Source organism: Hyaena hyaena, unplaced genomic scaffold (genome assembly GCF_003009895.1).
Source record: "Hyaena hyaena isolate Hyena2069 unplaced genomic scaffold, ASM300989v1 scaffold_114, whole genome shotgun sequence".
Lineage (NCBI taxonomy): Eukaryota > Metazoa > Chordata > Mammalia > Carnivora > Hyaenidae > Hyaena > Hyaena hyaena.
In genome coordinates, this window is record NW_024080746.1 from 1,167,757 (window position 1) to 1,311,455 (window position 143,699).

Here is a 143,699-nt window from a genome sequence, read left to right on the forward strand (position 1 = left end):
CCCAGAATCTGGGCAGTTTGGGCTAAAACCGTCAATAGCAGTACGATCACGTGGGAACAACAGCTTTGGAGGAGGGACTCGCGCTGTGGCAGTCTCCACTGGTGGCTCCAAATCCGCAGTGGAAGCAGAGAGCCCAGTTCAGCATCCGGTGGTCGGCAGCTGGTAGAAGGAGCCTGTAGAGAAAAGTACGAGGATGCTGGGCGCCATCTTGGCGTCCTCAGAAGTAGCACATAGTTCCCGAGAGTACGCGGTCCCGTCCTGGGGGAAGTGGTTGGGTCTAGAGCATTGACAAGGGAAGGACAGGTGGAAGACAGGACCAATGGGGCCGAATTCAGAGAGTACCAACAAGCACACAGAAAACCACGTTGTCTGTTACCGCGTAGTAGCTGCAGCGGACAGAACACTAAGAGCCCACAACTAGGAAGCTGCCCTGGCCCACCTCGCCTCCTACACAGAAATGTAAAACTATAGGGAAACCCATCTCAATCTAGACACGACCACATCCTGCACTGTGCTCTAAGAAAACAGAATAACAACCTGTATAATTCCCCCTGCCCCCAGAAAATGAAGATACCCAAAAACATTTACAGAGCAGCAGGACACCATGATCTAATTTTTTTTTTTTTAAATAATGAAAGAAATTCGAGAAATGATGGAGGCTAAGAAAGAAAATAACATCAATATTGGCAAAGCTCAGATTAGACAGGCGAGCAACAGGAGGAAATAAAATGAGAGCTGACAGCTCAAATATTAGAGTTAAAAATACACTTCAGAAATAAACTGGAAGGAACACAAGAACAAATAGCATATCCATAAAAACCCTACAGCAAACATCATACTGTTGGAAAGTCTAAAGTGTCTGTATTAGTGTTCTATTGCCACTCTAATAAGTTAGCACAAACTAGTGGCCCAAAAACAGCGCGGATCGGTGATCGTACCGTTCTGCAGGCTAGGAGTCTGATACAGGTTTCCTTGTGCTAACGTCACCGTGTTAGCAGGACTTCGTTCCTTTCCGGAGGCTCTAAGGGAAGGTCTGCTTTCCTACCCTTGCCAGTTTAGAGGCTCCACATGTTCCCTGGCTTAGAGCACTCATCCTCCACCTTCAAAGCCAGCAACAGAGGGTTGAATTCTTTTGCCATCACAGAGCTCTGATACGGACCCCTCCTCCTCCCTCTTGCATTTTTAAGGAACCTTGTGATTACCCTGGGTCCACCCAGGTAATCTAGGTGTTCCCCGTATTTTAAGGCCTGTGGATTCACAACCTCTATTCCATCTGCAACGTTAACCGCCCCCGCCCCCCGCCTCCCCCACCCTTGGCCATATAACATGTTCACAAGTTTTGAAGAGCAAGACATGGGCATCTCTGGGGGCTGCTATTCTGCCTTCTGTACTTTCCCTCTGAGGTCAGTTATGTGATGAAGATACCAGCTTTCACTGTTCTCACTCCATATTGGAAAAGAGGCCAAAGGTATGAGGATCAGAAAGTAAATAAGACTGGCATTATTTACTCAGTGACATTATGCATGTAGAAAATTCAGTAGCATGTACCGACAACTGTTAGAACCAATAAGTGAATACTGCAAGGATTATATACCAGCAACATAGTTAAAAAAAAAAAAAAAGAGAAAAGAAAAAAGAGACACCATTTACAGCAGCAGCAAAATCTCAGATTCCTAGGCATAAGTCCAACCAAAGATGTGCAAGATCTCAACACCAAACTATAGGGGATTATTGAGAACAATGAAAGATTTAAATAAATGGTGGGCTATACCACGATTAGGTATTGATAATATTAAGATGTCAGTGCCCCCAAATTTATCTATGGATTCAACACAATCACAATCAAAATCCCATCTGAAATTCTTGTAAAACTCAACAAGCTACTTCTAAAATGTATACACAAATGTATTGGTCAAAACTTTTGAACAAGCCGAACAAAGTTGGAAGACTTACACTACCTGATCTCAAAACTAAAGGTACAGCACTCAAGATAGTGATAACTGGTGGAAAGATAGATACATAGATCAGTATAACAGAACAGAGAATCCAGAAATAAACCCTATACATATGGTAAGCTGATTTTAACTAAAGTGCCAAGGCGTTTCAAAGAAAAAGATAGTCTTTTCAACAAATGGTGCCAGTAACAAGACACACATGTGCACATGCGCGCGCGCACACACACACACACACACACACACACGCAGTGAATCTTCACCTTCACCCCATATGTAGACCTAAATATAAGACCTAAAACTTGCGGGAGAAAACCTTAGTGACCTTGCATTTGTAACGATTTCCTTAAGCCAGAAATGGCACAAACCATTAAAAAAAAAATTGAGAAATTGCTCTTCAAAAATCTTGTACTCTCTAAAACATACTTAAGAAAATGAAACTTCTGGCCACAAATTGGGAGGAAACATTTGGCAAAGTATCTGATAAAGAAATTGTATCCAGAATTCCAGAATACATAAAGAGATTACACAACTCAAGAAAAAGAAGTTACCCAATTAAGAAACGAAGGAAAGATTGAAGCAGACACTTCACCCAAGAGGGTCTGTGAATGGCCAATGAGCACATGAAAAGGTGCTCAGCAGTTCCATTAGAGAAATGCAAATAAAAACCAGAGTAAAGTTAAACATCTATCTATCATGCCATGCAGCCTTTGTTCTTACAACAGAAACGAAAGCAAACAGCCACATAGAAATGTTCATAGCAGGCTTTTTTGTAATGGCCCAAACCACAAATAACTTAAATTCACCAAAGGGTGAATGGGTAAAGCAGAAAATATATCCATACACGCGGCACCGTGGATGAATTTCAAAATCATAGTGCTAACTGAAAGAAGTCAGAAACCAAGGAAGCCTACTGTATGATTCCATTTGTATAAAACTTTCTAAAATGAAAATTAAGTCTATTGTTAAGACAGTCCAGGGGTTCCTTGGGGGTGAAGGCAGAGGGAGGGATGGATTGCATGGGAGCTTGAGGGAACGGGGATGATCGTTCTGATTTCATAGGTTAATACACTCGTCAAAGATCGTCGAATTGCACCGCTCGTTGTGTGTAAATTATTCTTCATAAAACAATAAACAATAACAATTTCAGACCTATCAGATCTGGGAAAAGCTAAAAGCCTAACCATTGGCGCAATCATTTGGGAGAGCAATAACTAATAAAATTGCAGATGCAAGTGCTCTGGTAGTACCCGCCTGCAAGGAGACAGACCCAAGATTGATGGAGGCTGTAGTGTTTAGGATTCTGAAACACTGCTAGCAACCTAAGTATCAGTCCGCAGGAAAATGGAGAAGTCAGTGGCAGCACACCCACACAGTGGAAAACTACAGAGCAGTGAAAATAATTCAACTGTAACTACACGTAGCAAAATGCACACAAAAACCTCCAGAGGGTGTTGAGGGAAAGCAGTAAAGTCGCAAAACAGTATGTATAGGCATCATTTATGCAAATACAGAGCAGGGCCATATGCTATTTTTTGACATATGCATACATGGAAGTACTTAAGAGTATGGACGGGAATGGTCTCCAACTTCGGAATAGTTGTGAGGGGTAGGAGAGCATAGAAGCTAATCCGAAGGGCACCAAGCACACCTGAAATATAAAATTTAGTTCTTAATGATCTGAAACAAATACAGGCTGTCTGCATTTGTTACAATCTGAGTGGTAGGTCAGTGGTTGGGTCCATATATATATATATATGTATATGTGTGTGTGTGTGTACACATATATTTATTTATATTTATATATAATTCTCTGCTATTTTCTGTATATTTCAATTGTTTCACTTTTTTAAGTAAGCTTTTACGGAAGCATATTTATATGACTGTTCTGTTTGCCAGCCTTTATTAGTGTACCACGGCAACCATGACGAAATACCACAGACCGAGTGACTTAGCCAGCAGGAATTTATTTTCTTGCCTGGGAGACCAAGATACAGGTGTTGGCAGGATTGGTTTGTGGGGCGGTACGTCTCTCGTTTACAGAAAGCCACCTCGCTGTGTCCTCACATGGCATTTTCTCTGTGCGCTCACGCTGGTGCTTCTTCTTCTAAGGACATTGGCCTTATTGGATTAGGCTCACCCATATGACCTCATTCAGCCTTAATTACCTCTTTAAAGTCTATTTCCAAATATAGTCACGCTGGGGGGTTAGGACTTGTGACTACGAATTTGGGAGGGACACAATTCAGTACATACCACCACCCAAAGTAAAAAACCTTTAAGCATCTCCATCTGCATTGGTTTCTCTGAATGTGGTCAGGAGAGGCCTCCCATGCAGCCATTTCTGCAGTCCCAGCCACCTTTTTAGTCATAGCGTAATGGAAGACTAAGACCTAAATATTTCCTGAAGCGAGGTCTGAAAGATATGCTTCTTAGTAAGTGTAGAGCTTTTCAACTGGATTTATACTAATTACTTAATGTTTCTAATTTTTATTTATTTTTGGGGGAAAAAAAAAAGAGATAGAATGTGAGCAGGAGAGGGAGACACAGAATCCAAAGCAGGCTCCGGGCTCAGCACAGAGCCCAACACAGGACTGGAACCCACAAGCTGTGAGATCATGACCTGAGCCGAAGTCGGACACTCAACTGACTGAGCCACTCAGCCCTCCCATAATAATTACTTCTGGCTGCTGAGATAAAGTGCTTGCTTCCTGCTGGGCTCACAGTTCTGTCCCACATAGCTGTGAACCAGAACGGCTCATTTCTCAATCGTGGCAGGTACACGAATTTCTTTAGCTCCTTTTCATTTCCTAAAACCCTAACTCCTAGGTGCATAATAGTTTGTATGATAAATATAAATCACTCGTTGAATTCAACAAACATTTGTTGGGTTCTCTGTATGTCAAATTCTCTCAAAGGTAGCAGGAAGACAAAAATCAGTAAAATACATTTTCAACTCTTGGATTCACTCTTCAAGTACTGCTCAGAGCGGGAAGGAAAACCTGAAAATGGTAACAGGGCTAAAAAATAAGATATTTTTCAAGGAATAATATCCTAATCTTTGTGTGTCTTATGTCTGTACTTTTCTACCTTTGCTCCTTAGACTGTAAATCTGTGGCATACAAGGAAGAGGAAAGAAACGCTTTGTAGACTAAATGCATGACTGCCTTTGGTTTGAGCTTCTCAATCAATTTGTTATTTATAATAGAGGCATATTTTCAATGTCTAGATTTCTCTTGGATTGTGGAGGGCGTGGCTTTCATTCCACCACTTGAGATATTTAATCTATGTTTTTGGAGGTGGGGAGCAGATAGTCTCCCAAGATGGCCATCGTTAGTTCCTTCCCACTTGGTAAGGGCGTGTTATTCCACAGGAATAACTTCCATCAGGAAGTGCAGTCTGCCTCTCCTTTTCGATCTGAACTGGCCTGGCAACTTGCTTCGAACATCAGAATGTAGTGAAAGTGAAGCTACGCCGATTTGGGGCTTTGCCTTTAAGAACCTGGGAGCCTCCCCCCACCCCCTGGGAAGTTACTCAGTAAGACATCCAACTCCCCAGAGTCCACCATGCGATGAGGAAGACCACGCTAGGTATGTGAAGAGACCATATTGAAGGAGAAAAAGAATAAGGTCATTCTAGTTACCACAACATCATCTCTCTGAAGAAAATCAACAAAAGTGTCTCTTTTCTATTATATTGACAATAGTCAAATATCTTCGATTATTGGCCAAATACATATTTTATAGCTAGATTTCCCTGAGCTGGGATCCAATCAAGTTTTATTCGTTACATTTGTCTCTTCCGCCTTCCAACCTGGAACAGTTCCTTCAGTTTCCCCGTGATGGTAACTTTTGGAATATCCTCCATTCTGAATTTGTCTGATTATTTTCCTCTTAGTGTTCAGCTTGATCTTCTATCCCCTGTATTTTCTATAAACTGGAAGTGAGATCTGAAAGCTTGACGAAGTTCAGGCTAAGCATTTTTGACAAGAATATTTCATAGATGATTCTGCACACTTCATACTGCATTTACATCAAGAGTTAGATAAAAGATATTTCATTTTTATTGAAGAATTCATCATGGTAGGGGAGGAAGTCCCAAAAGAGCAGAAGAGCTGCAGCAGTGGGAACTCTTCACAAATTTAAAAATATACTTGTCTATGTAGGACAGTTAGATGCCCCTCACCATTTCTTTGAAAACTTCATTCTTGTCCCATCTTCTTTGTCAGTGAGTTTTTCTTGGCTCTAGTTTTGGATGATGATGATGGTGGTGGTGGTGATGATGACGACGACGATGATGATGATAGATGATAATGAACGATGAGTTGGTTTTCATCAAGCAAATGTACTGATCGGTCGCAATATCAAAAGAATATTGTCATGAAGGATACTAATTAAGCCTAAAATCTCGAGAATAAAATTCATAACTTACAACAAAGCTGTATTTCAATTCTACGAGCTTTCATTCTTTGCTGTGAGCTATTTTGCTATTACTCAGTGCTTTTCATATGAAGATCCCTAAATATGAAGTGGGCTCATGGATCGAACAGTGGAAGGTATATAACAAAAATAAATTTATCTAAGCAAACTGCATTATTAATCAGCATCATTTTATTCAGTAAGTTTTAGCCTGTTTCAGAATCCATGTAAAGAGTTCTTTGAGAAAATAAATCCTCAAGCTTTAAGATTTTTATTCAAACACCAAATAATGCAATAGATTTGACTTTTGTCATTTCAAAATACTGTAAACTTACTTATGTTCTAATGTTGCTTATCTTTAATAAATGGAAGGTGTGCCACAATACTCTCTTGGCCAAAATTTTAAATTGGAATAGACTGATACCTCAGTCCTGGTTCAGCCCCTTATCACCTCTGTGTCATTGGACAGATCTTGCAAACCAACTTTCTCTCCATATGTAAAATATACAAGCTACTGAATACCTCAGAGGTTTTTGACAAGAACAAATAAGATATATTATGTGAAAAGTGTGGTACAAATTCTGTTGGTTATGGATTGTGTTTCTATCTGAATTTCCATCTGTGTTTCCATCTGTATTTTTTATGAAATATATATTTTTTATTTTAGAGAGAGAGAACATGAACAGGGGAGAGGGCCATAGGGAGAGCAAGAGCAAGAGTGAGAGAGAGAGAGAGAGAGAGAGAGGAATCTCAAGCAGCCTCCACTAAGTGTGGAGCCTAACTCGGGCTTGATCCCACGAGCCTCGGATCATGATCTGGGCAAGAGTTGGACGCTCAACCGCCTGAGCCACCCAGGTGCTCCTGTCTGTGTGTATTAATGACATTTTTGGACTTTTGGTTTTAGATGAGAAGATAAAGCTACATGCATGTTTATGGGTTTGGTTATTGCATAAAGACAGTATGTGCACCTGCAAATTTCTGGATTTGACAACATCTTGCCTGGAGCACGTTGACAGATTTGACATCAAAAGACTATTTTAAAGTTCTCTGTTGTGTGACATATGGGGTTGACAGGGGATTCAGAGGAAAAGGCACCTGAGGCCACTGGGTAAAAGTAGGAGATTTATCCAAACCTGATCCGCTGGGAAACTAGGTGACATTTCAAAAGATATTTGTTCAGAATCCAGACACCCAGTTCCAGCCAGTGAAATGCTAACCTGGCAGAGCGGAGATAGCCGGGCGCCTTTGCCTGTGGGCTTGTTTGTTTGTTTGTTTTAGTTCTTGAAATTGAAAGCGTGCGAAATCAAAAAGAAGCTGCTAATCTACTCTGGATACAAAGAGATGGGTTACTTTTTCCTTTGACTCCCAGAACTCTGCCTTTTCTGTTTATATAATTCCCAGAGACTTGACAGTTCAGTCTTCTGAAACTATCGAGGCTCACAGAAACAGAACAATCAATCAGGTAGCCTTGCTTTCCCAAGAGTCGGAAAGTTGTAACAACATTTAGAGCTGATCCCATGGCTGCAGAGGGACTGGTTTAACCAGCTTCGGAGATGCTTTATTCCTGGATGCTTGTCAGGACAAATAAGACTGCCTTTTATCCCAGCATGGCTTGGGGACCAATCCAGGAAGCTATTCTATCCTTCAAGTGTTTGTTTTAACTTGAGCCACTTAAAGGTAATCAGGAAGTGCATTTACACCAAGGTACTGGTTTAAACCAAGGTCACCACCACCTGCCCTAGCCTAGTTTCTAAGCAAGTTAACACCTGGCCTCACTTGCTATCTGCGCTGTGTGTGAGGAGTTAGAAACACCTGATTCCCTGGGTCTCTGGCTTAATGCTGTTTGTTTGCCTGGACAGCGCCCCCCTTACTAAGTTTTGAGGGCAAATATTATGACCTTAAAGTCTCAAAAGTCCTTGGCTCAGAGAGGGCAAGTTATCAATGCTGATGCAGAACGTTGGCATCATCTGTGGAAGAATGCAGGCAAAAAAGCCTTTGACTCTGACTGAAGAGGTTGAAAGGTAGCAGAGCATGCCACTCCCAAATACAGCACTTGGGCATAAGGATGCTTTTGAACCGAAGGTAATTGAGAGACAGCAGATATAAGAAAAGCCCTTTGCTTTCCACCTATATTTGCCTAAAAAAGGACATGGTATGTAAAGATGCCCCCCCCCACACACACACACCCCTACAAGGACAGAAGTTAATCCCTGCAGACAATTCTTTACCATCAGTTTTCTATATTCTTGCCTTCCCACAGTTTGGTGCCCCTGGAAGCCCAAAGTCCTTTCCTTTGTCTTGTCATATCTCTAAAAACACTTGTCCAGATGCTGTGTAAGCCCGAGTGTTAACCACTCCTTTGAGATACTGATCTCTAAGCCTCTAAGCTCCCGTGTGTGTGCGTGTGTGTGTGTGTGCGCTCGCGCGCTTGATGAGTGTGATAATGGACTTCTGCTTGTTTTTTCTCTTGTTAATTTGTCTTTTATTAGTCTATTGTATGGGGCCTGGCCAGAAAACCCAAGATGGGTAGAGGAAAAAGACTTTTTTCCTTCCCTCCAAGGTCAACTAGATTCTAGGGGAGGTTCTATTCATCATTTGGGGAAGTTACTTGAGTTTCCCGTGTATGTATACGTATACGTGTGTGTGTTTACTTATTTAACAGCACTAATGAGGTTTTGGGGTGATGGTGGGGTTCGCGGGGTTCAGAGCTGACAGCCAGGAAAGAATTCTTGAAGACATCTTTGGTGCAAGAAAGTGATTTTATTAAAGTACGGAGACAGGACCCGTGGGCAGAAAGAGCTGCACTGCGGTTGTGAAGAGTGACTCCTTATATACTATGGGGCTGGAGGGGGTAAAGTCAAAAGGGAAGTTTCCAAAGAGATTTTCATACGCTAAAGACAGATCACTGGAGGCCTAGGTATTATGGAACTAAGGTGGTTTTTCCCTCTAGCAAAGCATTAACATTAAGACAGTGGGGAGTTGCTGGAGAAATGTTTTACTCTGCCTGCCTCAGTATCTGTCAATGGGCTGCAGGTTATAAGGAAATTTACATTTATCTGCCATTTCCTTCTGCCTTTGTTCCCCACATCACTATGGAGGGGAGGGTAGTGTCAGGTCTCCAGGAAACTGACTCTATGGGTTTCTGGAAGTTACGCTGTTGATAAGATTGCCTTCTTGTTGGTAATCTCCCACGTGAGCCCTCTGTCCTGTATGACTGTGATCTCTATCAGTTAACCATTTGTTTTCTGTCCTTTCCCGGTTTTGGGCAGGCAGGAGTGTCCAAGGAATATCACACTATCCCACCTGAGGGGGGGTGGGGGGCGCTAGCTTGTACTTTGCCCTCAGCTTGCCTATGCCCTCAGCACTCAGCATCAGCGCTACCACTTATAAAGTTCTTACTTTGCCATGGGTGGTGTTGAGTGTTTTTCATGCTGTGCGGGCCATCTTCTCATTGCTATCCAGACCTATTTTCCACTCCTCCCTCCACTCCCAGATCTATGCTCTGGAAGACTGACCTACACGGACGCCTCTCTGGTTGTTTTCTCGCCAGGAGGAGACACCGACAGATGAAAGATCTAAGGTCCAAAGGAGGAGAGTGAGGTTGGTGTATTCATCCCTTCAGCTTTTTCCCTGGGGGCTTGTCATGGTTGACCGAGGCCCTCTGCTGAAGGCCATGGGTCTTGTAGGGCTGCTCCTTCTGACGAGGCGGCCAAAGGCAAGCTGAAGGGAAAGCACAAGCTCGCAACCCTCCCACCCCACCCCTCCAACACACCACGGGTGGAATCTGTGTGACATTCCTCAGGCATTCCTGGCTGCCCTAAAGCTAAGGGAGGGAAAAAATCCATGGTTAACTGATAGAGATCACAGTCATCCAGTGACCGTTTCCATCACTTTAGAAATGTCTTTGTAAATTACAAAAAAAAAAGGCAATCTTATCAATAGCCTAACCTCTGGAAACCCAGACTCAGTTTCCTGGAGACCTGACACCACCCTTCCCTCCGCAGGGACGTGGGGAACAAAGGCAAGAAGGAATGGCAGGTAAAATTAAATTCCCTTATAACCTGCAGCCCATTGACAGATACTTGAGGCAAATAGAGTATAACATTCCTCCAGGAGCCCCCTTCTGTCTTAATGTTAATGCCTTCGCGGGGGGTCACACCTGAGGAGTCCTCTTTTGCATATGAAAGTCCTTTTGAAGGCCTCCCTTTTGCCTTTACCTCCCCCAACTCCATAGTATATAAGTAGTCACTCCTCACAACTCCATTGTAGCTCTTTCTGCCCACGATCCTGGTCCCGGTGCTTTAATAAAATCATCTTTTTGCACCAAAAACGTCTCAAGAATTCTTTCTTCGTCACAGCTCCAGATCCCCATCGCTCCAAAACCACTTCCGTATCTCCCCTTGGCCTTGAAGACCTAGGGGTAGAGATGGCTCCCTGCAGTTAGAAGCTCTAAGAGAATGCTCGAACTTAACCCTGCCCTCAAGCTGCTGAACGGCCCCCTTGTAAAACTCCCCTCAAATTCCCCACGTGAGGGAGCCATGTGTGGGAGCCATGTGTTTCGTGCCCAGATCCGGAATGGCACACACGGGATCTCACTCCACTCTCCCCTCGAGCCGGGGGACCTGCGTGTTGTTATCCCCATGGCACGCCTGAGAGATGCTCAACAGCCGGCCTGAACTCATGTGATTAAGTTGTAAATGGTGGAGCAGGGTTTAAAGGAACGTCTTTGTGACTCAGCTATACTTCCAGCCCCTCACCAGGGTGGGCTATATCGCGGGACTTCTGTGGTCCTCTTTCAGTGAAAAATGCTTTGTAGACCCCCTTGACTCTCTTGAAATGAAATTCGTAGAGAACATAATCTGCCTAAATGTCTAATTTTTTTAAGTTTATTTATTATTTATTTGAGAGAGAGAGAGCATGTGTGTACTAGCATGTGAGTGGGGGAGGGGCGGGGGGGAGAGAGAGAGAGAATCCCAAACAGGTTATGCACTGTCAGCACAGAGCCCAATATGGGGCTCAAACTCACAAACTGTGAGATTATGACCTGAGCCAAAGTCGAAGGCTTAACCAACTGAGCCACTCAGGCACCCCACCTAAATGCCTAATTTTATTTTTTTAATGTTGTTTATTTTATTTGTTTTATTTGTTTGTTTGTCTATTTATTTCTGAGAGAGAGAGAGACAGCATGAGGAGGGAAGGGTCAGAGAGAGAGGGAGACACAGAATCTGAAACAGGCTCCAGGCTCTGTGCACAGAGCTCGAACCCACGAACTGTGAGATCATGACCTGAGCCGAAGTCAGACTGAGCCACCCAGGTGTCCCTTAAATGCCTAATTTAAAATAAAATTTATAAAATATTTAAAAATAAGAGGACAGTTACTTACAATAAAACATGTAGTTCATATGTAAATGCTTAGCATGACCTCATTGTTGTAATAAAGTAGTCAGATGCACATGCTTCCTTATAATGAGTACGCTTGGATTTAAGATAAATAAGGCAAACCTGAATTATTTATTTATTTATTTTAATTTTATTTTTACTTATTTTTTAATGTTTGTTTATTCTTGGGAAAGAAAGACACAGAGCGTGAGTAGGGGAGGAGCAGAGAGAGAGGGAGACACAGAATCCCAAGCAGGCTCCAGGCTCCAAGCTGTCAGCACAGAGCCTGATCCTGGACTTGAACCCACGAACCGTGAAATCATGACTTGAGCCGACGTCAGACACTGAACCAACTGAGCCACCCAGGAGCCTCCTTAATTTTTTATTTATACAGCACATTTTGAAATAGAGCTAAACTAGGAGATTCAGGTAGAATCACTACTAAGGTGGAGCAGAAACCTTCACCGTATCCCTGCATCTCCGTGGGAGGAGAATACTTTCACTTTTCCACTCCTGGATGTTGGGCTTTGCCGACGTAGCCTGCTTTGGCCAAGTGGAATGGTAGCAGGCAAGGCTGAAATAAGGCTTGAAATGTGCTGTGCAAGGGGACTTGGCCACTTGTACCTCGGCCATTATCACGACAGCTTCTCCTAGTCACCTGCTGTTCCAGCACCCTGGACCCCTGGTGAGAGGCATGGAGCCGACCTGAGCCCAACCCAGGCGAGGAGCCCAGCCCCACTGACCAAGTCTGGGGCAGAACCTTCCAGCTGAGCCCAGCCTACATCAGCCAAGCCCAGGCTAACCCAAGGTGCACGGGAGGAGAATGCTGTTTTCAGCCACGTGTTTTTGGACTGGCTCGTTCCCCAGAAACTTCTGACCCGTTCAACCAGGATGATTGTGGCAGCTATAAAGGCAGATACAGACGGGTTGTTTGGGGGACTCAGATAACATGAGCCATGTTGCTAACGGTCATGCGAGTTTTCCACAATGAATTCGTGGGTTCAAGTCCCGGATCGGGCTCTGTGCTGACAGCTTGGAGCCTGGAGCCTGCTTGGGATTCTGTGTCTCCCTCTCTCTCTACCCCTCCCCTGCTCACATTCTGACTGTGTCTCAAAAATAAATAAACACTAAAAAAAAAAAAAAATTAAAACAACAACAACAGCAAACCGCTGACATGCATTCAAGCTGGTTCAGGAACACGTAAGAAGAGCATCTAACCTAATCTTGGGGGCTCAGGGCTTTCTCGGAGGAGGTGACGTCTAAGCATTGCCGAGGGAGGGATAGGTGCTCACTGGGCCGACCAGTAAGAGGGAACAGAGGAGAAGAGCAGGCGGCAGGCTCCATCTCCTGAAACCGAGACTGCAGAAGGAGCTTGAGCCCTGGGCTCCTATGGGTCTCACTTCAAACCCTGTCTCAGCCGGAACCCTGAGCCATTAGAACAGCAGAGCTTTAGTAATTGCTCGTACATTCTGGACACTCCAGTGAGTGCTCTACATGGATGCTTTCTTTTGATCTTCCCAACAGTCTTATTAAACGTCTCTCAGTTACAAAACAAGAAACTGAGGCACAGAAAGGTTAAGGTTGCCAGAACTAAGAAGCGGTGGAACCAGATTAGAACCCAGACAATGTGACTCTGGGACCAACAGCTCTCACTCCTATCTGCATAGCTTACCCCTGACCCTACCTATTTCTGCGTGTACAAAAGGAATACAATAGCTCCTGGGAATCGATAGATGGATGAAATGTTTACATATCTAAAGCATCAGACCCATTTGTGGGATGTTTTTAAAGTTATCCAAGTTCAATCTTTCCCTTTTTAAGTGAGAAGCATCATAATCTGGAGAGTATATAGTGTATATAGTTCTAGTTACAAATCATATTAAAAATTTTTTAATTGTTTATTTTTGAGAGAGAGAGAGAGAGAGACAGAGCTTAAGTAGGGGAGGGACAGAGAGAGAGGGAGACACAGAACGTGAAGCAGGCTCCTGGCTCTGGGCTGTCAGCACAGAGCCCCACACAGGGCTTGAATTCACAAACCATCGATCATGACCTGAGCGGACATCGCACGCTTAACCAACTGAGCTGCCCAGGCATCCCACAAATGACATTTTTGAAACCTGAAGTGCCATTTTTAAAAAAGCCTATGTGAAGATCAAGTCGGACTACACAAAAGAGAAAACATAAAACACAAGTAGCTTAAATAAAGAAGGGTTTATTCTCACATCAAAGAAGGGTAGTTAGGTTGGTGGAAATGCAAACTGGCACAGCCACTCTGGAAAGCAGTATGGAGTTCCTCAAAAAAGTAACAAATAGAGCTACCAGCCATCCAGCGATTGTGCTACTAAGTATTCATCAAAAGGATACAGACATGCACCCGGACGTTTACAGCAGTGCTATCAACAATAGCCAAACTACGGAGAGAGCCCAAATGGCCGTGGGCGGAAGAATGGGTAGAGAAGATGTGGTATGTGTCTACGATGGAATATTACTCAGCAATCAAAAAAGACGGCAGTCTTGTCATTTGCAATGTCGTGGGTGGATCTAGGGTGTACTACGGTAAGTGAAAGAAGTCAGTCAGAGAAATACAAATATACGATTTCGCTCATATGTGAAATTTAAGAAACAAAACAGGTGATCATAGGGGAAGAAAAGGAAAAATTAGATAACAACAGAGAAGGCGGCAAACCATAAGAGACTCTAAATACAGAGAACAAACTGGGGGTTTCTGGAGGGGAGACGGTGGGGGGATGGGCTAAATGGGTGACAGGCATTAGGAATGAGCACTTGGTGTCATATGCAAGTGATGAACCCCGGGGGTCTACTCCTGAAACCAATACTACCCTGTATGATAACTAATTTGAATTTAAATACATAAATTTTAAAAAGAGTGTAGTTAGACCAATTCCTCCCATCTTTTTGCCTTTTGTCTCACAGTTGCCTCAAGGCCCAAGATGGCTGCTGGAGCCTCAGTCATTACATCTGCATTCCACCAGAAGGGAGGGCGAGGGATGAAAAATAAGGAGATAAATTTTCCAGTGGAGTCAGTTCCTTGAAGGGCCTTATGTGAAGTCCCACAGAGGACTTCACTTTAGTCCGGGATTAGGATTGGCTGATGATAGGGTACAGAAGGCCCCCCCCCCCACCAGATGAGGGAATGCCTGGGGGCTGGTCACCTGCCAGAGCTCCCTGTGCATCAGGCTGAGGGTCGACATTGGCTGAAACATGTCTCCTTGGTTCTACACCTGCCCTTTCTTCCTCCTCTTACTTCTTTACAAGTTTCTCCTTCCAAAAACCACTCGCATCCCAAGGTCCATGTTCTTTCTTAGCCCAAATCCTGTCTTTTTTTTTTTTTCTAGGAGAGAGAGAGAGAGTGTGAAGAGGGGAGGGATAGAGAGAGAGGGAGACACAGACTCTGAAACAGGCTCCAGGCTCTGAGCTGGCAGTCAGCACAGAGCCCGACGCGGGGCTCGAACCCACGAACCGCGAGATCATGACCTAAGCGAAAGTCGGACGCTTAACCGACTAAGCCACCCAGGCGCCCCAATCCTGTCTTTTTATAATCTCACCTGGGTTCCACTATGTCGAATAATCCAGAATAAATGGAATTCTCTTCCTTAGAGTGGTCACCTCGTATATTTGAAAGCAGCCGCTAAGGAATACTGTAGTAACTAATGGGTACATGTCCCTGGGCTGGTGATGAAGTGCTCCGACCCTCACAGTCCCTGATGGTAGGCGTGATTATTTTTACAGGTCAGGACACCGAAGTTCAGAGGTGACTTCTCCAAGGTCACTTGGAAGATAAAGGGCAGAGCGGGGCTCTCTGGGAGGAGGACGTCAAGCACCAGACGAGGTGAATTAGTTTTCTAGGGCTGCTGTGACCAAGGGCCACAAACTGGGAGCCTGAAAACGACAGAAATTTATTGTCTCACGCTCTGGGGGCGTCAGCAGCCAGAGACTCCGATCCAAGGCTCTAGGGGGGGAGCTTTACCTGCCTCTTCCTAGATCCCAGTGACCCCAGACTTTGCCTCGCTTGTGGCAGCTTCGGGTGGCCTTGTCTGTGTGTGTGTCCCTGTGTCCTTTCCTCTCCTCGAAAGGATGCTCTCGTCGGATTTAGGGCTCACCCAAATCCAGTACGATCTCTCCTCTATCCTTAACCAGTTACACCTGCGAAGACCCTATTTCAAGATCACTTTCTGAGGTCGCCGGGGGACACTATGGAACCCATGGAACTTTGCTTTTAGTACATTTATTTATCTCCGGGTTTCCTTTCTACGTGTTACAAGGAACAGTCACTTTCACGCACATAAGTACACGTCCTCTCCTGCACACTTTCCCAGCTCCCACGCCGAAAGGGTGCAGGCGGGCGGACTGAGACGAGGTGGTGTAGACCTTTCAAGGCTGCCTCCCAAGGGCTCCTTGCTTTCAGGTCGTTGCTGTAGGTCATGATCCCATGGTTCATGAGTTCGAGCCCCCTATCGGGGTCTGCGCTGCAGCTCAGAGCCTGGAGCCTGCTTCGGATTCTGTATCTCCCTCTCACTCTGTCCCTCGCCCACTCACTCTCTCTTTCTCTCTCAAAAATAAAAAAAAAAAACCATTTAAAAAACAACATAAAAAAAGAGACAACCAGCGAGTTGCAGTAGTTTAATCTACATGTGTTCCTACTTTCAGGGTATATGGTTCAGCACTGTTTTTGCTGTTCTTCAAATAGAAATGACACAAAGCCCCTGTCAGATCGAAGTCCTTCCCCAGCCAGGCTGTCACAGTTAAGGTTTTCCAGGGGTGGGGACAGGTTTGGTGAGCTTTCCCCTCAGAAATCCAAGCAGACCAGGGAAGTCAAGGGGATCCATGACTGACTGAGTCAAGGAGCTGCCACAACAAAATCACAGACCCGTGGCTCAAGCAACAGAAAGTTCTAGAGGCTGAGAAGCAAGATCAAGGTGCTGAGAGCCGGCATCCTGGCCTGTGGGTGGTCTGCTCCTTGCTGTGTTCTCAAGTGGCAGAGAAAGAGAGAAGGAAAGAGAGAGGGAGAGAGGAAAGGGGAGGATGAGGGAGAGAGAGAAAGAGAGAGAGAGAAAGGTACGGAGGGGGAAGGGAAACAAACTCTGGTGTTTCACCCTCTCCTTATAAGGGCGTCAGGCCCACCATCGTGACTTCCCAGAATTATCCCCCAGAAAAGAGGGAACTGACTTATTTTTGAAGCTTTCCAATTCTCTCACACTAGGGGGTACTTTACCTTATTTGGGTCGACCTTTGTCATACTTTTACCATTTGGGGAAGCTTACCAGTTAAGGCTGCAAATCTGTACTGTTTTAGGCTGCTTAGAGAGGTAACCCCATGGAGTCGGAGTTAAAGAGAGAATTTGAAAATAGGGATTCAGTGACTATTTTCGGTGATAGGATTTCATGAACTCAACTGCAAATTTTGTAAAGAAGTCTTTGAAAGATCACAAATCTGTACCTGTAAGAAAAGTTTTTTAATAAAAGTTTCAGTGTTGAGAATGGGTAGTTAGGTATTGTAGATAAAGTTTCCCACAGTATATCATCATCTTTGGATCTAGAGTTTTCTTTTTTTAAAAAATGTTTTAAAAGTTGACTTACTTATTTTGAGACAGAGACAGTGCAAGTCGGGGAGGGGCAGAGGGAAAGAGAGAATCCTGATGTGGGTCTCGAATTCACGAAACCATGAGATCATGACCTGAGCTGAAACCAAGAATCAGATGCTAAACTGACTGAGACACAGGCACCTCTGGGTCTAGAGTTTTTTATCCAAATGACCTATAGGTGCAGGTAACGTGCTTGGCAACTTGTGCTGGAGAGCTTGTGTTCAACACATATGTTGTTATGTCAAGGACTAGATGCTGCAGGTGTCGGTGAAGGATTTGAGTGAAACCATTGTATGAAATGTGCATGAGAAAGGGCAATATTTCTAAATTAACATACCATAGTACTAAACCTGTGATGCTAAATATGTGTGTGTAAATCAATTCTTTAGAATTATAAGGAGAATTTGACTCTTCCGTCTACAACCATGTGTATGTGCGTGCGTATAATATCTTGCGAGTGGATAGACTGATTCCTCTTTATTATTCTTCAAAGTTCGTTTAGCTATTCTAGCTCCCTTGCTCTTCCTATACATTTCAGAATAATATCGTCTTTATCTACAGAAGTCTGGCTGGGATTTTGATAGAAATTGTGTTAAACTTGTACATGCACAAAACCTGGCGAGAACTGACATCTTTACTCTGTTGAGTCTTGTTAACATAATGACACAGTCTCTGCATTTATTTAGATCTTTGATTTTTTCATTAGCATTTTGTTAGTGTTCCGCATACTAGTCCTGCACGTGTTTGTTAGATTTACACCTAAGTATTTCATTTATCTGAGCAGTTGTAAGTGGCATTTCATTTCTAATTTGGAGGTTCATGCGATCATTCCTGGCATATAGAAGTATGATGGGTTTTTGTATGTTTCCTTATCTGGTATCTTGCAACCTCGCTGACCTCAGTTTCAGCCGGGATTATTTTTGCAGATTCCTTGGCATTTTCTATGTAGACAATCATGTCATATGCAGAGAAACCAGGTTTATTTCTCTCTCTCTGATGTATAAATGCTGGTGGATATGCCACTATAACATGCAACTGTTAAGTGTTGCCCAAGAGGTAGAAGACGACAGTAGGATTCTCACTTTGGCAAGAAAAGAAGAGTATGTCTTCCTCAAATGAGGCTGCTGAAGCTATTTCTATTGTCAGCGGCTGGTGGTGGAGCTGCTGCTTTTTGGTCTCAAAACCCCACCAAATCTTTGCTCCAAAGAGTCATCTCATCTTTGGCTGCCTTCTTATGAGAGGATGGTGCTTGAGTTGCTGAGAGCAAAGCAGAAAATAGGTGAGTTTATTGCACAGGGCCAGTAAATTGCCTGCAATTCCCCCCATTTCCCCAACCGTGGTCCGCCCGCCAGGAACCCTTTGGGGGCAGCCAGGGGCAGAAGGGAAAGCCTTTCAGGGCGTAGCCTCAGCCCGGCGGTCTCAGCTCCTCCTAGACGCGCGGGGGCGCTGTGAGTTCCCCCATCGGCGCGGCGGCACTCTTTCTCAGACGCCTCTGTTTGCACTGAGGCTTTCGGGACGGTGGCGGGAATATGGCGGCCCCCAGAGACTGGCTGGGAGCAGTGGAGGAAGAGAACTCGGGTCGTCAGGGGAGCTCGGGAGTGGAGGTGGTTTTTCCTTCCGACCCTGCCACACCTGCCCCGCTGTGCCCTCACGGTGGGTGCGCGTCTGGGCTCTGCAGAGCTTTCGGGCGCAAGGGGCGGGGATAACCTGAAGATGCCATGGGCTTCTTAATGGCTCCCAGATTTTTATGCTCTCTTCCACCGTATGTGAAGCCTAGAAAACGCCCTTTCCTCGGGACGTAGTGTTTTCAGTTTATTTAAGAAACTGTCCTAGAAAGTCCTCACTGTTGGGGTCTTGGCTCCGTGGCTGTTAACATCCTCCGCACTCCACGCTCCCCCCAAGGGAAGAGACAGAGTCTATGCAAAGTGGATGCATGTTATTGAGTAAATCCATTGTCAAGTAGTTGGGGATTTCGTTGATTGTTGTGATATCTTTATTTTAAAAAGTTAGGGAGGAGGGGCGTGGCTCAGTCGGGTGAGCCACAGACTTTTGATTTCTGTTCAGGTCGTGATTCCAGGGTGGTGGAATCGAGCCTCTCCGCCCCTCCATCCGCTGATCATGGAACCTGCTTTGGATTCTCTGTCTCTCTCTCCCTCCCTCCGCCTCTCCTCTCTCTCTCTCTCTCTCTCTAAGATAAAAATTTTAAAGAAAGCCCGGGAGAAGAGTAGCATGACTTATTACTTAGAAACCAGACCCAGGTTTTCTCTAACTTGTGGAGAGAGGATGTGCCCAACTCCAAAAGCTCAGATTTTCACTGAAAAGATAACTGGATGGAGGTGGCAAAATGCTCGGTTCTGGGACCCCTTCCATTGTTTTAGTCTCAGGAGCCAGGTCATTCACCATGTAGACAGCAACTGACAGAGGCATTTTTCTTTCTGGAAAGACTAGTTTTTAAAAGCTATTTCTTCAGTGATCAGTGCCTAAATATTGTGACGGGAAAAAAAAAGTAATTAAACAGTGTAGGTTTAATTATGACAACTTGTGCCTGAAACCAAATCAAGTTTTATTTAAGGGCGGTTAAAACTAGTAACTTGATGTAGATGACTACTGTTTGATATGTTTTTTTCCCCTCTTTCTGGAACCAGGACCCACGCTTCTGTTTGTAAAGGTGAACCAAGGGAAAGAAGAAACACGGAGGTTTTATGCCTGCTCAGCCTGTAGAGATAGAAAAGACTGTAATTTTTTTCAATGGGAAGATGAAAAGGTATATCAGCTTTCTGGACATACATATTTTTATTTTTGATGCATGTGACCATTTGTTTGAGCCAATAAAAACATGCAGTTTGAGCATTAAATGAATCAAATCTCTTTGGATAGATGAAGACATGGTTTTTGGGTCAAGGAACTGAAGTTTATACTTGGTCGCAACTTAACTCTGATTACTTATCTTGTAAATAACTGTCTCAAAGACTGTTCCCTTTAAGATTCAGAGGCATTAGTATAGATTTCTCCCGAAAGAGTCTAGGATGTGATCATTTCAGGCAGTGTTTTAGAAAACTTTTTTTTTTAACAATTGTGTGAGCATCCTTTACTATCTGACTGATCAAGGCACTTAGGGATGTAGTTATGAGCTTGGTATCTTCTTGGACTCAGCTCCAATTAAAGTTTCTGAAAGTTTTTGTCTAGAAAAATTCCAGCTTTGTTGGGTTTACTGGAACACAGTCTTGTATACAACTCTCCTGCACACCTGTTAAAATCGCTGTGTGTGAGATAATGTGGCGGTGCTTTTCTATGTTAGGTTTTGCTTCCTACTGCTCCAGAACTTTCCCAGGTTAATGTGTTTTGCTTTGTTTTCCCCCGAAAACAGGTGCTTGTTTACAACATCCATCTGTTCTAATTGGCTTCTTAATGTCAGAACGTGATATGAGGTTTTCTAGGATGGTAGTGAGTTGGGTAGTTTATTAAATGGTGTTTTTATTCTTTTTCAGTTGTCAGAAGCTAGACTTGCTGCCCGAGAAGCTCATAACCGAAGGTGTCAGCCTCCTCTTTCCCGAACGCAGTGTGCAGAAAGGTGCTGATGTGCTGTCATTTTTGTTTATTATTTTTGTTTTGTTTTTTTTCCTGTGCCTTTAAATTTACTTTCATTTTTTTAAAAGTTTTTATTATGGTAAAATATATATAACATAACCTTTGTCATTTAATAATTTTAAATGTACAGTTCAGTGGCATTAATTATAGTCACAGTGTTATGCGATTATCACCATTATATATTTCCAAAACCTTTTCATCACCCCAGACAGAAAGAAACTGTGTTACCATTCAGCAGTAACTCCTCATTCCAGTTCTTCCCAAACCCTGGTAACCTCTCATATACTTTAGGTCTCTATAAATTTCACAGTTCTAGCTACCTCATGTAAGTGGAATCATGTATTTCTGATTTGGCTTTTTTTTTGTGCCTGGTTTATTTCACTTAGCATCTTTTCAGGGTTCACCCATGTGCCTGGCTTATTTCATTTAGCATCTTTTCAGGGTTCCTTCATGTTGTGGCATGTGTCAGAACCTCATCCGTTTTATGGCTGAATAATATGCCATCACACACACGTACACACAAACACCACATTTTGTTTATTTATTCATCCATCAGTGAACACCATTTCCTCCTTGTGGCTGTTGTGACTAATGCTGCAGTGAACATTGGCATACAAATGTCTGCTTGGGTCTCTTGTCAGTTCTTTTGTATGTATACCTAGGCGTGGGATTATTGGATCATATGGTAATTGTGTGTTTAGTGTTTTGATGAGTCACCAAACTCCTTTCCACGGTGGCTACGCCATTTTGCATCCCTACCAGCGATGTACAAGGATTCCACTTTCTGCACATCCTTGTCAGCAACACTTATTGTTTTGTGTGTGTGTTTTTAATTATCTTAGTACTTGTGAGGTGGTGTGTCATTGTGGTGTTGAATTTTAGTTCCCTAATGAGTAATGATGTTGATTATCTCTTCATGTGCTTATTGGCCATTTGTATATCTTTGGAGAAATGTCAAGTGCCTTGTTCGTTTTTAATAGGATTGTAATTCTTGTTGTCGAATTGCAGGAATTCTTTATATGTGAAGGGACATCACACCCTTATCAGATATAGGAGCTTTACATACTTCTTCCTATTCTGTAAATTGCTTTTTCACTTTCTTGATGATGTTCTTTGATGCACAACAGGTTTTTAAATTTGATGAAGTCCAATTTGTCAAATTTTTGCTTTTGTTTTCTTTGCTGTCGACCATAGAGCTAGGAATCCATGACCCCATATGCTGTTATGAAGATTTACCATAATGTTTTTGTGTTTGTTTGTTTTTTTTTTTGCAATAAGAACCGAAACACTTTTTGAAAGCTGTGAACATTTATTTTTATTTTTATTTCTTTAAATTTTTTTAATGTTTTTATTCATTTCTAGGAGAGAGAAAGAGAGAGAGACAGCGTGAGCAGGGGAGGGTCAGAGAGAGAGGGAGTCAGAGACTCTGAAACAGGCTCCAGGCTCTGAGCCGGCAGTCAGCACAGAGCCCGACGCGGGGCTCGAACCCACGAACCGCAAGATCATGACCTAAGCGAAAGTCGGACGCTTAACCGACTAAGCCACCCAGGCGCCCCTGTGAACATTTAGTTTTAAAAATCTACGTTGTTGAAATATTTTATTGAGCAACTGGAGAATGCATCCTAGATTTAATTCTTTGGAGACCTGTGAAAGGCCACCTCCTCCTGTGTCACAGGCCTTGTCCCTGTGTGCTGGGAGAAGCTCCTTAAAGAGCCTCTGGGCTGGGCTGCTAGTGACAAATAGGTTTTTCCTCTGTAAGTGGCTCCTCAGGCTTCCTGGGCTGCTATGTTCAGAAGGATTGCGAGGTCTTCTTCAGAAGAAGTGGAAAGGAGAACTGGGCTCTATTAACACTATCTTTCTTGAGCCTCTTGGATTTTGAAGTCCTTTGATGGAGGAGGCTTTTCATAGGACAACTTGATCGCCCCTGACCGAGGTACTGAATCAGTGATGACCGTTTACTGTATGGGGGTTCAGTCAGCAAGGCAAAGTACCTGAAAGGGAATTAATGGAAATTGAGCACTACTGTGAGCAGGCTAGCGTCCTGAGTATTTTACACGAGAATTATTTAGTCTCGCTGAGGCAGTTTATTTACTTAGATGAGAAACTTGAGGCCTGGAGCAGATGAAGAACTACATAAAAGCTGTTACCGCTGGAATGACCTAGCAGTGACTCAGACTTATGCCCCTGATTCTAACACATTATTTTTAAACATGAAAGCAGATGCCAATTAACATATGGTATGTGCTGATTTGATTTAAGGAGATCTAAATAGATAAAGCATGAGTTCTGTAGAGATCTATCATAATGATATCGAATACCAAAGACGCAGAAAGTACAAAGCAGAAAAATGTCACTTGTGATTTCTCCCTTTGAACCCATCATTTTGTTCATTTTGTTGTATTTTCTCCCAGCTTTTTTGACCTGTGCCAAAGTATGTTATACAAGGTTGTCATCATAATGTACACATAGTCTCTAATACTTTGTCATTTCAGTTTTACCTGATAAGGATGTTTTTTATGTTATTCCATGAGGATATTGGTGATTCAATTAAACTCTGTAAGGAAATCTTGGTGATCTTGTTTCCTTGTGTAATAAAATCTCAGTCTGGAGATAAACCCTATTCTGTCTTTGTACTGCCAGAATATGGTTTTTTGGTAATAATTTTTGAAATTCATATTTCATGTTAATTAGAATATAAAATCCCTGACTAAAATATGAAGTATTAAAGAATTTTCAAATGTGAGTTCTCAGAGGGCATACTGTCATTTGTAATCTAGTGCTGATTCTTGAGAACATGACTTTTTAAATTTTATTTTATTCTTTTTTTAAATGCTTATTTTTGAGAGAGAGAGAAAGGGAGACAGAGGCTGAGTAGGGAAGGGGCAAAGAGAGAGGGAGACACAGAATCCAAAGCAGGCTCCAGGCTCCAAGCTGTCAGTACAGAGCCTCACTCAGGGCTCAAACCCACAAACTGTCAGATCATGACCTGAACCGAAGTCAGACGCTTAACCCAGGCACCCTGGGTTATCTTAATATCTTAATATCTTAATAAGATAATTTTCAACATCTGCGATCATCTGTAACCCATAACCTTGGATTTTGTTGCTCAAGCTTGTTTGCTTGCTTGATTGCTTGCTTCCTTCCATCCATCCACCCATCCATCCATCCATCCATCCACCCTCCCACCCATCCATGTATTCATTCCTTGTTGAGGGCTCAAAAAGAACTTAAAATGCTAGTAGTGGAGTTGAGATACACAAAAGTAACATCGTGCAAAGAAGAATGTATTAAATGTAGACAGTATTTATAGAAAAAGCTGAGTGCTCTCGGAAGTCAGCTGTGATCTGGCTACCTTGTGCCTTAGCTGATCAACACGCTTTCAGGACATGGGACTGGAATGGGTTTTGGAGGATGGGTAGAAGTTGAAGCTTTTTGAAATGCACCGTCATTGATTTCACCGCCTCATTCTGTGATTGATGCTTCCATGCTTTCGTGTATGCTTTCTGTGGAGTAAAACATTGGAAGTCAGTCATTCCTCTAAACAGGTAAAATTTTGGCTTTTTAAAAGCAGAGGCTTACTAACTTACTTATTCCGAGGTATTAAGTACCTGTTCTCTTACTGTGTCTTCAGCTGGAGCCTCGCAGTTCGTTCCTGTGTGCAAATGACCCAAAGGATGATGTGCTGTCTTGACATTGTAATTGTTTTCTAAGTGGACTTTCTACAACTCGTTTATAAGTGGTCGTACAAAATAACCACACCATTTGAAAGTATTAAAGTGCATTTAAATATGCTTCCTATTCTATAAAGCACACTTTTGTCTGTCACTGTGGGGTAACAACAGCTTTTCATTGATAAAATTTCTTTTTCCAAATTGTTAGAAAGGGAATATGGTAGCTAGCAAGATAAACTGACTTGTGTTACTTGATTTTTCTTATAGAACTGGCTGTCCCGCACAGATGGCTAGGTGCTGCGGCAGAGGATTGGGTATTTGTTTTTTCAGCCTCACTCTTTGAACCATGCTTTCGATTTCATGTGTTGAGTTGACAGATTTACATTTTGTGTCTGAGATTTGACTTTGCCTATAGTTTCTAGCTGCCCATCATGCTCTGAAATGATATTCTATTATGTAGTATGTTGGCACCTTTCTTGTGACCTAGGAAGTCTTAGAGAAGATATATTTTAATGCTAAAATAAGCAATAATTTATGTGCATCCATATGGTTTTGTTTAGTTGATACTGCATTTGGTACTTTTTTTTTCCCCAGAGCTCATTTAAACTCAGATTTTCAAGGTCTGCTATTAGGGAAATGCCATAAACATAATTTGTCTACTCCAGGAAAGGCAAATGGAACATCAAATGGAGATCAATAAAAATGACATCTCAAAATGCTAGCCTGCACTTTGTGAATCATGCTGAGCCATGCAGCACAATGAATTTCCTCACTCCCCCCCCCGCCCCCGCCATGTGTGGAAAGTACAAGTAAGGAGGGAGAGCTGAGTAATGCTCAGCTCTCATGTTCTTGTGCTCTTCCAACCAAGCCTCTGAAAAGCCTTGTGTCTGAATGTCTGAATTTAAAGCAGCATAATCACTTGAATGATTATGATGTGATTTTGAATAGAAAGAAAAATGTTCAAGAGCTCAGTTTATCTTTTGTCAGGGAAAGGTTAACACACCAGCAGTAAAGCTTTCCGAAGGACAACTGTGTCAGGGCCCAAGGATCTCTAAGTGGAGGTTCACGTAACGGTGTTCTTCTTTTGCTTCGTTTAAAAGTAATTACACTTGGGGTCCTCCATGCCTTCAGAGAGTTCTGTGTCGTGAGCAAATCGCACACCGGTCATTCATGGTAGTTTTGAACTGTCTTTCACCTTCTCCTGGTGGATTTGGGTCTTCCTCCTTCAGTGGGCGTTGCTTGGTGAGTGAGAGGTGGTCCTTTGGACTGGGTTTAAGTAGCAGACCCCGACCCAGCTCTAGCTCGGGCGATCTTCCTTCTCTTTGTCCCTATAAAGGCCTTGATTGGTGTCGCCTTTCTTTCAAGGATGGGTGTTTACCACCCTGATAGCCAGCGTATGCACTGCTGCTCCGTCTTAGTTCCTGACTGCACTTATCACGTACCTTTGCGTTTGGGGACTGCGTCGTAGATGACGGCAGTGACACGCGTAGTTCAGGCAGTGCGCTGGCCGAGTTGAAGACATGGTAGCATGAAGGGCTGGGACTATTTTGCCCATGGGAGGGGGCCCATCCCAACCACGTCATGCCCTCCGTCCAGCCGATGGCATTATAAACCCCATCTCCATGTCGCAGATGCTAACGTGTGAGAAAGTATGCAGCTTAGAAGTGAGGAAATGGGATGGTTGGGTTTTGCTTTGTGATCCTGTCTGATTGACTTTCTTTTAGTGGCTAGATTTTAGCTCATTTTCATAATGGGTGTAGCAGATACACTTGGTCTTGGTTTTGCTGCATTATTTGATGCCTTCTGGTTTCTCCTTTTTGTTCTCTTTCACTATGTGCCGTATGTTTGCTTTGCTTTGCTTTTTTTAATGTGTGCTTCTATTTTATTTATTTTTTTGTTCTTATGGTTGCCATTCTAGCTTTTTACACCGTGTTTAATCCTTTTTTTTTAGATGGTCTTCATCTAAAAATGAGAGATAATGAACTATCCGATTTTGGTTGATTATTTCTTTTTAGGGATAACCTTTATGCCTTTGAATCTTGCTCATTGCTCTTTCACTCGATTTTTCACTTTTAAGTGATATTTTTTGGTCTCTGACTCTAACACATGAGAAAACCAGTATCCTTACACTGTCTCCCACTTTTCCTGGGACTCCTCCGACCTCTTGTATTTGGATTTATGATATTTACATTTTATACTGTAACCAGAGTGCCCATATCATTCCATTTTTAGCCTGATTCGGTGCTTACTGACAGCCCCTTTGCTGTACTTCCTTCATTTATCTGCCCTGTGGCTAAAATTCATATTCAAACGGTTTGTACTTTTTAAATAAAGGTCTCATAATAATCAGAAATTTTAAATAAAAATTCCCATGTGGCTATTGTTTGATTCTGTTGACATGAAAGACCCCAAACAGGCAAATCTGTTGAGACAGAAAGTAGATTGGTGGTTCCTAGGGTCTGGGGGTTGGGGAATGAGGAATGACTGCAGACGGGTTCAGGGTTTCTTTTTGAGGTGATGAAAATGTTCTGCAATTAGATTGTGCTGAGAGTTGCCCAACTTCATGAACATTCTAAAAACTGCTGAATTTTACACTTTAAATGAGTGTATGGTATGAGTTAAATTTCATTAAAACAAATATCTTTATGTGGCAGCAGAATCAAACATTTCTGTGAGGTTTTACAAAGAACAGCACTCCTGTCTCCACCCTTACATTTCTCCTCCCCAGCAGCAACTATAGTCAGCGTTCTGGCTAATTATTTTAGAATTTGCCTTCCTGTCTGTGAAATACAAAACATGCTTGTATTGCTACTTCCTGATTTATCAGGTTTTAGAGTTATGTATTTACTTCCTGTGGAAGATAAGAGTTTACCTTTCTTTCTGTCCTTTCCTGCCCTCTCCCCTTCACCTCTACCTGCCCCCTCCTTAGAACCCGTAATTTTTCACTACCCCATTTGTATATGGTTACATCAGAGTTTTGGTTAGATTCATATTTTAGTGTTTGCATTATTATAATTGTAAATGCTGCTCATAGCTGAACCATGTAATAAATCATAGTAAATTCTTTCCTACACAACTTTTTGTTTTCTTTGGAGTTAATAATAGTCTTGGGTTTGTTTTTTTTTTTTTTTTTACTGTTGTAGCTGCTGTTTGCTTATTTATGTGCTTATCACGCTTCAACTGCAAACTCTCTGCCAGTTGTCTGAATCTTTTCAGGACATTCAGATGTAGCATAATCTATCGGTTTCATCTTAGAAAAATCTCTCCTAGGGCTTTCAGAAATTCTCCAGTCCAGAATGGTTGCCCTTTTGCATGGCGCCTAGGAGTCTTGCAGTCTCTTCAGTAAGGACCGAGATTATATGACCATATAACCTGAGTTCTTCCAAGCCCCAGAATATCTGTTTCCCTCCTTTGTTCTTTTTTTTTAAGATCGTTTTTCTTGGGTACTTTTTTATTATTTTTTTTTAATGTTTATTTTTGAGAGAGAAGAATGGATCATGAGTGGGGGAGGGGCAAAGAGAGAGGGATACACAGAATCTGAAGCAGGCTTGACTTGGGGCTCGAACTCAAAAACTGTGAGATCATGACCTGAGCCAATGTCCTGCGTTTAACCGACTGAGCCACCCAGGTGCCCCCCTCCTTTATTCTTAAGTGGCACTGACCCAACTATAAATTTATTCAGATTAAATGTTTTCCTTAGGACAAGTGCAGGGATATTTCATGGTCCTCCAGAGCAGTACTTCTTAAATGATCTATCTTGTTTGTTTGCTTTTTTATGTTCTTGTTTTTATTTCCTACCCATTGGGATCAGATACTTTTGTAAATACGATAAAAATAAATTACTAGAAAGTAAAATGGAAAAAAGAGAAGACATACAAAATAGAAGCTCACATTTTTTTATTGCTAATTTGAACAGACATAAACGTGCTCTGATTGGTATAAAAATATCTAAATACACACTCTCGATGTCTGTCTTTGTGTCATCAGGAACTGGAAACCATTGACTTACAGTGCCAGTGAATGGCCAGTTTGTAAGGAACACTGTTCTAGAGTTAAATATGGCATTGTAGACATCTGAGGCCAACCTGATTTTTACTATCCAACAATTTTGAAATCTTGTGTTTCTGAAAATACCTTTATCTCGGCTGATACTTGATTGATACTTTCGCAGATAATGGAATTATAGGTTGGAAATATTTTTCCCTCAGAATTTGGAAGGCAATGTTCCATTTACTTTTGTCTTCATTATAGCTGTTGGGAAGTTCAAGTTCTAGGAGTTCATTCTTCATCTCATAAATGATCTATGACTGTTTGATCCCTCTGTCATCTTTTGGGAATCTTTTTATTCTTAGGAGTATGACATTTCATGATTATCGATCTTGATGTGAGTCTGTTACATTTTATTTTGAAAGGTAAATCCTTTCAAACTGGAAACTTATGCTGTTTAGTTCTGAGAATTCTGTTTCCTAGCTTATATTCCCATTGCCAAAGAATGAAAAACCAAGTCTCACATGATTTAGGGCTGATTACAACTCATTTTCTGTTTAGTATTTTCTGGGGTCATCTTTGCTTGTTTTCTTTGAGTTTAATTCTTGCCTTTTCTTTAACACACTTTTTAAAACCTTTTATTGTGGGAAATTTCAGGCATACCCAAAAGCAGAGAGAAGAGTATAAAGGATCTCCTACACCCCTACCTAGCTTCATTTGTCATTAATACATAGCTAATTTTATTTCACCTGTACCTTCTAGTGTGACCTCCAGTATAGATATTATATAACTTTATCCACAAATACTTCCCTATGCATCTCAAGAAATAAAGCCTTTTTAAAAAGAGCATAATCACAATACTATTAAAATACCTAAAATATGAACAATTACTTAACATAACATGCAGTTAGTATTCACATTTTTTTGATTAGCCCATAAATACTATTAGCCACAAATACTATTTTATTTATAGTATTGGTTTTTCAAACAGGATCTAAACAGAATTTATGCACTGTAATTGGTTGATATCTTTAATCACTTGTTTGTTGAAGAAACAGAGTAATTTGTCTCATAGGCTTCCTCACATTCTGGATTTGGTTGATTGCATCCTGTAAAGTTGTTTAACATTTATTCTATCCCTGTATTTCTTGTAGAGCTATCATCAGACTCAAGTTCAAGTTCAGTTTTGAGGGGTAAAACTCTTTTGTAAGTAGTGAGGTATATTTCCTTTTGTATTACATCGAAAGATAGATAATGTATGATTATTCATTTTGTGTGACTTTAAGATTGATTATATGCAAATTAACCAGTACATAAACAGAACAATTGATTTTGTATATTAATCTTTTATCCTGTAATCTTGATGAGCTTACTTATTAGGTTTAGCAATTTTGTAAAATATTTCCTCAGAGCTTTCTACATACACAATCATGTGGTCTGTGAATAAAGTTTTTATGTTTCCTTTCCAATCCATGGCTCTCATTTCTCTTTCTTGTCTTATCTAAGTGGCTAGAATCCCTACTGAGTGTTGACTAGAAATAGTAGACAACTCTGCTTGTGTCCCATCTTGGGAGGAATGTATTCAGTCTTTTACCAGCATGGTGTTAGCAATATGTTTTTCTCATAGGCCCTTTATCGGTTGTGTAAGTTTCCTTCTGTTCCTAGTTTTCTGTGAATCTTTCTCATGTACAAATGCTTGATTTTGTCAAGTGCTTTTTTTCCTGCACTTAATGAGATGATCATTTTTTAAAGTGTTGTTAATATGGTGAATTGCACTGATTGAATGGAAACATTAAAACAGCCTTGCTTTCCTGGGCTAACCTACACTTGGTCATGATCTATTACCTTGCTTATAGACTGTGGTTTTGAGTTGCTAAAATTGCATTAATAATTTTTGAGTTTGTGTTTATAAGGTATATTCGTCTTTAGTTTTCTTATAATTATTTTTTTCTGGTTTGGTATTGGGGTTATACCTCCCTCTTCAGTTGTACTGGAAGAGTTTGTGTAAAATTGTTTTTACTCCACTGTCCTCTTTCTTACATTGTTTCCAGTGAGAAATCTGATCATATGATTCTTAATCTTTGTTCCTCTGTACATGTCTTTTTTCTTCTGGTTTTAAGATTTTCTCTTTTTCACTGACTTTGAATAATTTTACTATGATGCCCCTTGTAGTTTTCTTTGTGTTTCTCGTGCTTGAGGTTCTCTGAGCTTCTTGAATCCTTTGATGTAATTTTGGCAACATTTCAGGCATTATTTTTTCAAAATCTTTTCCATCCCGCCACCCCCACTTGGGGGTCCATTTTCATGTATTTTTGTCCCTCGGTGTTTCATTTTGGGTAATTTCTGAGGCTGTGCCTTCATGTACACCAATCTTTACTCTGTGATGTCTGAATTGCTGTTACTCCCATCTAGGCTATTTTTCCACTCAGACAACTGAAAAAAAAAAAAACTTTAAAGGTTTGATTTGGGTTTTTAAAAATATTTTCTAGGCTTTTCCTTAACGAGCTCATTCTTTTTTCTACCACTTGAACATATGGAATATAGTTACAGTAAATGGCTTTAATGTCTCTGGTCATCTTTGTCATTTCTGGGTCAGTTTGATTTGATGGTGGTGGTTCTTGTTTGCCCCCTAGTCATGGGCCATGATTTCCTGTTTCTTTACATACGGGGTAGTGTCTGATTCAGTGCTGGCCGTGTCAGCTTTACCTTGTATAGTGGGCATTTCTTACTCCTTTACATAGTTTTGAGCTTAGTTCTGGAACACGGTTGTTACTTGACTGTGGATTGATATTCTCTAGCAGGACTTGGCGCATTACAGCGTGCAGGCCGACTCTAGTCATGCCTGCCCGTTTCATTGGGTTCGCAGTTCCTTTTGTGCTTCGGTCACAGAACAGATATGACAGAGAAACCAGACGGCCTGCCACGTGCAATATTTATTACCTGGTCCTGTATAGAAAAGGTTTGTCGTCCCTTGCGTTCGAATGTTTTTCTTCAAGCTTTGGGCAAGACCAGAGCATCTTTGGGGTAGGGCTAATTGCTCCCCACTCCTGAAGCCGTGCCCTTCTCAGCACTGCACCTGATGCTTGTGTTTTATGAGGTTTCTCGCTTCGGCTGCTTGGTAGACAAAACCATCCCGTGTCCTGATGGGCGTCTGGAGATTATTCCACCTGCTCCATTCCGGTGGTTCTCTCCCTCGCTCTGGATGCTTCCTTCACACCCATGTGCTGGTCATTACCCAGCTCCATACTTGAGGGGAATCGTAGCAAACCGTGGAGGCCCCTCTCTCTCTGTGACCCGCTTTCTGGCTGGTATACTTCACATCTGTATTCACCGGTCCTCCGCCCTGCGAATTCTAGCCGCCCAGGCCTCCGCGATTCCCAGCTCTGCGCATCCGTTCACTGAGCTGTGTTCGGGCTCTCTGTGCTCTGTTGCCAGCTCTGCGCAGGCAGCAAACTGGGCAGCTGTACCTCCCCTGTCTCTTCCCTTCCCTCATCAACCCTCCACCCCCCATTGTGGCTGCCAGTTGTCCATTTGTTAAAACTGCAGTTTCATGTATTTTGTCTGTTTAAAAGGTTTTATCGGGGGCCGGGATAATCAGTCTGGTTTCTGTTAATGTATCATGGCCGCATGTGAACGTCTTCAACATTTAACATTTAATAACAAGAGAAAATAGTAAACTCAGTGTTCCTGTTGCGGGAGAATGTACTGATTTTACTGCATGTCATGTCCCTTCCCTCTGTGACAGTCTTACTTTGAATCTAGAAAAGTTTCCCCTCGTATCACTTTCCCTTTTCTTTCCAGTCATAGATAAAGCTGTCAAAAGCACAGTTATCATGGAAATAGAAACATTGAAATCACTGGCGCGATAAGCATGTTTCTTGCTGTAGCCGTTCAGAATATCGATCCGTCACTGCCGTGGGTGCTCTGAAGTGAAACTGTGCTTAGACGTAAAAAGTTTTAAAGCCCACTTTGATTCTATGTGAAGTTCACAGTTTTTACAGTGCAGTCCCCGGGTCCAGTTCAGTTGAAACCGTCTGGCCCCGCTCAAACGATGAGAGTCTGTTAGTGCGCTACTTGACATGCTTAGATTCAGACATTTCTGACCCACCAGAGGTCTCAGTAATGTTATTTGTTTTCCTCCTCTGACTTCATAGCTGCTAGTGCCTATATAAAATCAGTTTTTAAAACATACTGATTGTTTTCTCTCTAATTATATCTAATAAAATGAAAGAAAAAATCAAAGTAGTAACTTTGAAATCAGATATGAGAATGACTTGAAGGAGATCAAATGGGCTATCAGTATAGTTTTTTTTTTTAAGGCCCTGGGTATTGTCCTGCTGTTTTGGGGATGAGCTTTTTTCAGAACTGCTTCCATCAGGACTTCTAAGAATAGAGGAACTTTGTAGGAACACTTTTTCTTTTAGGAGGTAATTTTTCTTGCTAACTATGCCATAAAAAAATTGAAGAATGATCTTAATTTCTCAGTTTAAAATGACTGTCCTACTGAGCCAGACTACTTAACACTTCAGAGCTAGAACACATGGATTTGTCAATAAATTTAAGCGTAATAGTGGTCTCCATTACTACTAAGTTGTTTGAGTAATATATTACATTCACATTTTAAATGGGTATTGATCTTCATTCAGTGACTGAATTGGAGCATCTCAATTCTTATAAAATTGCTGATTCTTTTCTACTTTGTAGATATGCAGCCAGACATAAATTCCAGCCAATATTCCACAGATTTTTCTTACCTTTGCTTCTTTACATAGTACTCTTCAGGAAGTAATAATACTTTTTGCAGGGGGCCTGGGTGACTCAGTCAGTTGAGTGTCCGACTTCCACTCATGTCGTGATTTCATGGTTTGTGAGTTCGAGCCCCACATCCTGCCTGGCATTCTCTCTCTCCCTCTCTCCCTGCCCTTCCCCTGCTCTCTCTCTCTCTCTCAAAAATATTTAAATTTTTTTAAAAAGTAGTCCTTTTTACATACTAAAAATAGCAAAGAGAGACTGCTTCTAAAACAACAAACTTCAAATAATATCACTTTGTGTTTTGTTATGTCTGAAAGGTACCTGAAGTTTATAGAGTTGCCCTTGCCTCAGAGAAAGTTCTGTCAAAGATGCCAGCAGTTGCTACTGCCAGACGACTGGGAGAAGCACCGTGAGCATCGGGTGGTGGGCGACATCTCCGTCGGCCAGCTCAGAAGGCCCAGCCTGCTTCTCTATCCGTTGGAGAATAAGAAGACCAATGCTCAGTATCTGTTTGCGGAGCGCACCTGCCACTTCTTGGTGGACCTGCTTTCTACCCTCGGCTTCACAAGAGTCCTGTGCGTAGGAACACCCAGGTATGTCACGTGATATTTTAAAAGCTTCAACTCTCCCCACTGTTTAAACTGTAAGACAGAATTACCAAGTAGCTGTTTTACTATGTTCTGAGGCATCACCTGCAGCTTTAAATATACTAAGGAATAGAGAGCAGGGTCCTTTCCTAAGGAATTTGTAATCTATATTTTGTTTGAGAGAAATCTTTTTTTTTAAATGTTTATTTTTGGGGAGGGGGGAGAGGCAGAGAGAGGGAGACACAGAATGGGAAGCAGGCTCCGGGCTCCCAGCTGTCAGCACAGAGCCCAACGTGGGGCTCGAACTCAGGAGGTATGAGATCATGACCTGAGCCGAAGTTGGACACTTCACCAACTGAGGCACCCAAGTGCCCCTTGAGAGATATCTTTATAGATTTCTGTTGTATGATAGAAGATTCCTTCTGATTTGATTTTTAACTTGTTTATAATTTTAGACTTCTCTTTTTCAAATAAATTTTACCTTTCAAAAAATATTTGAAAACTGAAACCTTAGTTATATTTGCCAAATTCACTTCAGTGTTTCATTGAAATATTAGAAATACCAGGAAAACATTGGTGTAGTTTTTTGGTTTATTTGCTTATTGTCTATGGCATTTGTAATTCCTTATTAAATTTGCTTTCATTAATCGTTTTAGGTTGCATGAGCTGATCAGGTTGAAAGCGTCAGGTGACCAGAAGTCTAACATTAAAAGCCTTTTATTGGATATTGATTTTCGGTAGGTTTACAGAGTATTGATATTTATTCTCATTCATTGTCTCCTATTTCTTTCTTTCTTTTTTGTTTAATGTTTATTTATTTTTGAGAGAGAGAAAGAGACAGGTGAGGGTCAGAGAGAGAGGGAGACACAGAATCCTAAGTAGGCTCCAGGTTATGAGCTGTCAGCATGGAGCTTGATCTGGGGCTTGAACTCACAAACCACAAGATCGAGACCTGAAAATCAGATGCTTAACTGACTGAACCACCCAGGAGCCCAATTGTCTCCTATTTCTTGTCAATATTTTCCTTTGTTATTCCCTGTGACTTTCCTTTAATATTCAGAAGTAGTAGTTAGTTAGAAGTCACCTTTTGAGTTGTTTAAACTCCACTTGTGATTTTCCATATTTCAAATGTGAAGGCAGTGGATTTCTTCCTACCGACGTGCTTCCTAAATTTTTTCAACGAATGTGTCTCATTGTCTTGGGTTTATAATTTAGAGATAAATTCTTACCGAGTGAAATTTCTTCTCATACACTTATTTTTCAAAGATAATTGTGAACGTCCTTCAGGATTTTCTTGCAGCATGATGTTTTAAGTGAGCTAAGACAATTATTTTAACATATTTTCCTGGATGATATGCATATTGTCTTTCACTGGAAATAGCCAGAAGTCAAGAGAGAGCTAGGGAAGAGCTGAGCCTTAGAGCAGAGGATCAGTAGATGGATGCAGTCTGTGGGAGAGGGTCCAAATTAAGTGGCATCTGAGTGTTGGGACATGCAGGGAGGAGACTGACAGAGGACCTCAGGTTGTACTTCCTTGCAGGTGGTAATTGAGAAGCATGTGTCTCCATCCACAGTCTCTGATTCTGTGAACTTGGATTCTCTTCCTTACTTTCTGTAATTGAATTCCGCAAGATCAGGGTGAGGCCATAAAACACTGGGTTCTTAGTATCTTTTACTTGTTCTTGAATACTGAAGGGAGCAGGCACTGTGTTTCTTTTTATTTGATCTGATAGAGTCTATTTGGCTAATGTTTGTCAGAGAGAATCTGTGCTATTTCATGTGCTTTCTCTCCCTAGAAACAAGGCCGACAGATTTTTAACATGTAAAAAGTCACAAGAAGTACAGCTTTTATCATTTATCATTATTGTTTTTTAAGATTTCCAGGTCAACTTCAGGTGGTCTAAGAGAGGCAGCCACGCTTCTCGGAAGTAAGCCACACTTCCGTCACCTCTCATTCCGTGTTAGTGGGACGAGCACACTTACTGATTTCTGCCTAATGTGAGCATTGCTTGGCCAAGGTGTAATTCCATAGGTGATAACACAGACTTGTAAAAGAGAAACTCAATTTCTTTTTCTTAAATGGAGATATAATTCACTTAAAACTCACCAAGTTAAGGCGTATATGCCTGTGGTTTGGGGTGCACTCATTATGTGTTACAGTAATCACCACCATCTAATTCCAGAATGTTTCCGTCACTCACTTCCCCTGACAGCGATCTGCTTTCTGTCTCTGTGGATTTGTCTCTCCTGTACGTTTTCTCTAAATGGAATCATTCAGCGTATGGCCCGAGTATGTGGCTTCTTTCACGTAGCGTGATGTTTTCAAGGTTCATCCAGACCACGGCACTTTATTCCTTGCATGGCCGTGTTAGCATTCCATTGTATCGAGAGAGCAGAGTCTTGTTTTAACCACCACATTCCTTTCCTACGGAATGGTGGTTAAATTATTGTCAACATACTATTTTGAAGGTAGAAGTGTAACTTCTGGGTTCTTACAGTAACAGTATTCACAGTAACTGGTGCTTGCTCCGAGTGCCTGTCCCGTGTCAAACCCTGCTCTGACTCATTGAGCCCTCACGACCGCCTGCCCTGTGAGGTCGGCGCTGTTCTCATCCTCACTTGCCAGGTGAGAAAGCCGAGGTACAAAGAGGTGAAACAACTTGACCTTGTGGTTCTAAGTGGCGTAGTCAAGATTCAAACCCAGTCAGTCTGGCTCCAGAAGTTAAGTTACCCTCTGGAAATCCCTTTGCTTTCGAACGTGTATATAAGCCTTTGTTCTGTAGCCCGTGTCTCTGGTCTTCCTCTATCTCCCTTTCTCCACGTGTCCCCGTGCCTGGGCCACGAAGGCTCACCTGTGGGGTGGCAGCGGGTGGCAGGTCCCTCTTGTATTTACAATAAGGCACTCATTAGTCAGGCACCTAAGCCTGGAGCCCTGCACATCTGTCTGTGTCAAAGAGAACGTGTTGGCTCACCTTTCCGGGGCCCATGATACAGCAGGCCTCGGTCCAGGTGAAGTCCTGGGCGCTGCCCCGTGTTGTTGGGGCTCCGTCTTTCTGCACCTCTCGTTCTGTCTTCCTCCGGACGCTTTACGTCACACTGCCAGGGACTTGGGCAGCAGCAGCTCTGAGCCTGTGTCGTCTCAGCCTAACCGTCCAGCGGACGGAGGCGCTCTTTCCTGAGAGCCCCAGCCGGGGAGGGCTGGCGTGGCTGGGGCCGGGTGCCCGTTCGAACCGTCTCCGTGGCGTGGCAGCCCTGACCAGCCGCAGGAAGTGGGTTCGCCAGGGGAAAGCCTCTCTTACCGTAGGTGCACGAGAGGCACAGATCACATGTCCACAAGCCGAATTGTTTCACATAACCTGCAGCCGCCGTGCTCCCGCCTCTGGGACTTTCACCTCCGTGAAAATGCTACGGTGTTGTCTTTCTAGTCGTGTGGTTCTTTGTGTTCTGGTTTCATTCAAGTCAGGCTTATTCCAAGCTAGTTGTGGTCGACTGCTTTATATACAAACTAGAAAAATATCAGTGATTCATTGTGATTTGCTCAAATTCCAAGGATCTCTGGTTTACTTTTTTAAAAATATTTTTATTTTTATTTTTTATTATTTTGAGAGAGAGCGAGGGCAGGGGAAGAGCAGAGGAAGGGAGAGAGAATCTTAAGCAGGCTCCACTCCCAGCAAGGCGTCCAACGTGGGGCTCCATCTCACGACGGGGATCATGACTGAAAATCAAGAGTCAGACTCTTAACCTACTGAGCCACACAAGGCGCCTCTATTTTAGCTTTTTAAAGAGACAAGATCTTTAATTCTGTCACCCAAAACATTCTGGATTTTGGCTTTTTTAGACCTTATTTATGCATATAAACATTTTAAAAAGTAAGAATCATAATCTTTTTTCCCCCACTATCAGTCGTGTTTTCTTTTTTTAAACTGAGACATATTTCATGTAGAAAAAGCAGGGTTTTCGTACTATTCTCAAGGTTGTGCAACTGTCCCACCACCTAGAAACAGTAGTTTAGTTGTCATGAAGTGCTGTGGCAACATCGTCCTGAGACTCGAGTTTTCCTTCAGCCAGTGTGACTGTGCATTTCAATAAGATAAAGGGTAACGGGCTAAGTGGAAGTTAGCTTGTGAAATTTTCCTAAAAATTAAACTCTGACTTTATCCATCCATGCCAGTTAAACACTGTAACTAAAATTTCCAAATAAGTGCAAAAGGAGATGAAGGAGTTAGTTACCTTTTTTTGCTTGAACAGTCCAGAGGAAAGTGGTTACCGCAAATACAGCAGGCAAACTGTTTAAGACTGGCCGATTTAGAACACAGTGTTGCACTCAATTTCAGCCTTAAATTGTGCTAAAGGCTCATCATTAGTAACATTTCCATACTTTTTTTTTTTCAGTTTATTTATTTTGAGAGAGAGTGTGCATGCAAGGAGGGGAGGGGTAGGGAGAGGGAGAGAGAGAATCCCCAGCAGGCTCCACTCTGTCAGCACGGAGCCTGATGTGGGGCTCAAACTCACAAACCCTGAGATCATGACCTGAGCCGAAATCAAGAGTTGGACACCCAACCGACTGAGCCACCCAGGCGCCGCATTTGCATCACTTTTGATGGAGCTGTCTCCATTAAAGTGGCCCCAATAAGCGATCTCTCCTCTTCTCTCCCTCCCTCAGTCCTTGGCCACCACTAATCTGTTTTCTGTCTCTATAGATTTGCCTGTTTTGGGTATTTCATAAAAATGGGATTGTATAACATATGGTCTTTAGTATCTAGTGCCTTTCATTTAGCATAGCGTTTTTAAGGTTCATCCATGTTATAGCGTATATCAGGATACCAAAGTTTGTTTATCCATTCATCATTGATGGATATGTGTGTTGCTTACACTCTTTGACTATTTGGAATATTGCTGCTATGAACATTTGTGTACAGTTTTTATGTAAACATAGGTTTTATTATCTCTTGGGTATTATGTTAATTTGCTAGGGCTGCAGTAATGAAATAACCGTAGATTCAGTGGCTGAAACATCAGTAGTTTATTGTCTCAGTTCTGGAGGCTAGAAGTTCAAGATCAAGGTGTCCGTAGATTTGGTTTCTTCTGAGGCCTCTCTCCTTTGGTTGTAGTCTGCCATCTTCTCACTGTGTTCTCACATGGTCTTTCCTCTGTACATGTATAGCCCTAGTTTCTCTCTCTCTCTCTTTTTCCCCCCAATTTTTATTTAAAAAATTTTTGTAACATTTATTTATTTTTGAGAGACAGAGACAGATCATGAGCAGAGGAGGGGCAGAGAGAGAGAGGGACGCACAGAATCAGAAGCAGGCTCCAGGCTCTGAGCTGTCAGCACAGAGCCTGACGTGGGGCTTGAACCCACAAACTATGAGATCATGACCTGAGCCAAAGTCAGACGCTTATCTGACTGAGCCACCCAGGAGCCCCTCCCCCTAATTTTTATTTAAATTCTAGTAAGTTAACATGTAGTATGATATTGGCTTCAGGAATTAAAATTTAGCATTCATCACTTACATACAACACTTAGTGCTCATCACAAGTGCCCTCCTCAATGCCCATCACCCATTTAACCCATTCCCCCCACCCTCTGATAAACCTCAGTTTGTTCTCATTAGTTAAGAGTCTCTTTATGGTTTGCTTTCCCCTCTCTCCTTTTTTTCCTTACCATATGTTCATCTGTTTTGTTTCTTAAATTCCACATATGAGTGAAATCATATGGTATTTCTCTTTCTCTGACTGACTTATTTCACGTAACATAAGCCCCAGTTTCTCTGTGTGTGTCCAAAATTCCTCTTTTATAAGGGCACTGGTCATCTTACAACACAGACTACCCTACTGATCTCATTTTAACTTAATCACCTTTTTAAAAGCTCTGTCTCCAAATATAGTCACATTCTGAGGCCCTGGGGACTAGGGGCCCCACAGATGAATGTTGAGGGGTTACAGTTCAGTCCATAACAGGTATTTATCTTAGGAGTGGAATTGCTGGATTGTGTGGAAACCCTACATTTAACTTCTCGAGGAACTTCTGAACTGTTTTCCATGGTTACAGTCCCTCAGCAATGGGCAAGTGTGCCAGCTTCTCCACATTCTTGTCAACTCTTGTTACTGTCTGTTTTTCTAATGCGGTATCTCACGGTGGCTTTGTTTTGCATTTTATTGATGGCTGATGACTTTGAGCATCTTTTCATGTGCTTATGGACTTTTTGTTTATCTTTTTGGAGAAATATCTATTCAGTCCTTTACCTATTTAAAAAATTTTTTTCTTAATGTTTTATTTATTTTTGAGAGAGAGATAGAGGCAGCGTGAGCAGGGGAGGGTCAGAGAGAGAGAGGGAGTCACAGAATCCAAAACAGACTCCAGGCTCTGAGCTGCAGTCAGCACAGAGCCCGACATGGGGCTGGAACCCACAAACCGTGAGATCATGACCTGAGCCGAAGTTGGACGCTTAACCGACTGAGCCACCCAGGCACCCCCCCCTTTACCTATTTTTAATTGGTTGTCTTTTTATTGTTGAATTGAAAGAGTAATTAATATATTCTGGATACTAGACCCTCATGAAATATATGATTTGTAAATATTTTCTTCTTTTCGCTAGTGATTATGTCCAGTTTTTCTCCTTTGGTTTTAGGTGTCATATCTAAGAAGCGATTGCCTAATTCAAGGTCGCGAATCTTTGCACAATGTTTTTTTCTAAGAGTTTTATGGTTTTAGCTCTACAGTTTGGTCTTTGATCTGTTTTGAGTTCTTTTTTATGTATGGTGTGAGGTAGGAGTCCAACTTTATTCTTTCGCATGTGAATACCCAGTTGCCTCAGCAACATTTGTTGAAATGATTATTCTTTTCTCATTGAATTATCTTGGTACCTTATTGAAAACCAAAGGACCATAGATGTATGCATTTGTTTTGGGGCTCTCAATTCTGTTTATTTGATCTATGTTTATCTTCATGCCACTTCCATGCTGTCTTAATTACAATTGCTTTGTAGCACGTTTTGATAATGGAAAGTGTGAATCTTGCAACTGTATTCTTTTTCAAGATTGTTTTGGCTCATGCAGGCTCCATGTTAATATTTAGTCTTCCAGTCCGTGCACAGAAGAGTTCTTTCCATTTACTTAAGTTGCTTTTAATGTCTTTAAATATTTTATAGTTTTCACTGTATAAGTTTTGCATGTCTTTTGTTAAATTTATTTCTAAATATTTTATTCATTTTGCTGCTATTATAGATTAAATTGTTTTTCAAATTTCATTTTGTATTGTTCGTTGCTAGTGCCCTAATTTACATTTTTTTTTAGATTTTATTTATTTACTTATTTATTTTTAAGCAATCTCTACACCCACCTTGGGGCTTGAACTCACAACCCCAGGATCCAGAGTCTCATGCTCCATGGACTGAGCTAGCCAGTCACCCTGATTTACTTTAAAAAAAAAAAAAAAAAAGTGATAAAATGCACATAGGTTAAAATTTACCAAGTTAATCATCTAAGTGTACAGTTCAGTGGTATTAAGTAGGTTCAGTACATTCACATTATTGTGCAACAGTTCACAAGAAGTTCCTTTCATCTTGGCTGAATTACTTTTAATTTGAAAAATTTACATGGACTCTTCACTCTTCACTTAAGCTATGTTGTCTTACAGTTGTACCTCTCCTGAGCCTGTATGTTGAAATTTCCTGGACAGAGTAGGTGATGTGGATAGTTATTTTGTAACTTATCAAATATGTTGATATTTTTTTCTTTTCATATCTGTGCACTTTGTGTGTGTGTGTGTGTGTGTGTGTGTGTGTGTGTGTGTGTGTGTATTGGAGACAAAAACTGAAGGCGCTGTATTAGTTAGCTTAGCTTTTGTGATCCTGAGTCAGTTCCGTAAAAGGATGACATTGGGCATTAAGAGAGAGCTCGTTTATTGAAACACAGGAGTGGCCAGAAGGAACTGAACCTGTTGCCTGTACTTTCGGGGTATTAACGGGATGTACAGTCGGTTTGGATTCCTCACAAGGACCACAATTAAAGCAGGAACAGGATCCGGTGCAATACAGAGTGGCAGTGAATTGTTACTTTTGGCATTTTGACTTTGGTTTGTTGCCACCCTACAAAAGAAAGGTCTGTCCACGGCTTCAGAGAACTGCCTCCACCCCAGTGTTGTATATGCTATAAATACTCTCTTCAGGAGCTCTGAGATATGAAGTTAACATTTGCTAAGACGGATTTTTACATGCTCCATTTTTAGCCTGAAAGATGTGAAACTCTATTTGGCAAACCATCATCCAAATAAAGTTATATAAAAAAATGAATTTCTTAGGTTCATTTCGTGGACTAATTTTATTCAGCTCTTGATTACATTTCCTGTGTATAGAGCATGTTTTACACTTGGTAACTGACTCTCATTTAAAGAGAATGAATGGCCAAATTAAATGAATGTCCTCCAGTTTTCAAGTGCATGCATTTCTGATTGGTTTTGTTTGCCTTATTCAATAGAGAGAATAATTCTTTGAGGCCAATTTCATTTTAAGAGGGTAAGTTCAGTGATTTTTCATAATTTAGAATATGAAAAATTATGCTCCCTTGTTTTATTTGATGGAAACTCAGAGCTGAAATTTTGGCTTTTTTCTCTCTCTGACTCTGCCCGCTCCTACCCAGAATGTTTTGGACAAGTGTGCTGTGCTGAATTTTATGTAAATAAAATTTTCTTTTTTAATCTTTAAAAAATGGCTATTGTGTCTTTGAGAAGCGATTAAAAAAAGTGGAAGGGGTAGAGATATATATATATTTTTTTAATGTTTATTTTTGAGACAGAGAGAGACAGAGCTTGAGTCAGGGAGGGGCAGTGAGAGAGGGAGACAGAATCCAAAGCAGGGTCCAGGCTCCAAGCTGTCAACACAGAATGCGACATGGGGCTCGAACCCACGAACCGTGAGATCATGACCTGAGCTGAAGTTGGATGCTTAACTGACTGAGCCACCCAGGCGCTCCTAGAAATATATTTTAAAAGGGGTTGTATATTCCTTTGCTGACACTTACAAAGCAATGTAAGAGAGAAGAAAATGCACAAGTGATAGTTGATCTGCAACTGTACTAGGATGGAGATATACCCATATATAAAATAACTGATACATAGATTATCAGTTATTTGGAATTTTGTTAAGTAGGAAGACATTTGTTTATTAATGGTAACTGACGTCCCACAGTTTTTGGGCTATTCGTCAGGTTACAGTATATAGTTTAAATACTTTCCAGTTATTCAAACCTTTTATTTCTTCAGTGCAAATTTATGTTTTATGAAATCAGCGGATGCACTAACAGTATCTCAAATGATATTAAGGGACATTGTACTGAGAATGAACAGCTGTTCTTCTGTCTCCACAGAACAAGAAAAAATGAGTTTAAATTATAGGAGGAGAAATTTTGGTTGGACATAAACATAATTCCCTAATATTAGGGGCATTGAGATATAAATCTTCATGGCAGATATTTATTAAAATAGCAATGCCTCACATTTCCGTAGATACTACGTATCTGCATTGTATTAAGCACTTTACGTACATTATTTATACTTACCAAGTCCTATGAAGTAAACACTATTATTTCTTCCATTTTGTAGATGAAGAAACTGAGGCTCAGATAGGTTAAGTAACTTACTATTAATGCAGGTAATAAGTGAGAGATGCAAGGTTTGAAACCAGACCATCTGACTATAGAGCCTGTATTTTATTTTATTTTTATTTTTTTAAATGTTTTTTTAATGTGTATTTATTTCTGAGAGAAAGACAGAGAGAAAGAGAGAGAGCATGAGTAGGGGAGGGGCAGAAAGAGAGGGAGACACAGAATCTGAAGCAGGCTCCAGGCTCCTATCTGTCAGCACAGAGCCCAACGCAGGGCTCGAACTGTGAGATCATGACCTGAGCCGAAGTCAGACGCTTAACCGACTAAGCCACCCAGGTGCCCCTAGAGCCTGTATTTTAACTACGTGTAATTCGAAGAGGATAAAGTAAGGCTGCCCATTGAGTTGGATACTCCCCATGGGTGGTGAATCAGCTATAGACAGTACTGGAGAGCCGAGAGTAGAAGTAGAAGCAAAGTGGGGCACCTGGGTGGCTCAGTTGGTTAAGCGTCTGAGTTCAGCTCAGGTCATGATCTCGTGATCCATGAGTTTGAGCCCTGCATCTGGATCTGCTGTCTGCACGGAGTGCATTTTGGATGCTCTGTCACCCTCTCTCTGCCCCTTCCCCCACCCCCTCTGTCTGTCTCAAAAATAAATAAACATTAAAAAGATAATATAAGCACAGTGCCACTATCGCGATTTGGGTAAAGAAGTTGTGTAAGTGAATATATGTCCCTGATTTTTTTCACTAGTTCATGAAATCTGTAGAAGGATGGTGTGGTTCACACATGAATTGTTTATGGCAGAATTTTGGAAGTTCAGAATCCTGTTGTGATCACAAAGAAGTTTCTCTATTATACAAAAACCTCAGAATTCAGCAAGAACTAATAAAACCCATATTCATATAAATGGCAAGGACAGTACAAATACAATTAAGGAATAAAGAAAATGGTCTCAGTCTTGTAAGAAATCAAATCAATGCAAATATAAACCATCATATGCTGTGAATTTTTAGTAAATTAGCAAAAATTTATAAAATGTTAATACCCAAAGCTGGTACTCTCATTCATTCCTGATTGCATTTTAAAGTAGTATGTTAGAATAAAATGGCTCAATCAGTAAATAAATCTCTCTCTTTCCTGGCACTAATTCTGTAAATATGAAATGCACATACTTATTTTTCTTATATATATTGAGAAGTATATTTTATTGAGCTAATCTGCAACACAAGAGAAATGCTTTGTATTAAATATTTTCTTTGTTTACCACAGAAGAAAATAATTAACAGCTGCTGAGCAGAAATGCTGATTCAGTGTTTTTCTTCAAAATATTAACTATGAGAGATATATTTTAATTGCTAGCCCATCTCAAGCTTAAATTGCATAATAATTTGTCAGTGATCTCATTGTTTCTTTATAATTCTGTGGTCTGAAGGAACACATGGATCTTATATGTGAGTATTCTGTAGTTTTGCCACTGGCTTATTAACTTCAGAACATAATATAAGTTTGATATTCATTCATTGTTACAGACTCCCTGAGGTTTTGAGAAAGTACTCCTTTCTTCAAAAAATAAGGAATAATGAAATTGCTTTTATTAAAGGTGTGCTTTCATGGTTTTAAAATTTAGTTTGTATGTATTTACTGTATACATTACTGGACAGTAACTACAGTCATAAATTGTTTTACAGGTATTCGCAGTTTTATATGGAAGACAGCTTTTGCCATTATAACATGTTCAACCATCACTTCTTTGACGGGAAGGTAAGAATTATTACCGTCATTCCTTCTTACTGTGGAAGAGCAAATTCAAGAGCACTTCCTTTCTTATTTTCGTAGAGTTCCTCAAGATCAGATTGTGGCCGTCCCACCATTTATTGGTATTTAGTTTTCTCCATCTGCGGAGTGTGTGTTGAGCATCTAGAAGCAATTGTGCTGTTCTTCTTTTTGACATTTCACTGCTTTTCAGATAAAGACCCGCTTTCTTAGCAAGGCCCACACGGCTCCGCCTCAGCCTGCTCTGCTGTGTGTGTTCGTGTCCAGGATGTAGGACTTTCATCTCGGACCGGCTGCCCTTCTAGGGGGCTTTTGCTGATGGTGTTCCCTCTGCCTTCTGGTCTCACTTTGCCTTGTTCACTTCACCTTATCCTTCAGGGCTCAGTTCCAAGTCACATTCTCTAGCCTCCCCTGGCCTCCAGATAAGGTCAAGTTCTCCTTTGTACTTTGATACTATAATTAAATAATCCTGGGGTTAGTTGTTTCATGTCTGCCTCCGTGATAAATTTTATGTGCTGGTTAAGGGGATTTATGGTTTTATTAAACTAATTCTTAAAAATTAGACCGTGTCAAGAGTGAACCCTAATAGGGGCACCTGGGTGACTCAGTTGGTTGAGTGTCCGGCTTCGGTTCAGTTCATGATCTCGCAGCTTGTGGGTTCGAGCCCTGCGTCGGGCTCTGTGCTGACAGCTAGCTCAGAGCCTGGAGCCTGCTTCACATTCTTTGTCTCCCTCTCTCTCTGACCCTTCTCTGCTCATGCTCTGTCTCTCTCTGTCTCAAAAATAAAGTATAAAAAAAAATTAAAAAAAAAAAAAAAAAGAGTGAACCCTAATCTATGAACTCTGGGTGCTAATGATGTGTCACTGTGGGTTCATTAGTTATAGCAAATGTACTACTCTGGTGGGGGGGATGGTGGGGTGGGGGACGCTGTCCATGTGTAGCAGGGGATGGCTTCTGTCAGTGTTAGTAATGTCACCATGAATAAAAAACTTAGCAGAGCTGATACTTGTACTCCTACTTTGAGCTCTCTGCCTGTCTTATTACAAAATAAAAGCTATACCCAGCCAAGTAATCACACCTGACAGGAAGTTGGTCACACTGTTTGAAATTATCAAGACTACTTGAAACACATATCCATATATATATGTATGTGTGTATATCAGTTTTCAAAAATTCTGAACCACGTATACATACATATTGTGTTTTCAGATATTAACTAATGATAGAATGAAAACCAAGCAAAATGAAAACACTAAGCATCCAGGAAATGAATACAAATTCTAAATTGTTGGTTGGGGTTGAAAAATGAGTCTTCTGATTCAGTCTAGCCAAGGATGCACTCCTTCCATGAGACTCGGTCAGCATTGGGATATATATATATTTTTTTTAGCTCTGATAGCCATGAAAACCAAGTATTCAAATAAATAGCAGTTAGAATTAGACATATTGCACAGTTTCCCAGAGCAATTATTTGGTCAATAACCTCCAGGATTTGAGAACCAATTAGATGAGTGTGAAGGAGAGAGAGGAATTGAAAACTCACTTGACAATGATGATGGACTTCTCAACTAGGACAGTGGCAGTGGGAAAAAGAGAGAGGTAGATTCTGTAGGCTTTCACAGATGGAAACCAGAAGACTTGGGGGTAAGTATACTGGGGGAGAGATCTAAGAGGACATGGTGGTCCGGCCTGGATTTTTATTTCATTCTGCCAAACAGAGGGTAGGGAACTTTGGAAGTGAGATTTGGAAATGTTGAGTTTCTGGGACTGTTGGAATATTGATTTAGAGTTATTGAGTATGGCTTCTTGAAACTGGGGGGCGTCAAGCTCAGGAATGCGGTCAGGACTGGCGTCAGAGGTGGTGAAGTAACCAAGTCTATGTTACTGCTTGATGCTGCAGTAGTGGGTCAGGTTTGTTCATTCGCTTCTTTGTTTTTAACACCATACCATGATTTGCTTTCTATTTTGAACAATAATGGTAAGGTAAGAGTAAAATTACATTTAAATACCTAACAGTTGGCTAACAGCATCTTATACGTTAAGAAAGTAACATGTAATTCACCTTTTTGTAGGAAATTCTTTTGAGCTTTTATTGAAAGCTTATGGAATTATAAGTTTCTAGAATAATGGTTGGAATAAACTGCCAAGACTGAGCTCCACTTTATCTTTCCCAGAAGAAAACAATCGTTTAGCTCAGGCTTTCCTCTCTATATTTTAGGAGTGGCCTCTAAATAACACTGCAACTGTAGAGATTGACCTACAGAAAACTATTGTCTTGATGATTTTACTGTCTGCCCTTTTTCTGCCTACTTCCTGAGTCAAAAGTTTTCAGCAGAGATTTACCGTCTACTAATCCATCACTGAATATTCAAGCGTCTACCAGGTGCCTGTAAAGGTGTGCAGGGCGCTTTGGGGGATAGAAGCCTCTGTCACTGCATGTAAGCACTTCCCAGTCCATGGGATTAAAAAGCAGGCATTCCTTGCACAGGATTTTCTCAGAGAAGATCATAAAGTCTTTCAGGTAATAGGAAATGTCATATGCCTTAATGGTCAAGGAGGTTGAAATATGTATAGAAGGCAGTTCTTTAAAGTACCAGGCACTTTTTTTAGCGATGATTAAGGTGTAGGGAAGAGTAAGTTACAATCAACATTGGTGGTGTCAAGCATGTGCTTCCCACATGTGGGCAACATCTGGACCCTCAGCAAGTCACGACGGGACATCCTGCCATTGGAGACAAACATACTCTACTGGTTTGGGACATCCTGCCATTGGAGACAAACATGCTCTTTACTGGCTTTTATAATTTGGTTAAGAGCTTAAATTTCATTTACTTGTTTATTTTCTTTTCCTACTTTTAAGTCTAAGGAATTTGAAGGTTTTTCAATAACACTGTCTGTACTTTAAGTCCTTGTTCACGTAGGCAGGTTAAGGAAGTGCCAAGCACTACTTGAAAAATGATTAACCTTCCTGACACGCCATCCATCGCCGCAGGACTTCCAGTAGGAAGTTAATAAAGGTTCTCCTGGGGAAGAGGGGATTAGGATGTTGTGGTTTTTCCTCTCATCAATTGGGTCTTCTAAATTGATTTAGTAGTAGAACAATATATATTTTATTATAAAGTATATATGGGCTTATTAAAGTTTAAAATGCCATTAAACTTTAAAGTCTTAGACCGTTTTTTATACTGTGTTGATTTGCTTTTATAGATGCATACTTGAAAACTACTAGGAAGTCAGTAGACTGGAGTTAGTATTATAGGTATATTTCTTATTAACTTCTCCCAAAGCAAAAAATAATAAATATTCTAGACAGTGGTTAATGTTAACTTTTACAGTTACTGAAAACAATTAGTCTGTTGGGAGCATGCATTAATAGCATGATTTCCCGGCCCGGATAAGCTTTGCTGTTTGCAGACTTCCATTTACTGACGTACCGTGCGTGTCCCAATATGTCTGCCTCATACCTGGTGCTCGAGAACATGTGCGTGGGAACTGGTGACGTGTAGCTCCTACTAAACTGAACTCACGGTGGTGGACAAACCAGACAGGAAAAAAGTCAGTCTTATTCGTTTTTGTGTCTCCAGTGTTTAGCTTGGTCCCTGCTTCTGTTTGTGGAATTGAATTTAGCATTTTAGATAGTCTTCATGGGTAATGAGTTTTTCTCTTTTAGGTTACTAAATTTAGATTTTTAATTTAACCATTTGAAATGTGTAGTCCTCTGATAGTGATGGTGTTTGAATTCGCAATTTTAAAAACCCGCTTATCAAGGAACCCAGAGATAAGATCTTATGGGGGCTGAATGAGAGGCTTCGGGATGTCACCGAGGGATCCTGGGGTGGCTGGAAGGGTGACGTTTCCGTACAAACTGTGGGACCAAGCCCGATGCCTTCTCCGAATAGGATGAAGTGCCTCCCTCTCGTCCTCATTTAGAAATGAATTTTTATTTGTTCCAGGCTGCCCTTGAAGTATGCAGAACATTTTTACAGGAAGATAAAGGTGAGGGAGTCATTATGGTGACAGACCCTCCTTTCGGTGGCTTGGTTGAACCTCTGGCTGTTACATTCAAGAAGTTAATTGCTATGTGGAAAGAAGGTCAAAGCCAAGGTGTGTAATTTATTACTTACTGCAAAATAAACATGTATCTGTGTATCTACTTCCTGTCAAATATTAGCAGAGCTCAGTGAATCAGAGCTTTGATAAAATATACATGTCTCGGGTTCTTGTGTGTATGTGTTTTTTTTAAACAGGCTTATTTGAGAATGTGCACACTTCATTATCGTGATACACTTTGTATTTTCCTGATCATGTGTTCTCAAAATGACTTGCAGGTGAGCATAAGGGGACATTATGAAGAACAGCAGTAATCTGTTGTCATTTATTCAGTAAATATTTACCGAGTACCGGGTACTGTTTAGGTGCTGGAAATAGAGTACCGAGCAAGATGGACAGATCTCCCTATCCTTGTGCTCTTATGTCCCCTGTTCCTAAAGTCTTGCCCAAAGCTCCTAGACGCCACCCAGCCTGTGGCCCAGAGCTCTACACTGTGCCAAGACGGGAATAGAAAGTTCAGACATGTGCAGCCTTACAGCGGTTATCAATGATAGATACCCACATAGATAGAGGTGCATTAATGGCTGGGGGTTATTATTCATTTTAAAGTGACTTAGGCCTTTGAAGTATTTTATGTAATTATCTAATTAGTTGGTACCATCATTTTTTAGTTTCCAGCTTACAAGTTGATAAACTGTAAGAGCGTCAGGAATCTGTGACCAAGCTTCTCCGTTAATCGTGCTTGTGCTTTGGAGAGAGACTGCAAATGAAATCTAAAACATGGCTCATAGTGTTAAGTATTTCCACTTATCAGAATAAAGTCAGAGTTATTGGGGAAGCAGTAAGGAGCTCAGTGGGCTTGAATTTCAGTTTTGCCACTTATTGGCTGCATGAACTTGAACAAAATACCTAAATCGTATGGCTTCAGTTGCCTGTCTATAAAATTGGGTTATTAATATCTAACTCTAGGGGTTATTGTAAGGAGATAATGTATAGAAAGTACCTAGCATTGTACTCAGCCTCTGCTAGGTGCTCTGCAAATAACAGCCATATCCCCTGTCTGTCATCAAAGTTAATGTTGACAAGCTTGTTTTGTTTTGTTTTGTTTTTAATATTTTATTTATTTCTAGGAGAGAGAGATAGAGACAGCGTGAGCAGGGGAGGGTCAGAGAGAGAGGGAGTCACAGACTGAAACAGGCTCCAGGGTCTGAGCTGGCAGTCAGCACAGAGCCCCACGCGGGGCTCGAACCCACGAACCGCGAGATCATGACTTAAGCGAAAGTCGGACGCTTAACCGACTAAGCCACCCAGGTGCCCCGATAAACTTGTATTTTTAGAATCTTCCATGATTTAGGAAAGATTGATTCACCCCTGAAAAGCACATAACGAGTCATGGCAGAGCTGTGTTCTGACTTCCGGCCTCTGCTTCTGGCCCCACAGCACAGCCACATTGCTCCTCTCAAGTAATGCTCCCTTTCATTTCCCACTTTACTGGTGATGTCTTCGCCTTTACCTGGAATGTAGTGATATGTGTGTAAGGATTCCTTTTACATTTCCTTTATAACTGCATTTGGATAAAAGAACATTTCCACTGACTCTTGGGAAAGATCAAGTTGTAAATGGCACTCTGGTAAACATTCTCTTCTTCTGTATGATTTAAGTGCATTGAATGATTGCAAAATTTTCCCAATATTAGAAGTTGTTCAGTGACAGCTGTTTTATTTTTTTAATAAAAATTTCTTATTTTCTCTTCCCTTTTTTTTTTTGTGATCCATTAGATAGCAGTCACAAAGAGCTCCCTGTATTCTGGATTTTCCCCTATTTTTTTGAATCCCGAATTCGTCAGTTTTTTCCAAGCTTCTGCATGCTGGATTACCAGGTATGGTAGTAAATATTCTGTTTTCTGGCATGGTTGAGGAATGCTAAGTAAATATTCTGATCACACAACCCATCAGTTTAGTATATGATAATACTATGAACTGTATTGAACACTAAAATTGTACCATACGTATCTTAGGCTAGAGGTTCCTAATTGTCATTTTAGGGCACTGATTAAAAATATAGATTCCTAGGTACCAAGATAAACCAACTAACTCAAAGTTAGAGAGTAAAGCCTGAAGAAACCATGTTTTACCAGGCTTCCCAGGTGATTCTGCAGCACAGCCAGGGTTTAGACCGACCGACCCGACCTTTCTCCTCAACAGAAGGTGCCGCAGGACCCCAGAGGCATTGTTATGAAGGGGGAGTTTTGTCTGTTCAGACAGAGGTTGTAGAGAAGTAAGTTGCTTTTTCTGGTCGGTGGCATGTCATGTACACTTCACTGCGTCACTCAGAGGATTCCAGGAGCTCTGAAGGGAGGCGTGTCCAAGGTGACAGCGTGTCAGAGAGGCAGAGACGCTGGGGTCCGTGTGCGTGTGCGGGGGTGAGTGTGCTCATTTCAGGGCAGAACTGACCAGCCCGCCCTCCCGTCTCTGCCCTCAACTCCTGCTTTAATGTCCACTTTCCTGTTTTCATTCCCTTGCGTTCTGAAGTTAACCCGATTGTCACCATCCCCATGTGTGGTCAGCGAGTGGCCACTGCATCCTCTTTTGTAGTGACATCTTTCTGTTGGAGCTTGCTGAGCGACGGACTGCCTTTATGAAGGCTTTTCTGCCCCAGAACTGAAAGTGTCTCCTCTGCTTGTTCCAAGCTAGTGCTTGGATGTGAGCTCTCTAATCTTGCAGACATTTAATCATTATGAGAGTGAGGATAATTACCATGTGAAGAAATGACTGTGTTTCTTTCAGAAACAATGTTACCCAAAAGGAGAGGACAGACCCTGCCTGTGATTCCACCCCAAAATAGCAAATGTGATAATTTTACACGTGTTACGTGTCTGTAATCAGAGCAGACACATCCGAGTTCTGTTTCCTCCGTGTCTTACGTACGTGTACGTTTGTAAATGTAGCGCCATAGTTTTTATGCCTTTAATCACTTTAAATAATCTTATTAGCAGGTTATGTTATCAATTGTTAATCTTTTTTTTTGACTTACATTGCTTCCACCTTTAATGTACTGTAAATACCACTGACATGAACACCTTTTATTCAAATAATTTTACCATAGTTTACATAACTTCCTTAAAATAAATTTCCAAAACCGAAATAGAATTCCAAACATGTTGTTATCGGCTTTAATGGACATTTTTGTGGCTGTTGAACCCTATTAATAGGTTCCTTTCCAAAAGTGTATACAGCACAAACCATCTTAACCTTGACTTCTTGAGCTCTGCTTTGGGCAGAATCTGCATCATAATTCTTCCCATTGTGCTTTACTTGCCTTTTTCAGACACACAGTTCTCTGTTTCCGGTCTGAGGGGTGACCCGAGTGTGGGCATTTGCAGAGCAGTTAGTGGCCATATCCTAAAGATGTTAGCCAAGGAGACTTCTCAGAGGGCAGGAGCACCTGCTGCCTTCCACAGTGAATAATCATGGAGCCCAGCGCTGGGCACGACAGTCAGTGCCTTACACACGTTGAACGGGTAACTGCCTGAAACTCCATGTGAGCTCCAGAGTTGAAGAGGAACTGGGTTTTAATCCTGGTTCTGCCCGTTACTCGCTGGGCCTGTACATTTTATCTACCCCTCTGCAGCCCATGTGATCTGTTAAATGAGCAGAGTAATTATGTATCTGTCTCATGAGGTGTTGAGAATTATAGAACACACAGAAAGGCTTAGCCTAGTTGCTGACCCACAGCAAGTGTAGAATAAAGGTTATTGGTCTCCACATTGTCGTGACCATCACTTTATCGTCACCATCAGACAGTCCCAGGGTGCGGGTAAAACTTTTCTTTTGGGCTTATTTTTTGGGGGGTATAATATCTGAGACATTAAAATTGCAAAACATATGGTTCCTCAGAAAACTGTTCCATTCATATTTTTTTATTTTTTAAAATGTTTATTTTTGAGAGAGAGCGTGAGCACGGGAGGGACAGAGAAAGGAAGAAACAGGAGGATCTGAAGTGGGCTTGATATGGGGCTCGAACCCACGAACCGTGAGATCATGACCTGAGCCGAAGTCAGACGCTTAACCAACTGAGCCACCCAGGCGCCCCTCCATTCACATTTAGATCACTAAGGGCGAGAGTTTGAACTGCCGAAGAGGCCAAAGAAGGCAGATTCAGAGTAGAGTGGATGAGAGAGGTGACCACCAGGGTCCAGTTACTGTTGTTGTTGTTTTTAATTTTTAATGTTTTTTTTTTTTTAATTTATTTCTGAGAGAGAGAGAGAGACATCGTGAACAGGGGAGGGTCAGAGAGAGAGGGAGACACAGAATCTGAACAGGCTCCAGGCTCTGAGCTGGCAGTCAGCACAGAGCCTGACCCGGGGCTCGAACCCATGAACCGTGAGATCATGACCTGAGCCGAAGCCAGACGCTCAACCGACTGAGCCACCCAGGCACCCCTCCAGTCACTGTTTTGACAGCCTGTGTTACTAAGAAGGAACTTGTGGAAATGCTGGAGTCGCAGTTTTGAGAAATAGTTCCAAGGTCCAAGCTTATTAAAAATAATTACCCAGGGGCACCTGGGTGGCTCAGTCATTTACATGTCTGACTTTTGATTTCGACTCCGGTCATGAGCTCACATGTCATGAGGTCCAGCTCTGTGCTGAGAGTGAGGCACCTGCTTGGGATTCTCTGTCTCTCTTTCTCTCCTTGTCCCCTCCTCTCTCTCACTGTCTCTCAAAAATAAATAATTAAAAAATAGTAATTATACAATTCACTGTATTGGTGAAGAAAGTTTCTAATTAGGCCATATGCATCAGACAGAGTAAAAAGCAGTCTTTTTAGTGAAGAGAAAGCCAAACTTTGAAAAGAAAAATTAGAATAAAATCTGTGAGACAAAACACATCTTTGTTTTTTTTCTGATTTCTACTGAAGATAAGAACACTACTGCCCTTTGCATGCTCAGATAGAGAAACTGATTTTCGCCATATCTCCTATTGTGTTTATAAACCTTATTTGTTGTAGATCACCTTGATGACCTTTCTTTCTTTCTCTCTCTCTCTCTTTCTTTTTAAATATTTATTTATTTTTGAGAGAGAGAGACAGAGTATGAGTGGGGGAGGGGCAGAGAGCGGGGGGAGACATAAAATATGAAGCAGGCTCCAGGCTCTGAGCTGTCAGCACAGAGCCTGATGCAGGGCTTGAACCCATGGACTGTGAGAACATGACCTGACCTGAACTCAGACGCTTAACTGACTGAGCCACCCAGACGCCCCTTTCTTCCCTTCCTTCCTTCCTTCCCTTCTTCCTTTCTTTCTGGAGAATTTTTCTGGATTTACTATTATTAACCTTTCTGACACTTTTATTTTCTTTCTTTTCTTTCCCTTGTTATTTTAACCTTACTTTGTGGTGATTTATTTTCTTGTATATTAGCTGCCTGAATCAAATGAAAAATTTGAAAGTCTCTTGTCCTCCTTCACAGGTCTTTTGCCATAGACCTTGATTAGACCTTCTTTCTCACACCCCCAAGATGATTATAAGCTCCCACACCACAATACAGTAAGAAAAAAAAAAAAACCCCAAAATCACCAAATCTCTTTTTTTGAAATACTTTTCAGGTAAGGCAGAAATGCTGCAAATCTTCATAAAATATAAATCAGACTCTTCAATGATAAAGCGCTTGATGACTACAGAATAAAATAGTCATCAAAGACCTAGAAAACCAAAAGTTCTATTAAGGGCAGATTAGGAAGGAAGGATGTGATAATGAAAAGAAATTCTGACTCACAGTCAGAAGAAGTGTGAGTCCTAGCATGCTGCCTTTTAGAGGCTCTTTAATCTTGGAGGAAGTCAGTTTATCTTTCCCGGTCTCTGTTTCCTTACCTATAAAAAAACAATTGAATCAGAAAAGAGATGGCAGATAAGTTTCACTTTTAGTGCTTTAGTGGTAAGCCTGATAAATTGGTAGTGACTTTCTGGAGAATTCGTTGAGAATACCAGGCTCAGTGGCAGAGAGTAGTGTGTGATTGATTAGTGATGTCTGCCACAGTGACGTGGTCAGGGAGTAGCGGCATTCGGGTCCCGTATTTACCATATCTGAGCTAGATCGCCTCACTTCCCTTCCACTGTGAACATGCTATGGTTTCTTGTTTCTGTTTAACCTGGGACATTTGTTTGGATTGTTAAAAGTACGAGGTTTGCTCTTTTTAAAAGTTATTTTTAAAAATCATCCTGTGTGGAAAACTGTTTTTTGAGTTTTTTAGTTTCGTGTTCATAAATGAAGATATTTTGACAGGAATTTCTGACAAATGATTGCAAATTACAAGATGGCAACTGAAATTCTTAAAACGATGTAATAAACACAAACATGTAAAGGGTTTGGAGTGACAAGGGAGATAATATATGTGTGTATATTATTTTTAAAAAATTGTCTTATGTTTTATTTTTGAGAGAGAGGTGGGAGGAGGGGCAGAGAAAGAGGGAGACACAGAATCCGAAGCACACTCCAGGCTCTGAGCTGTCAGCACAGAGCCCATGCAGGGCTCGAACTCACGAACGATGAGATACTGACCTGAGCCCAAGTAGGATGCTTAACTGACTGAGCCCCCCAGGCGCCCCTATAATTGTAAATAAAAGGTACATGAGGAAGTGACTAAAAGACCTTATTGCTCTGATAGAAGCTGGTTGATGGAGCTGAAGCATTCACTTCAGACCTTTTGATACACTGAAATTAAATAAATAGATTATGATCCTTAGGGAGTTAGGAAAATAAATACAAGCACTGTGTCTTTTCGATCTCTGTTTCCCAGTAGGATGCCTAGAACATAGTAGGTGCAAAATAAATGTGTATTGACTTGAATGTCTTGGTTCCTGTATAACTAGCTCCAGTCTCACGTTACAGAAGAAATTTGCGTATAGATAAAATTAAAAGTTAAGAACTGCAGAGATTTTGTGCTTTCCCTCATTTCTATACAGTACTTCATCACATTAATCAGTTCCATGGGAGAAATTTTCTATTTGAAAGTGCCTCTCATCATCATTGTGAGTGAAATGTCAGCCATAATGACGGGAAAATGGTGTATCAGCTCTACCATGAGTGATGCAATTTGCAAAATTGTGTTTGCTTCCCCACGCTTCCTTCCACAGGACGTTTATTTGTGTGCATGAAGCTATGAAATATGGATGTATGTGAGAGGTACATTAATTTACCCTGGCAGCATGCATTTTACATACCATATGTTTATAGTTAATTAGCACAACAAACCCACATTTAAAAATAATAATAATCTCAATTAGGTTATGCAAAACCAAGCAATCAGCCACCTTCCTGACACATACATTCTCCGACTCCTTGGGTAACCATAAAGGGATTGTTCTTTTTTTCCCCCTCTCTTCCATCTGCAATCTTTTGTATTGCATGGAATATTTCCATTTACTAGGAACCTTTCTAAGGTCCTCTTTTTCAGCATTTGAAGATCTTCCTAAAGTTCTCTTGGGAAGATTTTTTTTCTTACGATACTCATAAATGTTCAAAATATCTTTGTTGAAATTAATATGGTATCATGTATTTATTGAGTACAGAGAGGAGTGCATTAGGGAAAAATTATGCATTTAAATTGTTTTAAAAGAAAACTACTTACAAAAGTATTTTAAAGTAATTTTGAAGTAAAATCTAGCCTCTTGTATCTTAGCCTCTAAGAGGTGATATCTTTTCGTAGAATTTTAAAGTTGGAAAGAAACATGAGGGGTGTAACGCGGGCTACCTTCCCACCACAATAAGCCTCTCCTCTGAATTCATGACAGCCAGTCACCCGGCCTCACTTTGAATGCTTTCAGTGAGCAAAGTCCTGCTGCCTTAGAAGGCAATTCAATTTATTTAATAGCTCTAATCGTTAGAAACTTTTCTCATATTGAGATAAAATATGCTCCCTATTAACTTCTTTTTTTTTTTAATTTTTTTTTAATGTTTTATTTATTTCTAGGAGAGAGAGACAGTGTGAGCAGGGGAGGGTCAGAGAGAGAGGGAGTCACAGACTCTGAAACAGGCTCCAGGCTCTGAGCTGGCAGTCAGCACAGAGCCCGACGCAGGGCTCAAACCCACGAACCGCGAGATCATGACCTAAGCCAAAGTCGGACGCTTAACCGACTAAGCCACCCAGGCGCCCCAAAATATGCTCCCTATTAACTTCTAACCACTGGTCCTGCTTCTCTCCTCCAAAGCAATAAAGGCTAAGTCTAATTTCGATTCCACCAACACCCCTTCAGTTATAAAACTGAGGATCCTCCCAGTTTCCGCTTTTCTGAATAAACACCCCCAATACGGGGAAACTATAAATCCTATTCATTCCCATTACTTTCGGTAGAAATGAACTGGTTTTATCAGCGTCTCTCTTCAAATGCGGGGCTTCAAATGTAATCTACCTGCATCCTTTCCTTGTGATGCTATTACACTTCTTCACACGGTCACGCTGGGCCGTGGGCTCATCATGCTGTCACTTAACCAGAACCCCCAGGGCTTGGGTCCCCTCCCCCCACACTGGTCCTTTGTTTAGCGGGGTCTCCTCATGTGGCACGTATTTTTCCCCTACCGCCGAGGCTTATTGATCCATCTTCCTGAACTTGTTCATGGGTTAGTCTTGTTGCAAGCCACGGGCAGGGCCATACAGAGAGCTTAGGAGTTTCTCACTAAAGCCCTCTCTTTCCAGTGTCTTAATTAAGTCCGTATGTTTTGGTGATTTGCTTATTAAATAGCTTGCAAGCCAGTTCTTTTATAAAACTCTTAAGTGTCTTCTTGTTTAGAGTCTAAACAGTTCATTATAACTTATTTGAAAGTTGGGCTCTGCCTGTGTTGACTTCATAAAAACCTTATGGTATTCTTGTGGATAATCTAGAACAGTGGTTCCCAAACTTGAGTGTGCCAGGAGGGCTTGTTAAGAACACAGATGCGGAGCAGGGGGAGGAGGGCGCCTGGGTGGCTCAGCCCGTTAAGCTTAGGTCATTACCTCAAAGTTCGTGAGTTCAAGCCCCACATCGGTCTCTCTGCTGTCAGCATGGAGCCCGCTTGGGATGGTCTGTCCTCTCTCTCTGCCCCTCCCCTGCTCGCGCATGTGTGCATGCTCTCTCTCACTCTCAAAAATAAATAAACATTAAATAAATAAAATGTTCTTGTTAAAATTTTAAAAAAAATACAGATTGCAGGGCCTGACACCCAGGGCTTCTGTTTTATTAGGTCCTAGGTGGGGGAGGATGTGTTTTTCTAGCAAGATCTCAGGAGCAGTGCTGATGTTGCTGATCCAGGCATTGCACTTGGAGAATTACTGGTCTGAAGAAAGGTGGACTTAGTGACCAGGTGAACTCAGAGCAGGTTTAGAGCCAAAGTGAGAATGTGTATGGATGGCAGAGAGGTTGGAGAAGGAGACCAGAGCAAGAAGCCAATAGAAACCATGCCTGTTAGCTTCAGCTTACTTTCAGGATGATCTGCCAAGGCTGAAAGCTGAGTTGGAGTCTTGAGGAGAAGTAAATGTTTGAAATAGTCACAATTTTAGTTGTGAATCTCTCTTCACCCCCGTCTTTCTATCTGTCTCTACCATATGCCAGGCTTTGAACTTGGTGTTTTGCAGACATTAACTCATGTAACCTTCACAGTGTCCCTGGGGCAGAATTCAGCAACTTCCTTCTCCAGGTGAAGATTATATAAAGTTGTCTATGGTCGCAAGTGAGTGGCAGAGCCACTGTCTGGTCCCCAAACCTACGCTCTGCCAGAATGTGAGAGGTCACAGCCTGAATGGTGGAGGGCCAGAGTAAGACTGGACTGACACTCACTGACCTCAGACCTAACAGGTAGTAGATGTCACACACACAGATGAAAAGTCCCATCCAGGCTGGCACATGTCTTCAGGGGTGGAATTTTTTAGCACCAAAAGCCAAATTCTTAATTACAGAATAGTCCTTCTTGTGAAGTCTCTTCTATTAGATGAAAGATTACAGTTGTTCTCTTAATACTGGGCAATATGAACTTAACAAAGTATACCTTTTCTGTAATGAAGTTTCACTGCCACAGAGGCCTCTTTGAGGCTGATTAATAGGCAAACTCTTGCTTTTAAGAATTTCCTCTTAAGGGGCACCTGGGTAGCCCCATCGGTTGAGCATCTGACTTTAGCTCGGGTCATGATCTTACCGGTTTGTGAATTCAAGCCCCACGTTGGGCTCTGTGCTGCCAGCTCGGAGCCTAGAGCCTTCTTCCAATTCTGGTCTCCCTCTCTCTCTGCCTCTCCCCAACTCATACTCTTTCTCTCTTAAAAATAAATAAACAGAGGGGTGCCCGGGTGGCTTAGTCGGTTGGGCGTCCGACTTTCGCTTAGGTCATGATCTCGCGGTTTGTGCGTTCGAGCCCCGCGTCGGGCTCTGTGCTGACTGCCAGCTCGGAGCCTGGAGCCTGTTTCAGTCTGTGACTCCCTCTCTCTCTGACCCTTCCCTGCTCACGCTGTCTCTCTCTCTCCTAGAAATAAAAAAATATAAATAAATAAATAAACAAACAGGAACAATTAAAAAGAATTTCTTAAATACTTTGGCTTAACTCCTATCTTGGCATCAATTGTTCTTCTTTGATTAAAGAATCTTCATAGATGTTGACTCATTTGAGTAATGTTCTTTTTCAATTTTTTTTTTTAACTTTTTAGGTAGATTATGATAATCATGCACTTTATAAACATGGAAAGACAGGCCGAAAACAGTCTCCTGTGCGTATTTTCACCAATATTCCACCCAACAAAATAATCCTTCCTAGTGAAGAAGGGTACAGGTAAGAGTGTGACCTTGAAATAGATGAGTCACTGAAAATAAAGTTCCATATATCTAACATTAAGATGCTTTTCATATTGACTCATATAGTTCTTCTGTTGCTTTTAAACTTCGTCCACATTTTATATTGAATTGAATTTGATTATACCCAATTTTGCAACAAGTGCCATTTATCTACTCTGTGAATCCTCATGAGAATATGCAGATGAGTTAAGTCTCTTTCTTTCTTCCTTAGATTTTGCCCTTTATGTCAACGATATGTTTCCCTAGAGAATCAACACTGTGAGCACTGTAATTCTTGCACATCCAAGGTACGGGTTCCTATAGAATGTGTTTTTATTAAAATATGTTAGTTTTATTTTAGCTTACTAGCCATTATATTTGCCTATTATAATTTGTGTTGCCATATTATCATTTACTAAATATACATTAATACAGTGTTTTATTTCCAGTCATAAAGTACAGCAGCCTTTGCCTTCCTCATCATTAACAGCTATTTGAATTCACTTTGCTACGGGGCTGTATGACTGCAAACATCAGGAGCATTTCAGATAAGGCATGAGATGAGTGCTAAGTTGTGTTGGGGCTAAATTTAAGGTGTTTGAAGTAAAATACTGCACTGTTAGATGCCATCACTATTTTAATGAAGTAATAATAACATACTGTGCACTTTTTATGGGCCACACCCTTTCCTAAGAGCTGTCCATGGGTTATTCCTTTGTGGGTTATTCCTCACAAAGCCTTAGGAGATGAGTACTCTCCCAGTGTTTGCAGATAAGGAAGGACTCTAGGGACACACCTCCTGCCTAGTGTTTTAAAGAAGTGGATGACCCTTAAGTTGGCCTGTTTATTTTAACTAAATCTAGTCAGCAAGAACATAGGAAGTTCAGTTAGGCTAATATGCACAAATCATTCTCCAAAGGAAAGGGCTGTATTTTTGTAAATATTATCAAGTACAGTTTTCAAAACTCTATAATTTTATAACAGATTATACTTGTTTTTAACTGTGGTAGCACACCGGATGATGTGTGTTTTCAATCAGTTTAGAAATGATCTGTGTTCTTTATTTAAAAGAAAAAAATTACGCCCCGATCATATAAAGCTCAAAATGAGGAAGACTGAACTTTATTGTTTAGAAATACACACATAAGTGGTAAGAAATAAACAAAAGCAAGGAAATGACCATCCCAGAGACCAGAGTGGGTGTTACTCAGTGGGGAGGGAGGAATTGCTGGATTAGGAAGGGGGGCTTCTTGGGGTTGACGGTATTCCATTTCTCATCCTATTGGGATTCTTCATTCTGTGCTTTATCATCCTCATTAAGTGGGACCAGCGTCCTAACACACAAATGTGTCTTACACACTTTTTTTTAGTAGTTTTATGTCACGGATTTAACATTAACCAAACAGCACCCTATAATCTCCATCTTTCTAAGTTATCTAAAGTTCTTAAATATGAATTTTATTAGGGATTACACCACATTGACATGTCAAAGTTATGAATCATTCATTCTCTTGAAATTTTCATTGCGTCCTTCTTTGTGCAGCATGAATTGCTTGAGCTGGAGTGGACTTTCAGGATCACGTAGATAAATCCCCTAGTTTTACAGTTAAGGAAATTGGGGCCCATCAGGGCGGCCTTTGAGTTGAGTGGAGAAATGCATAAATTAAAATCAAAGTATTTAATTGTGAAGCCCAGGAAAGTGAGAAATACGGAGTGAATAATTTACACAGATTTTAATAAGACATTTTAATTTTTAATTGTGGAACTTGATTTTTAATGATACATTAAAGATAATTTAAAAATTGTTTTTGTAGGATGGCAGGAAATGGAACCATTGCTTCCTCTGCAAAAAGTGTGTAAAACCTTGTAAGTATTTAGATTAGTATTTGACAAGCTGTGAAAACATTTCAGAGTTTTTCTTCACCCAGATAGCATTTGTATTTAATTGTATCTATAAGAGAAAAGAAAACCCTTAATACAGACAGATACCTGCATTGATTTTACTTGCTTTTTAGTGTTTGTAGTTACCAAAGTGCACACCGTCTCCTTTATAGGGAGACATGACTGTAACCTAGTTCAGTGCGGCCTTTGGTTTGGCTTATTTTATTTTATTCATTTATTTTATTGTATTTTTTAAAGTTTTTATTTATTTACTTTGAGAGGGATGGGCAGGGGTGGGGGTGGGGAAGGGGCAGAGAGACAGGGAGAGAGAGAGAATCCCACGTAGGCTCCACACCGTCAGCAAGGTGGGGCTCAAACCCATGAACCTTGAGATCATGACCGGAGCTGAAGTCCAGTGTCGGACGCTCAACCGACTGAGCCACCCAGGCGCCCTGGTTTGGTTTATTTTAATAGGAGTTTGTGTCCCTCAACCAGCCCCCGTTGTATCAGTGGCTCTCAGCTCATGACTCCTTGAAGAAGGGCTGCCATGTATCAGAAAGAAGTTAGCTGGTTTATGTGGGATTCTGACCTCTTAACCTTGGCTTCTTTAGCCAAAGTATAACCAACTATGTGAACCAGTCACGGTAATTTGAAGTAAACACTATTCATCTTCTCTATCATAAAGGTTGGTCACATGAAAAATTGTATTAAATGAACTTCCTCCAAAACTTAATTTTTGTTTTCTAGCCTGGACCCACTGTAGCATGTGTGGTCGCTGTGCTCTTCCAGACCATTCCTGCGGGGCCCCTAAAGATGGCTGCTTTATTTGTGGTGAATTAGATCATAAACGTAGTTCTTGTCCTAAGATCGCTGCATCTAGGAGAGTGGACAAGTAAGTTGAATTCTTTTACTGACTAGAACAACATTTTCCTTGTGTGACTCGTATGAAGTAGTCCACAAAGGTGTGCGCGAGAGGATTCAGACGTGCTGAATTGTTGGCTGTTTTTACCGTTATGTACTTACTGTTTGCACAGACATGGGGGGTGGGAGGCAGGACACAAAGATGAGTGAAAAAGCTTAACATTTTATGGGTAAGACATGAAAATAAACAAAATATAAGATAGAAACTGATTAACTTTATATCTTCTGTGGTTCATGTGAAATTATAATTTGTGGGGAACAAGTTCAAGCTTTTAAAAAAATTCTTTTTTAATGTTTATTTTTGAGAGAGAGAGACTGGGGAGAGACAGAGAGGGTACGTGTTCTTGTGCATGGGGTAGGGGCAGAGAGAGTGAGAGGCAGAATCTGAATCAGGCTCCAGGCTCAGAGCTATCAGCACAGAGCCTGACATGGGGCTTGAACTCACAAACTGAGAGATCATGACCTGAGCCAAAGTCAGATGCTTAACCGACTGAGCCATCCAGGCACCCCTGACAGTTCAGGCTTTATTAACAGACATGATATTTAAGTCAGGACAGATGGGATGCAGACACCTGACAGCAGAAGAGGCTGGAGAAGGCATTTCAGATGGAATGGAATGCGTAATCCTACAGTGAACACCTTGGAGAATGAAGTTATCTCTTTACATTCTGTCAGACTTGGAAAAAAAAAAACATTTAGACCTATTATTTAAAATATAAATATGTAAAATTTTAATTTTTGCCACTTGTTTTCTATGATTATTTTCACTTCCACCAATATTTGTTGTTGGTTATTACTCCGAACAAAGTTATTCCAGTGACCACAGTATATTTAGAAAAACCACTGCGGTCTCAGCCTCGCTGATTTGAATGCTAACACTTAAAAACAGCACAAAAACTAAAACTAGGGGCACCTGGGTGGCTCAGTCAGTTAAGTGCCTGACTTTGGCTCAGGTCATGATCTCGCAGTTTGTGAGTTCGAGCCCCGCATTGGGCTCTGTGCTGACAGCTCAGAGTCTGGAGCCTGCTTCTGATTCTGTGTCTCCCTCTCTCTCTGCCCCTCCCCTGCTCATGCGCTGTCTCTCTCTCAAAAATAAATAAATATTTAAAAAAAAAACCAAAAAACTAAAACTAAAAGGAATGATAGTTACTGAGTCTTCTTTTATTGTAATGAAAACCAGATAGCCAAATTTAACATTACAAGAGAATTGGGATCAGCATCAAGTTTTTGAGCTATCTTATGACTTGTGATAAAAAAATATTTCTTAGCATTAGAAATATCTGATGCTATTATAACTATTTATAATTATATTAGAATTCTTTTCCATTTGTTTATTGTTTTGGTCAGTGGCAATTATTTTTTTTTTTCTGTTGAGGCCCAGCTATTTGAATTCTGCCTACTGTGTTACTTTTCCATTTCTTTTTATCAAATTTACTTTGAACAATTAGTTCTATTAAGTAATCTAGGGTAGAAATGGAAGATTCTAAATTAAGAAATGTATTGAAGAATCTTATAAAAGACTTTTGCTTAGAAACCTTTAAGAATTAAAGTGCAGCTTGGGGAATCTGGATAGCTCAGTCAGTTAAGTGTCGCACTCTTGATTTTGACTCGGGTCAGTATCTCAGAGTTGGTGAGCTCCATGTTGGGCTCTGTGCTGTCAGCATGAAGCCTGCTTGGGATTCTCTCTCTCCCTCTCTCTTTGGCCCTTCCCCACTTGTGCACACACATGCACGCGCACACTTTATCAAAATAAATAAATAAACTTTAAAAAGAACAAAGAACAAGGTAATAAACTATTGGTCTGGGATTGTTGTACCATTTATTAGGTGATTCTGGTTGCAAACACAGTAACATGCTCAGACTTCAATTCTGTGATCTTATGACACATGGAAACTGAATTTGCATTTTAGCATCATATTGTAGGCTCTTTGTTGGCTCTGCAATAGCCCTGGCTAGTCTGCATGGTAGTATTATATTGTTTTCATTGAGGGAAACCAGTTAGTATCTTTTAGTACTAGATTTTATCAAATTTAATTAAAGGAAGAAATCCATTAGGATGTGGTATACCTGATATGTCTTTCTTTTGTAAATGTTTAAAAAATGTTTATTTATATTTGAGAGAGAGAGATGGTGTGTGAGCAGGAGAGAGGCAGAGAGAGAGATGGAGACAGAATCTGAAGCAGGCTCTGAGCTGTCAGTACGGAGCCTGAGCGGGGCTCAAACTCATGAGCCATGAGATCATGAGCTGAAGTTGGACGCTTAACTGACTGAGCCATCCAGATGCCCCAAGTCTTTTTTTTTTTTTTTTTTAATGTTTACTTTTTGAGAGAGAGAGCAAGCCAGAGAGTGGCAGAGAGAGAGGGAGAGAGAAACTCCAAGTAGGCTCTGTGCTGTCAGTGCAGAGCCCCATGTGGGGCTCAAACTCGTGAACCGGGAGATTATGACCTGAGCCGAAACCAAGAGTCAGACACTTAACCAACTGAACCACCTAGGCACCCCAACCTGATAAGTCTTAAATGGTATTACTTTTTTCTCAGAATAGGCTCCTAAACTGTTGACAGTTATCTTCAGGTATTTCTTTCAAAAAATTTTCATAATGAAATTGACAAGGTAAAATTTTTTCTTTACAATAGTAAAAAAAAATTATATTAGGGTCTCCTGGGTGACTCAGTCAGTTAAGTGTCCGGCTTCGGCTCAGGTCATGATCTCATGGTTCGTGAGTTGGAGCCCTGCGTTGGGCTCTGTGCTGACAGCTGGGAGCCTGGAGCCTGCTTCACATTCTGTGTCTCCTTCTCTGTCTGCCCTTTCCCCGCTCATGCTGTCTTTCTCTCTCACCCTCCCTCTCTTTCCCTCTCAAAAATAAACATTAAAAAATAAAAAAATAAAAATATTATATTTTGGCATATATGGCATAAAAGGTATTTCATAGCTGTCTTATATTAATTTCTTTTCTCTGAGTTTAATTTGCCTTTGCTCCTGAACTGGAATGTTGCAAGCTCCCTCTTGTGGTTAATCGTTTTTATCATTACATAAATACAGACACACTAGGTCAATTTAATGTTAAGGCAAAACAAAACAGTTGATTTATATTCAATTAGTTCAGTTTATACTCAGTTGAACTTTATCTCTGGCAAGTTTTGTTTATTCATATTACAAATGAATATTTTCTTCTGCTTTTGTTTACTGAATATTCTAGTGAGGTCTGGTTCATGTTTAGTTCTTTTTATAAGTGGATGAGCCAAAGAAGATTTGTTCAGATTTTGTATACAGGCACACACAGCTTCATTGACTTTGTCATCAAGAGATTAGACTTCATTAAATTTGCTATCATCACTTATCAGGACTTTAGCCTACTTAAAATAATGATTGGAGGGAAAGGAGGTTTATATGACATGCAGAAAACAGTAAAGATGACTGTAGTATTTGTTGTGTTTTTGAACGGGTAGGCTGTCCCAGTCCATCATGCAAAATCTGAATATGGGAAAATGGAAAGTTGTCAAGCAAAAGTCTGAATAATAGTCATGTGGTGCTACTAATAAGAGCTAATATTTGTTTAGTGCTTACTCTGTGCATAGCATTTTACGTCTGAATAATAGTATCACTATATATACTATATATCACTATGATATATAGTATAAAGGTAATTAAGAAACACAGGTTCTAGAATCAAACTGGTTCTGCCACTTCTTCATTGGATGATTTCATAGTTTCTTCCCCTAAAAACAATCTGGGGAAGGAAAATGAAAGGTGACATCAGCCTTGTCTCAGTCTCCCAGATCCTCGGAGTCAAAGATCATGCCCGCTCATTTCCATCACTTAATAGAGGTGTTGTGTGGACAAAAAGTGAGGCTCAGGTTTGCTCCACTGAAGGATTCTTTCCTTTTATTTTTTTTTTTAACTTTTTAATGCTTTATTTATTTATTTTAAATATTTTTATTTATTTCTAGGAGAGAGAGAGAGACACCATGAGCAGGGGAGGGTCAGAGAGAGAGGGAGATACAGACTCTGAAACAGGCTCCAGGATCTGTGCTGGCAGTCAGCACAGAGCCCGACGCGGGGCTGGAACCCACGAACCGCGAGATCATGACCTAAGCCAAAGTTGGACGCTGAACCAACTAAGCCACCCAGGCGCCCCACTTTATTTATTTTTGAGAGAGATCACGAATGGGAGAAGGGCAGAGAGAGAGGGGGAGACACAGCATTGGAAGGAGGCTCCAGGCTCTGGGCTGTCAGCTCATGAGCTCATGAGATCATGACCTGAGCTGTAGTTGGATGCTTAACCGACTGAGCCACCCAGGTGCTCCGCTCCACTGAGGAATTCTATATTGTCTATGGAGCTTCTCTCCTAGGTTTAGGTCCTGGGAAGATCAGGAAGAAGCTTTTCCCTCGGACTTGTGGTTTAGGAGAAATGCATCTCCTGACCGACGCTGCCGCGCAGCCTTGGGGGTTTCCAGGGTTGCGGGTGCTGGCAGCCTCAGCACTCTCCTTAGTTCGTGATATGATAAATGGCATGGTTCTGCTGCTTTGGAGAGAGAGAACGAACAGACCGGTCATCTTTCTTATCTACGGATTGTCTGTAACTTAGTTCAGAAAGCACCAGAAGCTAAGGATGTTTTGTCCTGCTGTGGTTTAGTGTTTTTAGGGAGTGGGTTCCATCTCGTTGGTTTCGAAGCTAGTGTTTCAAGAAGACTATGGACATCCTGTTTGGCACTTATCCAGGCTGTACACCCACTGTGGAAGGGAAAACTAGCTGTCGGGCCTATAAGATGGGCCTCTGAAAGTGCTGTCAGTTTTTCCGTTGTGCTATTTCATTTCTTCACCGCTGCTAAGTGCCAGCTCTGTCAGTCCTTTTTAATTCAAGGATTTGGAGATTGAAGTGCTGAGTTGAGCAGTACAGATGTGCCCAAACCAAACCAACAGCAAAAACAAAACAAAACCCTCCTAACTCATTGGCTTTAGTGTTTTTAAAATTTAAAGAATAATTGACAAAATAGTTTGCATTCTTTCTTCAACATCCTGTGTGCCCTTGACACTGGGAGCACATTGAACTCGCCCTCACCACATTTCAAGTGCTCGCAGGCCACATGCTGGCTAGAGGCCACCAGATGGTTCAGCACAGCGATGGCTTTTCCCGGCTTGGCTATTTACCTCTGTGGTGTGCTTGTCCCGAATAGATTGTTAGTCTGTCAAAGAAATTTCTTCCCTCCAGCGTATAGCTTCGTCAGGCCTCAGACTCCATCCTTGTTATGGTTAGGGTTCCGAGGATTTATGCTTAGGATACAGGAAATTCTTTTCCTTCTGTTTTCTTATTTGGTCAGCTGGTTAATTAAATCCCAGCATAATTACATAAATCATTATGCTTATTCCACTAAGTAATTCAGCACATTCTTTTTCAGAGCTGTCAGAAAGCAGAAGCAAAGAAAAAGTAATAAGATGAAAATGGAGGCCACTAAAGAACAATCCATGAATCACACATCTGTTACAAGGAGGAAGAAAAGGAGAGAAAGAGCCCATCAATATCTCTGCTCTTAAATGTCCAGTGACTTGAGAATAAGAAAGATTTATAGTCCAACCTTTGATGCCATTTTCTGAAAGTGCCACACCGGACTTAAATTCTGTCGCTTTCAGAGGTATGCACCCTTCTAAGTCAAAACATAGGCAGGTGGTATTTGCTGGGTTTTGGGCCCCTCAGCGGCCTCTCTGGAGACCTGGGAAGTTGTTCCTTCCTTAGCTGGTTTACCAGACCTCTCTGTGCGCCTTTTTTCACGCTTTAAATCTTTCCCAGTCATATTATTTGGGCCTCTTTTGAAGGCCCAAATGGGCATATAACATTCTTTTGCAAAAAGTGTCAGGAGAGGAATGAAAGAGACTTGAGGTCTTGTTTACAGTGAACATGAGTGTGTTAAATTAGACACAGAAATGTTGTTAAGTCAAACATCAAAATATGGTATGATGGTTTAAACCCCACTTGCAAAGAAGAGTACAGTGAACAGTTATTTTTGGACAAAAACTGAAGATAATGGAAAGAATTTTGATGAAGGTAGTCTAAAGCTATAAAGAGTTTAATTATGGTTTTATGATTAAATATGGGTTTTTCAAGTACTTTTTACAGTGTTCTTTGATGGTATAGAATCACTTGAATGTTGTGGAATGAATGAGGCATTTAGAATTATGACTTGCTCTGTCATCTCAGTGTCTTTTAACCCAGGCAATAATCTTATTTTTTTTTTAATTTTTAAAAAACATTTATTCATTTTTGAGAGACAGAATGTGTTTGCGTGAGTGGGGGAGGGACAGAGAGAGAAGGAGACAGAGAATCTAAAGCAGGCTCCAGGATCCAAGCTGTGAGCACAGAGCTCGATGTGGGGGCTTGAACTCATGGACTGTGAGATCATGACCTGAGCAGAAGTCAGATGCTTAACTGACTGAGCCACCCAGGTTACCGAGTAATTTTATTTCTTTGTAAAAGTAGGAGCAGAAGGCAAGATAGTTTGGGGATTAAAACCTCTCATTCTAGTTCTGACAAACACTTCCTGACTGTGTGTCCTTGGCCAGGTCATTCACTTGTAGCTGGTTTCTTCATCATTATTATATAATTACTATATTATAGAATAATAGTTATACCACGGGCTGTTTTCCGTGATTATGTTAAATGAGGCACACGTGTCTGGCTCTCGTTCTGTTGGTGAGAAATGTTAACAAGTGCAGGTGGGTGAGTACGCAGCCCTCATGGTAATCATCCGGTGGCCCAGTATCAGCAGGGAAGGGACTGGGTTTGAACTCTGAGAACAAACAGTTCCTCTTCCTGTTTCTCTCTAGGTATCTGACAGGATCTCCTTAAATGGAATAGTTTTGAATGGCTTTCATTTGCATAATGACTTTTCTCTGGTTCCCAAACAGATGCTTTAGAGCAAGTTTGGAGGCGTGAGTGCCTGGGCTTAGCTAGAGCCCTGTGAGTGAAGGTACAAGGACTACACCCCACGTGGCGTGACAGTTCCTTCAGGGCTTTATGTTAGGGCCGCTTGATGCATGACCTGGAGGGCACAGGCGTGGGCCCTGATCCATGGGTGGGGGTATATACCTGGTCACATCAAAAGATGAGCTCAGCCCCCAGACCTCCCTTGTCCCCTTTTTCACATGGGTTGCTACGGTCATCAGAGGGGTGGATTTAGAGGTGACCGGGTGAGATACGAACCTTTTGCCGAAGCGCTCTGAGTGCTCCCCTTTCTGATTCTGCCATGGGCGTGAACATTGCTGGACGTTCACAGTGGCCCCGGATACCGTGGTAAAATCTCTGGAAATCTCGGAAACACAGGGAGGGACCTGAAGGACCATGATTCCTGAAGAACCAGGTCGTGCTGGCCGTTGGTTATTGTCATCACCCCATTTCCTGAGTTTTAAGGTACCATCAATTGTAAAATGCACTATTGATGTGATTGTAGCTTTTCAGGGGGAGAAACCCCATAGCTTATTAATTATGCATGTTAAATTTTAGGCATATCCTGTTTCAGAAGTATTGAAATGTGAGGAAAAAGCATGTCTTAGAATTGAGGAAATCGAGTATTACTTATAATCAGGAATTGTACTTTAAAACTTTAACTTCGTAGGAAGTTAAAAATAAGGAATTCGGTGATTCTGTTCTTATGTTCAATTAATACTAATTTTAAGGACTCACCGCTTCTTTTTTTTCTTAGGGAATAAACTAATAGTATGTAAAAATGTCTCTGGGAGGTAAAGTGTGATGGGAGATGAGGTCATTTGTTCTAATTAGAAATCTGCATATCTGAACATTAAGATACGTACCCAAATCACCAATAGAGGAAAATCCCTAAATCTGACACATAAAACTTAACTAAGCTTTTTAAAAGGATGTTTTTCTTAAATTATTACAGCCAAATTTCATTCTACTCCTTGCTTCTATTACAAAATTTAATGACATACAGAGTCACTTCGTAGGCTCTGAGTGATCGGATTTCAGGGTTTTTTCTTATATTGAGTTTGATATTTAGACTAATTTATTTCTCCAATCTGCCTCACTGTTTTCATCTCATTCCCTTTGCTCTGGTGGGACTATTTCCCTCCATAGGACCATCTGTGAAACTCTTACGGAGCCTTCAGGCCCTGGCCCAAGCCCCACTGTGTCCCGGGAAGTGCTCAGGGAGCCCCCACCAGCCTTCCTGTGTGAGCACTTGGAGTTCTGCGGCCACATCTGGGGCACTTTGCATGTAATATTCTGCGATGATATTTGCAGACTCTATTTCCCCAAAAGATTTTGGTTTCTTAATGTCAATACCCGTTGTATACCATCTTCAGTAGGTGCTCAGAAAATTTGATGAAAGTATGGAATTTTCTGGAAGTTTTCATATGGTAGGTGCATTACTTTGCTAAGGCTGCCATAACAAAATATCATAGACTGAGTGGCTTAAATGCCAATAATTTATTTTCTCACGGTTCTGGAGGCTGGAAGTCCAAGATCCAGGTGTTGGCAAGTTTGGGTTTCTGGTGCCTCTCTCCCGAGCTTACCTTCTCACTGCATCCTCCCGCGGCCTTTCTTCCATGCCTGTGAGTCCCTGGTTTCTTTTTGTGTCCAAATTTCCTCTTCTTATAAGGATACGAGTCAGATTGGACTAGGGCTCACTCTAGTGGTCTCATTTTACCTTAATGAGACCCTATCTCCAAATATAGTCCCATTCTGAAGTATTAGAATTTAGGGCTTCAACATACGGATTTAGAAGGTGTGATTCAGTCCCTAACGGTAGGCGTAAGATCTGGAGAGGGCTTGGTCTTCTCTCTCTCTTATAAGGACTCAAGGAAAACACACCAAAACAATATTGGGAAGTATTGAGAGTCAGTGGGAAGACTGTCCTAATACTGAGGGTTTAGATGGATGTTTCAGGCTGGGCTGTGCTATGTGAGCAAGACTGCCAGTGTTATCTAGAAGACTTTACATATAGAATAATTCAGCTTTCAAGGTTATTTTAAGGAAAACACTTAAGTTGGTATCTGGCTCCTTCAAAGTGATCTATAGAATAAGAGGCGTCTATGAAAAGTTTGACTAGCTTTCAAATATAAAATCATAGCCCACAAAAGGTCCTGGTCCGATGCTACCTCCTTTTCACGGCGTCCATGCTGGTGCCTCCAGTGGAATAGTGCATCTCTTGCCAGTGAAATAAAAATGTGCATGTTTATGTGTCATTTCATTTCTACTTGTTTTAAATTGTGCCCTGCATTAGATCAACTTTTTTGGACTTAACTTCCCCGGAACAGATTAGAAGCTTTGCTGGTGGCAGTGGCCTGCGGACACCACGGTGTGCATTCACTGGCTCCATCCCAGCGCTGTGCCCCACACCCAGCGATGTCAGAGACAACCAGCTGCTGCACGTGTGACAAAGCCTCCCCACACCCCTGGGAAGCGAGCAGCCAGGCTACACATTTCCTCCCCCACCAAGTGGTAGCTGCTCATGAATACGGATTGAGCGACTGGAAATGCCATGTAATACACTTACTGCTTGGTGCCTCAGAACCCTAACTGAGCTACTTGAGCAAGACACTAATACGCCTAGAGCTGCCTAGGTAAGGAAAGCTTGCACAAAATGCAAAGAAAATCCAATTTCACCTATTTGATGCAATTCTGATTGGAACATTAGGACATGGGATCAGTTACTCAAGGGTCAGCTAAGAAGGTCATTGCAATAAACTGAAGATAAGATCTCTACAATTTGATTTCAGGTGACTCAGTATAAATGTTCACTCAGCACGACTGAGGGGGGAAAGCACCCAAAGTGAGCAAGCAGATCTCGGAGCTCCGCGGGGGGAGTTTCATCCCGTTCGCGACAGTAACAAGATTCTCACACGCTTTAGCCGCTTCATAGCACTGCAGACTAGAAGCATCACATCTGGTGGGCTCTAAGAAGACTAAGCCTGAGAAGACGGACCAGTTTCTTCGCCTGTGACTGTAGGGGTGAGGAGTAGGGGAAGCCAGGGAAATCAGACAACATTTTATATGCTTCACGAAGACAAAAAGAGACAAAGGGCTTGCCTGTTAGCTTTACAGCTAATACATGAGCCAGGTAAATCCAAGAAATTGAAAAGAAGCATCTCCAATCCTGCCACCCAGAGACAACTACTGCCACGACGTCTGTGTCTGTTCTTCCAAAGATAGATTTTTGTATAAATAGCTACACAGACAGACTAAAGTTTCCCCCACGAAAATGGGAGTTGGGAATACACACTATTTTTGTAATCCTCTTTGTCATAAACATCTGAACATCAGTTTATATTTACAACAATACTATTATTCTTCAGTATGGATATAGTGTATTTTTTAAAATCAGTCTCTTATGGTTGGACATCAGAGTTGTTTATATTTTTTCACTCTTGTAAATAACCCTATGATAAACATATTTAATGACCAAATCTCTTGTCTTAGGATAAATTCCTATGCATACCCATACATACTTCTTTCTCCAGATGGGAATCACGAGGTGGCATCTGAATTTCTTTCATCGAGACAAGTAAGACGCCACAAATAATTGATACAATGCAGACTCCCTCTGCCAGGATGGACCATCTCCCAAATGCCTTTCATACTTAAAACTACCCTTTGCATATTTGTGCTTGATTGTCATATTGACGTGTTGTTGATCATTTTGGCGGCATCTTTCCCAGCCTCCTCATTGTGTGCCTGCCGCAGGGTTTGGGAGCAAGAGACTGACATCCTCTCCAGCTCTTCGGGAAGACTTTTTCTTGGGCATATTCCATACCCCTTATCTGAGAGTGATTTCAAATACTCCTGTGATGGGGTTGGTCTATCCACAGCAAAGCTCAGGACTTCAGTCTCGGAATGCAGAAGCATGTAGATTGCTGTTGGTGGCTTTCCAGTGACCATAGAGGGACCCAGCCTAATGATGATGTACACCCTAAGCTTTTCCCCGAGACACTAAGTTGCTGGATCTAGCCTGCCCTGAAGCTGGCCCTACTTCTGGTCTTGTAATTTACATGGGCCAATACTTTCTAGTTATTACTTATGCTACTTTGAGTCACTGTTTTTTGTAGCCTAATAAACGGAACCATGGAGGACAGAGAGAGACTAACGCCAATCCTACACATTTATCTTTCCAGTAAATTCAGTCAATTTCTTACTTTATATGTTTCACCTATTTTATGGCTTCAAAATAGACCTCTCAAAATAACAGTCACTCACATGGCCTAGTTTAGTCACATTCCACATATTTCTGTCTTCTGTTCCTCTGTACAGTGATTCCGACATATTTGCTCAGGCCCTGACTTTTCCCCTTCAACCTGCCGTTCCAGCTTCCTATTGGCCATGGCAGAGATTTTCCCGCTGGACCAACACCTGAACATAGTCTTCATTCGAGTGCTTTGCACTGGTCTGCTTGCCCTGCCTTCCCCTTCATACTTCTCTCATTACCTCTGCCCTAATCCAGTAATGGCCGTTTCTCTATCCCTGAGTCTGCATGTCCAAATATCCCAACCTTAGCCTTGACTAATCCCTCACTTTCATTCCCTCAATCTGATCACTAATCAGTTCTTATTCTACTTCAGAAATGCTCTGGAATTGCACCTCCCCCAACCCCAATACCTAGTCTTCCTGCCATCTTTACACCTCCGGTCCTTCTTTTCTAACTCATCATCACCCTGTCACAAGAATTAAGGTGTTGAGTAACCAGTGTACCAATATGATGCTGTCAACAATATGTCCCCCTCCAAATCTTTTGGCAGCTGCCTGGCCCTTCAAAATTCAACCCTATACCATTATAACATGTGGAAAGATGTCATCAGCATAAGCAAACCAAAGGGGTGCAGTGGTCAAATAAACAGACTAGCTACCAAAATGTTAACTCAAAAAACCTAGTTCTGGGCGCCTGGATGGCTCAGTCGGTTGGGCATCCGACTTCGGCTCAGGTCTTGATCTCACGGTCTGTGGTGGGTTCTAGCCCCATATTGGGCTCTGTGCTGACAGCTAGCTCAGCCTGGACCCTGCTTCAGATTCTGTGTCTCCCTCTCTCTCTGACCCTCCCCTGCTCGCTCGCTCGCTCTCTCTCAGAAATAAATAAAACATTAAAACAACAACAAAAAACTTAATTCTTAGATTTTTCCCCCATAAGCACTAGGAAGAGGATGTACAGAGCATGGAAATTCTTAGAGCATTTTCTCTTCCATTTCTCTCTGTCTCTCTCTGTCTCTCTGTCTCTCTCTCTCACACACACACTTCCCCCATCCCACCCCATACATTTCTATCTCCTTAAAAAGCACCTGGGCATTCTTCCCTTTTACTGTTGATTCTGTGCTGCAGAAGCACAAGCAAATCAAGTTGCCAAAGTAGTGTTTTCCTTAGAGAATGGGGAAGGCAAAGAAAAGGGGTGGATGGGCCCCAAATATCCTTGATGGGGCAGTGAGAAAAAGGCTGGAAATACTGTGGTAGTGGCTACTTCGTCCTGTGGCTACTTTGATGTCCAGTGCCCCGCACTCCCACCAGTGCACATGACATGCTATGGCCACATAAAATCGTTTGTGGTTTCCTGGCCACATCTGGAACTCCACACCTATACTGTTTCCTGTGCTGTAATACCTTCTGGGAAATTCTCTGAATGCTTCACAGTGTGCAGGTAGCCACCCTCCTTGGGCTGCTAGCACTGAGTGTCTACTCCATTCACAGTCCTTTTCGTGTGTCGTAGGAGGGGTCACAATCAGGATAACTTCAACTTTAATAAAATGAGCATTCAATTTTAAGAATGTTAAGTGGATAGATATTGCATCGTCCCCCCCCACCCCCACCCCCCGCCAGCCTCCAGATTATCCATCACTGCCACCCAGAGCATTAACACCTGAAAATGCATTTCATGAATAACAAAGGCAAGTCCATTCTCACCTTAGAAACGGCATCTCTAGAAGAATTTGGGGGTCATGCTAAACTGTTCGCAGCAAAGGCCAGGGAAAAAGCCTACCTCTGGGAGGGGGCAGGGTAAGCATCAGATGCCAGTTAAGAACAGTGCCACAAAATAGTGCCTCGAATCCGTGTTGCTGAGTGAACTACCTCTGTTAGTCTACCTCTGTTGCTTCCCAGGGGCTATATCCAGATAGGCGGCAAGAAGATAAGGCTTATTAAAGTTGAAGATTCTACCGCGTCTCTCTCCTATGAGCAAGTGAAAGGTAGATGGTTTTCTACCAGATTTTAAGTTCAAGAATCACAGGATGATCTGGTCACATTCTCTTCACCAGGGTCCTAACTTCTGTGAACTTTTTGAACATGCTGATCTTTAAATGTGTCCTGCGCAAAGTGGCATCTTACATGTTGGCCAAGCTGACCCGTTAAGCCTTTTAGGGAAGAGCCCGTGTGCCGTGCGTTTGTGTAGCCCAGATTCTTTCTCCTAGTAGATCCTCGGCTCTGAGGCCACAGCCCTCATTTATTAGGGTGGGGCTACTACTACCAATAAATTGTTGACGCTTAATGGGGTTATCAGGATATTCACTTACTCAGAGGTTTTGGAGCAGGGCCCTTCCACCTTAGCTGCAGATTGTGATCACCAATTTTAATAAATACTAGGTCGCATTTCGTATCGGTACTTTTTAAAAATTTTTAAAAATATTTACTATTGAAAAACAGCATGAGCAGTGGAGGGACAGAGAGATGGGGAGACACAGAATCCAAAGCAGGCTCGACGCTCTGAGCTGTCAGCACAGAGCCCCACGCGGGGCTGGAATTCACAAATTGAGATCATGAACTGAGCTGAAGTCGGACGCTTCACCTACTGAGCGACCCAGGCGCCCCGTATCAATTCTCTTTTAATTAATTGGTCTGGGGTGCTGCAGGGGCGGGGTTAAAAAAAAATCTCTCCTGGTGATTCTGAGACTGGGAACTACCCGTTTAGAGACTGTCAAGGGAGGCTCCAGCCGATCACGACCAAAAGTTTGCGTTCCTTTTCTTATGCCCGCAGTTTCTGAGGCCTCACTCCCAATTCCTTGCCCGCGCATCGACGCCGAGCAGCGAACTTCAGGGCAAACGGACCGGACCGGCGGCGCGCGCACACACGTGTGACCACGCCTCACCTACGAGCAGGCGTGCGGCCTCGGGGGCGCGCCCGCGCGCCCTCCGCCCGCGCCGCCTGGTCCTCTCGCGAGGAAGTCCGGGCGCCGGAAGTGCCCCGAGCGCGCGGCGGCGGGGCGGCGCGCAGGGGCGGGCGCGCGGAAGGTGGCGGGAGGGAGAAGGCGCCCGGTCCCCGTGGGCCGCTGAGTGGGGGTGTCGCGCACGTACTGCCGGGGTGGGAGCTCTCCGGGGAGAGCCGAGGGCAGGGCAGCTGCGGGAGGCCCCTGTTGGCCTCCGACTGGGGTGTCACTGCGGGGCCGCCCCCATGTTGCGCTTTCCGACCTGTTTCCCATCCTTCCGGGTGGTGGGAGAGAAGCAGCTGCCGCAGGAGATCATTTTCCTGGTCTGGTCACCCAAGCGGGATCTCATCGCTTTGGCCAACACGGCGGGCGAGGTGAGTGAGCCCGACCCGACAGCGAGCGCCTTGCAGACTGCACCAGCCTCAGTTTCCCGTTCTGTGGACTTGCTGGGCCGCCCGTGTACCACGCCCTTTCCAAGCAGCTGTAAACCTTAAGTGAAAGTATAAGGGCCCGTGTAAGGGAAAGATAATTGATGTGCCCGTTTTCCGTATTCCATGGCAAAAACAACAGTTTTCACACAGCACAGTCACACAGTCCTGCATTCCCGAGTCTCTTTGAGTCATTTATTTGTTAAATGGGCTTTTTTAAAAACCTGTAACGCATCACTCATGAACTAGACATAGTAGATCCACAGACCTTGCCCTAAATTTGCATAGGGTTTTGTAACAACAGAAGAGTAACTGTCATTCTGTAGCTGCAAATGTGCATGCATGTAGCTGCCACAGAGGTGGTGTTTAAAAATCTAGAATCTGTTGTCCAGGCTCTGTACTCTGGTCTGGATGGCTACCTCCTGTTAAAAATACCTTTAAGTTGAGCAAGAGAGTGGACTGTCCCTGTGTGTCCTCAAGTTGGCATTTCTCGTTCGTAGCACGTTAGAGTTTATCAGGTCTAAACCCGCTGTATCTACCTTTCTCCCGAGAGTTTTTAATTACCTGGCAGCCATTTTGTAAGGAAACCTTCAGCTGTGCATCTTTCCTCCTTTGGCCTTTGGGCAGGTTTCCTGATAGTTCCCTGGCCAGGAGAGAGTTGTGCTGTGTGCATACACACTTGGAAACTAGGTGGTAAGGAACACTTAGCCTGCAAAGCTGCATCACTATAGTGACTCCTAATAACTTCTCCCCAGGTACCCGTGTCTCCTTTCTCAAGGCCCTCTTGTGAAATCTTCTGGTCTCTTTCCTTTGCCACTGTGCCTCGGAAATCCTCGTGCTCTAGACAGGAGTGCAGATAGTGCAGCCACAGCTCCTAGTGTAGGAGTGAGGGGAGAGAATGGGGCCTGAGTCCCACTAGGTGTGCGTGGACACTTGTGTCGCTGTTCTCAGTGAAGAAGAAAGAGTGCTGTATAGGAGTGAGGATGGAGAAGAGAATTTTGGAGTTGGGGGAGAAAGGCATATGAAAGGCTGGCAAGGCAAGTGGACTAGGGGAATTTAGTAAGATTGCTGGTTGGTGTTAAGAGCCACAGGGAGTTAGTGGTCTTGTAGTTTGAGAGGGAACCTTGTGAGCACGGTTGTTTCTGCTATTCTGTGGGACTGTGTGGGCACAGGCATCATTGGGTTTAACCAGGGTATTTTTCCAAGTGTGACCTAGCAAGAGGGATGCAAGAGAGTTAAAGTTACATGGAAGAGGAGCGATTGTAATGACGCACCTTGGATTCTAACATGATTAAGTGTGGAAGTGGTGTGTGTGAGTGAGGGATGGTGAGTAGGTGGACTCAGTGGGTTGTATGACTTGGTTCATACTTGGTGGAGGAATTGCAGTTGGTTATTAGTAGGGATGAGCCGGAAGAGTAGAAGCAATGATGGAAAGTGGGAGGTTTGGAACACTGTGGCAGCACTTGTAGCTGTAATGACAAAGGTCAAGGGCATGACCCTGGGAGTGACTGAGGTGAGTTGAAAATGCCATCATTAGAAGAAAGGCAGTTGAGAACTGAAAAGCTAGGACATCATAGCTCTTGAAATCCCTGTGAATGATGAGGAACAGTGTTAGGAAGCATGAATGAGGCAGGGAGGAGTCCAGATCTTCCAAGAATGAGGAGAATGGCCTCGGGCTCTTTAGATGACTGTAGTTAAGCGTGGTAGTAGGTGGCATGATGTGACTGCGTCTGTTCAAAGAGTATTTTAGAGAAGAAAAGTCATCCAGAAATGGCATCGGGCAACAGGGAGGAAACCTGCTTCATCTGCTGGCCAGGTGATATGGGGAACACAGGGTACAGAACGGCTGTCACCGGAGAATCCTGCAGGGAAGCAGTGTCCTTGGGTGAGAAGCTCGTTTCAGAGAAGAGAATGAAGATGTGGAGATCTAAAGGATAGCTGACTGTGAACTCCAGAGGGCACAGAGGAAGCGTTTCAGAAGTAGGGAGTATCAGGGATGGCTCCCAAAAGAGCATGGAGTTTAGGGGATGAAGGGTTCCTTGGGAGGCCTGGCTTCCCTGTGGGGCCCCTGTGCCGGGAGTGAATATGAGACAGGGCAGGGAGAGGGGGGCTGAGACGGTGTGGGAGGGGCTGCGGGAGCACTCGCAGTTCTGAGGCCTTTCCTTCCTTTTTTTTCAATGCTCGGATAGAGGATGGAGTGGGGGCAGCGTTATTTTTGAATCAGTAGGAGCTCTGGTGCTCCATCTTGACCCTCCATGGTGGGAATTTACCCAAGTGGAAGTGGAAGTTTAGAATGACTAAGTGACCCATCCAAGCTCTATGGCCAGTACGTGACACAGCTGAAATTTGATCCCGAGGTGTCTGATTCCAAGTTTAGTGTTATTTGACCATATGACAGCTACCTTTCTAGTCCTGCTTATGTTATTTCTTTTTTTTTTCATCATCATCTTGGACAACCTCATTCCTTTTGAAAAGGTAAGTCTCTTGTTGACCTAGAAGATAGGAAAATGTGTAGAGTACGGGATCAAATTGGATCTTGTTTCACCCGTCTTTTTGAATATATCTTAGGTACATTTAGACCCTTTTAAATTCTTCTAATTTCTTCTGATAGCTAAATATTATGCTTGAGATTGTTTTTTTAAATGTTTATTTTTGAGAGAGAGAGTGTATGTGTGTGTATGTGCCCATGCTCGTGGGGGAGGGGCAGAGAGAGGGGGAGACAAAGGATCCAAAGTGGGCAGGGAGCCCCAGGAACCACGAGATCATGACCTGAGCCAAAGTCGGATGCTTAACTGACTGAGCCACCTAGGTTCCCCTACTTGAGATTATGTTTAAAGAATTTATAGGAGGGATCTAGGTTTATTTCATCTTTGGAAATGGAGTTTTTATTTTTTGCCATTGTATCTGCTTTGTCTTAGGTTTTACTTCATCGACTTGCAAGCTTTCATCGAGTTTGGAGCTTTCCACCAAATGAAAATACAGGAAAGGAAGTGACCTGTCTGGCTTGGAGACCAGATGGCAAACGTAATGATGGGCTTATTTAAAATTACATTACTATTCACAAAAAGTGTTTTGTAAAGAAAGCTTATTTCCAGAAAAAATTTATTGTTATATTCTTTTTGTATACTAAGTATCAGTTTGGAAACTTTGTTTTTTGGAATGCTTTAAAGTGCTTTCATAGAACTGAGGTTAATTTTACTATGTTGTTTCTTGGCAGAACTCTTTCTAAAATGAAATCTGACTTCTTGGTAAAGATAACTCCTAAAATGAAATCTGATGGAATATACAAAATACTTAGGTTTTATTCCTTATGCTGTCTTGTCCTGCACTGATGGCCCAAGCTTCATCCACCATTCACTAGTCCATTCAGTGCCACTGTGGCCTTTTCTCCCAAAAATGAATGTTAGCATTAAGTGTGTGGCTCATAAATATTCTCTCTTCACGAATGCTTGCCTCACCTGAAGGACTCTCAGCTCTGACTCCTGCCTTCCATTTCTGTATGATCCTTCTCCTGTTGCCCTTTATTTTGTAGCTTGTTGTGGCTTTGGCAACACAAAGGAACTCTCTCCTTCCGTGTGTTGTTTTACAATGACAGTAGATATTTGAGCTGTTGGGCAGATACAGTCAATACAGTAAGATGCTGTAAATTATATGGCTTCAAGTTCATCTGTTACCATTGATGCTTTAAGAAGAAAAGCTGAATTGTTTTTGTAAAATGATATGTACTCCACATTGCTCACTTTTTTTCCTAGTAAATATAAATGAGTATGCAAAAAACAGCCCCAGCTGTTTCTAGCTGTACTCAATTTATTCAGCTCTTATTTTAGCTTTTTTTTTTTTAAAGTATGTGTAGAATTAGAGGGCTTTGTAAGTAACATCTAGAGACCTTGTATTCTTCATCCAAAAACACCAGAATCTCAAACACAAATCATGAAAGTCACTGTATGTTGACATGTATATATCTATATCTATCTCTCTATATGTGTATTACATATATGTGTGTATGTGTAATACACATATATATATATCTATATATCTACAACTACATATAGATTTTTTAATCATTAAAGATATACCTTGTGGTTTTGGACAGTTAAAAGTTTTGTTAAGTAATGATTATTTCAAGGTTGCTTTAAATTGTTTTGAAGAAAAGGAACCTGGATTGCCTCACATCCAGCAAAATTGCAGGTCTTGGTATATGGCGAAACTCACAGCCCTCTACATAGAAATTCCTAAATTGGGTTTGTTAGGAAGATATCAGTGACTTATGTGGAGCAATTGTACAAGATAATTCAGCCACAGTGAAAGGAAGAAGACTCCTCAGTATTTGATGGCCTTGTTTCTCAGGAAGGGTTAGAAACAAAAGGGAAATACAAAACCTAAGAACCAAGCAGATGTAATCGCCTCTTATATTTTAGTGTTTCCAAGACCAGCAGATCTTGGCGATCTGCTATTGTTTATCCTGTTTATTGTTTATTGTATATCCTGTTTATTGTTAAGACCTGTTCTGTATCTCTGCTTGGTAACAGCGTTCCAGTTCAGAGGCTTTGAGGTGTAAGAGGGTAAGTGCAGCACATGAGAAAGTAGTAGGTTGCTCATGAAAGTTTGAGCCTTTGCAGATAAGCTTAGATAACAGCAAAACTCCGTGCAAAGATATCCTTCAGTTTTTAAAATATTAGAGGAAGGATTTTTAGGTTAAATAATTTCTATGATTATGATGCCTTTAAAATAATAAAACTGGGCATGAAGTGAAATAGCCTTTTAGTTTTCTCGAATCTTGCTGTAATTTATCTTGATTGTTTCTTCTTGTTTCAGTTTTGGCCTTTGCTCTTGCTGACACCAAGAAAATTGTTCTGTGTGACGTAGAAAAACCTGAAAGCTTGCACTCTTTTTCCGTGGAGGCTCCGGTTTCTTGTATGCATTGGATGGAAGTGACTGCAGAAAGCAGGTGGGGTCACACGCAGAGAACCCCCATAGTGACAGCAAGGCAGTCACACAGCTTCTGGTTTTTCACATGGAGACTTAAGGGTGTCTGAGTGTTGACCATGGACACATTGCATTTAACTTTGGGCTTTAAGTTTGTCAAGATGACCTTTTTTAATGCTTTGTTAGATTTTTTTTCTTCTAAAAATAAATGTTTTCTTTATTGGAGCAATAGTACCTGAATGGCTAAGATTTTTCTTTGCTTTTTTATTTTTAGTAGTTTATACCAGTGATTTATACTTTCAAGTAATAGAAAATAAAATTACTAATTAGCAAATGGAGGTTTTATTTTTCTTTTCACCATCTATTTCCAGCAGAGCTTGGTTCTTTTGCATCTTAGTAAATGTCCTGAGTACCAAAGTGCTATATCGAGCACCCTGTTCCGATGCTAAATGAGTTCTTTCTGTATCCATGGTCCTGATAGTTTCCTAGCTTCATGAAAATAACTTTTTGTCTTAATCTACAATCAAGTAATATACCAGGCCTGCAGTAAAGATGGTGTAAAGGATAAGTGGGTTTTGCTAATACTGAAAATAAAAGGTGTTGGGGTTTTTTTTGAGGAAATACAGTAATTTTGTTTTCAATAGCTTTTCCTTAAATTTTAAGTTATTATCAGATTAACCAAGGGCGAGTCTGTGAAGAATTGGATAACAAGGATCTAGCCTGGCATTTGAAATTCACCATAGATAAAACAGTGAATATAGCAAATCTAGATATTTGCTACCCATCATTAAATAATGCAGGGTAAGCAAATGGTCAGGTGACTGTATAGATGCTTAGAGGAGCAGAGTATACTGTGTCATTTCTGTGACATTCTAGGTACCTGCTAAGTGTATCTCTAACATACTTCCTACCAATAATTTAGAAATATAATGTGGAGATTCCAGGGTCTCAAAAGATGCCTAGTTTGAGTGAAAGTGGGAAAAAAATGTTTGCCAAGCCACCACTTTTTCACCTTTTCACTCATTTATTACCAACCATATATGGAGGTAGAATTGAAAAAAGCAGATAAATAATAGTAAAACCTTGGTTTGCAAGCATAAGTCATTCTGGAAACCTGCTTGTAATCTAAAGCACTCATATATCAAAGTGAATTTCAAGAATCATTGGCTCAGTTGTGATCATGCAACATTTGGCATCAGGTACTGCTCATATTGCAAGACTTCTCTCGTTTATCAGGTTAAAATTTATTAGAAATGTTTGCTCATCTTGCTGAACACTCACAGAACAAGTTACTCTCAACCCAAGTCATTTCAGAATACATGATGTCATTTTATATACCTGCCAGGTTGTCAATTCCCCAAATGTATGTAAGCCATTGAACCCACAGTTAAAATGATACAATAACTGCAGTGTTCTCTAAAATTATTCTTGGTACTCATCTGTTCAGTGTTCTTAGGTGAGAGTTAAGAATACACAGAGAAAATTGTTTATTAATTTTCTAAGTATAAAGTGGCTGGATTATTTTTTTTTTTGGCAGAAATAAAGCCTCTTGTAAATTAACAATTTTCTATTTTTCTGTTTCTTGTTTGTGATTGCCATAATGACTATTTTACAGTAGTAAAATATGTGTGACATACTGTTTACTTTATTAAATAGTAAAAATGCTATTTTTAAAAGAAATACTCGGTTTTATATATATATATATATAAAAATAGCATTTTTTAATAAACAAGTAGAATCTTTGGTATTTTTGTAATGCCTTTTTGCTTTTCTTTTCAGTGTTCTAACATCTTTTTATAATGCTGAAGATGAATCAAATCTTCTCTTACCTAAACTACCTACACTGCCAAAAAAGTAAGTATCAGAGTTTAATTTCATTGCAGATTTCTCTTTCCTTTACTTTTAATACTGTGATAATTTTCTTATGTGTTTTAAAAAATATATTTCTATTATTTTTTAAACCAATCTCTGTTTTTCTCTAGTTATAGCAACACCTCAAAAATATTTAGGTAAGCGATGCCTTTTTTGTTTTCAGTATGATAATCTTTTATTCGTTGAAAGATATACTTGAAAAGTAACCTAATTTATTTTTATATTTTAGTGAAGAAAATTCTGATGAAATTATTAAGCTTTTGGGAGACGTCAGGTAAGTCTTGCAAATATCTTAAATGACAAGTCTAATTTCTTTAAGTTGCTACCTGAAGCAGAATTTAGGGTTTCAAGGACAGTTCCTTTATTTGTCATGGTATTTCATTGCTGACAAACCTCTGAACAATACACAGACATTAGTTATTGTTGACTTGTTTGTGTACGGTTTTTGATTGTGTCAAGTGTAATAATGCTGTAATGTACCTTTCTTTATTCTAATAAGTAAAGGAGGTTAGAAGGTACTAGAGTTTCTAAAATTTAAGTTTAAATATTCCAAATTTTTTAAGCCCTTTTAATATACATGTAGCATCAGAGCCATGATACATGATACAACTGATAGCACTTTGTATGAGCAAGGATTGTGTTGTGATTGAGAGTATATAAATATAGTGATTGCGAAAATACCGTATCCTTATTTTACTGTAAACTGATGTTTTTAGGCTAGAACAAATTTATGTTCCTTTGAGAAAAGGAGTAGCCCACTGTGATTGAATATCGAGTATTGGTGAATTTGGTGTTTCAGTTCTCCCTTGGGGGAGCCTCACTTTGCACGTTATTTGAGAGCAAGAACAATTTCTGTCTCCGTTTAAGAACACGGTCTTCTCTGTTGTCCTCAGCTTGTTGCATTACTTTTAATTAGGCTGAATATTCTTGTCCTCGGAGGAAGCTCTGGATTTATTGAGCTCTATGCCTATGGAATGTTCAAGATTGCTCGAGTCACAGGGGTAAGTTTTCCTTTAAAATTTTCTATATCTTTTATTTCTCAGAATATACCACCTAGAATACACCAGCCACCTGATTTATGGAAAAAGAATGAGACACTATCTTTTTTTTTCCTCAGTTTCAATTATTGGCATTCTTCATTTTTAAATATTAAGAGGATAATTTTCTTACTAAGATAAATATTGATATGGTATCTATGAAGATCAGGGACTATTAGTGGAATTAGTCAAGTTTTTCATAACAAAAAGATCTGGAGGACAGACACACTTGATGATGATTGTATGTTTTTGTAGCCTGTAGTCTGGGGGAGCTACACTTTGTGATCAGGGTGTGAGGACGTCACAGAAGCCATCTTCTGCTTATAATGGGTCTGCCGTGGTCTTCTCCGTAGCTTTTCCGTCCTGCTCTCGCCATTCCTGAGAGGGATAGAAAATATTGTTGGCTCTCCAGCACTTGATTTGGGCCCTTGATGGAGGGGTGTGTGCACGTGTGTCTCCTTGTGGACGAGGCAGACAAATACCTTCGTCTCCCACATGTGTGGAAGGAGCCAGGCATGTGTGTTTCTACTTTTCAGAGATCTGTGAATTTTTGTTCCCTATATTGTAAGCAGACGCAGTGTAGCGCTAATCCTAAGTAGCGCGGGGTATTTGACTGTTTTCCAGATCGTCGGTACTTGTCTCGCATTATGTTTATCCAGTGATTTGAAATCACTCTCCGTGGTCACAGAGGTTTCTGCAGGTGGTGCTTCAGAGGTTTCCTACTTCCAGGTGAGTATGGAAGCCCGGTAGCAGCACAGAGTAGAGATTTTTAAGATTTTGACAGGTTTTTATTATCCTCATCTTCGAGTTCTAATGGTTATTAAAACAAAGGAAAAAAACCACAACAACTTGGAGCTTCTGAGTCTCATATTTAAAATCTTATTCTAGTGAACACTATTACTCCTGTGGCCCAGTGTAGTTTTCATAAAAACAGTGTTTTGATGGTTTATTAATGACCATATTAATTGGTTGCTAAACCAGTTCATCTTTGTACCGAGTGTGTTCTTAGGGCTCTGATCCTAATAATAATAATAATAGCTAGTATTTATTAAGTGTTTAATATGTGCCAAGTACTGAGTGATTCATTGTGGTCCTTTTGAATCCTCACCGCAACTTAATAGGTGGGTCCGATTATTATCCGCATATTATAGATAAGAAAATGAGCGCACAGAAAAATGGCAGAACTTGCTCGGTGTCGTGCATTTAGGAAGTGACACTGGGCAGTCTGGCTCCAGAGTTGGTGCTCTTAACCAACACATTTTCTCTTGTGTAAGATGATCACTTAATGTTGGCAAAAACCTTCTGTGTGTTGTTGTATGCTGCTTGTATTGTAGGTTGTGGGAGCTGTGTTGGGCTCCTATAGAGTATTTAGATGGTGGCCGTGGCTTTAAGAAAATCTTCCCTAGATTTTTTTTTTAAGTAATCTCTACACCCAACGTGAGGCTCGAACTCACAATCCTGAGATCAATAGTTGCACGTTTCATCAACTGAGCCAGCCAGACGCCCCTTCCCTAGATATTTATACCAAATAACCCAGCTACTTAGCCAAGGATGCATGAATTCTCAAACAGATGTAGGTCAGAATGATGCAGAATGCACTGTGTATGATGCTTTCCGGTATTTGTTGTTCTATCAGAGCATCAGGGAACTCTTGACTCCCTGAGGCTCCGGAATAGTTGTTCACATTTGCTCTTCCTCTTAAAGTTCTGGGAAAATATGACTTCTAGGATTGCAGTTCATGCTATAGTAAGATGATATACTATTTCTTTGAAGTTTATGATGGATATTCTTTTAAAAAACAGCTTTATTGAGAGATCATTCTTGTACCATTGTAATAGATAGTTACTATGTGTTTGTCAGTAATATATAGTTTTTAAAAAACTTTTTACATGTATTTGTAATCTTTTTTTTTTTAATTTCTCAGAATAGTGTTATGAAATAGATTATTATCTTTATTTGGCTATGGAGAGGGGATTGTTAACCTAGAGAGGGTAATCTGTGGTCGGGTAAACATGGCAGATTAGAAAATCCTACAGTTCTGTTCTGTTAGTCTCCAAAGTCCTAGGCTCCCAGGGAGCAGAATTTGGTCATCGTCTTTCTGATAAGTTAGACCTCGACTCTTCTAAACTGTAAGATTTTTTTTTTTGAGCTGGGAGGGACTTTTTTTTTTTTTTATCTTTAAAAAGAGTGTGTGTGATTATAACTTACTTTATTTTGACTTTACAGCTTGAAACCAACCTGTTGTACTCCTTCTTACCTGAAGTAACTCGGATGGCTAGAAAGTTTACTCACATTTCAGCTCTTTTACAGGTATTTATTTATATCTCATTTTATGTGAATATTTACTGTAAGTTTTTAATAGTCTATAAAACACAGATTTTATTTTGTAAAGCTAACTCTCTGTGGTATAAACATGTCTGTTTGATAATCTAATAATATCCCTTAAAGCAAGAAAAAGGGATTTAATTGAAAAATCTCTTCCCACCCATCTCTTTTGCTCCAGAAGAAAAAGAAATAGTAGTTTAAATTTTTTAAAAACATTCCTGTAAGTGAAATAACATTTTGGAATTTTAAAAGCTTTATTGCAAATAAAGCATTATGGAGAACAGCCATCCTATCAATTTTCTTTTTATGCTAATAAACCCACCCCAAATTAGCTTGTGATACTGTAGGTCAGTGTCTTAGTTAGCAGTCAGGGCTGGGCTCAGCCAGAGTTCTGTGGACCCGGACCAGGACGCTCATCTCAGCGGGGCCTGGTCGTGCATCAGCGGTCAGCTGGCTGGTCTCAGTGTCCCTTAGTCATGATGGCTCCTCATTCATCATCTCCAGCAGGCTCACCCAGGCTCATCCGTGATGTGGTGGCCTCAGCAGGGGTGTCGAGTGCAAGTGGACATGTGCGAAACCTTTTGAGGCCCTGGACTCAGTGTCCCTTTTGCTGTTTGTTGGTCACAGCAAGGCATGAGGTCAGCCCAGGTGGCTAGAAATGGACTCCGCGTCTGTATAGAGGAGCTACAACAATTGTGTCTTTTCTTTTTCAGTCTGACACAGTCACTGACTGACTGGATGTCAAAGATTTCTGGAGATCAGTGTCTGTTTAAGGATTCTGTTTGAAAATTGTATAGCTGACTAAACCAGCATATTGACAGTTAGTGTAAATGAAACATACATAAAAAGCTGGAGGATGTCTGTTTTACCAGATAAAACTTTAATTTCAAAGTGTTTGATGGGTAAGTGATTATTAAATATTAGCTGTGGTCTTCTCTTTCTCAGGCTGAGTTAAAAATGATTGAAAGTAAATTCTGGATTTCTTTGAGATAGTTGAGAGTAAAAGGCATGTATTAGCACATTGATTTACATTTTTTTTTACCATTTTAACATTTTTTTTCTTCTTGTTAATAGTATATAAATTTGTCACTAACATGTATGTGTGAAGCGTGGGAAGAAATACTGATGCAGATGGATTCTCGTCTCACCAAGTTTGTGCAGGTAACGTTCATGGCATTTTCCTTGGAAGGAGTGAAAGAATGCACGGTGTCCTCTTCTACTTTATGAGATGTCAGGGGAAACTGGTCTGATTTGGAAGAGGCAGAGGTCAGGATCACAGATGGTTTGGTCTAACCTCACACTGTTTCCCCAGAGGACAGGCTCTCCTCCCACTGGTGCAGTGTAGGTGGGGACGGGGTGTGGAGTGGAGGGGTGGGCACAGGGGAGTAAGGGCCAATGGTGGTGGAAGAGCTGACCGGCTGCTTTCCAGTAACTGATAGTTCACGTAATCAGTTTAAATATGGATTTGAAGGAAGGTTAAGGAAAAGGAAGGGAGTCTTGCTCCTGTTAATTTTAGTTCTGAATCATACATATGCTTATAATTTTCAAAATACACGTCATTATTTTATCCCTTTTGTCTAGGAGAAGAGCACAACCACTTCAGTGCAAGATGAATTCATGCACTTGCTGTTGTGGGGGAAAGCAAGGTAGTAAACTCACACTGGTTGCCCTTGCGTTTTCTTTTTTTTTTACAGTAGTTTTTTTATTTCAAAAGTAATTCATATTCATTGTAAAAAAAAAAAAAAAAAGGAAAGAAAATTCTGGTGCACAAGAGTAAAAAATAGTATATATCTTTTTAGACTTTTCCATGCATTTTTTTATGTAAATCTAATCATTTTCTGTCTGTTATATTTCCAAATGTATAAAAAATATTTTAATTTTATATGGTCAGATCCGTCTTTTCCCTTGTAGTATCTGCCTTCATGTTATTCTTAAAAAGACCTTTTCCATCCTAAGAGTATTCAAAGATTGAACTGTATTTTCTTCTAGAGTTTTTCTGTGGTGTATATTATATTCTATTCACATGTTCCAGATGTGATTTATTAGGTTATATGCTGTGGAGGACTGACTTCTTCTTTCCTGAAGGTTTATGTAATTGCCCAGCATAATTTATTGAGTATCACACTTTGTCCTTAGGAGTTTGTTGAAATGTTATTTTAGCATTCAGTACCTCTTAAAAATAGATCAGTCTGTTTCTGGACTTTTTTTATTCCTGTTTTTTGTCCTTTTGTGAGCATAACAAAGTCTTAATTTTTTTGGACTATTTCTTTTTGTTTATTTTGCTAAAAAATGTTTTTACTTTGAAATTTAAAAGTTTTTAGTGATGCATTCAGAATTTGAATGGAGAAGACTAAAAATACTTTTCTTTTCATTGTAGTGCTGAACTTCAGACCCTCTTAATGAACCAGTTAACAGTAAAGGTGCAGTTAAAGTATCTTTTTATTTAAATGTCCATGTTCACATGCCTAATTTTTTTTTTTAGAGCAGAATGCAATATTTTATATGCTAAATATATTTTTTTCTCTTAATTAGGGCTTAAAAAAACTTGGCCAGTCTATAGAGTCGTCATATTCCAGTATACAAAAATTGGTTATAAGTCACTTACAGAGGTATGAAGGTGGTGTCGAATTTTTGGCATTGCTTCTATATATACATGGTGTTGGTGTTCCTTCATCATCTTGCATTTTTCATTTTGAGCTTTTTCTAGCTGAAATTGTTGCTTTGGCACTTGAGTGAGGGAAATCTTGGAGTGCCCAAGATTTTTAAAGGATCGATAATGGTAGTTCTGCAGATAGTTTTCAGACATCTTTTAATCGGTCTAGGTTCTCTGTCTGGCCTTTTCTCTCAGCCAAATGACCAGGAGTAACTGGAAATCCAGAATGGTCATATGGCTGGCCTGAAGTTACTAAGTGTCACAGTCAGACTCCGTCTCTGACCTTCAGGTCTTGTGCTGTTTCTATTGCCAGCTCCCTTAGTGAAGCAGTTTGCACATGGATGTTCAGTCAACGTTTGACTTAAATTTTGATAAATCCCTTTATGCTGAGGACTTAGCCCTGTCTACGTCGCCTCTCCCTTGGATCACTGCAGTGCCATCTGGCCTGGTTTCCAGTTCACATGGACATTTGTGCCCCTCAAATGTATTTCCCATAGCAGATCTGATCATGTTACTCTTACTTACAAACTTACAAACTTCCAGCACCCTTCTGTTGTCCTTAGGACCTAGACCTCTGCGCGGCCTTTAACACGCCTACCTCTCTGCTTCATGCACACTGGTGACTTTCTCAGACTTGACTTTTTTTCTTCCTACCCAGGGCTTCTGTGCATCTGTCTTGCCTTCTGGGACACTCCCACCCACTTCTTCACTCACACTCTTTAGATCTCAGCTCAAATACCACTTTTCCCGAGAAGCCTTCCCTAATCCCAAATTACACCTGCATCTGTGAGCATTTCCTCCATTCCATTATGGCGGTTGGAATGATACACTGTCTGTGGCTGTGACTGTCCTCCCCCTTAGACTGTCAGTGCCATGAGGTTGTGTTCACTAGGATGTCCCTAGCGCATAGCACAGTGCCTGACCTGAAGTCAGAGCTTAATAGATATTTGTTGAATGTTACATTCACAGCCTTTGGGTGAATAGGATGGCCACATGACTATCTTAAAAGTGCCAGGGCTAACTCTGGAACATAATTTGATCTCACAAAATTTAATCTTGTGGTTATGTATTCATCTCAGACATGACGACCAAAGATTCTGCTACTTTCTTAGAGAAAATTTTGACAGAGAATTACTTCTCATAGAAAGAAAATTAAGGTTACTTTCAGTTTTTATTTCTGAAAATTTGGAAATGTTTAGGCAAGATAGCAGGTGTCTGCCACCTTGTAATGACCGTAATTTATTTCTGCTCCATTTTGATAGTGGCTCCGAGTCTTTATTATACCATTTGAGTGAACTGAAAGGAATGGCTTCATGGAAGCAAAAATATGAGCCTCTTGGACTGGATGCTGCAGGAATCGAAGGTAAGTTTATTGTTCCATAGACTACGTTAAACATGCTTTACTTATTTCACAAATGACATTTAATTATTTCTTTCTTTTTAGATGCGATTACTGCGGTGGGTTCTTTCATACTCAAGGCAAATGAACTTCTTCAGTAAGTATGCGAGGGTACCTGGAGTCATGACCTGAGAATACTCTTTTTATGAGAAAGAACACACCAAATTGTCATGATTTTCTTAAAATGAGTTTCTAAGTTTTTATCAGAATTGTATCTTTACATGATTAAAACAAGCTAATAATAAAAGTCTCTTAATTAGAGAGGCATTTTACTCTCCCACCAGCCTCCCTCTGAGCCCCTCTGCAGATAAAGAACGAGAGTAGATGCAAAGAAAACAGCAAATGTCTCTTGAGGGGTTTTGCTGTAAAGGAATGGCCGGTAGTTGGGAACCGTTGTCAGGTCTGTCATCTTACGATGGGATAAGTTAGAGCATCTATGATGCCATGTTCTCCTCAGAAGGGAGCACGTGATGGCGGCAGACTGAGGAGAGGATCGCCGGAGCAAGAGTATGGGAGGGGGTGGCCGTGTAGTGCATCAGGGAATGTGCCGGAACAATAGCTTTTCCGTAATTACAGGAGAGAAGGCTGTGGAAAGGGGCCCAGATGGTAGTACGTGAGCGTGTGGGGCTGGGGGAGATTCATTTCCAATTGTCCTGATTGTCTTAATGAAATAGGAATCTTCTGTTGGCAGCTGAAGGTCAGGGCGGGGAGGTGGTTTAGGAATAAAGGAAAAGCTGTGACCCGATTGTCCAGTGGGAGGGTGAACCAGAGGCTGAAACAGGAGCTGATGCTGAGGGCCCTTGGTTAGTGCCTATGAGTGTGTGGAAGTGAGAGCTGACCCCACGGCTCCAGTTTTCCGGCCGGGGTCAGCTGACGGTGCTGGGGCACAGAGCAAGTGAGCTGTTGGATTTGCTAGGCTCGGTGACTACAGTGAAGCAGCAGTGGGGCAAGGGAATTACAGCCAGGGCATGATTACAATGAACCCTGAATTTAAGCTGGTTTAGGAGGAAGAAGGGAGCCGAGCTGGTATGGGTGGGAGGCAGGGATCAGAGGTGGGGGAACCAGCGGGCAGCGGTCTTCGTGAGATGAAAGTGGGGGACCTGGAGGGAGGCCACTGGGAAGATAGGTGGCTGTTGGTGAGTGGCAACGCTTCACATCGAGATTTAGAGGGTTCAAGTTGGCAGCGATGGTCTAGGCTGTGAACTTTGGAATCAACAGTCAAGGTGTGGTAGAGGATGTGACTATGACCTGAACCACTGCATTGAATTGTTCATCATGGGAGCCGGAGTCTCTCCATTCCCAAACGTGTCTTCTTAGTTCTTTCAAAGCCATGCTCTTGCTTTGTCGATGACCTCAAATCTCTGAGGCCCTTAGTTAGATATTTTTAAAAGTGTGCTGTTCCCGGAATGATCTTCACTGCCTGAGTCAGCTTTTCTGTTTGCCTTGGTCTCTGGTTGCGAGCTCTCTTAAATACCTGATGCTCGATGGTTTCCTCCTGTTTATTCTTGAGGCGCTTGAAAGCCGCCGGACAGGCCTGGGCGCAGAGGTGCAGGGAGCCGGCCTGTGAGCAGAGCACGGAGCCTGCTGCGGGGCCGATTCCTCTCTTCGTGTTCCGGTTCTCACAGGACTCCCGTTCGTCTGTTGTGGACCCCATGTGGCCAGGGTCTGAGTGTCCCTGGGACTCTGCAAGCAGATTGCTCCTTTCCCGTGCCCTCTCCGTGGACTCCCTGGGTTGCGGCTGCCTCTGCTGAGCTTCACCAGTAACGTGCCCTTGCTGACACCTCTGAAATGGATTTCTTTTCTGTCCTCTGTTTTCGGGAGTTAATTAGGCACCCCTTCCCACCAATCCATTACCACATTCACGGGCTTTAGAAGGTCAAGGTTGTAGACCCTGGTGCTGAGAGAACAAAATGAGAAGAGAGATGACATTGTTTCTCCTGTGTGTTGATTATTTTTTGGTTCACCATATTTGCGCAGAGCAAATGTGAAATACTAAGCTTTCTGTGATCACTTTCAATATGAAAGAAAGGTAGTTTATTTAACTTCTTGATCCCTTGGATGAAGTTGACTGTAGCATTATTGTTTTAGGTGATAGGTGGGGAAATTGAGGAAGTGAGAACTTTGATGTTAGCCTGTGACAGAGCAGGGGTTGCCAGCGGTGGGTGTCAGAGTATTGATCAGGAAAGACAAAAAGGAATTTTTCTTCCTTTTTTCATTTTGCCCCAGGAGAGATTTGATTATATTGCTTGGTACCATAAATGTCGCCGTCTGTTGATGTCAAGTGTTTAGCATGTTTTTTTTTTTTTTTTTTTTTTTTAATATTTTTATTTATTTCTAGGAGAGAGAGAGAGACAGCATGAGCAGGGGAGGGTCAGAGAGAGAGGGAGTCACAGACTGAAACAGGCTCCAGGCTCTGAGCTGGCAGTCAGCACAGAGCCCGACGCGGGGCTCGAACCCACGAACCGCGAGATCATGACCTAAGCGAAAGTCGGACACTTAACCAACTAAGCCACCCAGGTGCCCCAAGTGTTTAGCATGTTAATGGGACTGGCCCACCCCTCAGTGGTGCTATGGAACCTCTTGCTTGGAAGGGGCTGAGAGACTTAGGAATGAAAACTGCGGTCTTATGTAGAGTAGTTACTTATAGATGTGGAGGTACAGAGATGTTTTAGAAGGGATACCCATATCCTTATTTAGAGGCCTTTAGATCAAGATGAAGATGACTTCCACCTATAACATTGGACTCTGGGGGGTGCGTTTGTGTAAAAGCTGAAGGAAATTCAATGTTTCAGATCAGTTACTGTAAGCATCAAAAATCTACTTCCAAAAATAATGTCCACTGACACCAGAGGTAGTGACATAGTACAAATAGGTAATAATGGTTTCCTGTTGGCGTTGATGTTTTTTCTTCATACTGACCAGTGAGTATATTTTTAACCTGAGGATAATGCTGAAAGTGTTTTTTTTTCTGACTTTCTTTTATTTGCAAAAGTTGGAAAAGGATTTCATACTTGACTAAATGCTGGGAAAGACCATGACACAGTCTGTGGCGAGGCTGTTATAACCAGTTAGAATCTGAGAGATTTGCTTTATTTTTGAAAAGAACCAGGATTTGCTCTCCTGAAGCTTTACTTTTAGGTATGTGTTTGATTTGTAAAATCTGTTCTAAAGGCTTAAATGTCCTCCAGGTAGGATAAAATAGAATGGTAAGGATTATTCTGTCCCACACCAATTGAACAGTGATACATGAACCCTGTATAATAATTTTATTTCTGATTTCTTTTATTTTTATCTTTTCAGAGTTATAGATAGTAGTATGAAAAACTTCAAAGCTTTTTTCCGCTGGCTTTATGTGGGTAAGTTAATTGAATGAAACATTCTTACTACTTTAACACTTCTTTAAAAACTGTGGGAGTATCAATTTAGAATATTTAATTTAAGTTACTCTAGTAAAATTTCCAGTAACTGTAGAGTAGAGAGAATGGTATAAATGGACCGTCTTCTACCATTCCCTGGCTCACCAGCTTTCAACACAAGTCCAGTCTTATTTCCTTTGCACACCTAGCCAGCCCTGGCTCCCTGCAAATGTAACGTGTAGCTTTTTGATGGTCTCTCAAGCACTGATGATTGACTTTTTTTTCTTTTTTTTTTTTTTTAACCTTGTAATGTCCCTTAGGTTAAAATAACATTTGTGGATCTCTACTATGTATTAGCAGTGTTTGGATTTAGATTTTTTTAAAAGAAAGGGCGTGGGGAAGACCTAGCCTCTGTCCTTGGGTCGCTTATTTCCTGTGTCATTCCTGACCTTCTGTTTCCAGATCTGTGCTGGCCATTATGGTAGCCAGTGCCTCCTGTGGTTCTTTAAATTAGTTGAAATTTTATAAATTATATGTTCAAGTTCTTTAGTGATCTCAGTGATCTCTCCATATTTGAAGTACTCAGTAGCTACACATTGTTAGTGCTTACCATGCTGAACAGCACCAAACTAGAACATTTCCACTATTCCTTCTGTCAGACGCTAATGCCCTAGCTAAGTAGAATGCAGACCACTGGTAGCTTTTCTCTGTATCTCCACAGTATGTCTTTTCATTTGCAGGTAGTTAACCAATATTTATTGACCTGACATTAAGTGTTTTAATGCTTACTCTACAGTGTATTTTATGTACGTCCATTTGTACTATTTTTGTGATCCCTCTTAATATCTTTGAAATAGTCCAGCATATATTTCTTTCCAACATAGGCAAAATTTGGTTACAAATGGGATTTATCCCAGTTCGTAAAACCTCTAAAGTGTAAATAAAATAGAAAGTAAATGATCTGTAATGTGCTCACATCTTTTAAACAAATGCCTGACTCTTCAATTCTGATACCTTAGAAACAGACTTGTATTTGTCAGCCTAATATAATTGCATTTATGAAAAAAAGAGTGTGATCTACAGATGTTGGTGTTTAAAATTCTTAGTTTTTTCTCAAAACCATACCAGTGCCAGCCAGAATGGGGAGCCAGAGTGTTTATCAGGCCAGCCTATTTAATATCAGAGATTAATTAGAATGAGTTACAATGTTAAAACTGAATGTGATCTTAGATTTTCTTTCACAGAAGTTTGGTTTTATGTCTGATTGTTGGAGTACTTTAGGCAGTTTATGTTCATATTGCATGTCCTAGCTCTAATAAGAAGCCTGATTAGAGAAGTGAATTACTGCTTAGTCCTTACCGTTAAAGCAGGGCCTTGTAGAAGGCACACTGCACTGGAGAACTGGAGACCTGCTTTTCTTTTTTTTTCAATTTTTTTAATGTTTGTTTATTTTCTGAGAGAGAGACAGCGCAAATAGGGTAGGGGCAGAGAGACACAGATCGTGAGCGGGGGAAGGGCAGAGCGCGAGGGAGACATAGAATCTGAAGCAGGCTCCAGGCGCCGAGCTGTCAGCACAGGGCCCGATGTCGGGCTCAACCTGACGAACTGCAAGATCATGATCTTAGCTGAAGTCAGACACCCAACTGACTGAGCCCCCAAGGCGCCCTGGAGACTTGCTTATAATCTCAACTCTGCCACCAGTTGGCTGTGCGTCCTTGATTTGCTTTTTTGTAAAATGTAACCTCCATGAAGCCAGGAGCCTCTTTTATACTGCTGTCTCCCTGGCACCTATAGTAATTTTTGGATGGGTAAATGAATGAATGAGTGGAACTAGATTATGGCTTGTTTTTTAGATAATTTAGAAGTTTGAAGTAATTGAGAGCAGTTTCTAAAATAATTTGTATTTGCAGAATCACATCCAGCATGCTTACTCCTGAACAAACACAATTAATTAAAAGGGATATTCAAACACTTTTAAAAACACATGTAGCATACTCCTTGACTTAGGTGGACACAATACAAAAACACAGCCCTCTGAAAGGACAAAGCGAATCAACCACAGATATTAAAGTATATAAATATATATAATGTAAATGTATACATATGCACATAAACCTTAGTGCAAATATTTCTATGTAACAGAAAACCCAAGGGAAACAGAATGCCCATGTTTGTTGGGTATTCAAAGGCTTTTGGAGGCAAGAAGTGCTTGCAGATTTTAAGAGAAGAAATCTCATATGTTAGAAGGGGAATCCCCACACACGGTCTTCACACAGGCAGCCTGGGGTGGCAGTGGGTTGAGTTGAAGGAGAAAATAAATAATAGTTTAGGATTATTAGACCAGCCATTTTGAACCTGAAAATACAAGTCAAATTTAAATTCTTCACTCATTAGTTTTTAGAAGAAAAATAAGTTTTCCCTGGTGATTTTCTTTGTTGAATATTGAACATTTAGTCCAATGAAACACATGTCATTTTGGAAATGTATCTGTTATTATGCCTGTAGTTTTCCTTTAAAGATAGTATTTTAATTTATATTTCTAGCAATGCTGAGAATGACAGAAGACCACGTGCTTCCGGAGCTGAATAAGGTATATGGGAGTACATCTTCCGGTTGTTAACGTTACTCTGGTGGAGTTTAGCTTTGCTGGTCATCCTGTTGTTCTTACACGGTTGCTAGTGTACAATGTGAGGCTGTAGATGCTAAATATAGCTTAGTAAGCCTTTTTTTGTTTTTTAAAGAAATTTGTTTTATTTTCACCTCACAAAATGCCTTTAACTGTGGCTATCTAGTTTTATATATAGTTTTCATGTTTACATAAAATTTTGTAATCTGTATTATGTAAGGGTGCTTATATCCTTTAACTTCCTTAAGTCTTGAATGCATATTTATTTTCCTTGGAATTCTAGTACTTTAGGTATTAGTACCTATGTTGATGTCTGGTAAACACTAGTTTCTCTTTCTAAGGATTGTGACAGGTGGCAGTGGAATTTCCTTTAAGATCTTTCAGACTAGGGCAAAATTCCTGCCTGATTTCTGCGGCTCACTCATCCTCATCCCTGCCCAAGCTCTGAGTCAGGTAGATTAGGTCATATGGGGCCTGAAAAAAATGGAGAGCGTTAAAATTAGCCTCGGGGGACTGGACGAATGCAGGGTTGCCATTCTGACTCTGACAAGAAGTGGATCTTTTATGCTGAGGATGACCGGCCGTGCACACCAGGACTTGCAGATCACATTAGCTGTTTCTCTGACATCACTTCTACCTTTATTTGAGGAGATAAGGTGTGTTAATTGTTGGGGGGACCTCAGTGTATAATTTCGAGGTCAGGGATGAAGGTGGGGTCACTGTAAGAAGCAGAGGCCAGCCCCGAAGCATCACTGTTGAGCTGCAGCTCTGAGCTCAGGTTGGGGTTACTTATCTGGGCCACAGTCTCCTCTGCCAAAGCAGGCGCCCTGCACACACAGTCTTAGCACGATAACAAATCACTAAATGGTGAATGCTAAGGAAGTTACTAAATAAATTAGTGTTTTATTACTAAAATCATAAACAACTTTAGGCCATAAAATTCTGTGGCTGTTGGGTTAGCTGATTGGAAAATGGGTTTAAATGTTTAATGACATGCTTGTCAGAGCCTCAAGATTTCATATTTTCACAGTTGCATAACTTTTGGATTTATATTGATATTTCTTTGAAGGAACTTTGCCTCTTTGTACCATGGCTTTTAGCAGATATTACATTACATAATATAAGATACTGGGAAGCTCTCTTTTGTCTTGATATGTTTTTCTTTTTGTTCCTTTTTGCTTTTGATAGATGACTCAGAAAGATATCACATTTGTTGCTGAATTTCTTACTGAACATTTCAATGAGGTAGGAAATTGGTATTTTTATAATGTTTTTTTTTTTTTGAAAATAATTGCGATAAACCTGGGAAATAGTGAGAAGTAATCACATTCAATCCAATTTAATTGACATTCTTAGTTGTGCTGTTTATGAATTGTTGAACTAATTAATGGCAGTACTTATTTTAGAGCCTGTAAGTACAACTTTTGTTTTTGTTAAGAATAACTGCCTCTAACAGCTGTCTTAAAAAATTAGGGTTTTGGTTAAGTTTAAAATTTTTTGGGGGGTGTTTGGGTGGCCCAGTTGATTAAGCATCTGACTTTGGCTCCGGTCATGACCTTGTAGTTCATGGGTTCGAGCCCCACATTGGACTCTGTGCTGACAGCTCAGAGCCTGGAGCTTCTTTGGATTTTGTGTCTCCCTCTCTCTCTGCCCCTCCCCTGTTTGCGTTCTATCTCTGTTTATTTAAAAATAAATAAACATTAACAATTTTTCTTAAAATGAATTCTTTCCTTCTCTTTTGTGAGTTGATGTAAGAGTTAAAATATGCTTATTCTTTCTAGGCTCCAGACCTTTATAATCGAAAAGGAAAATACTTTAACGTTGAAAAAGTTGGTCAGGTATGGGCTTTTGACTGAACTTAGTTATTACTTTTAAAAATAACTATTAAAAACTAAGGTTAAAACTTTAGCAGTGTTAGTCTTTATTATCCAGAGTTTCTGGAAAATAATACAATGCCAACTTCGATAGGAGCCCTGTTCTGATGGTAACCAAAGATTAGCAGTTTTTAAACTTTTTGGTCTTTTAAGCCTTTTACATTCTGAATAATTATTGAAGACCCCAAAAAGTTTTTGGCTAATATGGGTTATGTTTACCAATGGTAGATATTTTTAGGCATTAGAAATTAAACAGAATACAGACTTATTTAAAAGTAACAATAATTTCTTTTACCGTTACATATTAATATAAATACTTTTAATGAAAAATATATTTTACAAAACAGTGAAGAGTGGCATTGTTTTGTAGATTTGCAAATCTCTTTGATGTCTGGTGTGTTAGAAAACAGGTTCTCATAGCTGTTTCTTCGGTGTGTTGTGATAAGGTTTTTGGGTTAATGTATGTAAAGAAAATCTGGCCTCACATAGGTGTTAGAAAGGGAGGAGTATTGTAATAGCTTTGCCAGATAATTGTGGATGTTTTTTGATATTCCAAGTCTTGATAAGAAATAGTACCTTAATAGTTAGCTGTAATGTGGAATCTAAAATTGCATCAGTGAACTTTTCATACTCTGATACATTAAAATCCATTTATCTGTCTTGTACTTTGAGTGGATCATTTACCAGTGCATGATTTTGTAATATTATGTATTGGTCATTTGGAAAATATTGGTTCACTGAGTTGTGCAGTGAATGCTGCACCAAATGCTGACGCCTTTCCCCACGCAGTATCTGAAAGTCAGATTTTATGAATATCAGCACCAGTTTCATCAGGTGATCTTTAAGTACTATGGCTGTCAAGCACACAGGGCAGATACAGATTTTCCAAAATTTTAAGTTGGCCACGAATGTTTAAATTTTATCATTGGCAGTAAAGACTTTCAGCTATTCTGCTTACAGTGACAGGCCTACTTTATTTTCAAGAAAGTATCTACCAAATACCCACATACGAATCATCATAGCCTATCTGCCAGTCATTCTTTCAAGTAAAAATGGAATTCCATTAACAACAACAAAGTGCCTGGCTTCACTCACAACTAAGACAGTTTCTTAAATGCTTTTCCTTACGGTAACCATTGTACTGTGGCATCTGCAAAAGTGCTTTATGTATACTTCCCAATTCTGTCACACAGAATATTAAAATGATTTGTACTCAAGGGTTGAGATTTAACTAAATCAATAATTTTAATAGCTTCATTAAATAATAATGGAAACTATCAGTATGTGGCAGAAAGGAATACAGTGACCACTAGTATGGGTTGAGGCCACCACCTTGACTCCCGGCACCAGCGGTTTTCCCCACCTGTGCTTTTGACAACACAGTTGTCAAAAAATGTCAACACAGTTGAAAGGGCAAGTAACATTTTGATGCTATAAAAATAGCATCAGCCTCATGGAGCCTTAAGGTGTCTTTGGGACTTACAGAGGTTTGTCGGTTGTCCGTACTTCCTTGTGAAGTACTGCGTTAGAGTAGATTAGCAGGTGATACTTCCAAAATTAATTTGTTAGGTACACACGCACACACACAAATAGATGGTTAAAATGTACTTCATGAAAGTGGAACACAAAATTTAAACTCAATTTATGGTCTGTGCATCTGTAGTGTTCTAATCTTTCCGTAGTTTTCAGTTTGTTTAGTGTCTTGGGATTTAATAGATTTTGGTCACTTCACTTGGAATAATACCAATGCAATTTCAGGGGACTTGGTAGTGAAATAGAACCACTCATTAAATAGAATAATGTTAAGGCGCGCCTGGGTGGCTCAGTATGTTAAGCATATGACTTCTGCTCAGATTATGATCTCGCAGTTTGTGGGTTCGAGCCCCACATTGGGCTCTGTGCTGATAGCTTGGGGCCTGGAGCCTCCTTCAGATTCTGAGTCTCCCTTTCTCTCTTCCCCTCCCCTGCTCATGCTCTGTCTCTCTTTCAAAAAAAAAAAACAAACATTTAAAAAAATAGAATAATGTTAACTGTATAAAGTTTTTGAAGCCTGTTTCTTTGGTTTACAACATTAAAAATTTTAATTTTGTGTTTCTAGTACTTGAAAGATGAGGATGATGATCTTGTGTCGGCCCCTAACACAGAAGGAAACCAGTGGTATGATTTTCTTCAAAATAGCAACCACCTTAAAGGTATTTAATGAACCGAGTAGAGTTTGGTCATGTTTATACTTAATTTGAGACCAGTATATTAGCTATGAGTGTTGCTGAACAATTGCTGAATATTTATCTCAGTTCCTTAGATCTTTCGTGTCTATTGTAGTTGATTAGAGAAACAGCAAAATAGCAAACAAGATGACATTACCGTGATAGAAAACACTCTGATATGAACTGTGATGTAGTAAGGTTGTTTATTCTCAGGTATTCTTTATATTGTCTGTTTTGTACCATATAAAAACTAGGATATTGAGAAGGAAATTAGAGCCTGCTAGTGAGAGGAGCCTTTTTCTGATTCCAGTTTGTTAATTTCTGAAAGCATAATGATGCTTAACTGTTCTCCTAAAGTTGTAGGTTCTTTGTGTACATGTGCTTTTCATTCTCTAGGATCTTAAATATTGACACAGTAAAACTATCCAGCATTAGTAGAGATACAATAGCAGCCATTAAATATGTCAGAACTTCACTATTTTACACGACGATATTTGAAGAGGTATTTTTTTGCTTTCTCAAAGAGTGATCTGATCACAGTCTATCAGTTTCTTAGATCCCTAGGCTAATAACCACATACACGTATTTCCTTTTTTAATCCTCATAGAACCTATGGGGTAGGTACCTGTTATCCCTGTTTACTAATGAGGAGACTGAAGGTCAGAGAAGGCCCAAGATCACACAAGCCAGTATGCAGTGGAGCCAGGGTTCTGCTGACTCAAAGCCTGTTTGTAACTCGACTCAGTGGTAATCTTTGCCGCTTGTGTCTGGGTGCTGTCTATCTGAATAAATGAAGGAATGAATGAGGGTGGATGGGGGAAGGAGAGAATTCTCTGAGGCCCAGAACTTTGCTTACTGTTTCTTTTGTTTTAACTCTGGACTTTTTCAGAGCAGGACATATTTTGTATTGCTTGAGACACATTGATGTCAGCCTCATCCTGAAGCTGTCCTAGGGGTCTACCCAGAGTCGTCTCATTACAACGAAAGATGTTCCTATCACCCTTATCGCTCAGGAAATTCTGAGGGTTTGAGAAGCTCTGTGCCAGGAACCAGGGACAAAGACCACATGTCTTTCTCTGCTCCCACAGCATCTGTCACCTGTGGGGAACTTATAACGTTGACCTGCTTAAAGCTCACGTTGTCCAGCACAGCTGAGACCTGAGATGCTGCAGGTGAAGGAAGCCCGCAGAACTCAGTGGAAGAGTGCAGGCCTGAGAGCCTGAGGGTTCCATTTACAGGTCTAGGTTCCTAGTCATTTCCACACTGGGCAGTTGCCCAGACCTTCTGCGCCTCATGTTTTAGTCTGTAGGGTGGAGAGTGAGATGCTTACGTTGCACAGCTGTTGGGAGCAATAGAAAGAACAGATACAAAGGATTCCAGCGTAGTTGGTATCCATAAACGTGGAATCATAGATCACTTTCTACTGGTAGAGTAGCCTTTTGAAAAGTCAAGAGCTTATTTACACAGCACTAGTTTCTTGTCTCCTGTTTCTGTTTTTAAGTATTATACTCTTCCAGAACAGTACCCGACTGTTGTCACCGCATTGTGGCAGAGAGTAGAGAACAAACTCTATTATAGGTCTTATGGTTCCCAAATGATCCCTTCCTTCTTATACCCAGTGGAAGCATACCGTTCGATTTTGGTGGGGAAAATGGAATAAAGAATACCAAGCTGCTAGGATGCGGCTTGTAGTAAGTGTGGTTTTTAGGGGGCTCGCAGCAGGTGATGATGAAAGGCAGAAGGCCACAGGCATTTCCAGTGAGGTGTGTGAAGGTATAAAGAAGTGGCCAGGGAGATTTCCACTGCCAGATAAGCTGTGCTGGCTGCCGCTCACAGGAGTTCATTTTCTCCTAATCATTTGGTTTGCTATAGCTTTGTGTTCTTGTTTCTCTTTTTGTTTGAAACCAGAAAGTCCTTTGCTGTTCCCATATTATCCTCGAAAATCACTGCATTTTGTGAAAAGGCGGATGGAGAACATCATTGACCTATGCTTGCAAAAACCAGCAGTAAGTCTGAAAGAAATGCATGTCTTAGAGTAGGAGTGAGAATGTCTACAATACGTGGCTCACCTACGCAAATGATCACGGTTGTGAAGGTGAGCCACGTGAACATGCTGATAGTCCACTTCTGGCGAACAAAAATGGCAGTTTCATATGGTTCACCCTAACATTTCCTCTCATTGTTAGTTCCTTACATAAATTAAACAGTCACAAATACAGGGTTACTGAAAGTGTTGGCATCCTTATTATTTGTTCCCAGAACAAACCCAATACAGGGCTGTTGTGTCTCCAGTTTACTCCTACAGGAGGGAGCACCGGTGCTTTGAGACTCGGGGGTGAGACGGGGCTCTTAGGCTGCCGGGCACTTCTCTCCACGTCCTTTTCAGCTCAGAATATCTTCTCTCTTCCTCACTGTTATGAGTGTCATTGAAGTTTCCTGTGTGAAAGCTTCGTGATCTAAGTGGTTTTTTCCTAGATTGGAAGAGCGATGGTCAGGTTCTTCATGTAGAGTATCTGTGTGTATGTATGTACATGCTTTAATAGTATTTATTATTAAATCTGTTTTATTTAGGATGTAATTGGAAAATCGATGAATCAAGCAATCTGTATTCCTTTATACAGGGATGCTAGAAGGTAATTCTATTTCCTTTTTGGGTGATAAGATTCAGTGGCCAATTTAAGTTTTTCTTACCTTTTCTTCTTTTGTTTTAGTGAGGACTGTACACGCAGATTGTTCAAATTTCCTTTTCTGTAAGTGTGTGTTTCTCCCTGTCTCATGCGAACAATACAGTTTTGTTCTCTGCAGCGATAGCTAAATATCATGTTGTGACGTTAAATTTTTTTCCTTAGGTGGAATAATAAAACCTCAAATCTACATTATCTTCTTTTTACTGTTTTAGAAGATTCACTTTATAAAATGTGCATCTTAAGGAGACACACTGATATTTCCCAGTAAGTGTTAATTTAAAGTTTGAATTAGATAAGATGATATACTTATTAAATTTTTTAATGTTTATTTTTGAGAGCAAGAAACAGAGTGCAAGCGGGAGAGGGGAGAAAGAGGGAGACACAGAATGTGAAGCGGGCTCCAGGCTCTGAGCTGTCAGCACAGAGCCCGATGTGGGACTCAAACTCACAGACTGCGAGATCATGCCCTGAGCTGAAGTCAAAAACTTAACCGACCAAGCCACCCAGGTGCCCCTGTTATTTTTAATAATAAAACATACAGCATCCCTCCCCTATATTTTGGGGTTTAGTTAAGCCACCTTCTGACTCTAGGCTTGTCACTGAACTGTTCTTAGTCTTAGTTTTCACATCATTAATATGATAATGCCAAATTAGGAAGCTATGTGATCCCTTCTGATTCTGGATTATTAATTTTGTACAGGTATAGCTGTGACATGTAGGATTTCTTTAGGGTTCAGAAAAATACAACAGCAGAACACTCAGGATTGCATCTCATGAACTTGTAGCAGTTCAAAACTGTGTTTTGTGTTCCTTATGGAAAGGACTTTTACCGCAGGCTGTTTGCCTTTCATTAAATAGAAGAGGCCTTGCCTATAGAGACTTCTCTTGAGAATCTGAAGTGAAATTCTAAAAAAAATAAATCATATGCAGAATACCATTAGTATCTCAAATGTTTTTTTTTTTGTTGTTAAGTTTATTTATTTTGAGAGAGATGGCACAAGTGGGGGAGGGGCAGAAAGAGAGGATGACAGAGTCCCACGCAGGCTCCAAACTATGAGCTGAAATCAAGAGTCGGACGCTTAACCAGTTGAGCCATCCATATGCCCCCAAATGGTTTTTAATTTGAATTTGAAGGAAATTTTTGAGACCAAGATGAAGCCAAAGAGAAATAATTTGGTTGTTCCAAATGCCCTTAATTTTATAAGGTATCTAGCTACTTTAGTGACTAAGTTTTAAACCAAATTGTCATGTTGATGCAGTTGTGTCTATTTAGGTGTTTAAATTAGTTGTCAGTGTTGAAGAGTGAGTGCAATGGTATTTTGGTCTGGGACTTGCTTTTCAGGTAAATACACTAACACTGACAGTCATGTCAGCATTTAGATCAGCATTTAGATCATTGGCTATCCAGGTTGTCCCCATAGCCTTTTTCTTCCTCTTCTTTCTTCAAGATCTGTGACTAATGGACTGATTGCTATTAAATTTGGGAGCTTTACCTACGCTACAACTGAAAAAGTGAGAAGAAGGTAAATCTTGAATCTTGTTTGGATGAGATTATATGTATACATACAATATGTGTGTATGTTTAATAAAAGCAATTATAGAAATACAGTTAGACTCAGTTACAGTGATGATACTGTGCTTAGGAGGCCTTTGTAACTTGCAACATAGGGGGCGGGATTGCCCCGTATGTGTTATACTTTGATTTGACTTAATAGTAGACTAGAACCTTCCTGTCCTACAGGAATCTGTACAGCTGTGGTTTCCTGTAATGAATAAGTTCTGCACTCCCCTGTCCATTAAGAAAGGGCGGTGGTCCCAAGGGGCATGTGCCTGGAGTTCTTGTTATGACCAACAGTAATGTGAGGTGGTGCTTTTCTCACTATTCTGGGATGTTCTCAGGATATAAAAGGGTAACATTAGCAAAGTCACCCCTGAGCCTGTGGAATGGACACTAATCATAGACCAGTGTTTTCCCCATTTTCTTTTTCTTACATGAAAGGAGTTTTTAATGATAATGTCTTTGAAGTTATTGTGACTTTTCCTATGTAAATCTTATTTTTACTTTTCAGTCTAGTTAGGCCTGTTTATTTACTGAGTATATCTGCAAGGTGCCGTTCATGGAATTTCCACAGGCTTAAGGCCTAACTCTTGATATCAAGTTTTCTGAAAGTGTGAACCAACCTCACTCTCACAGACTTTTCTTTTTTCATGACGACCTGTTTTTAGGGCTTAGTTGTATTTATGAATAACCGGTACAATAGGTAGCTGATTTTAGTGCAAACGAGTGATGTATTTTAAATGTAATTGTATAGAATGTCACTTGATTTTTGTTTTCTTAATGATTTTGTGCTGCACCAGTACCATGTTATGCATACAGTATTTTCTCTGTAGTCCTGATCGTCTCTGCTATAACAGAATGTACTTTACTTCTAGCACCTACAGTTGTTTAGACGCGCAGTTTTATGATGACGAAACTGTAACAGTAGTTCTGAAAGACACAGTGGGGCGCGAAGGAAGAGACAGACTCTTGGTCCAGTTGCCGCTGTCTTCAGTATATAACAGTGAGGATTCTGCAGAGTATGAGTTCACTGGGGCTTACTCGACAAGGTAACCGCCTCAGTAGTAAGAGCTTCTCTCTGACATGACAGTTCAGTGTTTTTTAATGTGTGTCACACGTTCTGGTGCCTTAGGTGTGCTGGACAGTGGTTACTAGGAATAGTAATAAAGTCAGCTGAGCAGAAGTACTATATTTTATTTAAAAAAATACTGACCGGCAGCTCTTATACCTCTTTGTTTTACTAATAAATCAAGAAGCATTTGCTACAATAAGGTGGGGAATTACTTGGAGTGGAGAACTAACTTCTGTTAGTTCTGTTTTCAAGCAAAGCATTAATCAGATTATAGTAGAAGTAATGATTTTAGATTGGCTCTTGGTGGTTTCCTACCAGAATTAGGACCTCAGTAGCCATATGGAGGGTACACAGCCAATTCCAGAGGCCGTTTTAGTTTTCTTAGATTTAAGTGAGTAGGTCCCTTCTCTAATTTAAAAATGTGTCCATTTGCTTTCCTTGAAAAGAAATCAGAAACCTTTTGTCATAGTAAGATGACATTCTAGCTATTTGGAATTGCAGGATTTTCCTAGAAGATCATATAATAGCTTTTTAGATAGTGGCTGATAGAATTATATTGGAAATGGGAGTATTGGTAGAAATCAGACCCATGGTGGATCCTGTTACTACCCTTGTAAACCAGGGAGAAGACCCCGTTTTCATTCCTCCGTTGGTTTTTCCCCCTCCAGGCTAGATGAACAGCATAGTGCTATTCCCACACGTACCATGCATTTTGAGAAGCATTGGAGATTACTGGAAAGCATGAAAGCACAGTATGTTGCTGGGAATGGTTTTCGCAAAGTGTCCTGTGTGGTAAGTATTTACAGATTGTTTACTGACTCAGAGTAACAGGGGGAAGTGACTTTGGATCTGTGGTGTCCTTTCAGAAAGGGCAAACATTTTGTGATGTATTGCTTTTATTGGTTGTGAGCATGTTGTAGTCTTAGCTATGTAGCTTTCTCGTTCTGAGGAGTCTTACTAAGTAATAACAATTCTAGATGTTAATTGTTAATTTTTTTTTTTTAGGTAATCTCTATACCCAAAGTGGGGCTCACGCTTATACCCCGAGACCAGGAATCGCATGCTCTTCCAGCTGAGCTAGCCAGGCGCCCATAGATGTAGTTGTCATGACATTGTCACTGTTAATATGTAGAGATCCTTTTGCAGCAAATGAGGCTAAGTTTAGTGATTTTGTTGTAAATCAGTGAAAAATAACTTTCATATAAGACCATTCTTCAAACTTCTGATTTCTTATACATTATGTATTAGTTAAGCCATTCATTTAAAAACTCCTAAACCTTTTCTTCTCTAGTTGAGCTCAAATCTCCGTCATGTAAGAGTATTTGAAATGGACATAGATGATGAATGGGAGCTGGACGAGTCTTCAGATGAAGAGGAGGAGGCCAGTAATAAGCCCGTGAAGATCAAGGAAGAAGTACTCTCAGAGTCGGAGGCAGAGAGCCAGCAGGCCAGTGCTGCTTTAGCTCCAGAGATCGTCATCAAGGTGGAGAAACTTGACCCTGAGCTGGACCCCTAATCTAGCTTGCCATCATTTTGTACATTCTCATTATGTCAGGAAAAACCTGGGAGATGGACTAAGATGTTTTGGACCATTCTTAATTATCTTTGTGTAACAAAGAAATAAACCATAAATTATATTTTTCCTTATTCTGCTTCATCTTCCCCTAGTGGTATAGTCACTACAATAGACTTTCTTTTTGCTGAGATTTCTTTTTAATACTGTGTGCAGAATTTGTGTTTAAAGAAGACATAAATTGAATGTGAAGAAAGTTTCAGCCTTGTCTGTTAAAAGGTAGGTATCAGGAATCATTCCTATGTCAAGAAGAAATTCTGTTTAAATGATAATTCATCACTGGAAGTTTTGAGGCATTTAGTATGTTAAAAACATAGATAATATTTATTCCTCTTTTTTCCATCTTCCTCTTTCTAGTTTATTCCAGGTCTCCAGAATGCTTTCAAAATATCTTTTCAAAATAAATTATACTGCTTTACTGTAATGCTGAAGAAGCCAAAAGATGGACACTGTCTTTATGATCTAAATAGCAGAAACACTGTTTGGCACCAACATGACTATCTTCTCATTTTGTTACCGTATTTGAGCTCTGAATTCTTTGAATTGGCAGCGTTTAGATGTGTCTTTTTCCTCTGTTGAGAGTTGGTCAAGGACACACAGTAGCCTTGGGAATGCTAGAAATGTGGATCAACTAAACCTAACTTCGCATTAGTGCAAATGAGCGGTTAATTTCCTGATGCTCATTCCTAAAGTTGAGTGGGATTGTCATGTGGCTTTCAAAGAATTTCTGTTTTATATATGAACTCTAGTATCAGTTCAGTAATAAATGAAAGAATCACTTTTTAAAGCTTTAAATATCTTTGGGTAGGAAGATACAAGCAGATGAGTGGGTAACTGCAGGGTTCTGTGTCATTTGTCTATTTCTTGAATAATACCTGTTACACTTGGATTTTAGGCACATCATGCGTTAGATACTCCAGGTGCCTCAGTTGGTCTGGTCTCTGTTGGCGTAAAGGGAAAACTGAAGAGAAGCCACTATCGTGTGCATGAGCTTGGAATTCAGAGCTGTGATCTTCAGGAGGCCGACTGTGCTAGTGTACTGCCTTGCACGGAGCAGGCCTTCATCACGATTAATATATGATTCACATAAATGCTTCCTGGTGGTTGGTCAGTTTCATGGCATAATGCAGAATGTCTTGAATTAACTTTTGCGAGCAAGAAAGGTCATCTGTCAGATTACATGACAGCTTGTTAGAATGAGTTACAATTTCACAATGAGCAGCCAATCTTTATTAGACAGTCGTCTACCCCCTGTGGAGATTTTTGGACATGTGCACATTTGCCTCCTGCAGCTCCAGCCTAGGGATACACTGAAACCGAGGCTCCCAGACTCTGCCTTCATCCTGAGCCAGGAAGGAATCAGCACTAGTGCTGTTGATGTACGAGCTGTCCCATAACAGCAAGTTAAATTAATGTGAATTATCCCTAATCTTGGGAAAGTAGTTTTTTCACCAGTTCTTTTAATGTATGTGATAACTATTTAGGAACTGGATTTGTACGATATCAAAGTAGAAAGTTTTGAACTGATACCTGAATTCCTTTTTTAGGTTTTAATAAGTAGAGTGCAGATAATCTGTTTATCATCGTATTTTTAGATAAAAGCTATGATTTCTACACCATAGGAAACTTTGCTTTTTAATGTTTAGGAAGAATTTGAGCATTGTAGACTATCGTTTTATTTCCAGTTTATTTAGCAGCAGATGCTAAATTGGAGTTTTGAATTTAGTGAGTAACCAGTAAAGTGGTCCATGGAGGACTCTGGGCAGTGGACTTTTCCAGATGCAGGCCGTGTGTGGAGCTCTGGGCCCTGACCTTCATACAGTGAGCATAGCAAGTACCTGCCTAAAGGTTTGAGGGCTAAATGGGTGTTCGCAGAGCACTGTGGTTGGCATGTATGAGACACCCGCTAAAGATCAGCACTTACTATAATTCCATGCTTCTCTTTTCCAGGATTAAAATGTGTTGAGTTTTTAGAAATTTAAATAGCATTTTTGTCTTTTTCTTTTCTTCTTTTTTTTTTTTTTTTTTTGTGCCTGACTTAATGGGACTGTGACAATAGTTCTTCTAAGTCTCTGGCTCTGTAGTTTTTTTTTTTCCCCTTTGTTCTTGATTTTCTTCCCCAAACAAAAATTTTACCCTTAACCAAAATGCTAAAACATTTTATCTTTATTCAAAGCATTTGAATATAAATGTGAAGAACGATGTTAGATTATGTTATAACTTTGGGTTATGACACCATAACTGTATCTCTTAGATACAGATACCTGAGTTAATCTAAGTACCATCCCATTCTTGCGGAAACCCAGCAAGCAAACATGTGCTAAATATTTCTAGAGAATGCTATAATTGAAATCATGGGTTGCATGAATTCTCTGGGCAGATCGGTTTCTTTGGCTCCTTTGAAGTTGTGGCAATTACTATAGACTGATTGCGCTTATTAGAATGTACATTCGTCCAACATATCATTTTTAGCTCTCGCTGAGTAGAGGGAGATGGTACTTAGAATTATACTAAGTCAAGATCACAGAAACCTTACAGCATGAGAGTAAGGATTATGTTAAAGCAGGAAATAGTATTTGAACCTTTAGGAATAGTCAGTTTGGAAATTCTCAATTGTCCAAGGGTTAATTCTATGAAAATGAATTGTTAATATGTAGGTAATCAGTGTTTTTCACTTTCTGAGCTCACTAGAACAGGATTTTCCATGAATCAGATACCCCCACATCAAAATTGCCTGGGCCAGTGATTAAAGATGCAAATGTATGGGTGCCACCCACAACCACTCCTCAAAATGTGGAGACCCGGGCCCGGGCCTGCGTTTGTAACCAACTCACCTGCTCTTATGCCCACTGAGGTTGAGAGCCTTTATATTGTATGGAAGCTATTTTTTAGTCATTAGATGCTTATCATTTTTCAATTAAAAGCTGCTCCCTTAGATGCATTGAATTGTGGATTTTTCCTTACAGATGACCCTGATGTGATTAGTTTTCCATGTAACGTGCACACAGTTATGTAAGTCTCTTTAAATGTTGGTGGGCCTAATCGTTACCTTGAGTCTGTGCACGAGAGCATGTGGAACTGAATCCTGCAAGGCCCCATTTTACCCTTACGCTCACGTTCAGCCACGTGGTAGCTGCTGAGGTCAGTCTGTAAGGGCCAGGCAGGTTGGTTAATGGGCGGTTAGAACTCATAAATACTACCTTTGCCCTGGCGTGTGCAGTCAGACTGAGCACACAGCACCCCCAGACACTAGTAGTGATGATAAAGGCGTCCTGCATCATGACTAAATGGTGTGTTTACCGACTTGGTGGATGCTTTAAATGTGAAAGCAAGGAGATGGGTTTGTAATTCATGCCTGCCTCTTGCCATTTCGACTTCCAGTGTTGTCCTATCCTCCCAACAAGACTGGAAACTTCAGGAACTCTTTTTTTTTTTAAGTTTATTTTGAGAGAGAGAGAGAGCAAGAGAGCGAGCAAGAGCATCTTAAGCAGGCTCCACACTATCAGCGCGGAGTCTGACATGGGGCTTGAACCCACAAATTGTGAACTCATGACCTGAGCTGAAATCAAGGGTCAGATGCTTAACCGATTGAGGCACCCAGGTGCCCCAGGGAAGTGTTTTGATTCACTTTTGTATTCCTGATTCCCACTGCAGAGTGACCATTACTATTTTAATTTGTATGTTTTCCACTTCTCAGGTGGTAGAGCTGGTATTTAGGAGCCCCGCTAGATACTGTAAATTCGCACCTGCGACTGTAAACATGTTAAGTGGTGCTGCAGAACTTGGGAGCATCGCTAACGTGTTCCCTTTTTCCCTTGCACCGCTTACTTCACACCGCTTTGTCCTGCCACCTGCTGCAGGAAGCGGTGTGAAGGGAAATCTATCTAAATACGATGTGGTTTGCTCTCTTAGGCTGTAGCGTCAAGATCCCCAGGCAGCAGAGTGGACATGGAAGGGCCGGAGACCATTGTTGTGGGGTCCTTCGGGGTGTAGAGCCCACTTTCTCCCTACTGGGGGAGGAACCATCAGAAGAGATTTGGAAGGACTGGCCCGGGAGGCAGGAGGAGACCCAGGGGACAGGCTTGATGGAAACCCAGTCAGGGGATCCATCGGTCACGTCAAATGCTGCCAAGAAGTGGAGGAAAGGAGTGATCGGGATTGGCTCTTATGTGTGAAAAACGGAGTCAATAGTGATTTGGAGCAACTTTCAGTCTTGTTAGCGTGTTCTCCAAGACGCGGCCCCTGCGGCCTCCGCCAGCACCCTCTCGGGCTTCCCCCGCTCAGAGAGGCTTTCTTCCTTTTCTTGGAAGGACCTAATTCTTTCTACCCCAGGGCTTTGGGATGTGCTGTTTGCCAGGAATGCCTTTCCCTGATGCTTCACAGGTGTAATTCTCATTCTCACTTCCTAAAGCCACTGTGATTTTAGGAGTCTCTTAGCCCTCCCCATCATGCCACCTGCCACAGTTAGCAGTTACATCCTAATTCGGTGCTTATTTTATTGCCTAAATTCAATTACAAACCTTGTAACAGAGACCATGCCCATTTTGTGTATCTCCCTATACCGAATACCGGCTGTAGTGCCTAGCACGTAGCAGGTGCTCAAGAAATACTTGATTGGATTACCGAACATGCTAGCATCCAGCAAAGTGGACGCTGGTTTGAGGTATGAAAGATAAATTCTCCTGAGGTTTTAGCATTGAGTGCATTGAATTTGTTCACAAATGGGTTGTACCCCCAAAGTTGCAAACTGATGGGCAGATTATTTTCCTCATGATAAAAACCATCAATGTTGGTCCAGGCCTGGGCCTGCTGAAAATAACAATTACCGATCTTCCGCGAACCCACGCCTCCATCCAGATACTGGTGACTTACATCTAGATTTCCCTTTTTTTCAAGTTTTCGGCCTCCACATCATTTTATGGACTTCGTTTTTGTGAGTTTCAGAGTGATGTGTTTAAAATATGACTTTAGGTAAAAAAAAAATACCAGTCATGATGCTGACAGAAATGGTTTCTGCGGGTGGAGGGGCTGGCAGAAGCCCAGTGGGAACGGCTGTGTGGAGCGGGTGTGAGGTGCAGAAGTGGGGGGCCGCTGATGGGGGCAACGTGTGAAGAATTGCTGCAAGAGTAGGAGGGGGCATGGATGGCATCAGGAGCTTTTTAAAAAAAGTGATTATAGGAAGGCATATTTATACATCCACAGCCCTGATGCGCTGAGCGGGGAGAAACTGACCGTTTCTTGAGAAAGGAGAAGTGTGAGTACAAGTGAAATCCTTCAGGAGGCAAAAAGGGTGAGGCCCAGTGACCGAAGGAAGGCCCAGCATTGGGCTGGGACACAATGTCCCTTGCATCCTAACAGGAGCCTGTGGGGACACGGGCAGCTGGTGCAGTTTCCCCTGGGTACTAGGTGTCAAGGTCTCCACAGAGAGTGACAAGCAGTGACTTCCCCCCAACTTGCTGGGAAAGTGGGGGTGTCGAGGGTGCCCTGGAGACATGTGTCAGTTTCAAGTGAGTCCACCCAACGGGATCATTTTCTCTCACTGGGGCGTTGATTTTCTGGGGTTTTGCCAACCCATTACAAGCAGGTGGGAAGGCGGATGGGAAGGTAGGGACACAGTGACAGGTCAGTGGGTTGGAAGGTAGAGGGTTGTGGAACTTTGGAACCAGAAGACAGGTGATGGCTGGCGAGGGCCGTTTGCAGTCACTGTTCCGGAGGTGGTGAAGCTGACATCGCTCCTTTACGTGTGCCTGTGGTGCTGCTGCCGGGAAGGGAGGGGATCCTTGGAGCTACGTGGTCAAGAATGGGGTGGTCAGCCAGGGATTGGGTGCCTTACTCCTGTGGTGTTAACGCTAAAGTCACCAAACAATGACAACAGTGATGGTAGAGGCAGTAAGAGGGCTTGGGCGCTGAGATCATCCATGAATGAGGAGGCATGGCCAAGCAATGAATGATGATAGTGAGGGCCAGAGAGAACAGGAAGCTGTATGTGCTTTGAAAGGAAAGGGCGCCTGGGGGGCCCCAGTGGGTTGAGTGTCCGACTTGACTTTGGCCCATGTCAGGATCTCACAGTTCATGAGATCGAGCCCTACGTTGGGCTCCGTGCTGACAGCACAGAGCCTGCCTGCAATTCTCACTCTCCCCCTTTCTGTGTGCTCCTTTCCCCACTCATGTGCATGCTTTCTCTCTCTATCTCTATCAAAAATAAATAAAAACATTAAAAAAAAAAAAACCCTGGAGGGAGTCAGCGACTGACTCACAGTCACTTGGTAGGTAGTGAGGCTGGGGTTCAAACCTAGGCAGGCTGAGGCCAAGCTGTGCTCCTAAAGACCCAGGACACTGAAAGGGGCTTGAAACAGATACCCATGCTTCTAGGGACACGGTGCAAATAAAATACTAAGCCAACATGGAGGCGTGGACAGTGTTTGTAATTCTTGTATCACCCAAAGGTTAGCACTTTCTTCAGCCGGGCCCTCCATTAAAGGCTGTAATGGATATGGCGGTCGGCTTTAATTTGATTTTGAAGCCAGATGCAGCAGCCCTCCCCGATGGCTCTGGGAGGCGATGTCTAGGGTTGCCGTCTGACCTTGTCATGTCTTTACGTTTTTTAAATTCAAGTCAGTTAATGTATAGTGTAATAATGATTTCAGGAATAGAATTTAGTGATTCATCGCTTACATACGACATCCAGTGCTCATCCCAACAAGCGCCCTCCTTAATGCCAGTCACATATTTAGTCTCTCCTCCACCCACCTCCCCCCCACCAGCAACCCTCAGTTTGTTCTCTGTATTCAAGAGTCTCTGATGATTTGCCTCCCTGTTTTTATCTTATTTTTCCTTTCCTTCTCCTATGTTCATCTGTTTTGTTTCTTAAATTCCACATATGAGTGAAATCATAGATTTGTCTTTTTCTGACTGACATTTCACTCAGCATGATACACTCTAGTTCCATCCATGTTGTTGCAAATGGCAAGATTCTGTTCTTTTTGATCACCAAGTAATATTCTATTGTGTGCATGTGTGTGTGTGTACACACCGTATCTTCTTTATCCATTCATCACTCGGTGGACATTTGGGATCTTTCCATATTTCGGCTATTGTTGATAGCGCTGCTATAAGCATTGACGAGCATGTCCTTCAAATCAGCATTTTTGTATCCTTTGGATAAATATCTAGCAGTTCAATTACTCAGTCATAGGGTAGTTCAACGTTTATTTTGGGGAGTGAGAGAGAGAGCACAAGCAGGGGAGAGGCAGAGAGAGAGAGAGGGAGACACAAAATCTGAAGCAGGCTCCAGGCTCCGAGCAGTCAGCACAGAGCCTGACACGGGACTCGACCCCACGAACAGGGCCATCATGACCTGAGCTGAAGTGGGACGCTTAACCGACAGCCACCCAGGCGCCCCTATTTTTAATTTTTTGAGGACCGTCGGCACTGTTTTTCCAGAGTGGCTGCACCGGTCTGCGTTCTAACCGGCAACGCAAAGGGGTTCCCCTTTCTCTGCCTCCTCGCCAGCACCTGTGAAAATGAAGGACGCTGGCCTGACCCTGTCTTAGGTGCGCCGCCCCTTGAGGAAACCTGTGTGTGGCGGAGCAGAGAGGCGGCCCCACGTGACTGCTTAGGCCCTCGCTCCAGGGCCAGACAGGCCCCCGGAGGGGCTCAAACGGGACCCCCGCCTTTCCCACTGTGTGAGGCGCACTTCAGGGCCTGGGGGCCTCTAGATCTGCCAACTTGTGCGTGAAAATCCCGAGCGCTTGGGGCTCCAGACGCTCTAGGGCCAGATCCGAGGCTGGTGGTGATCACAGGGTCGAGTCCACACCCGCTGCTGCCCATCCCCCTTCCCCTTGTCGGCGTTGGACCCGCCCAGCTCCTCCCAGGCAGGAGGAAAAGCGTGGGAGAGGCCCCGGCTGTCCTACAACTCTCGGAACAGCTCTGCGACCAAGGGATCGCTGCCCGTGTTTTACAGAAGTTCAGGGTTTCGCCGTGTGCCAGTCACACTCGTCGGCGGTAGAGCCCGGACGACGACGTCTGCTAGCCGTGCGTGAGTGCTTACTCGGGCGGGCACGGTCCCAAGCACGCCTCATCGGTACCTCCCTGACGCCTCACCACAGTCCTACGAGGCAAGTGCTCTTATTGGCATCATCCCTATTTCACAGATGAAGAAACTGAGGCGTCAGAAGTTTTCTAGCTCGGCCGCGGTAATCCCACGAGCAGCAGGGTGGGATAGGGGTGTGAGGCCGGGCAGTGTGGTGCGGGACCCCGGCCTTTAACCACCGAAGGTGCCTGTCCAGGGTCTGTGTTGTTCCCCGACACCGCCCTGCACCCCCTCGCCAGCGGCCTGCGTGGCGTGGCCACCGTAATGCCTCTGCGGCTCGGATGACCCGGCTCCACCCCAGATTGCTCCTTCATCCGTGACCGCTGGCGGCTCGGGGGGGAAACAGGCCGTGAGGGGGAGGGATGCTTTTCCCTGCAGACCCGGGAGTGGCACGCCACAGAGCTGGGGCAGGAACCCCAAATCCTGGCCCCCAAGATGAGTGTGGTTTCCTCCCAGACAGTACTGCCCACGGCCAGTCCCACTTGTCGTCTTCCTTTGCCTCCTGAGGAGGTTCGTGTGTGTTCAGGTGTCACAGACAGAGCTGTGCTGTGTGTGTGTGTGTGTTCAGGTGTCATAGAGAGAGCTGTGTGTGTGTGTGCGTGTGTGTGTGTGTGTGTTCAGGTGTCATAGACAGAGCCGTGCTGTGTGTGTGTGTGTGTGTGTTCAGGTGTCATAGTCGTGCTGTGTGGGGAGGGTGGGGAAGAGGGTTCAGGTGTCACAGAGAGCCGTGCTTTCTTCCCCAGAAGGGTTACAGAGGGGGAGCCGTGCCGTATTTGTGCTGTGAGTGATCTCTGTCCCATTTTCCAATCCATCAAGATTGTTCTGCGTTTTGTCGGTCTACAACTCTCAGTGGGTGCAGGCGCCCACGGAGGAAGGAAGGCAGGGGGGCTTGGGGAGAGGCAGGGAGCGCATCCTCGGAATGCAAGCACGGGCCAAACGGGGCAGACGTGCAGTTTGCGGTGGGAAGGCCGTCCAGAACAGGATGGTCGGTCGTGGACACCGAGGAAACCCGTGAGGCTCTGCCACACACAAACCAGAAGAACACATTTGGGCCGTGAACTTTAGGCTAGAAAGTATGAGACTGCGGGGTCAAGGAAACAACAGTGATGTCTTACGTTTTTTACACAAAGTAGCTCAGAACATCACACATCAGGACACTGGGTGGCTCAGCCCGTTAAGGGTCTGACTTATTTCAGCTCAGGTAACCATGGAGCCCCAAGTGGGGCTCCGCACTGTCAGTGTCAAGCCTGCTTGGGATTCTCTCGTCCTCACTCTCTGCCCCTGCCCCACTCACGCTCACTCTCTCAAAATAAATACATAAAACATTAAAATAAGTTTTTCAATGTTTTATTTATTTCTGAGAGAGAGAAAGAGAGAGACAGAGAGAGAGACAGCGTGAGCAGGAGAGAGTCAGAGAGAGAGAGAGGGAGACACAGAATCTGAATCAGGCTCCAGGCTCTGAGCTGTCAGCACAGAGCTCATGTGGGGCTGGAACCCACGAACCGTGAGATCATGACCTGAACCAAAGTCGGACGCTTACCCGACTGAGCCACCCAGGCGCCCCTAAAATAAAAAAGACCGTCACACGCCAACCATCCTATTTACTCACGCTACACATAAAAGGGGCTTGATGGGGTGAGACGGTCTGGGAGGGGAGTGACTGGAAGTAGGACGTGAAATCATGTAGCTTCCATTTAAGAAGTGGGAGTTGAAGGACCGGATTTGCAGATTGGCTGAGCCATGCCACTCACTGAAGATCTGGGCCCTGTGGGAAGCCCAGCCCCTGAAATTCATGGGGTCTGGGCCCCCGAGTCCTGTTTGGGAAACCACAGCGCCCCCTAGTGCCTGGGAAGTCTAACGCTAGCCCCAAGCGGGGGAGCCCCCAAGGCTCCCAGGCGGCAGGGCCAGGTCTGCAGAGCTGAGCCATCCAAGGCAGGAGGGAGCTGCTCCCTATGGTCAAGGTCACAGCCACAGCCCAGCGTGTTTCCGAGGGTGCTCTGTGGGAATGCCTCCACCCAGGAAGCCCAGCCACAGCATAGACTTTCTGGCTAATCCACACTCACGAGGCAGTGTGCTATCCCAGGCCCCGCAGCCCGGGAAGGACATCCCAGAGCAGGTGACTGTGTGGGAGGGTCCCCACCAGGACACGGGGCTCCTGAGGTCTTCTGGGCTCGCTGGCTGGAGGATGGTTGGAAATCCCTGCAGAGGGCAGCAGTTCGCTTGCTTGTGCAGTTCACGTGAAAATCGGCTCCAAGACATGTGAGCGCGACACTGGGCCTCGGGCTCTGAAGGGCCAGGCTTAGTTCAAGGCTTTCTGGGGGTAAGCCCCACCAAATGAGCATAAGCAAAGGTGGTGTATTCTGAGCCTGCAAGGGTGGCAGCCGCCATCACATGTGCTGGCAGAGACTCAAATCAGGTGGAGGAGTGGGAGAGCTTTATAGGGGAGAAGAGGGCAGCCCCAGGTAGCCCTCGTTGGAGGCTGCTGGCTCCGGGAAGCTGTAGGCGGGTGAATTAGAAACTGGGGTGCAGAGTGGGCTTCCTCTGGGTGATCCTAAGTTGGGAACAGGAGCAGAAATTAGGGAAGCCGTCAGTTATTGATCAAGTCCTGGCCACTTGGGGCTGGTTGTTACCGGCCTCCTGGATTGTCACTCGAAATAGCAATGTGACTTCCTGCAAGAATGACCTGTAGCGGGCTGGCCTCTTGGGCTGGGCATGGTAGATAAGGGGTTGGTTTCCTGGACAGGCCGCCGCAGGCTGTGGAGCAGAATCCTATTTTTTTACGTGGTCTGGCCGTTGACCATCGGTATGTTCCTTCTGTCACTTGCTGTCACTGCCTTTAAATTCTGGACACTGGTTTCCATATTTTCATTTCACACTGGGCCCCTCAAAAGCTGTAGCCATTTTCATGTTCATCTTTGGACTCATGACCGAGCAAGCTTTTGTGTGATTTGGGGTGGAGGCTGTTCTAGCTGCAGTTTTCCATTTTTACTGAGAATGGGAGATGGTAATGTCACCAAGTGCTGAGGGCCTCCCGGTGGGGCCCAGGCTCAGGCACCCAGGAGGAGGCCCCAGGCCCCGGCTGCTGTGCTGTTTCCCTCTCCAGATGACAGCTTCTCTGGTGTGTGTTTTGCATCCTGATGTGGCCAGAAGCTTCTGGGCAGCGTGAGTCATCAGTGAGTGTGGCCTGAAACAATACCTACCTTGAGACAAATCTCACTAATTTGGACCCTGTTCGTTTTAAGCAGAGAAGTTTTGGTCTCTTTTTGAAATGACAACAACAACAAAAAGATTTGCTAAGCAAACGCACGGTACAAAAGGTTGCAAGGCAAAGGGCAATAGTTTAACGTGCCAAGAGCAAAATTCTCCAGGACTTCATCAGCACGGTGTTTTTACAAAGCCAATGAATGACCTCATGAGTGTAAGATCTAATTTCATTGCATTTGTTGCTATTCATGTGTTGGAAGACGTCATTAAGAGGATGTGATCGCCAGTTGACCCATGGACTGGACTCAGGGAAATCTGAGGCTCCCCACTTCTTGGAACTAGTATATTCTGCCTGCAGTTTCCACAGTGGGAGCTGTTTCAGGGATGTAACCTTGAGAGAGCAGGTGGTGGTGAGACCATCTGGATGTTGCGTGTAACTCAACCACATTAAACCACATAAAGTTTTTTTTTTTTTTTACTAACTAAGCTATTTATTTTTATTATTTTTTTTTTAGTTTTCCTGACATTTCCCTTTTTTATTTTATTTTATTTTATTTTATTTTATTTTATTTTTTTACAAATAGTTTATTGTCAAATTAGTTTCCACATAACACTCAGTGCTCATCCCCACAAGTGTCCTCCTCCATGCCCATCCCCCCTCCCCCCCACATCCATCAGTCCTCAGTTTTTGTCAGCATTCAAGAGTCTCTCATGGTTTGCCTCTCTCCCTTTCCCCCACCATTTCCGCCCTTCTTCTCCCCCTTGTTCCTCCGTCAAGTTCCTCCTAATCCTCCTATACGTGCAAACATATGATATTTGTCCTTCTCTGCCTGACTTATTTCGCTCAGCATAACACCCTCAAGGTCCATCCATGTTGCTACACATGGCCAGATTTCATTGTTTCTCATTGCCATGTAGTATTCCATGGTATAGATAAACCACATCTTCTTGATCCATTCATCTGTTGATGGACACTTAGGCTCTTTCCATGTTTTAGCTATTGTGGAGAGTGCTGCTATGAACATTGGGGTACATGTGCTCCTATGCCTCAGCATTTCTGTATCCCTTGGGTAAATTCCTAGCAGTGCTATTGCTGGGTCATAGGGGAGTTCTATTGTTAGTTTCCTGAGGAACCTCCACACTGTTTTCCAGAGGGGCTGTACCAGTTTACATTCCCACCAACAGTGTAGGAGGGTGCCCGTTTCTCCACATCCTCGCCAGCATCTAGAGTTCTCTGATTTGCTCATTTTAGCCACTCTGACTGGCGTGAGGTGGTATCTCAGTGTGGTTTTGATTTGTATTTCCCTGATGAGGAGGGATGCTGAGCATCGTTTCATGTGTCTGTTGGCCATCTGGATGTCCTCTTTGGAGAAGTGTCTGTTCATGTCTTCTGCCCATTTCTTCACTGGGTTGTTTGTTTTTCGGGCGTGTAGTTTGGTGAGTTCCTTATAGATTCTGGATATTAACCCTTTATCTGATATGTCATTTTCAACTATCTTTTCCCATTCCGTTGGTTGCCTATTAATTTTCTGGGTTGTTTCCTTGGCTGTGCAGAAGCTTTTAATCTTGATGAGGTCCCAACAGTTGATTTTTGCTCTTGATTCCCTTGCTGTTGGGGATGTGTCAAGTAAGAAGTTGCTGCGGTGGAGGTCAAGGAAGTTGTTTCCTGCTTTCTCCTCTAGGGTTTTGATAGTTTCCTGTCTCACGTTCAGGTCCTTTATCCATTTTGAGTTGATTTTTGTGCATGGTGTGAGAAAAGGATCTAGTTTCATTCTTCTGCATGTTGCTGTCCAATTCTCCCAACACCATCTGTTAAAAAGGCTGTCTTTTTTCCATTGGAAACCACATCAAGTTTTAAGACTCTGGTCGCTGCAGGTGGTGGGAGAAATCTGCCGGTCTCTCAGTCCCCAAGACGAGCCCCTTGCTTTATGACATCTGCCACCGACAAGTCTGGAGCGACCTGCCTCTTTCTTCCAGAGCCACCTCCCAGGCCACACTCGGCCACTTAGTGGCCACAAGGCCTTAACCAGTCTACTTAGCCTCTCTGAGCCTCATCTTCCTCATCTGTGAAATGGGACAGTGATCCTGCACCGCGGGGGCCCGGTGAAGCTAAAGGAGATCATGTTCACGTAGAGGAGCTTGGGTGGGCTGGCCCAGATCCGCACTCCGTAAACCCAGCCATCGCTGCCCTGGCTCACGTGTGGGGCTAGCCCTAGATCGTCACCGCCACCTCGCTGCTTTGGTTAAGGTTTTCTTTCTGGCCAAAGAAAGTGTTCCCGTTGAATGTCACCTCAGACATCAGCTCTGGCTTTGAGTGCCCTCCAAACTCTCAAAGGATGACAGTCTTCCTCTCCTGAAGGTATTCGAGAGAATATACCACAGGGGCTGTGGGCAGCTGACAAAGGGGTCTCCCTAAACTTTTGGAAAATCAGTTGTATGGGCTGGAGTAGAAGTATGGCCTCCAACGTGGCCATGTTCATGGAGGAAGAGCTCGTTTGCATGCAAAGGTCTGAGGGTCATTTTGGAAGACACCCCCTGCTCTGTAGTCATACCTCCAAAGCAGAGCGTTTGGGGTGGGCCGGGGACACAGTAAATGGTACGGATTAGCATCCAGCAGCCATGGCTCTGGCACCTTCCTCCATATCCGGGTGTCCTCCCTGTTCCCCTTGTGACACTATCAGTTTCAGGACTGTGGCATCTGACTGGTCCCGGCATGGGTGACTCGTGGGACAATGGGGTCATGATACTTCGCAAACACCTGCTGCTTACCTTGGTTTGGAGCAGCCAGAGAAACACAGTCAATTCTCCCTAAATGGCTTACCTGGCCATCTGCCCATTACCAAAGTTTCTTGGTGACCTTGATCCCACCTGCCCTGCCTCAGAACTTTGTAGTCTTCACGAAGTCTCCAGGAGGCCTGGGGAATCCCTGAGTTACAGAAAACAATCAGGTGCACTTCTTTTGACTGACCCAAACCCAAGGGTTTTTGATCCAAGGGTCTTTCATTTTTTTAAATGTTTTATTTATTTCTAGGAGAGAGAGAGAGAGAGAGAGAGACAGCCTGAACAGGGGAGGGTCAGAGAGAGAGGGAGTCACAGACTCTGAAACAGTCTCCAGGCTCTGAGCTGGCAGTCAGCACAGAGCCCGACGCGGGGCTCGAACCCATGAACCGCGAGATCATGACCTAAGAGAAAGTCGGACGCTTAACTGACTAAGTCACCCAGGAGCCCCGATCCAAGGGTCTTTCAAATACAAACACCAGGCTTTTTCTAATTGCCATGGGAAGTGACTGTCAGAAACTGTGTATTTACACAAAGCCCTTTGTCCTGCTCAGATTTTCCCAGAGCTGTCACAGCTGGAGTCCACACCGGCTCCCTCATCACCCCAGGGTTCCCTTCCCCTCTGCTTCCTGGGTCCCTTCCCTCCCTCTTTCTAAGTCAGTTTGCCGTTTGCAGGGAGCACATTTTCCAGAAGCTTCCCGAGAAAGGGTATATGGGAGTAGAGACTTTCTGAGACATCTTGTCTCCGAAAATATCTTTGCTCTGACATCTATGAACACCTCGGCTGGGTGCAGGTTTCCAGGGTACAAGCCATTTCCCCTCGGGGTTTGGAAGGCACGACCCCCTTCCCCTGCAGCTCTCTGTGTTGCAAGTGACCTGTCCTTCCTATGTGATGACCTGGTTTTGTTTTTGTGCCTGTTTTCTCCTCTGGATACATTTAGGATCACCCCTTTCCCGCCCCCACCCTCCACCCCCCGTATTCTGAGATTTTACAGTGATGTGTCCCTATGTGGGACTCTTTCCATTCATTCATTGGGATCTTAATGGGCTTTCATCTGGAAAGCCAGGCCCACAATTTACAGACAATAATAATAAAACACGCAGTAGCCTATGCTGTAAAGTCGATCTGGCCAGTCGATTCTCAGAGAGGACTTTCCTTGTTGTTGCTGAATTCTTAAACCATAACTAACTGTTAGCTGCAAATTAGATGTGATTTGTCAAAGTTAGACCGCCAGTAAATACCCATGTACCATCCAGTTTCGCAAAGAGGGTGTTTGTGTCATTGATACACGTGTGTACTTTCGATATGATTGTTGGGTGATGTTTCCATTTATTTTAAGGAGTAAAGACAGTCAGACATCAAAGATGTTGTACCTCGCAGACACAATAGGCGTAACTAACCTCAAAAGCACGGATAATAATAGTATGTCATAAGATGTTGCATCGTTATGAGAAGTAAGGAATTTTGAGCATTCATTGCCTTTGTTTTTAATATAATTAATTTAATTGTAAAATTATAGAATGTAATTTTGATTAGTAGTTGTGTTTAGCAATGAGTTTGAAAAATTCCCCATAATTTAAAAAGTGGTTAGTTATGAGCCAGTACAAGACCACTCCGGCTCACCACTGATACTGTGTCCTTCAGTTCTGGGGCTTTCTAAAAGAAATTATTATTTCTTGATTTTTTCCTTCACTTCATTTTTTTGTTCTCTTTTTCTGGAATTCGTGTGAACTGATTCTCATACTCTTTTAAAAAATTTGTTTAATGTTTTATTTACTTTTGAGAGAGAGACAGGCAGAGCGTAGCAGGGGAGAGTCAGAGAGAGAGGGAGACACAGAATCCAAAGCAGGCTCCAGGCTCCAAACTGTCAGCACAGAGCCTGATGCGGGGCTCGAACTCGTGAACTGCGAGATCATGACCCGAGTGTAAGCCGGATGCTTAACCGACTAAGCCACCCAGGCGTTCTCTTATACTTTTAAAATCTTTTCTCTCTTTCCTTTTAAAAGATCTCATTGCTTTTTGCTTTATTTTCTGAAAGATATCCTCAACTTTGTCTTCCAATCTTTTAATTAATTTTCTCTGGCATATTTTAATTTCTGAAAGCCCTTCCTTATTCCCTGATTATTATTATTTCCTTCTTCCACTTCCTCCTTCTTCTTTAGAGATCTTTTTCTTATCTCATGGGTGTCTCTATGTCTGACGTCCCTGAAAATATATGTGATTGCTGTGTGTGTGTTTAGTTTTTATTTCCAAGCATTATCTTTAGCTTGACTTTAGGCTCATGGAATTAGAGGTGGCTTCGATGTATCCAGATATGGTTGTTGGCTATCTAGGGGGTTCAGAAGAGTGGTTTAAAATCGCACTATGGCGGGGGGGGGGGGCGCCTGAGTGACTCAGTCGTTTATGTGTCTGACTTTAGCTCAGGTCATGTTCTCGCAGTTAATGAGTTCAAGCCCCAAGTCGGGCTCTTTGCTGACAGCTCAGAGCTTGGAGCCTGCTTTGGATTCTCTGTCTCCCTCTCTATCCTTCTCCCACTCACACTCTGTCTCACTCTCTCTCAATAAACATTAAAAAAATTTTTTTAAATAAAAAAATAAAATTGCAACATAGGGACACCTGGTTGGCTCGGTTGATAGAGCATGTGACTCTTGATCTCAGGGTGGTGAGTTTCAAGCCCCATGTTGGGCCTAGCTTACTTAAAAGAAATTAAAACTGAATAGTCAAAAATAAAATTGGAATATAACTTCAGAAATTGCCCTGGGTGTGATGAGGTCAGGGAACAGAGAGTAGGACAACTACAGGGTCTTGGTAGAACCCGGCCACAGGCCATCTAGATGTGGGGACCCTGCAGAAGGTACGGACCTGCTAAGGAAACTAAGGAGGAGCAGCTGGGGGGGCAGGAGGGAGCCCGGGCATGTAGGTGCTGGAGAAGCCAAGCATAGGGCTTTTGGTCAACTATGGAAGCTCCTGAGAGGCCCATACGATGGGGAGTGAGCACCTCTCAAGTGAGAAGGCCCATGCAGTAGTTTGTGGCTCATCATTTAGACTCAAGTGTCCACCTCTAGCCTTCGTTTCCATTTTATTCCATGACCTTTGAGCTCACACTCCCAAGATGCTGTATTTCCACATCAACACGGCCTTCCTTTCTTGCAGCCCCTGCTCTTCCTCTTCACGCTCATTCATTTAATCAGCACCTACTGCGTGCGGCACCGTGACCTGCATTATTTCATCACCATCTTGCCCTTAACAATGTGTGTGGACAGCCTCCTGGGTGATACGCGTGGTGCTTCACGGACACTGTCGTTAAGCCTTGCAACAGCGCTGGGGTCATTTCACAGTGGAGTCACAGGCTCAGAGTGGTGAACGGACTTGCCCAGAGCCGCACCCTGGAGAAGGGCCCTCAGGACCCCCAGCCTCATCTGAACAACTTCGAAGTGTTCACAGCTCTTTCGCTTTATCTGCACATTGTCATGAACAGTGACAACAGAGGCCCAGTACCACTGGGTTGAAACAACGCTTAGGATCTTCTGTCCCACTTTCTGAGGAAAATGTCAAAAACTTGGCAAGGCCCACTCTAACCCCTCTGGGGATCTGTAGCAGGGGTAAGAAGCCACAGGTCTTTAGTCTTGAGTTAATTCCAGGCTGAGATAAAGAGAAACCTCAGACCCTTCTTTCTCTTTCATTCCTTTCCCCAACTACAGACACAAGAGCCTCATTGTCCTTCCTCCCATGAAACGTTGGGTAAACATGGTGAGCACTGGGCTTGCTTTTGAAATCCCCCCACCTGGACAAGTGTTACCCACAAGCCTGTAGACATGGTGGGCCTGTGGTGTGAAGGGGGGCTCCAGGCCTGCGCTGGCTGGGTGTGAGTCCTGGAGCTCCCACCCTCCTGGAGGCCTTGGCTAACTCAGGAAGCCTCTGCCCCTTCTACTGGATTTGGAGACGGATGGGACCGCAGAGGGTGTCGGAGAAGTGGGGGAGCCAATGGATGGAAAGCACTTTCTATCTTGGAGAAAGTGCTCAGAAATGGGAGCAGCTTCTGCTCCTACCTGTGGGCAAAGGAAGGGGTGGAGAATTCTGGTTCTGGACCCCCAGGTTCTACCCCTCCTCTCCCACGCGATGCCTTAACTGTAGAGTTTGATGAATTATCATGAAGTGCAAACTTCCAGGTAACCAGCCCTCAGATTAAGAAACCGGGTATTGTCAGAATTCCAGAAACCTACCTCATGCTACCCCCCCAAAGGGGAACTCCTGCGCTGACCAGCCATTACTTTTGCCTGCCTTTGAACTTCCTAGAAGTACACCTACATGCACTATCCATGCATTTTTTGGGATGTGTTCAATTTCTTTCTCTCAACACTATCTTTGTGAGATTCACTTGTGTTATATGTAGTGACAGTCGGATATCCTCATTGCCATATCATATTCTATTGTCTGCATATACCACAATTTATTTATCTTTTCTATTGTTGGAAGTGCCCACAACTGGCACTAGTGTATTTTTTGTCACTTCAAAGGATCTATGCTTTTCCTTTGCTTTTCCATACAAGACTAAGCTCAGGATTGCTTTGCTTCATTCTAGGTCAGGCTGCCCGCAGATATAGACCCTTTCCTCTGCTGCTTTATTGCCAGTGACTTTCAGTACAGTGTATGACAAGAGTTTATTAATACTGTACTGTAGTCAACATCCTTGTGAGCGTATACAACCACCCCCATGCAGAAAAAGATTCCATGGAGCCAATAGACAGCAGCGATTCCTTTAGTGGTAGTGAAAGTCATCCTACACAATAACCCTCCTCTCTTGTCTTCCGCACACCAGCCAAGAAGATTTGCAAAGGGAAGTGCAGGTTAATTTGTTTACTTTTCTTTATACTTTGTATTTTCTTTATTATTTTGTATTATATCACAGTATTGTAATCACTTTTATATGACCATTTTCGGGTTGTGAAACGAATCATCTGAGTTTCCATTATTTCTTATGGGGAAATTCGCTTTGAAATACAAGTGCTTTGGATTGCTAGCATGTTCTCGGAGCGCATTATGCTCACGACCCAAGGGTTGACTGTATCTGGTTAGACATAGCATAATCCTTTCTGCTGAATTGAGTCTCATTTCAGTACCTTTCCCACCCTGTGATCCTTGTTAACGTAAGGAAATTCAACACCTCTCTTATTCTTGTCTATATTTCTTTTTTAAAATTTTGTCACATGAATTAACCGGTTTATTATAGGCTAGCAATGTTTTATTATAGGCAAGCTTCTGCTGGTTTTCAAGTCCTTCAGTCTGATGGCTGACTTTACGGCAACGGCACAGGCGGTGCTGTAGGGCCGGGTGCCACCGGCCACTGTCCTCACGCAGGAGCCACAGCGCCAGGCCCCCACAGCTCGTCTTTCCACCTTGGTGGTGCCACAGAAGGAGCAAGCGTACACGGCGTGCTGGCTTCTTTCAGTCTCCCTCGCCATTTTCCTGTGGGAGACACCATAACGGGTCCCCTATTTACCCATTTTGATGCGTAAAATTTGACCTTTTGGACGCGTTTAACCATGTCTCTGCAAACTGGGTCCGAGCCCAGAGAGGTTCTTCTCTGCATTTAAAATGCAGCAGACAATTTCCCCCTTTCGAGGTCGGCTGCGGTGTAGATGGAAAAGCTCACGCTTCGGGTTCGGACTGGACACGTGTGCATCCCAGCGTGCTAACAAGCTGTGCGATTTGAGTAAATCCCTTCTTTGTGCTGCTCAGTCTGCTCACCTCTATAATGGGGACACCTGGGTGGCTCAGTCGGTGGAGTGTCCAACTCTTGATGATTCGAATCATGAACTCAAGGTTCGTGAGATCCAGCCCTGCGTCAGGCTCTGTGCTGACAATGGGAAACCTCCTTGGTATTCTCGTCTCTCCCTCTCTCTCTGCCCCTCCCTTCCTCTCTCTCTCTCTCTCTCTCAAAATAAGTAAATAAACATAAAAAACGAGTCTCTGCCCCTCACAAGGATAGGGTTCAGTCAGATAATTGATGTAAAAGCAAACCATGAACCTTAGGTTACTGGGCAAACGTCATTTATTATTTACACTGAAGTGTGGGCTTGATACATCTGGTCAGGCAAACCAGAGAGGGGGGAGGGACCTTGGCAAGTGTCGGCCTTGGGGGGCCAGAGGCAGGGACGACAGACAAGGCGGTAAGGGTGACATGAAGTAGACTCTGGCAAGCCAGTACCCAGATTTCCATTCCTGGCCACCTGGCCACCAGCACAGGAGGCTGCATGTCTGAGGCGGGGAAGCAGCCAGTGTAGAACGTCCTCTGAGCCCTGGAGGGAGGCATCTGTATTGCTGGGTATTGGATGGGTCTCGGGGGTTTTAGCTGAACCCCTCATGGCGCCTGCCGCTTAAATTTCACACTTGTCAGTCTGAAAGAAGTGCCAGGCTTGGTATTATTTCTCCCGCTTTTTAACTTTAATTTTTTAATGTTTATTTATTTTTGAGGGTGGGGAGGAGGGGCCGAGCGAGAGGAGGAAAGAGGGTTTGCTGCTGACAGCAGAGAGCCTGATGCAGAGCTTGAACTCAGGAACTGTGAGATCGTTACCTGAGCCAAAGTGGGATATTTAACTGGCGGAGCCACCCAGGCACCCCTCTCCTGCTGTTTCTAAAGAGCATCTTCTAGAGGTGCCTGGGTGACTCAGAATCCTGCTTCGGATTCACTCTCTCTGCCCCTCCCCCACTCAGGCACTCTCTCTCTCTCTCTCTCTCTCTCTCTCTCAAAAAATAAACAAACATTAAAAAAATTTTTTTTTAAATTAAAGGGCGTCTTCTTCAACATCACCACCGTATCGCGGGCATCACCATCCTGCTCACGGTCCACCTGCCCAGGGCTCTTATCTCCTTGCTCTCTTAGGAGTGAAAAAAAACAGTCCCTCAAAATCACAACTTACAATGAAAAGTGCAATTTCTGAGCGATCCAGAGACTTGTGTCTGCCAACCAGGGCTTCGTTTCTCTGAAGTAAAATCATGTGGGAGGTCAGTTCTTGGGCTGTAAGTGGGCCGGCTGGCCCGTGTGCACGTGAAGCACAAGCTGGCTCGGATGGCATGGGGGGGGGGGGGGGGGGAGGCTCCCAGGCCTTGCTGAGGGTCCAGCTGGAGAAGAGACCTGCTTATTTCCAAAAGCAGGAAAAGAAAAAGAAATAGAAGGGCTGAACATTCAACAAGTCCATTTTACTGATACCAATGTTACCAGTTCCTCTGGGAAGTTCTAACGTAGGCAACCCCAAAATGATGAGAAAGCATCATCTGCACATTTTGGGGGGGCCTGGGGGAGGAGGGGAAGGCAGAGGGGATCACAAGTTACCTGTAGAGTAAAGGGTCGAGCCTCAGCCTCAGCCTCCTCACCAAGGGGCTTCACACCCACTTCTGCTTCGCACAGGGTCGGGGGCTCAACTAGGCCACGGTCATGGGTGCCAGACACAGGCTTCTTTCCCCTGCACCTTCCGGCCATCTGCTCGGGCTCCTCCAAGCTAGAGAGGAAGAGCCCAGGGCCAGAAGCAGCTTGAGAGAGAGTCCTAAAAATTTAGGAATTTTACTTTTCCCTGTATACACCTATTTGGTATTTGCACAAAAATATTTACCATGTATTACTTTCGTAATTTTAAGAGTCATAGTAAGAAGAATAAAAACTCCAAGGATTTGACTGGTTCTTTCTCTTACTGAACCCACATCCCCCGGGCACAGGCTATACACCCGGCTCTGTGCTGGCTCCTGCCGATACAACATGGAGACCCGGCCTTGGCCTTGCATGGCTGGGGGTGGACACAGAGGGACAAGTACCTAAGTGAGATAAGGGGTGCAGAGACGGGGGTACAGGAGGAGGGTGAGGCTAGCTTGGCCTGTGGGAGCCTGGGGAGGCTTCATCAGGAGGTAGTGCTCAAACTGAACCTAGAAGTAAGAGTAAGTTGTCCCCAGACAGAGAAGGTGGGGAAGGGCATTCCATACAAATAGCGCAGCCTGTGCAAAGGCTTGCAGGTATCAACGACTGGGTCACTTGGAGATTCTTAGAGAAAGGGACAGGACATCGGGCTGGGGAAGTGGCCGGAGGTCAGATCATAGAGAGACTATGTGTCACGCTAAGAAGTTAGGACATCATTTGTTTATTCAACAAACATTTATTGAGCACTTCCTCTGTGCTCTCACCATTGTGGGCATGGATGATATATATCCATTGTTGCCCTTATGGTCTTACATTCTGATGGTGAGAGGGATAGACAATGAAGGAAACAAATAAATGAGCAAGATAATGGCACAATTTATGTAAAAAATGTGAAGCAAGTTAAGGAGCTAGAGAGGAAGGAAGAGACAGGGAAGAAGTTGCTATTTTAGGTTAGGTGGGGCCTTCGAAAAGAGATCTGGATGAGGTGAGAGGGGAGGCCAGGGGAATATCTGGGATAGATTCACTCCTGATGGAGGAAGCAGCATCTGCAAAGGTCCTGTGGTATGTACAGGGGAATGGGGAGAGGCGGGCGGAGGTGACTGAGGGCCAGATCACACGGCCTTGGGGGATATGGCAAGGCCTGTGGGATTTATCCTGAGATGGAACACCACTGGGGACTCAAGCAGAGGAAGAGAATGATCCAATTTCTGTTATGAAAAAACTGCTCATGCTGCTGCATTAGGAACAAAGTGTAGGAGAGAAAGAAAGGGCAGAGTAAGGCAGGCCCCTGAGGAGGCTCTTGCAACAGCCCAGATTGAGGTGACTCCGGACAGGGCGCAGGTGGCTGCAGGGGAGGGCCGAGAGGTGGTCAGGTTCCACACGCCGTATCCCCAGGCCAGTGGTTCTCAAAGTGGGATCGCTGGGCACCACCTGGGAACCTGTTAGCCTGCTGAGTCACAGCCTGAAGCAATCTGTGGTGTGTATGCCCTTCAGGTGACTCTGGGGCAAGCAGAAGGTCACTGCCCACGCCCGCTGAGAGGGCGCCTGAGGAGTCTGGGGCCAGAACCTGGACTGGATGATTTCTCTGCTGGCCGCACGGATCCGGGGACACCGTGGAGGAGGAGCGGGGTGACATGAGAGCCCATGAGACAGGGTTGGACACCCGAGGAGAAAGGCAATAAGTATAAAACAGCCAAGACTTGCTGGGTGTCACTTACGTGCTGGGCCCTGTGCTGTTCCAGGCGGATTGTCCTGTTTAACCTTGTGGTGACCCTCAAAGCTGGGCCTTCTTATTATCCCCAGGTGAGGGGGAGGGACAGAGGGTCACTGAGGTTCAGAAAGAAGCATGACGGGCACGCTCTGTGAATACAATCAATGCCACTGAGTTGCACGCCTGAAAATGGCTACAAGAGGCACATTTTATGTCCTATGGGTTGTTGCAATGGAAAATATTTCCTGGAAGGGAAAACCAGCACCACGAACCCAAAGCACACAGTTTCGTCTGTGAGATTGCCGGAGTCCGAGGACAAGTGGAAGGAGCCCAAGCCCTGAGTGCTTCAGGCTGCTGCTTGTGTAGGGCAGGGGTGGGGGGCTTGGAGGGTGGGGTGACAGCTGGTGGGAGGTCACAGGGCAGGTCATCCAAAGAGTGTTCATGTTGATGTATTAATTTTTGTCATTTTATGAATATGCATCATGGTCCGCGTTCCCAGATCAGAAACCTGTGGCTTGATCGTTGTTGCTTTCCTTTCATTGATCTGCTATACCCAGTCTGGATTATATTTTTGAACTACTTCCCGGTTTCATGCCCGCTCCTGGCCCACTGTGCCACCACGTGGACCAGAGCTGCCAGCAGCCTCCGTACGGGCCTCCCAGGCTCCCTCCCAGCTCTTCTCCAGACCATTTTTATGGTCTTAAAGTCCTGGGGTCATAGTGGACCTCTTTACTCAGAGGCTTAGAGCTCAACTCAGTTCCCCAAGCCTAATGATTTTCAGGTCCTGGAGACGCCAGAGTAACTCTTCTAACCAACAGGCTGCTCCTGCTCTTCCCTCTGTCTCTTTTTTTTTTTTTTAATTTTTAAAAATACTCATTTATTTTTGAGAGAGAGAGAGACTGAGTGGGGGAGGGTCAGAGAGAGAGAGGGAGACACAGAATCCGAAGCAGGCTCCAGGCTCTGAGCTAGCTGTCAGCACAGAGCCTGATGCAGGGCTCGAACTCACCGATTGTGGGATCATGACCTGAGATGACGTTGGACGCTTAACTGACTGAACCACCCAGGCATCCCACTCTATTTTTTTTTTAATGTTTATTTGATTTTGAGAGAGAGAACATCAGCAGGGGAGGGATAGAGAGAGAGGGATACAGAGGATATGAAGCAGGCTCTGTGCTGACATCAGTGAGCCCGATGCAGGGCTTGAACTCATGAACCTCGAGATCATGACCCAAGTTGAAGTCGGATGCTCAACCGACAGAGTCATTCACGAGGCCTCAAATGTCTTCTCAAAGCCCTCAAATGTCTCCTCGTCTCAGAGCAGCAGACAAAGCCCTAAGTGACCAGCCCCTGAGTGATCCTGCACCCCACCCCCACCCCCCACGCCATTTTCACACACATGTAACTGCTCTTCACTATATTCCTTCTGCTCCAGCCTCAGCAGCCCCCTTGTTGCACTTGGAACTTGCCAGGAACATTCTCCCTCCGGCCTATGTCCTGGCTGTGCCCTGCGCCTGAAACACTCTCCCTCAGGCTATCGGGATGGCTCCCTCCCTCTCCTTAGCCTGTTGCCTCAATCTGATGGCTTCTTTCAAACTGTAGTTCCTGGGATGCCTAGGTGGCTCAGTCGGTTAAGCGTCCAACTTTGGCTCAGGTCATGATCTCATGGTTCATGTGTTCGAGCCCCGTATCGGGCTCTATACTGACAGCTCAGAGCCTGGAGCCTGCTTCAGATTCTGTGTCTCCCTCTCTCTCTGGCCCTCCCCTCCTCATGCTGTCTCTCTCAAAAGTAAATAAAAAAACATTAAAAATTTTTTAAAGAAATAAAAACAAACTGCAGTTCCTTCCCCAAGCACCTGGGCTCCCTTACTCCTGTCCCCCTGAGGCACCCATCGCCTTTGCACATGACATTTTGAATCCAAGTGTGACTCCCCTCTCCAGTGAGGACAAGGACTTCTGTTGTTTTGTTCACAGATGTATCCTAAACTGCTGTGACACAGTAGAATCTTCTGTAGAATGAACGAATGAATGAACGAACGAATGAATGAATGAATGAATGAATGTCTATTTTCCCAATCTCCCAAGGAAAACGTGGGGTCCGTCATTTCCTTCCTACCTCTGTGGCCATTTGCTTCTCAGTGAATCTTAAAGCAGGCTCAAGTGGAGGGGGTGCCTGAGTGGCCCAGGTAGTGAAGGGTCCTACTCTGGATATCAGCTGAGGTCAGGATCTCACAGTTTGTGAGCCTGAGCCCCATGTTGGGCTCTGTGCTGACAGTGTGGAGCCTGCTTGGGATTCTCTCCCTCTCTCTGACTTTCCCCATTCTGTTTCTCTCTCTCTCCCTCTCTCTTTTTTTCAAAATAAATAACTAAACATTAAAAAAAAAAAAAAACAGCATCAAGTGGACACAGCAAACTCCGTTTCCACCTGACCTTGGGTGGGGACGATGGCCAATGCCTCTTCTCCAAACCTGGCTCTTCTGCCCAGGGCCCTCAGCCTCGCTCCGTTTCTGGCCTTTCCGAGGGGCTGCGCAGAGGAGGAAGGGGGCTCTGGCGGGGGGCGGGGGTGGGGGGGCAGTGCCCAGAGAGCGGCTGGGAATTGGTTTGCGTTTCCCTGTAGGGATGGAGCAGAGAGACCAAGGCTGCAGCACTAGGGTGATTTTTAATTTAAAGAAACATGCTTTGTGGGGCATGTGGATGTCTCAGTTGGTTGAGCATCTTACTCTTGATTTCGACTCAAGTCATGATCTCATGGTCGCGAGATCGAGTCCCACATCAGATTGACAGTGCAGAGCCTGCTTGGGATGCTCCCTTTCCCTCTGCCCCTCCCTCGCTCGCACGTGCGCTCTCTCTTTCTCAAAATAAATAAGTAAACTTAAAAAAAAAAAAAAGATGCTTTTTAATCTCTCCCACCTCAGCCTAGCAAAGACCCAGTAGCAAGAACGGAAATGAAATTTCTCGTTTTGGTGGCTTATTTGGTACAGCTGGGCTCTCCTGCTGCCTACTCTACCCAGGGATTTGAACCTCCACACTGCCGTTCACCTACGTGTCCCCAGCAGCTCTGGAGTGCTCTCCGGCTCCTTTCCTGCGGAGGAAGTTGGCGCCCCGAGCTCTGGGCCTCCTTGGCCACTCTTCCCATGGTCGGGGCCCCGTCAGCGTATAAAGGTGGGTGACCTCGTTTTCTAGCTGGCTTCTCTACGTCTTCACAGACTGTCATTTCAGAGGTTGTAACACAGTGCCCCCGATGCTTTGAGTGGAAATCCTAAGGGCTCTGAAAAACAAAAGTTGTGTATCGATCGGGGTCACGAAATTGGCACCCAATGTGTCCTGAATTTGGTGGCAAAACCTCGCCTGAACGGAGGCTCTTCGCAGTTCTTATTTCGCCCACCGACCGTGAAGAGAGTGTGTTGAGCTGCGGAAATATTAGTGTGTGTATGTGTGGTGAGCTCGGTTCCAATGCTTAATGGCTGTGTGCTGTCCCAGATCCCCTGCGGCTGTCACAGACCCGGCCCCACCTGCATTGCATGAATTTCCTAAAATTGGTCCCTTCTGGATTTTCACCCACAGCCGGCCCAGATGTGCGGATAAGGGGTGTGGAGCTGTGTGTGACCTGTGGCAGGGAGACCAGAGTAACGCCTCTGGAAGTCAGGCGCCTGGGTGCAGCTGGTACATGCTGGCTGCGCAGTCTTGACAAGCCCTGTGAGCTCCTGGACCCTCTATTTCTTCGTCTGTAAAGTGGCAGCCGTGGGGCACCTGGGTGGCTCAGTCGGTTAAGCGTCCGACTTCGGCTCAGGTCATGATCTCACAGTTCGTGGGTTCGAGCCCCACATCAGGCTCTGTGCTGACAGCTCAGAACCTGGAGCCTGTTTCGGATTCTGTGTCTCCCCCTCTCTCTGCCCCTCCCCTGCTCATGCTCTCTCTCTCTCTCTCTCAGAAATAAATAAAACATTAAAAAATTTAAAAAAAAAATGGCAGCCATGACATTGAACTGTGACCAGGGCTGCCCCTGGCTAGCTCGCTACCTGCATCTCTTATCTCTTTTCTCGGACTGCTTCTCCCCCAGATGTCTCCGTGCCTGGCTCCTACCCCGTATTCAGATGTCGGGTCTGCTCGAAAGTCGCCTCCCTGATCCTGTGGGTGGGAACCGGTCTCCCTCCCACACTTCCCTGCCTCGGTCCTGCTTCTCCCACGTTCCTTTCTGCCGGCAATGATGTTGTGTGAGTGTTTCCTTGTAAATCGCCTGTCTCCCCCACTAGAAGGGAAGCTCCCAGAAGCCAGGGCAGCCCCTGCTGCGCGGGTGCTCTGTGTGGGAGCACAGTGGGGGCGCAGCATCTTCCCAAGGGGGCCCTCATGGGGCCCAGTGAGGAGGGCGGCAAGGCCAGGATGGACTCAATCCCCTCCCGGAGCTCCCAGAGTTCTGCTTTTTTCCCCGGAATGCCACCTGGAGTGAGTGAGTGAGTTCTCATTTTACCTCTAGAAAGGGTTGGGGGGCCAGAGACCTATCTGTGTGGCAGTGAGGGAGGTTCCAATGTAGGAAAAAAAGGACCATTTGGTTTTTCTACGCAGGACCTGATGCTGGAATGATTAGATATTTCCTTAAATGCCCGTTTCGTGTGGATTTGGGGAAATAACTTGGAGGGGCATTGCTTTCTGCTCCAAAGTGAAATTCTCAAAACCCTGGGGGGCTGGTCGTTGCTTTTGGCCAAGGCAGGCGACAGCCTCCCGGAACCTCCTGAGGGCGTAGATCGGCTGAGGGCTGGGAGGGGAGCCAGGCCTTCGGGGTGTGACAATTACTGGAAAAGCCTTTGCTTCTGCCCGAGTGTCCCCGGGCTTCCCGGAACCAGGCTCGTCCAGAGTTACCTGGTGAGGAAGATGATGTTTTCCTTACTCCCGTTGCAGTGCTTGAAGCCTCTCCAGTGGTTACGCAGAAATAAGTCAAGTATTCTTGGAAGCAGGCTGCGTATCAAATATTGCTTAAAACAAATCCAAGGGCAAGTTCTCCAGGAAGCCAGGGCAGGCTGGGGAGAGTGCGGAGCGTAGGGGTTAGAGTAGGTTGGAATTGTTTAGGGACGAGCGAGGCAAGTTAGTTAATTAAAGGGTGATGTAAAATATTCAGCCCAAGGGTTCCAGAATGAGATACATGAAATATTAGAGACCTTGAAAATTTATGCAAGAGACCAGCGAGCGGAATAGTAAATGATATAATGAGCACCCCATGTACCTGCTACCCGGGTTTATAAAATTTTAACATTTTGCCTGATTTTCTTCAGATTTAAAAAAAAGAAAGTGATACAGACACAGTTGGAGTCCCCTATGTACCTCCTCCCTGATTTTCTCTTTCCTTTCCGCCTCGCTCTGAGTTTGGTTATTATCCCCAGGCATGTTCTTATATTATTAACATAAAAAATTATCTCCATAAGTAATTATACTATTGTATATGTTGTTCAAGTTTACGTATCATGAAGTTCTTATTCTATAATAATATGTAATACGTGTATATATATATACGTATATATATATATATATATATATATACATAGTGAACCATTACACCAGCACAGAGAGCCTAGAGATTTTTCTGTCGTTCAATATCATGTTTTGGAGATTTGCCCGGCATTGATACACAGAGTGGTAGTTTGGTCATGTCAGGTGCGTAGAACGTTCCATCGTGTAATACACGGCAAGTTATTTGCACCTTCTTCTGTTGACAGGCATTTAGTCTGTTTGCAAGCTCTGCTATTACAAACAATACTTCAATTACCATTTTTCTACGGCATCCTCATGTTCTCGCTCGAGTGTCTTTCGAGCATATATTTCGGAGTAGAATTCTAGTTCAAGTGCTCTGCACATATCCAGCCTTATTTAGTATGGCCAGATTGGTCTCCAGGTGGAAGAGACCGACCGGACCTCTCAGCAGAGCGTGAGAGTTCAAGTGCTCTGCAGCCTCACCACCTCCGGAGTGTTGACAAAATATTTCACCCCCGTGAGGCGAGGGTACCAGACCTTGGCACGGCCAACAAGGGCCGGCGGCTGAGGGGCAGCCTGCTGGCAAGGCTCCCAGAAGCTGAAGAGGGTCCTTCAGTTCTCAAGGGGAAGCAGAGGCACAAACTCCCCTCCCCACTCTCCCCTCCCTCCTCCCCCCTCCCCACCTTTCTAGTGGAAGAAGTGAGCGTGCTGGGCAGGCTGGTGTCTGTGGCTTGCATTACGTCACCCGGGCTCCCTTGCCTTTGGCCTTCCTGTCGGGTTGGACGACGTGAAACAGGTGCAGACAGGAGGCGAGTGGATGAGAGGAGAGAGAGGTGGAGGTGTCTGCTCCCAGGCACACCCAGCCCGCCAGAAGAGGGGTCCCTCTCTGCCCTGAGTTCCTATGGGCCGCCTGCAGCAGCCCCCATTCCAGAACCCCCATCGTCCCCTCTGCCCCTCCAGACCTGGTGGGGGGGTGTGTGGCTCCTATTATGGCTGCTCTTTGGGGCTTCACCAGCCTCCTCCGCTCCCTGAACTCACCCACTCGCTGTGGATACCAACCACGATCTGTTTAGTGAACTAAATGGGGCCGCATCACGTCTCTCCTTCCCCAAGAGGTACGCTTCTTGAGGTTTCAAAGGATTCTAGTATTCATGAATAATGCTGCCCTCCATCGAGCTCTCCCCACAAAAGGGGACAGGGGGGCACAGCAGAGTGACACTGAGGTGGGAGCCTGGCCTGCGAGCCGCTGGGTTCGCTCACCAGCCCACAAGGATGTGAATGCCGGCGCCAGCAGTGTGCCCGGACTCCACACACGGCGCTGCTTCGGGGTTCCCGCAGATGACCCCAAATGTGGGTTCCGCGGAGCTACCGTACCCCGAAGGGGTGCTGTGAGAGTATGAAGTGACAGCCGGTGGCGGAGAGACCAGCGGCCCATCCAGGCCCTCCGTCTGGGGGCTCCTGTCGTGAGGGGGGCACGCAGGGCCCTTCCCGGGAGGGGGCGTCATCTGCAGCCCACATGTAGCCTACACGACAGCGACAGCGTGCAATGGCCCTGCTGGTGTTTGCCGGGTGTCCCGGGTGGCCTGATGCAACAGTGGTGAAGATCCAGGGGACCCTGGACTCGGCAGATCTAGGCTCCAGCTCTGTCTCTCCTTGGTCTGCTCCAGAAGGTTCTATGGCCCAAACTCTTCGGGTGTTCACCAGGGGTAGAGGCAGGGCCTTGGCGCCATCACTCCTGCTTCCTAATGTCTAGCTCCTTCCTTGAAATTGCTCCTCCTTATCCCTCTACCCCCCACCCTTCCCTCCCTCTCCCCTTCCTGTAGCCTCCTTCCCCCTCCTCACCTCCTCTCCTTCCCCTCCATGCCTCCATCTCCTCTTCTTTTTTTTTTTTTAATATTTTATTTACTTTTGAGAGAGAGAGACCGCATGAGCAAGGGAGGGTCAGAGAGAGAGGGAGACACAGAATTGGAAACAGGCTCCAGGCTCTGAGCTGGCAGTCAGCACAGAGCCCGACACGGGGCTCGAACCCACGAACCGTGAGGTCATGACCTGAGCTGAAGTCGGACGCTTAACGGACTGAGCCACCCAGGCGCTCCCTCCATCTCCTCTTCTAAACAGCCACGGAGCCGCACTGGCCCAGGGTGCTGGGCACCAGGGATTGCAGATAAGAGTGCTGGCCGGGGCCGGGCCTTCAGGAACCTCAGTCCCAGAGGACGCAGTGCCCGGCAGGGTTGGGGGGGGGGGGGGGGGGGGGGGGGGGGGGGGGGCACCCCCAGGGAGGTCTCTATCTAAGGGAAGGGAGAGCTTCTCTGGATTAACCTCACCTTGGGAGGTTACAGCAGGAGGGTTTCAGAGGGAGAGATCCATCCTGAGCAGCAAGCAAGGCCCCCTGCTCTAGAGCCTGGCCCCTGACCGAATGCCGGCTGGCTTCTTGGATCTTCTGGAAGGAAATAGTACTGGGCCCTTTAACGGAGCCCAGGGCCTCCCCAGCCCCTGCCCAGCCTCTGCCCCAGAGGCAGAGAGTTTAAGGGAGGAGGAAAGAGATGGTGGGGAGGTCAGGAGAATGTCCCCACTTCGTCAACCCAGAATCAATCTTCTGCTCCCGGGGTGGGGGGTTGGTCAAGGTCCCCAGACAGGGCAGTGGAGAGAAAGGCCGGGACTCTGGGAGGTCATGACGGCCTCCTGGGCCCAGCTGGTCAGCACCCTCTTGGTTGGGCAGCTCGCTTGGCTCAGCATGGCATCTGGGCACAGCGAGTCCCTGGACTTGGTCGGCTTTGGGGTTTGAACTTGTGTGGTCACACAGATGGCTTGGTGTCTTGGCGAACACTGTTTTAGAAAGGTCGAAGCCATGTGGGTTTGCTAAGAAGAAAGGTGAGTGCTTTCCAAAGCAGGCTTGTCAGAGAGAGAAATACAGAGACAGAGAAGCAGAGACACAGAGAAAGAGACACAGGGACAGAGAGAGGGAGACAGAGAGATAGAGAACGGGAGGAGGGACAGAGAGAGACAGAGTGAGAGGCAGAGAGAGAGAGACAGAGACAGAGAGGGAGAGAGACACAAAGAAACAAAGACACAGAGAGAGACAGAGAGGGAGACAGAAACAGAGACAGAGAGGTGGAGACAGAGAGACACAGAAAGGCACAGGGAGTGAGAGTTAGTGGGGACACAGAGATACACAGAGAGAAGGAGAGGAGAGAGGGAGAGGAGGAGGTGGCTCCTTCCAGGGGACAGCAGTGGTGACAGCATCATACTGGAACAGGTACTGATGAGGGGATTAAGAGGTGGAGAAATGACCCTGAAGAGCTACAACCTTGGCTTATTTCTACCCCTGGGACCCCTACGCACGCCCCATAGTGGCGTCTGTGACAATTGAGCACTCTGCCCCACAGTATATTTGAACAAACACCCCTATGTATCAGACCCCGAGTACTTTATCAACAGAAATCCATTTAATTTCATAACAACCCTGTGAAGTAGGAAGTATCAGCCCTGTTTTACGGAGAAAACAAAGGCACAGAGAGGTTAAGTAACTTGCCTGGGAACACACAGCCAGGAAGTAGAGAAGCTGTGATACATCCCAAATCCATGAGCTGTAGAGTCTGGCGCCGACTGTCTGGCGCCGACTGTCAGGCTTCTCCAGGCCTCTTGTGTTTGCGCGCTGACAGGAACAAACCCCTTATCGCCCACGGAGCTGCGGTTGCCCAAAGCCTCTATTATTTCATATCCTTTGTCTCACTGGGTGCCCCATGGAGTCAGGCCCAGGCACCACTATCATCTCCTCTGTACAGGTGGGGACAGGCAGGCTCAGAGAGGGACAGAGAGGGACCAGTACTGCACAGCTGGTAAGGTCCTCTCCGCCACCGCCTCCCCCCGCCCCCCGGACGCCCCTGGGGTCCCCCTCAGCTGCCGGTCATGCCTGGGAGGCCCTCCGCTCCACCTCACTCTGTGCGTCCTCTCTCTGAACCAGTTACCTCGGCCCCTCCCCCATCCCAGCGTCCCCACTTTGCGCCCACCCCGAGGCCCCCGTCCACCCTCTAAAGTCACTTCCATTGCACCCGTGCCCTGGCCCCAAAATATCTGTTCCTGACCAGCTTTCTCCTTTACCAGGCTCTCCACGGACTGTGTCACACTGCCTTCCCCGGGTCTGTCTGGCCTCGGTGTTCTCAGGGCCACAGGACGTTTGCGGGGGCAGATAGGCAATGTCAGAAAATATATCTGAGCTCATTTTTTTTTTAATGTTTATTTATTTTTGAGAGAGAGAGAGAGAGAGTGCAAGCAGGGGAGGGACAGTGAGGGACAGAAGAGCTAAAGCAGGTCAGGTCAGAAGAGCTGACAGCAGAGAGTCTGACGCGGAGCTCGAACACATGAACCCCAAAACCGTGACTTGAGCTGAAGTCAGACACTTAACTGACTGAGCCACGCAGGTGCCCTGTATCTGAACTTATTCTTTCTCATACTTCTCTGCACTACGAGGCCCACATAGTACCAGTTAAAAATTCAGATTCCTGGGTCCCAGATATTGAGTCAGTTGGGCCAGGGCATTTCACACAATTGTCGGAAGTGGTTCTGATCCGGGGGACACCACAGTTTGAGAAACAGTGCTCCCAACTGTGTGATTCTGGTGTGGATTTGGGCGCAAGGCTGGGCCTCTGGGGGATTATTCCGGGGGTAGCCCTCGAGTCACAGCTCTGATAGTTTCTGCAGAACTCATAGCGGTGGTAGGAGACCGGTGCGTGGCCAGAGGTGGGGCTGGGAACTTCCGGAAGTACAGTGGCCAGTGGCCGTGGCCTACGTGGCTGTCTGGGCAGAGGCTGTGGAGTGATGGGAGGCTGTGACGAGTGCCACAAATGGGGTGGCTTGAAACAACAGAAGGGTATTCTGTCTCACAGTTCTGGAGGCCACAAGTCCAAAATCAAGGTGCCCATGGGGCCACACTCTCCCCAAAGGTTCTAAGGAAGCATCTCTTCCTGCTTCCTCTAGTTTCTGGGGTTTGCTGGCCAGCCTTGGCCTTCCTTTGCGTATTGATGCATCCCTCCAACCTCGGTCTCTGTCATCACGTGGCTGCCGTCTCCCTGTGTCTCGTTCTGCTTGTAAAGACACCATCATGTTGGACTTAATGTCCACACTACTCTCTAGTATCACTTCATCTGAACTTCCAACCAGTTACATCTACAACGACCCTATTTCCAAACAGGGTCACATTTCTCAGGTATTGACTAGAGGTAGGACTTCATTCCCCCCAATCTTTCTGGGGGGACTTCGGGGGACATAGTTCAACTTTTAGCAGAAGGGATCATTTTGATGCTTTTACTCTGGATGTGTACACATATATGAATTTTCTCTCTGCTCACAAATGGGGAGCAGATAGCATTAAATAGCATAAAATATCATTTTGTGTACATAGCTACAAGACTTGGTTTTTATAAAAGGACCAGAGTAACTATTCCCAGATATAAACTGCTTTCCTGCTGACAAAGAGCTTCCCCGTGACCTCTGGATAAAAGCAGGACCTGGGGTCGAAGGTGTCCGTTCTGGAGGCTGGAGCACCTGTGAGGTGAAGGGGGAAGAAGTCATAAAGGAGGTGATTTAAAACGTTCCTAGAGGGTGATTCCAAACTCTCCCATTTGTTCTCACTCCCCGCCCCCCCCCCCCAACATGCTGGAGGTTCCGATCACACAAACTCTATGACCTTGGACAGGTTACGTGAACTTCCTGGGCTTCAGGTTTGCTTGGGCTTTTCATTGTCAAGGGGGAAAAAATCACACACGAAAGAAATGTAATCTGCAGAGTTGCCGAGGGGAGTAAAACGATGTGGAGAAGGCGGAGGTTACTAAGTAGGCATCCAGAACAAATTCCTTTCCTTCCTCCCTCTCTCTCTCTCTCTCTCTCTCTCTGGCCCCCCTTGCCCTTCCCAGGGGAAATGTGAGACGTGAGGATATGGTCTCCAGGCATATCATATCGCCTGAGAGGAGGGGTGTCCTGTCTCTGGGAGACCTTGCCTGCTCATGTCTAGTGAGTGGGCGGGACGTGCGATAATGTACTCATGGTGGCAGCTGACACGTGTGCCGTGCTCAGCTCTGACAACCAGACACAAAACGACTCCTGTTATGCTCCAAACACTCTACAAGGTCATGGTATTGGTTTCCTTTTACAGAGGAGGAAATGGAAGCACACTTGTCTCATCCCCGTCTTCGTCCAGTTCAACCTGCTATGTGTGGGGTGTTAGTAGTTGAAGGAGGACAGGGGGAGAATGTGCCCTGAGAGGGGGCACCGGGGCCCAGGGCTGCCCAGCGGAGAGCCCTGGCCCAAGCTCACTGTACTTACACACTGTACGTACTTGCAGCTCAAGAGTGAGTGGTTCAGGGGCGCCTGGGTGGCTCGGT

At 43.2% G+C, this 143,699-nt stretch overlaps 2 protein-coding genes across 5 annotated transcripts; both read left to right on the forward strand.

Annotated features, from left to right (window-relative positions):
- The first annotated feature begins 18,880 nt into the window (after nucleotides 1–18,880).
- On the forward strand, nucleotides 18,881–73,193 carry ZCCHC4 (zinc finger CCHC-type containing 4). Of its 3 annotated transcripts, XR_005529178.1 has the most exons (15): nucleotides 18,881–19,004; nucleotides 19,997–20,115; nucleotides 20,840–20,922; nucleotides 33,667–33,942; nucleotides 34,593–34,673; nucleotides 45,225–45,297; nucleotides 49,263–49,413; nucleotides 51,138–51,238; nucleotides 60,020–60,141; nucleotides 60,376–60,451; nucleotides 61,958–62,009; nucleotides 62,772–62,916; nucleotides 68,342–68,575; nucleotides 72,179–72,518; nucleotides 72,675–73,193. XR_005529178.1 is itself a non-coding variant. In XM_039236673.1 (13 exons), the coding sequence occupies exons 1-13, from the start codon at nucleotides 18,881–18,883 to the stop codon at nucleotides 68,475–68,477; spliced, it is 1,539 nt and encodes a 512-aa protein (XP_039092604.1). In that variant the 3' UTR covers nucleotides 68,478–69,047. The 3 variants fall into 3 exon arrangements, 1 of the variants encoding a protein (XP_039092604.1); XR_005529177.1 differs by having other exon boundaries at nucleotides 72,179–73,193; XM_039236673.1 differs by lacking the exons at nucleotides 72,179–72,518; nucleotides 72,675–73,193 and having other exon boundaries at nucleotides 68,342–69,047.
- A 3,982-nt stretch (nucleotides 73,194–77,175) lies between these two features.
- ANAPC4 (anaphase promoting complex subunit 4) lies at nucleotides 77,176–109,155 on the forward strand. 2 transcript variants are annotated; one of them, XM_039236664.1, is made up of 28 exons: nucleotides 77,177–77,446; nucleotides 80,419–80,524; nucleotides 82,316–82,448; nucleotides 84,206–84,280; nucleotides 84,409–84,435; nucleotides 84,528–84,572; nucleotides 85,215–85,299; nucleotides 85,960–86,064; nucleotides 87,562–87,645; nucleotides 88,735–88,821; nucleotides 89,242–89,306; nucleotides 90,038–90,080; nucleotides 90,193–90,269; nucleotides 91,576–91,676; nucleotides 91,758–91,809; nucleotides 95,013–95,068; nucleotides 97,612–97,658; nucleotides 98,883–98,939; nucleotides 99,476–99,532; nucleotides 101,667–101,760; nucleotides 103,684–103,781; nucleotides 104,347–104,408; nucleotides 104,487–104,525; nucleotides 104,625–104,726; nucleotides 105,911–105,985; nucleotides 106,896–107,069; nucleotides 107,761–107,884; nucleotides 108,384–109,155. In XM_039236664.1, exons 1-28 carry the CDS (start codon nucleotides 77,318–77,320, stop codon nucleotides 108,606–108,608), a joined length of 2,424 nt encoding a protein of 807 aa, XP_039092595.1. In that variant the 5' UTR covers nucleotides 77,177–77,317; the 3' UTR covers nucleotides 108,609–109,155. The 2 variants fall into 2 exon arrangements, with proteins under 2 accessions (XP_039092596.1, XP_039092595.1); XM_039236665.1 differs by lacking the exon at nucleotides 105,911–105,985 and having other exon boundaries at nucleotides 77,176–77,446.
- Nucleotides 109,156–143,699: the final 34,544 nt, after the last annotated feature.

Excerpts from the sequence above, each read along its gene's own strand:
- ZCCHC4 (XM_039236673.1), top strand. The coding sequence starts at position 18,881 with ATGGCGGCCCCCAGAGACTGGCTGGGAGCAGTGGAGGAAGAGAACTCG. Across the intron at positions 20,116-20,839 it reads TTCAATGGGAAGATGAAAAG|TTGTCAGAAGCTAGACTTGC; the intron begins GTATATCAGCTT and ends ATTCTTTTTCAG. Across the intron at positions 20,923-33,666 it reads CGAACGCAGTGTGCAGAAAG|GTACCTGAAGTTTATAGAGT; the intron begins GTGCTGATGTGC and ends TATGTCTGAAAG.
- ANAPC4 (XM_039236664.1), top strand. The coding sequence starts at position 77,318 with ATGTTGCGCTTTCCGACCTGTTTCCCATCCTTCCGGGTGGTGGGAGAG. Across the intron at positions 89,307-90,037 it reads CTGTTGTGGGGGAAAGCAAG|TGCTGAACTTCAGACCCTCT; the intron begins GTAGTAAACTCA and ends TTTTCATTGTAG. Across the intron at positions 91,677-91,757 it reads GGATGCTGCAGGAATCGAAG|ATGCGATTACTGCGGTGGGT; the intron begins GTAAGTTTATTG and ends CTTTCTTTTTAG.